The sequence below is a fragment of the Xenopus laevis genome, chromosome 3S, assembly GCF_017654675.1.
Source record: "Xenopus laevis strain J_2021 chromosome 3S, Xenopus_laevis_v10.1, whole genome shotgun sequence".
In the NCBI taxonomy this organism is placed as follows: Eukaryota; Metazoa; Chordata; class Amphibia; order Anura; family Pipidae; genus Xenopus; species Xenopus laevis.
Genome location: NC_054376.1, coordinates 78886748 through 79030926, shown reverse-complemented (window position 1 = coordinate 79030926; position 144179 = coordinate 78886748). Strand labels below are relative to the sequence as shown.

At 36.2% G+C, this 144179-nt stretch overlaps 1 protein-coding gene and 1 pseudogene across 1 annotated transcript; both read left to right on the top strand.

Moving 5' to 3' along the window:
• The first annotated feature begins 36174 nt into the window (after positions 1–36174).
• Positions 36175–103304, top strand: LOC121402039 (annotated as a pseudogene).
• Positions 103305–119499: 16195 nt separating this feature from the next.
• wnt16.S (Wnt family member 16 S homeolog) lies at positions 119500–134376 on the top strand. Its single transcript, XM_018255855.2, has 4 exons — positions 119500–119792; positions 125176–125462; positions 130446–130732; positions 131906–134376. Exons 1-4 carry the CDS (start codon positions 119701–119703, stop codon positions 132368–132370), a joined length of 1131 nt encoding a protein of 376 aa, XP_018111344.1. The 5' UTR covers positions 119500–119700; the 3' UTR covers positions 132371–134376.
• Positions 134377–144179: the final 9803 nt, after the last annotated feature.

Below are 144179 nucleotides of genomic sequence, written 5' to 3'. Positions count from 1 at the left end.
TAATTGACCATGCAAATCAGTCTGTGGGCAGAAAATGAGAACAGCAATAACAGACTTCAGGAAAAAAAACCTCTGGTGATTTCAAGTGAAATGTCAGCTCATTTACACACATTCCTAACATGATGTGTCAGTGAACAAAAGCCACATTTTCAATATGCTGACTGTTAAGAAATGTAACTTCTGTTATGCTTTCTATTTCTGGAGCCTATTTATAATATTTTGATTGAGACCGACTCTGAGAAGCTGTGGGGATCCTCAGAACAGGATATGTTATTCTTCAGTATCAATGAGACAACCTTACTGTTATTACTGTCTTTAACTGTATGCATGTACATATGTTTATTTTTATTTGAATAACGCTCCTTGAGGGCAAAGCACTGTACAGCAGAACAATAAATGGTTGAAGAAACAGGGGGGTCATTGTAATAAGTACAAATTATAAAGTGCAGTTACAATAGAGAGTAAGTCCTTAGTGTCAAGGAGACAAAAGGAAGGAGGTCCCTGCCCTGTAGAGATTACAGTCTAAATGGAAGGGTAACTTACAGACACAAATCCAGGTATATTAAGTGTTGTAGGTTACAGTATAAGTGCCCGTTCCCATTTTTAGTGTTATGCAAGTGCTCCAAGAAGTAGTCTTTGAGTTTAGTTCTGAAGACATTGAGAGAGGATTCTTTCCAGAGAAATTCAGAATGGCATCCCAAATATAAGGAGCAGCAAGACAGAAGGGTTTGATGTTGGAAACAGCATTAGCAGTGGAGGGGGGGGTGCAGGATTGCAGGATTTGGCCAGGTACGTATAGAGATAAGAGTTGAGATGTAGTTAGGTGCTACAGAAGGGCTTTAAACGTTATTAGGAGGAGTTTGTAAGTTATTCTTTGTTTCATGGGAAGCCATGATAAGGACTTCAGTTGGGGTGGGGTCTGAACTCTTGTGGATGAGAGGAGGATAATTCTGGCAGCAGTGTTTAATACAGACTGTAGAGGGGTGAGGTGGGAGTTAGGGAGGTCAGTTGATAGAAGGCTACAGTAATCTAGTCAGGATAGGATGAGAGCATACATGAGCATCTTGGCTGTAGCAGGTGAACGAAAGGGATGGATTTTGGCAATACTGAGTAAGAAAAAGTGACAGGTCTTGACAGCAGTGTTCACATGGTCAGAGAAAAAAGCAAGCCATAGATTACCCCCAGACAGCATGCTGAATTGACAGAGTTAATGAGCATGTCATCAATAGAGATAGTAAGTGGAGGAGTAGGACCAGGCTTAGGTGGAAAGATGGTTAGTTCAGCTTTTGTTAGGTTGAGTTTGAGGTGGTGCTGGTTCATGCAGCTGGAGACTTCTCGGAGGCAGTTAGAGATTTGAGCCTCGGTTTCAGTTGTTAATGAATGGGTGGATGAATATATTTGGGTATCATCAGCATACAGATAATAATTAAAGCCAAATGAGGGGTTGAGAGCTCCCAAAAACAGAATGTTCTAGGAGAACGACAACAGACCTAGTACAGAGCCTTGCGGCACCCCTACATTAAATGGAACAGGGGATGAGGTTTCATTAGCATAAGAGACAATGGGGCAGATTCATTAAAGGGTGAAGTGGCCATCGCTAGTGATAATTCGCCAGAAATCCCATCCACAGGGACATCGCCAATTTACCAACAGGCATAGAGGACAATTCGCTCTGGTGAACGGTAGTTACCCCGCAAATTCACTAAGATATGAATTTTACTCAATGTCACCTCTTTCACCAAAGTTTACTTCGCCACCTCAGAACAGTCGAATGGATAAAACAGTGACATCATATCCTGTATGCCGGAAATGCATTAAAGTTGTAAAAAACGCTGGTGACTTTTCTTTTTTTAAACCAGAATTGCCTTCAAAAATCCAAACTATTAAATATGTATGTGTGAGGAATTTTTTAAAACTAATTTGAGGGGCATGCCACATTTTTTAAGGGTGAGCTTATGTCTAGGGCATTAGAGGATCTCCTCTGTCTTTATTATAGCTGATTGGACGTGTTTGAAAAAGTGGCCACTTCAAGCATTTTCACCAACATTACTATTAAAGATGTCCATTCAACTTTTAGGTACTCGTCCTATTCAAATTAACCTAAACGCAAGAGTGCTAGCAAAGTTTGGCTAGGCAAAAATGAACGCTAGCAAAAATTCGCAATGAAATGCTCACCCAGCCAAAGTAACGCTAGAGAAAATTTGCCAGCGTTTGGTCCTTAGACGCAACTTCACATTTTAGTGAATTAGCTAGTGGTAACGCATTTACACCTGGCGAAGTGGCGCGGAGTGTGGTGAAAAGGTCGCTGGCAAAAATTCGCCCTTTAGTAAATTTGCCCCATTGAATGAAGTGTTAGAGAGGTAAGAAGAAAGTCAAGACGAAGCCTGGTTACGGATACCAAACGAGTAAAGAATTTGCATCAGGAGAATATGGACAATGGTAAAAAAATGCAGATAATAGGTCAAGAAGGATAGAGAATGTGTCCTTCATGCTTCATGCATAAAAGACTGAAATCCTGATTTTGCAAGAATTGTTAAAGGATAGGAAGGGCCTCTCCATACGATGTTTTAAGTCCTCCTAGAACCCCAAGAGTTTGAGAACCACTGACATCATTAAGTTACTGTATGTATGTTTTTTTTGCTTTATATAAGAGTACTTTACCATTGTTTCCTTTTAACTGGCTCTTTTATACCCATGGACCTGTTACGTTGCCAAGGCCCAATATCTTGACCAGCCGTATATAGTCTGTAATGCAATTCATATTGGTTTATTCAAGTGCTAAAGAAAGACATGATAATGTATTACTTTTCCTTTTGCACAGGCTCAGACATTCTGCTGAGTATATATGATTAGCATTATTTTGAAGAAAGACCATTTCTCTTTTGTACTATCCTTTGCTTTGAAGATTTCCCCTAGTTAATGTACTAAAATGATGCTTTTAATGGCATAAAATCAGTTTTTCCAAAATGAAGGGCTTTTTGGATGGCAATGCTGTTTTTCATAAGAGGTTTTAAATGAGACTATTTTGTGAGATGCTTTTTTGCTTAGATATTTACTGGATCATATCAGGTCACCAACAAGCAATCTCTCAGTTTTACAACTTGGTCTAAGTAGTTTTCTATTTAATGTGCAAATAGACTAATTTAGCATTGCACATTAAAATTAGTAATAATTACCCTGAGAAAATTTATTTTGCAACACGGCAGTGCTTTCAGTCTATAATAAAGGAAAACTCTATCCCTGAATTATGAAGGTCTCTATATAAATATATTGCTTACAACAACTCATATGTAAAACCCTGCTTCATGTAAATAAACCATTTTCAGAATAATATACTTTTTTAGTAGTATGTGCCATTGGGTAATCCTAAATCGAAAAATTGCCATTTTAAGAATTATGGGCCACCACTGGGACCCTAAGATTCATGATGCACACAAATAAACCATACAAGCCATACATGTTAAGTTACATGAGCCAATTAACGGACAAAATTCTGTCTTTTGCTTCCACACTTCTTCCTGTCACAGATTGAGCTGCATTATTTCTGGTCAGGTGATCTCTGAGGCACCACAGAGAATATCATAAAATGGGGAAAAGATGTAAAAGGGCAATATTTACTTAAATATATATTTCTTATATATAATAATAATTCTTTAATACATTCTTTTATATATAATATAATTCTTTACTGCAACTATGCCCCATTTGTCTGCAAAATTGTGCAAGCACTGCCAGCACATAAGGATGATGAGTGAACAGCCTCTTTCAAGTTCATTCAAAAGTTTTCCATTGGATTGAAATCTGGACTTTGACTTGGTCATTAATTTAATGGTTTTTAAGAGTACTTGTGGCTTTTTCATTGTCTTGCTGGAAGACTTCATCCACAGGTTTTTATATATTGAATCAGATTTCACAAAAGTGCAGAGGCAATGGCATATGAGTTATTGTGAACAGTGACTGGAGAAGCACCCAGGCAACATTATGCAACGTCTCTTCAATCTCAGCCACTGAGGCTTGTTACTTCTTCAAAGTTTTGGTGAATGGCCTCTTAATGCCTGGATATAATCCATACTCTTTCCATTTCTTAATGATTTTATTATCTGAACTCTAAGGGATACTGTGTGACTTAGAAATGTTCTTCACCTTTTTATAGAGTTTTTTAGCATTCTTTTATTCTTCATGGTGTAGGTCATACCATAATACTAAATCACTAGATGCTGGACCTCACAAATACATACTGTATGTATTTATACTACAATTTCTTGAAACCCCTTTGACTACACACAGGGGATACTGATATAACTAATTATGTGATTTTAGAAATACTGGTTACTGGTTACACCAGTGATGATTTAGGTGTGTTATATTAAACGGGATATATATACCTTACTTTTAGTTATATTGTTTTTCATTGTAATTATTTACACTACTTTCCACAGATCTGATTTTACTTTGTATCAAAGAGACTGTTTTCTGTGTGGTATTTAAGCTGATAAACTCAATTGTGGCCTCATCAGACAATAGACTTTAGAGTCTCCCATGTGCCTTTTGGCAAAGTGCAGAGGCAACGGCAAATGAGTTATTGTGAACAGTGACTGGAGAAGCACCCAGGCAACATTATGCAACGTCTCTTCAATCTCAGCCACTGAGGCTTGTAACTTCTTCAAAGTTTTGGTGAATGGCCTCTTAATGTTATTAAAATTATATCTGGAATGGTCTAAATCCTAAGACGGACGAATGGCTAGTGTCAGAGGGTTGATAGTTGTCACCCCCACCCTCTATGATGCCATAACGCTATAGGGCCCAAGGCAGGATGGACTATAAGGGCTAATGGTCAACTGTGGACAATGGTCACTCATATAACTTATACTAGGCCATACAAATAAATTATCTCCACTCTGTTACTTAGAAGAGTGTCAGCATAGTGTCAGCATGTCTTGTTTGCCCTTTTGCAGAAGTGTTGCTCAATAGCTGTCTGTACCACAATGGCTATGTATGGCCAACAGATGTTTACGAGGCTGTGGACAGTTGGAACCAGAAATCTCTTATGTTGCAAAACTGCACATCTTACAGGAATGTATAAATGTATATGTCAGTAAGTCTCCTCGCCAGACCATGTATGGTATTTCCGTGAACCCCTTGTCACAATTACTGTAAATGCCTTCTGAAAGCTATATAACGCCTGGACCAAGAGGTGGGTCTTTGGTAAGTCCTTGGCTGACATTCTGTGTGTTACTCCAACAGCTTACCCAGACAAAACTGTTATGTGGTATTATGTATGAATAAATTTCCTGACTATTTCTAAAGGTTTTCCTTTACTGAGTTTTGTCTTACACAAGGTCAAAATGGTACTACTAAAAATACCATCATATGGTGACCCTGACGTGATCCAGTTTTTTCCAGTCATTTTTTCAGGCAATGGAGGGCTCCAGGCTGTGCTACTGGAGTGTACCCGAGGATGTTCTTGGATGTCTGTAGTGTCCCCGTGGATATTTCTTTTCCAGGAAGGTTTTCCCGTGGAGCTTTACTCCCCGATGGTTGATTCACGCGCGTAAGTGCCCCTGGGTGGGGTATATATGTTTTTTCTAACTTCTTCTTTTGCCTATTGTTTTGTTAATTGTTGTGTTAATCAGCTGAAATTATCTGCCATTCATGATAGGAATCCGTAGTTTCCTTCCTGTTTTTGTATTTTGTACGTCTCTTATTCCTTATCATGAAGTGTAGTCTAAAACATCTTGAAATAGAAATTACACGTGTACTGTATGTTGTTTGATGAATGCAAAAGGATCCATGAATGTTGAATGTTTGCCTAGCCGAGTGCGTGACTAACTTTAGTGTAACTGTCATGTGTGTGATGGTGTACGAGAGAATGTGTGGCTCTATCTCAGAGTCTGCTTGCTGTTTAGGAGTTTTTCTGCGGTTCCTGTTTATGGGGCGACCTAGCAGGCCAGAAATACGGAAAACTAGGTTTTCTGAAGGAAATTCTTTAGAGTGTGAAGTGTGAATCACTTTCCTGTCCGTTTGAATTGTCAGATGAAAAACGAGAGCCATACAAACATCTAGGTGTTGTCCAACTGCAACTTCAAACTTATTTTCTCCCTTTCCACTCAATTGTAAGCCTGTTCTAAATTACAGAGAAAAGTATAACATAATTTTTTTCCTGCAGGTGACTCCAGTTTATATGTATGTTTGTTTGCCCTGTTTGTTTTATAAACCAATGTTAATAGCTCGCTGCTAAGCTTTTTTGCATCCTACAGGTCTGTTAGAGCATATTTTGAATGTAATACAGTACTTGTGTGTATGTTAGAAAGAAAAGGACTTGACTTGACTTGACGGTTATATGACTTTGATGTGTCTGTAATGAATATGTTTACCTTACTGTTTTCGGTTCTCTTTACTGTTTATATGTTTTCGTAGGTACCTCTTGTAATATAATATTTGTTCTATGTGTCTGTCACTAAAATATTGTCATTTTGTCTTAGACTATCATGTCACTATTCGTATCTTATCCTTACATTGTCTTCTTTGTTATTATTCTCATAGTAACATTAGTTCTCTTGTGTATTTCTGTTTGTGAATGGGTTACTCGTGAATAAGGTTAATTCACTCCACTTGTCTTTCTTGTGTTAACAGAAATATTAGTGTTGTCTCTTTAAATGTTCTCTGTTATAGTTTTTGTCTCAAACTAACCTTACTTCTCTTTTTTATCTTTATGTGTCAGATTGATAACTCTTTTCTAAGTGTATTATGTTTGACTTGTGATCTGAAAAAAAAACATGTTCCATCAGTTTAGAATATCTAACAATCCTCCTAGATATGCTAGTTGAGTGCCCAAAACATTTTAAGTTTCAAAACCTTTGTTAAGTGTCACAGTGGAGGGGACAAGACTGCGTTTTCCTGGCAAGAAGGCGATAGTATTCTTCCCTCACAACTTGAAATTTTACTGTGACAAATAAAGGATACGTGTAAGAGTAAATATTTTAATACAAATTGCATGCTATTAGATCTAGCAGGCTTTTGCCAATCAATAGAAAGTGATATTTCTCACATATACTTCAGCTGAGACATTACACCTATTCTCTGCTTCTTGCTCAGCAAACTTAGATCCAGTCCTTTATATGGATACTGAGGAGCAATTAAATGCCATTTGAATGTGCCTATTGGCAATTTTAGAGTGACAAAGGGTTACACAATCTTAGAACTTTTGGTTCCACAGACGGTGCAGCCCCCAGTAATAAAGATTCTTATTGAGCTAATCGTTCAGAATGTTGTAAGCTTATTAATAGTAGTACTTCCCCTGAATATTCTGAAGACAAACTTGACGACCAAATAAATCACCGTCAGTGAAGTACTTAACGGTGCATTAGACTTACAGCACCCTTTAAGAGGAAATCTAGTTCATAGTCCAATTAATAACAAGAAGGATTCTGTTTGCTGGTACTGTCATAAAAACTACATTTCCCAGAATCCTCCGTTGCACGATATTTCAGATGCTCAACTTCTCTCACTGTTTTGTAACTTCCTCTTTTGTCAGCCCGTTGGCTCAGGAACTTTTAACCACAGCAAATATTTTTAACTTTACCATTTCATACTCATCTGTATTTTTTTCTGTATCTCCTGCATCTGGATCTTTTTCACCAACATGAAGGTAAACTTGATGCAGTTGGATTCTATACCCGATTCACTCATTGGTACAGGTTAAATTATTTTCATTGTTCTCTAGACAGATGTGAATCTATTATTTCATATTATTGTACTGCATTTGCAGTACAACAAGAGGGGAGTATTATATTGTGGGTTCTGTTGTTGTTACTATTTTTTCTAATTAAATAAGTTTCAGTTCATAAAAATGCAGCTTATGTGCTTGTGCCGCTGCTACAGAAAAAATTCTCCCGTAATCATTGCACTTGTGTATCTTGCATCACAAGTCTGCAAGTGTAAGAAAATGCAGAAGTGACTTCGATTTATTGTTGATTTTATCTGATAACCAGTAATTTCACTACCAAATTTGTAGAAATAAATGATGCTACTAAAATGGGTCTATGTCATTCTCATTTAGGCTAAAAATATAAAAATATATATAAAGGTACAAGAGAGAACTTGTTAAATGTTTTTCCTGGTTATGATTAATCAATATTATTTTGTTATAAGAAGGAAACAGTACAGGTTGTATTTGATAGTTTACATAATTAAATTTTCGATTCTGTTACAAATTTGCAAATATCACTGATCTTAAGTGGAGTTGTGTCTTTGTACCATCCCACTTCCAACAACACAATCACTGGCAGCATTTGGTTGGATTTACTCCCAGCTGTCCTGTCAATTCTCTGCAACAATCCTATCAGGTGTTGTGGACTCTCTCCATTTGAATTAACCACAAGAAAACAAACGTCCTTCACTCATATCATAAATGTACAACCACTTCTCATTACTGACAGTTCATACAGTGGTTTCATTAGAGTTCTTTAGCTAGTACATTAGATAAGTCAGTATTACCAGAACACCAGATATTGTCATATTGTCTCTTTGTTTCCAGGTTGGTGATCTGAGCAAAATTCCATCAGTAGCTGTTGAGATTATTCCAATCCATTCCAAATAGAACAACTATCCTTGATCCCACCACTCATTGAAAGAAACTCTGCATGCATACAAAGAGCCATTTCAAAGTTTGCCATTCATATCTGTGATGCCTTTACATTTTTGCCTATCCTAATATCGAAACCATGGACTGATTATGAACTATTAAAAGAACTGTACAGAGACTGCTGCATTGACTGAATACAAGTGACTGTTGAATATTTCTTCATATGTCTATCCACAGCCATGATGTCTCTCTGATTGGACTTCCCCTATAATGAACTGATGGACTGATATTGAAACGGGTTAATTTTAAGGTTTAGATTCATACAGTATTGAATGTGATATAGTTAAATTGTGTGCAATTTATAAGAACAATGGGAATGTGATAATGTAACATTTTCTCTATATGTTTAGTTTTAGATTAGTTATGAAAACAACAAAGGTAAAATTGTATCTGTTTAAACAGTTTTTAGAAGGGAAGTTTCCTGTAATTACTTATTATTGTATTATTGCCCCAGGTCCTCAGCTCTATATGTAGCCGGTTGTGTGTAAACAGCACTGACGTAGAAAAAAGAGAGAAAAAAAAATGATAGACCCCATAATAATAGAACTCTGTCATGTGCTAAAATTAGTATTGAGTAGAGTCTAGATTCCAAGAATAGTCCCGCCCATAATAAACTAAGCTCTATAGTTAGTATAGGTATGGGTATATAGAATTGGTGTGAAAGTAGAGAGGAGTGTATGTATGGGGCTGGGTTTTCATTTGGAGGGGTTGAACTTGATGGACTTTGTCTTTTTCAACCCAATTTAACTATGTACGTAACTATAAACATAGAGGTTGTTCAAATAAATAGAATAGCTGACCAAAATAGTATGATTTTAGATTAGCATCTGTTTTGATAGGAAAAAGAAGGTTGTACTCATATTGTTTCTGAAATGTTTGTTGAATGTCATATAGTCAAAGTTTTAGAGCTGCAACAATAAGTGTAATCTTTTTATAGAACAGTTCAGTTATTCCAAATGATTAGGTAAAATTTTATAGCTGGTTAAACAACTCCATTGAAAGTTTCATTAAGTCTATCCATGTCATCCTAGCATTAATACTTGGTCTATATTTCTCTGTTAGAATTTGTGCTATAAGTACCTCCCCCCAACTTCTGCTCTCATTTGATTTACATCTATAAGATAAAGCTTTTCTCAGCCATATGTGGGGAGGTTTGAAAGAAAGAAAGAATAATTTTTTACTTTTCAATAGTAATGAAATCAGTATTATATTAGTCTCTTATAACATGTTACATATATATTATATATTCTTTGTCATTTTATAGGGTTTTCTGTTCCCAACTGCACTTAACCAAGTTATTTCATGAAACAGGATGTATCTGTAGCTCCTTAGCTTCCTGTTTTTTCTTTTCACTGATTTCAGCTTTCAGCTGCACTTCTGTACTGGTGCTGCCATGACGTTGAACTGTAACTCACAACAGCGTACACCACTGTCCCATTTATAATAGACCTCCCTTGTTCCTGGGGGTCCTCTCAGCACTCTTACTGTGCCTGTAATTACTAATGTGAAACGTCTTACAACGTTTCAAATGAGGAATGTTATTAAAATTATATCTGGAACGGTCTAAATCCTAAGACGGACGAATGGCTAGTGTCAGAGGGTTGATAGTTGTCACCCCCACCCTCTATGACGCCATAACGCTATAGGGCCCAAGGCAGGATGGACTATAAGGGCTAATGGTCAACTGTGGACAATGGTCACTCATATAACTTATACTAGGCCATACAAATAAATTATCTCCACTCTGTTACTTAGAAGAGTGTCAGCATAGTGTCAGCATGTCTTGTTTGCCCTTTTGCAGAAGTGTTGCTCAATAGCTGTCTGTACCACAATGGCTATGTTTAGCCAACAGATGTTTACGAGGCTGTGGACAGTTGGAACCAGAAATCTCTTATGTTGCAAAACTGCACATCTTACAGGAATGTATAAATGTATATGTCAGTAAGTCTCCTCGCCAGACCATGTATGGTATTTCCGTGAACCCCTTGTCACAATTACTGTAAATGCCTTCTGAAAGCTATATAACGCCTGGACCAAGAGGTGGGTCTTTGGTAAGTCCTTGGCTGACATTCTGTGTGTTACTCAAACAGCTTACCCAGACAAAACTGTTATGTGGTATTATGTATGAATAAATTGCCTGACTATTTCTAAAGGTTTTCCTTTACTGAGTTTTGTCTTACACGAGGTCAAAATGGTACTACTAAAAATACCATCATAGCCTGGATATAATCCATACTCTTTCCATTTCTTAATGATTTTCTTAACTGAACTCTAAGGGATACTGTGTGACTTAGAAATGTTCTTTACCTTTTCATAGAGTTTTTTAGCATTCTTTTATTCTTCATGGTGTAGGTCATACCATAATACTAAATCACTAGATGCTGGACCTCACAAATACATACTGTATGTGTTTATACTACAATTTCTTGAAACCCCTTTGACTACACACAGGGGATACTGATGTAACTAATTATGTGATTTTAGAAATACTGGTTACTGGTTATACCAGTGATGATTTAGGTGTGTTATATATACCTTACTTTTAGTTATATTGTTTTTCATTGTAATTAATTTACACTACTTTCCACAGATCTGATTTTACTTTGTATCAAAGAGACTGTTTCTGTTGATCAGTATCAAAAAAATTAAACCCACTGCGATTTAATGTCACTGTATGATGCGTAAAGTCCTGCAGCGAGGTTAAACATTTTTAGTTAGAAACTAGAAAAATAACTACTGTGGTCTGTTTAGCTTGTCAAAAATGTATTAAAAATATTAGCAATAACAAATGATAAAACTGCATTTCATTTCTTGCCTAGTAAAATGCAAAGGACTATAACTTTTTTTTAAACAATTTGAGCTAATCTTTTATACCTTGACTTTACTTAAATAAACATTCAATATTTCTTAAGCACACATACTGATTATTATTTACTTTAAAATTGTGAGGTCAACTGAATTTTTGTCTTTTTTAAGGAACATTCCATATGTGGGTGTCTCTGACTATTGCTCAGTCATCAGTCCATGTATACAGGGAGTATGTTTGTTTTTCCTGACACCAGGGACATAACACCAGCAATATGCAAATACAGCTGCCTCTTGGGGTACAATTAAAGGAACTTAACTGTCATGTTTCCTCACAAAATGCATAAGGTCATGTCTAATGACTAGGCTATAGCAAGCTGTGATGTGAAAGGAAGGACTGGGGGTGGTAGGGACAGTTATAGATTGTAATCTACTAATAATATGATTACTAAAAAACATGTTTGTGCTCCAGTAATTATGAATAATGTAGATTTTGTGGAATGTAGTTTACTGCACAGTTGTCATTGATGCTCTTCCAGCCTATTACAAGTGGCTATTCCTAAAGAATATAATGCATTCCAAGGCCAGAACTAGGGCTGGAACAAGGCAAAAGAGTCACCTGCCTAGGGCACAATGGTGGTGGTGGTGTTGGGGTGTAGGACCCTCAGGCAGGTGCCCCTTCTGCTTCTAAATCCAGCCCGAGCTTTGATCAGGAAGCGGCACCAGAAGAAAACCGTAGACATGCCTGCAAAGCTGCAATTGGGAGAGAGTTATTGTTTAGGGTGGTGAGGATGTAGGGATGGCTGATGCTTCGGCTTTGCCTTGGACGCTTGTGCTCATTGGCCTAGCTCTGTTCTATACGTTTACTATGTATCAAACCATTGTTTATATGTTTTTAAAATGCCAGTCATCATGATAACAACCCTTCCCATAGGGCTACAGAAATGAACACAATCTGAAGCCATCTGCTTTGATGTCATATTAAACTGGGTTTTTGAATTAAGAATTGTCTTTGCTTAAGTAGGTTAAGGAAATGGCTCAAGTATTTAATAGGACTAAACTTCCAAATCCTGAGCACTGGTACCCCAGATTACATATTATAAAATACTATTCATCTGCTTCCAGACATTTAAATGGGATCTGTCACCCAGAAATAAAATGCTGTATAATAAAAGTATTTTAAGAATTAAAAATTAAATCCAAATTCTTTTTTTACTAAAACATAAATTATGGTTATAAACTTTTTCAAAACCCTCAGCTGTCAATCATAGATTGCCTGCGCCTCCCCTTATGCCTTAAGGTGGCCATACACGGGCAGATAATGCTGCCGATATCTGCCGTTTAGACCAATTTGACAGCTAATCTGCCCGTGTATGGAGGCTTCCGACGGGTCTTTCCGATCGATATCTGGACATGATATCGATTGGGAATGTTTGATTTTTCTCCCGGAGCCCATTGCACTTGTCGTAATCCGATCGTTCAGGCCATAGGGCCAAACGTTCAGATTACCCCCCTCCATATAGCGTGGCATATATGGCATATCGGGGACATGCCAAAGGAGCGGATCTTATAGTGTATGGCCACCTTTAGAATCTGCACATCTGTAGGTCCCTTTGCATTTGTCTGTGACAGGCTTACCTTGGAACATGCCCTCAGTACTATCAGAAACAAAACAAGTCACATTTACAGTGCAAACACTTATTTCCCAGCGCACAAGGGAAATTGTTTAGTGAGAGAGAACAGCAACTTTTTTATTTCAGAAAATGATCCCCAGAATGTTGGAAATTAAACATAAGACTGCATTTCTGAAGTGTTTTATATCCAGTGTCAGTGAATGTTGCAATATACTGTATCCTATCTCATAAGGTTAATCGTGTCAATACAATAATTCTACAGTATTATGTAATTTATAAAATGTTATCTATGTTTTAAAAAATAACAACAATTATTATTATAATAGTTAATGTGGAGAATTCAGCTTAGAGTTATTAAAAATTAGTTGGGTTTTGGCTATCACAACATATTTTTATGCAGATAAAAAAGAAAATCAATATTTGGCAATGTGTTCTATAAGGATAATTGTGCTGGCAACAGTGACAGGATACTAACAAGCTTGGTGTTACAGGTCAGAGTTTGTTGTTCAGTTAGATAATTCACTTCAATTTTTTCAACCAAAGGGATGAGGCAAGAAAATAAATTGTCCTTTTTCTTGTTATTACCAAGATTATTGATTATTATCTCCTACAGGGCTAACCAATCTTGCTGTGATCCTTGTAATGTATTTTAAACTGATCGGTCACAGAGGGAGCAGAAAAAATTTAGGAAGCTTCTAAAAGTGTTTGCTAGATTTACAAAAGTTAGAAAGGCTACAAATTACAAATTTATATGATAAGTGATCTAGTCGTGCCCTTTAGTAAAGCAGGGAAACTGTGAGTAGATTATCTGGCAGGCAGCAGGCCCTTATTTGGAATGGCCGCATGACATCATTGTGCTTGGTGCAAAGTTCAAAAATGTAAAGAGCTCCTTGCATAATGTTCATTGCCCAACATAAAGGTTTCTAAAAAGTTCCTGGGTGGGTTTCTATTCTTAGTCTGATTTTCGGTTTTGATCCTTGCCTGTCCCTGACTTTGCTAATCTGCTGCCTGAACTGACCTCTGCATGTGTTCGACTATTCTCTGGATTCTGATTCGGTGCTGCACGTCTGCTCTGTGTATGACCTTGAGAGCTTTTGAGAAAGTGGCTCAGTCCACGAAACGTGTCAAGCGTGCTGTTGGGATATAGGATCTGCTTAACCTTTTAATGAATACTTAATAAAATATGGATTTTAACTACTGCTGGTGCTCCGTGTTCAATATATTCACCTATGTATGACCTTGGCCTGTGAACTCAACCTTGTCTCTGCTCTCTGATTTTGCACCGCTTTGCATGATTGGCTTGACCTGGCCTGTTCTTGACACATTCGGTTCCCATGTAGTGATGGGCGAATTTGTCCCCAAAAAATTTGTGAAAGGCATTGAAGTCAATGGGCGACAAAATTCTTTTGACGCCCACAACAATTTTTATACTTCATATTAGTCCTTTTTTATCATATTGAATACAGGTGTTAAGAAGCTTCAAACAGAGGTATCATCATACAACCCAAATGTCCCATTTTTCGTGGGACAATCTCAATTTTTACAGCTCTAGGTTTCTTTCTGAAATGTCCCGGGTTTCTCTTTGATCTCCTGCACTGAAGCCAGAAAAAGATACAAAGATTCTAAAACTTAATAAAATAAAAGGCTTTTTAGCAAAGAGTCCAGAATACTTAGCACCTACAATTAGATGTAATGGTAACTCTTGGGTGAACTGATAATTGTGTCTCTTGGGTGAACTGAGGCGCAATTCACCTTCATTAGCAAAACTGTAATAACACATAAAAGATGATCCTTAAATCCCAGAAATGTGTTTAGAGTTTCCATAACCTGCCAAAGTTTGCAAAATTGACATGTTATTTAGAGGGTGTGGGTGTGTCCCTCTTATCAATTTTCAAATGATGGGAGGTATGGTTTCATAATATGAATTTGTATTAAACAAAAATCTTTATATTACCTCTATAGTGCAAAAAGGAAAGGTTGTGGGAGCACTCCATGGCTAAATAAAAATTTACTAAAATGCAATAGAAGTGCTACTGATCTGGCCAAATTAACTACAGACATAGAGAAAAAGAAGAGAAATTGATCAATGCACATTCCCTGGTCCCCTGTCATATAAGTAATCTATGCAGATGCATGTATTTACAAAGACAGGGTTTTTTTAGTAACAAAATTATGATCATAACATTGATAAGCCACCATACCACGTCAAGGTAAAACCCATATGGTGGACCTAACTATTTACCTCTGTTCATAATATCAAATGCTAAAGCCTCCTGGCATAATATGACAGGGGACCAGGGAATGTGCATTGATCAATTTCTCTTCTTTTTCTCATTATCTCTATAGTGTATGAAAAAAATACATGGTTGTCTATTTGTACTTTATCTGTTCTGACCATGTAGTACAAAAGCTGGATGCAAGCAGTGGTCTGTTTGAAAGGTAATTGTCAGAATGGCTCTTGCTAAAAAGGAAAATACATGATGAGAGTGTCTATACGCAGTGATCCCCAACCAGTAGCTCGTGAGCAACATGTTGGTCTCCAACCCCTTGGATGTTGCTCCCAGTGGCCTCAAAGCAGGTGATTATTTTTTAAATTCCTGGTTTGAGACAAGTTTTGGTTGTATAAAAACCAGTTGTACTGCCAAACAGAGTCTCCTATAGGCTGTCAGTCCTCATAGGGGCTACCAAATAGCCAATCACAGTCCTTATTTGGCTCCCCATGAACTATTTTCATGCTAGTGTTGCTCCCCACCTCCTTTTACTTCTGAATGTTGCTCACGGGTTCAAAAGGTTGGGGATCCCTGGTCTATAGAGTGTCTATATAGCCATAGTAAATAAGCCAAAGAGTTATGCAATGAACTTGATTTCAGTTATGTCTGTTGGGGTACCCCATATCCTTTCTGATGTATAGTAGCAGGGATGTGTACAGAATGGATGGGGAAAATGGTCTTGGGATCTATCAAGGTAGAGACTCTGGTGGCTAAGGGATCAGTGAGAGTTTCACAATGGAGAATGGGTAGAGATGGAAGTAGAGTAGAAGTAAAGTGAATTTAATTATTTAATTTAATTTGAAAGAGGTTGTTTTGATAATATACACATTTGTATATAATATTAATTTAATAATTTATACATGTTTTTCATTTGAGGGGAAACTGGATATATAAATCGTTGGGATTTATAAAACTGCAATCATAGGGAGCATAGAAGGTTCATAAAATGAGAACTGTTCCAGCAGAGGTCCTTATCATGGCCATGGATATTTCAACATAGAAAACACAGCTGACATGAACAGTATCTCTCAACTATATACAGTATACAATGGTCACAATTCACAAAGGTTAAAACATCAGAATATCACATGTGCAGGCTGTGGTACCAAAAAGTAATTGTTTTTATTGGAAAAGTAAGAACAACCACAAATAACATTGTCCAAACTGTGGAAAAACATTGATGTTTCTTTAATTTAAGAAAGCAAGTCATAAAAATGTATATTTTATTTATTATTTAAAAATAAGAAGTATTTCTGTAACCTTTCCTTTTTATTTACTTTTTTTTATGTATTTTTTTTTCAAGTTTTATTCATTTGTGGATATATATTATAAATGAGCGTAAAAGCCTATAAATACCTTGAATGAAAAAAAAACTGTTACTGATACTGTTTTCTGGTTACTTTATGTGTCAGCTTACATAACATGTTCATTTGTTACAGGTAAATATGTTACTGGAAGTGCAACAGCTATTATGCCACAAAGAGAAAATCTGTGAAATAGCAGGAATATTCACAGGTATTTTAAACGAAAAATAATGTAAGCTCATTTTATAATTGTAATGTATTATTTAACAGGACAGTCAGTATTATAATAGAAAGCAGGATAAATCCAAGGCAGTAGCTATGACTGCAAAGTGCTTTTATTGGGGAAAAATGCTCCACAACATGTTTCGGGCGTTGGCCCTTTATCAAGTGACACTGACTGTATCAATTTGGGTGTGGACACAGGACACCTTACAGGAGAATCCACCTACATATACTAAAGGTGAGCTACAGCCTATTTATAATTTATTTATCAGAACAACTTCAAATATCCTGCAGAATTATGTTTAATACAGGGCGCACTGGCATACATTTATGTGATCTGTCTGTACAGGCAATTAGAGCACCTATTTTATTTGTCCCAGTAGTAGAGATTGCCATTAATAATACTAGTGCTTTCTAAATGACCAAGCCTACAATAATAACATACCACCCCCCCCCCCAGACTGCTGCTAGACCACCCCATTCTGGGTATTTATAATGGCATTACAAAGGGTGGAACACAATGGTGGTTACTGACAGGTAAGGCAGAGGTTTTGGCTAGTGTACCAATAAGGCAGTGACAATAATTTACTTGCAGAAGTTTTGAGAAATAAAAAAAGACAAATAAATAAATAAACACCTATAATATATTTATGGAAAAAGTAAAGGTATAGTGGTCTTTTAAAGAATACAGTTAGTCTCCCAGCCCTACATTTAGCAAACAACTACTGTCATAATCAATACACATTCATCAAAAAAAAATGTTAACACCCATAGTCTTCAATGCATTTTGTCAAATTTTCGCCATTTCGAGAATTTTCAGCGAAGCGAAATGGGTGAGATTCGCTCATCACTATTATCACCATTTAATTAATATGAATTTAAAGTACATTACATAGTATTTTGGTGGCACTGTGCAGCTGTTAATTCATCAGTGCATACACTAGTGTTCTTTAAACACTAGGGACAAAGAATATTTAGGTTCGCAAGCCTGAAATAGTTTTTCACATTACTTTGCTATTTCCTTCTGACAGCATTTTGTCTAATGCCCAATCATTGTCATTTCAGTGGCATTGCCCTATTATTGTTAGAAGATGAAGACTTGGCAGAGTGGTTATATAATGAGGCTATTTTAGAACATCTGACTGCCCTGGATAGTTAATGATGCTTTGCACTTAGCTGTCATTCTAGCAATTCAGTTTTCTAATTATTACTAATCTTTGCCTCTGTAAAACCTGCTGAGTGTATTATTGAATAATTTCATTAAAGCTTGCTGGTTTAAATACTGATTTTGCACTGCTGAAAGCAGCATTTTCCATAATTGCCATTTACAAAAGTTCAATTCCTTTAAAACTGGCAATTTCGGTACACTGCTTTGTGATGTATTTTGAAGTGTTGCGCAATCAAATTTAATATTTTTTCTAAAATGTTATAGGTTTTATTATTTAGATGCAGTATTTATTGCAAGTCCTTTTATAAAGCGTCAGCACTGTGCAGTGCATTGATATGGTAAAAGTAATAAAAGCCAATCTATATGAAATTTTGTAGAAGTTTCCTCAAAGCTGACTAGCAGAATAGGAAACTAGTTATAGGATTGAGTGCTGTATATGGGCAAATCCTTAGACTCTGATCTATATAAAATGATTATGAACACTGACCTAAAAACTTTTTTATGCCTATGTGCCTGCCCCGCCCAGCCCTCATGAAGACATCACTGCAAAACACCAGCAACTCCTACTTGGAGCGAGCTACACTGCTAGCATTGAAGGCAGGGTGCAAAGTGCAAAAGAATGTGTATTGTGTACAGTTTTTGCACTTTGCACTGACTTCCACTTTATGAATACTTTTTCAATTCCTTATAAGGGCATGAGAATTCTTATCCCACAACATAACCAGTGGCAGAACTACAGGGGTACAAAGGGTGCAACTACATCAAGGCTTCTGGTGGTTCACACGTGAGCGAATCCACTGCAAAAATCGCTTTTGGAGGGGAATGGGGGGGCCTGGCTGCAGGACCTGCACCCGGGCCCCCAGAGGGTAGTTACATTACTGAACTTAACAGTAGATACATGTTTTTGGCAGGAAGAAAGTGAATTATATTGTATGTACATACTGGTATGGGATCCCATATCTGAGAAAGCTGATTTCCAAAAAGCTAAGAATTATGGGAATGCCATGTCCAATAGAGTAAATTTCAAGCAATTTGAATTGTTTTATTGATTTCCCTATTTGAGTTTATTTCATGTTTAAATATTTTTTAGCAGACTTAAGATATGGTGATCCAAAGTACAGAAAAATCCAGATTCCAAGCGTTCCAGACAATAGATCCCATACCTTTATGGTTCTAGAAGGTGGAGGATCAAACACTTAGGTTAGAATTACAGCAAGGCCATGTCCCAAAAGTCCATAAAGAATCCATAAGCAAATAATTCTAATTTTTAAAAATAATTTCCTTTTCCGCTGTAATAATAAGATAGCTGTAATATTTGTGTGTAGGCAGCCATCCTTGCTCATGTGCTTTCAGAAAGAGCCAGCACTTCACAATGAAACTGTTTTCAGAGAGGATATTGTTTCTCCTACTGAATGTAACTGAATTGTTCTGCTGAAGTACTGCTGGGGTAAAAGGGAGGAAGGTGATATCTCTCCAACATGCAGTGCAGCAGTAAAGAGTGACTGAAATTAATTGGAGCACAAGTCACAGGGTTGGGCAGGCCTGGATTTGTGGCGAGGCCACAAAGGCTCGGCCCTAGGACGCAACACTTTAGGGTGCAGCATGCCGCCCATCCGCCTGCATGTGGGTTGCATGTGACGTGTGTGGGTGCTAGTACCCGGTGGTGCGCCATTGGCGGGTTCCAGGACCCTGCGGCGCAAAGCGGCCTCTGGGCAGCGAAGGCAGAAATCCAGCCCTGTGGTTGGGAGCACCTGGGAAACTAATAACATGTCTAGCCCCATTTCAGATTTAAAAATTAAATTTAAAAAAATCTGTAAAACAGATGACAATGCAGGATTATGGTCGAGGAGTGCCATTAACTGATGCATTTTGTAAAAAAACAAATGACAGAATCCCTTTAAGTTATGGAGATATAAATTATAGGACAATCTCTTATCCACAAACCCCCCAGTCCAGAGCATTCTGGATAACAGGTCCCACACCTGTATAAGGGGCATGGCTTAGGTTAACAGTCTCTTTGGCTTCTGTACCACTCAATAATGTCTTCCACAGGGTTTGCTAGTGACAGCAAGAAATAGTTTTCACTTTGAGATTTACAGTTAGTCAGGATAGTTAGTTGGTAGCCTAGAACCCAAGAGAAAATAAGTGTGGATAGTGACCCAGTGGTGACGCAACTGTTCCATCCAGCAGGAAAAATTTACTGCAAGCATTTAGTGTGTAAGCAAATTTTCGTTGGTTGCTATGTGTTACTGTACCTGGACAAATAATAATAAATAAATAAGCCCCTTAGAGCTGAATTGTCAGATATAGAGGTAGAAACAATAGAAATCTACCTGTGCCTGACGATTCAGCAGTAAACCCTGTTGATGTTCGGGCACTGTTAATGGTGCCTGATCAAAATTTTCTGACCTGCCCAATTGATGAGCCGACCGATCTCCAAGTCTTTAAGCGATATTGGTTGACTTTTCTCCTACTATTCAAGTTTTGTACTTTAATATCTGTGCATCTATGGCCACCTTTAGTGAGGGCAACAAAATGTTTGAAAATACCTTTGTTTTAAAGTCAACCTGTATCTTCAAATCTGCCTTTTTAGAACACTTTGGTCCGATAACACAATTCTAATTGTTGGTGGAGATTCAGACTGACTTCAAAGCAAAGACATTTTATTGCCCTTGCATGAGGCAATTTAGTGCAGGCAAAATAACATTCTGAGTGCCATCACCCTAAAGGCCTGAAGCCCTGAAACAACATGGGTAATGCTCCTCGTTGTTTCATTTAGATACAACTGTAGCATTAAATTGCATGAAACTTGGCATTTATCTGACAGTGGTCCTATTAATGTTCCATCTTTTCCTCCGAATTTCTAATTGAAAAGAGAAGCAGAAGTACGAAATGGTTAATGAACCCCATATACCTCAAAGTGCACTCTGCATAGAAAGGAAATATTGCCACTTTTGTTTGGATATTTTATTTCAGTAGAAATCTAGTACTGCCATTATCATCCCATGCTATGCTTATTTAACTAAAATTAATTGTGATTCTGTAACAGTCATATGGGATGGAGCAATACTAGGGCTCTTTTCATACATCACTTATACGAATTACAAACAAAACTATTTAACTCTGAACGTCATTTACAAGCTCTTTGCTGCCCTCTGCTGTATATTTATAAAACAGGTTAAAAAACATAAAGCATTTGCTTTGAAGAACATTAGGATGGAAACAGGATCCCATGCTACATTGTTCAGTCTGTTTGCCTCATGGACTGCTTCAGGCACAATATGTTTCCCACATCAAAAAGAACAGTATTGAGTAGAAATAGTTTGTTTCAACATGTTAAGAATCTCTGTTTAAAAGGCATGTGGAAATAGGATTTGCATATTGTTCTATGATGAGAATGAGGGCATTACAAAATGCAAGCTCATGGGACAGTAACAGTATGATATATATCAAAATCAAGGGGTCAAATTCACTAAAGGACAAATTTTTTCCAGTGAACGACCAGCCACACTTCGCGCCAGTTTGTCAGACGCATTTTCATTACAATAATTCACAAAAATGCTAAGTTGCATCTCAGCAGCTGAACACTTGCAAAGTTTTGCTAGCATTAATTTGTCAGTGCAAGCATTTTCTAGGGAAAATTCCTAGCCACATTTTAATGTTTACATGACTTTCTAGTAGACTTAAAAAAAGATCCAACCTGCAGAAACATCTATTATCCAAAAAACTCCAGGTCCCAAGCATTCTGCATAACAGGTCCCATATCAGTAATAATTAAAATACTGAAAATTTAAATAGAAACATTTAGTGGCAGGGACTACTTTTTCTGTTTAGGAAATTTTTTTATATACTGTTTACTATAGAAGAGGTCCTCAATCTGTCAATGCCCCACCTGACACAACATTATGACATACTGTAAATACTGTACTTGTAGTATTTTTGCTGAAAGAACTGACTTAATGACACTTATGTTTTAATGTATTGTATCTTTGTATAGTGCCAAGATATAGGAAATGTATTTGTATCTAAATATACATGTATATACAGCATGTAGAAGTCTCTGCTGATGGAAATCTCAATAGACAGAAAGTTCCCTGGACAAAAATTATATATAATTATTATAATTATAATTATATATATATATATATATATATATATATATATATATATATATATATATATATATAGATATATATATATAGATATATATATATATATAGATATATATATATATATATATATATATATATAGATATATATAGATATATATAGATATATATAGATAAACAGAAGCTTCACCGGCACTCACCCTCAGTCAATCGATTCCCGGGTGCTCCTCAAAGGAGAATTAAATAGATGCAAATAGGAGCACTCACGGTTGTGTTGAAAAAAGAATGTCTTTTATTGGAGTGTTACAAACTACCCCACATCAACGCGTTTCGGTTCTCTCCGAACCGTCGTCAGGATACACCCAGTGGTCATCACATGATGTATAAATACAAAACTCCACCAATCAGTATAGAGTGTCAATTAGATATTCATATCAGTGAACAAGCTCATCATTTAAGTGTTTAGCGACAATTACAATACTCAATAGTAGCATATAAATATGTGGTAAAATCGCGTGTAACAAAGTGTAAAAAAGTGTAAAAATGTTAACCACATTCTTAAAAGTGAAATGTATAATAATAGACCATCAAGGCATTATCCGCATACAAGTGTTTGTACAAAAGGCTCTTTGCATAAAAAGAAGTTTTTAATAAGCTGGGTTGTCGTGGATGCCATTAAGGTATAGCCCCAAACTGGAATAAAAATTTATCCAGAACATTAAAACTTAAAGAAACCCAAACATCAATGAGGTTTCTATTGCAACCAGTACTGTATATAAAACACTGCCAGACTGCTAGTGTCAATTTACCTTTTAAAATATGGGTCTATCACCGTGCGCGTAGGTGTCAGGCTGTAATTCCACTGTACCAAGTATCAGAGGTCTGGGATAATCACATCCCTCAATTGTGTACAACTGTCACAGGATCTCAGTCAAAATATTTCACATACCTATCAATACTACCTACAAAATGCCGGGGATCAATGTTCACCGAGGACCATATAAGTCCATGTTTAAGGTAGTTATTTATAATGATGATTTTAACTCATTGGCTTGAATAGGGCAATTCCCGAGGTCATCCCAGAAACCCAGTTTATAGTTAAACATTTCAAGTGTGGTCAACATGTGTATTAAAACAATTTTCAGATATTGTGACACTGTGTCACCATTACCATTACACCCGAATCTTGTAAAACCATCTACTATCCCTGATCCCTGCAGGGTCAGAGTAGGAATAAAAAAAGGAAAAAAGAACCAAAATGAAAACATTAGAAAAATTGAAAAAATTAAAGAGATTGAAAAAATTGAAAAAAGTTGTGCTGACAATCCTCAAAAGGATGTACAGCATTGGTAGGATCTGTATAAAAGGATGGACAAACATATCATCTAGATGAAGCAAGCCAAGGAATACATCTCATTGAGGCCCCTAGGGGCTACTGTATCTAGAGTCCGGATCCACTTAGCCTCTTTTTGCAGTAGTACTCTCCCCCTGTCACCACCACATTTAAGTGGAGGAACATGGTCTATTAATACACATTTAATGGAGGGAAGTGAGTGTCCAAAACTTAAACAGTGTCTGGCAAGTGGAGTATCGGCTCTCCCAGATGTCAGGGCAGTACGTATAGTGGATCTATGATTGTTCATGCGAATCCGAAACTCTGTGGTGCATTTCCCAACATAATGTAAGCCACACGGGCAAATAATGCAATACACCACAAATTCTGACAAACAGTTTAGCCTGTGCCTGATTTCATATCTCCTGCCACTGTGTGGATGGGAAAAATGAGAACCCGTTAACAAAAACCCGCATGTAATACATCCACTACACCTAAAACAGCCCAACTTATTGAATTTCAGCCAAGACTGTGATGGAATGGTATTTCGATCATTCTGTAAGTCTGTGACCATCAATATGTCACGTAGGGCCCGACCTTTGCGGTAAGCGCACCGCGGTGGTTTCACCTTAGTGAATGGTAAATTGTTATCCATTTGTAATATGGGCCAATTCTTTCTAATGACGGTACCTACATCTTTACTCATAGGCGAAAAGTTGGACACAAAAGTTAAGATCTCATCTTTATCCAACACTCCAGAGGTCTGTTTCAATGTACCTCTGTTGTCTGTTTCGAACGCCTTCTTCAATTCACCGTCAAGAAATTATCTTTGATATCCGTGCTGCAGAAATCTTTCACGCATCTCTTCAGCCTGTCGCTTTGCCAACCCGCTATCAGAATTGTTCCGAAAAACTCTTAAGAACTGTGTATATGGTATTGATCTCAAAATAGAGGGCGGATGAAAACTATGCGCATGCAACACCGTGTTCCTATCAGTGTCCTTACGATATAATGTGGTGCCCACCCCATTAGGTGTACGAAAAATTCGTATATCCAAAAAATCTACAGTATCACGGTCAAAAGTTAAAGTGAACTTGACCGGAGTAGTTAGGGCATTCAACTCGGCAACAAATGTTTGGAGTCCAACTTGGCTCCCCCGCCAGATCAGAAGTACATCATCGATATACCTCTTATATAGAAACAATTGATTTGCATACCTAGACAGGATATGCTCCTTTTCAAAACAATCCATGAATAGATTGGCGTAGGAAGGGGCCACGTTGGACCCCATTGCTGTGCCCGTCAGCTGTAAATAAAACTTGTTCTCAAAACGAAAATAATTCCGGGTGAGTACCAATTCCAACATGGAACACAAAAATTCAACCGGTGGAGCACCATTGTGTCCATTTATCAAGGCCGCCCTACATGCTGACACCCCCTGTTCAAGTGGTATGATGGTATAAAGACTGGACACGTCCAGTGTGGCAAAAAAGGTGTCCTCAGGGAGTGGACCCAGTGTGTTGAGAATTTGAAGAATAGCCGGGGTGTCAGCTATGTAAGAGGGCATCTCTAAACAGAGTGGCTGTAGAAAAGTGTCAAGATAGCGTGCAATGTTAGATAATAGGGACCCCCGTGCAGAAATAATCGGTCGGCCTGGAGGTGAGGTAACAGACTTGTGAATTTTCGGTAACGTGTATATAGTTGGACATCTGGGATGTAGATATATAGATATATAGATATATATAGATATATATATATATATATATATATATAAACTAGTACCATTCTGTATTTTTTTAATCAGTTAAACCACCTGTATGCAAACTGGATTGTATTAAAGTGCAGCAGTTTTAGTTGTGGATTATGTAACAAGTGACAGTTATGTATTGAGTGATATGTTATAAGTAGTCTGTTAGCTCAATGACTAATAAAATTAGCCTACTCATATACGGTACATGTTTTATCAGTGATTTATGTTGTTTTCAGCTTTTAACTGTGGATGTTAGATACGAGTCTCTGCTCCCTGTTGTGTTTGAGGTAAGTTAAAGCATAAATGTAGCAAATGGAAATAGAAATCAGATTTTAAAAGGCAAAAATAAAGTTATGTTTTAGCACCTTTTCCAACACCATCCACCTCAATGTAGGTGCACTGTGACCATATTCACAAAAGTTTTCTAGCTATGGTGGTTTCACCGTTTTTCTTCTGGTTTATTTCCTGACTGTATTTAGATTATAATTCCTACTAGTATTACACTCATTTAACCACACCCTCAGTTGGCTAGAGGACTGCTCCATATAAATTAACCCACATGGGCATTTAATACAATTAATTACCCCTGTGATAATACAAATATGGCACACCTTAATAGGGATTGTGTGCCCCTTTGTCAACCTGTCTCTCAGGGTACAATATCCCTTGTTAGGAAAAGTAGCAACAGTTCTATTTTCTCCCAATACATTTATATTTCTCTCTTTTCCAGCATATTTTTTTAATTAACTGTCCTATAACCTTACTTCTTTTATAAGAGATTAAAGGGGCAAAATACCATTTCTTATCCTATCCCAATAATAGTTTTTTAAATTCTCCATGAATGATTATCAAATGTTGTAATAAAAGATATCGAATCACCATAATTATTGGAATTGCCATCCCTTCCAATCATTAACTCCTGTGGGGGTAACACTGTTGCCTTTAACAATTCTTCCCTCTTATAACCCCTCTCAGAAAAAAATTCCAGCATTATATCTGCTTCCTGCTATTACTCTTTCACTCTAGTCAACTGGCTTTTACTGCAGAACAGGTACAGGGCCTCAATGTGGTGTGCACCTACTCCCAAACTTGGGCATATGAATGAATGATGAGTGGGTAAGAGTTACCCCATGAGTCTCCCCCACCCCTCATGAATATAGTGCTCACCATGTGTTGCAAAGCTGTATTAATAAGTTGGCCACAGGTCTTTGAACTCCAAAACTGAGTACAGGGACTTGTGGCAGGGTGCACTCAGTGGCGTAACTATAGAGAAAGCAGTCCTAAAGCTTTAAAGAAATCCTCACTCGGGAGGGGAAGACGGGAAGGCAGGATGGGCAGGCAAGAGGGAGGGAGGATGGGTGGGCAGCCTAGAGGGAGGAAGGGAGCGTGGGCGGACAGCCAAGAGGGAGAGAGGATGGACGGGGGACCATGAGGAAGTGAAGATGGGCAGGTGAGAGGGCAGCCCAGAGGGAGAAAGAGAGAGAGAGGGAGGGAGCATGGGGGGACAGCCAAGTTGGAGAGAGGATGAGTTGGTGACCAAGAGGAAGGGAAGATGCGCAGTTGAGAGGGCAGCCCAGAGGGAGAAAGAGAGAGAGAGGGAGGATGGGCGGGCTGGCAGGTAGGAGGCCAAGTTGTGGTCATAAGGTTAAAGTCGGGCCCCTCTGAAGTTCTTTTGCTGGGGGCTGGCACAGTGCAGATAGGCAGCTGGGTGCAATGTGCAAAAAATGACAGTTTACAAATGTTTTTTGCACTTTGTACTGTGCTTTCCACTTCAGAAATGACACCTCTTACCTGGTTTTGATTATTTCTGCATTTTTATTTTAATTGCGTTTTTATATCTCAAATTAACAAAACATATTTTGGAGCTTTAGTTTAGGCAAAAACGATACCACAGTTTAAAATAAAACTACAAAGAACGTTATCTGAATTGATGATACCTCAAAATATGTATTTTCCTTTAAACAGATCATAACTCTGAGACAGTTGACTGGTCATTATTTCCATGTGGGAAAAGCTTGTGTTAGAAATGGTAACAGATGTCTGTCTATAGTGCATCAGAAAGATATGCCATGGGTCAATTTGCTATCTAAAGCTATAAAAACATCATTTACACCAGCCACAGAACAATGTATCTTAAGCAATGGTAGTACAATGCTTTATCTAATGATCAACAAGGTTTATGAATAAAATATACCATTTTAAAATATCATCCATATGTTATTATATTATTATTATACCCTTTTCAAAATAATGATAATCTAATGTTTAAGGTTCATATTCCTACACATGTCTGCTGACCTGTTTAATATTCAATATTTACAATGAAATGTGGTAATAATGAAATACAAGATATATCTTCAATATGAAATTAACTCACATAGGGTAATATGCAATGAACCGCTATAAGCTTGATTTATATCCCCACATGTAAAACTGCTTAGTTCTTGAGAATAACATTTGATTTACCACATAAATACTTTTCCAGTTAACTGCAGCATGCTATGTTATCACCACTAGGGGTCATCTTGAAATCCACAAATAAGCTAAGTGGGAACTGCTTTTTATGAGAAATTTGTTTGTTTTTAATTTTCACGTTTTCTGTTTTAAATATATATAATATTTATATAATAAATATAAATATTTGCATTTATTATATACTATTTACATAATAAATATAAATATTTGCATTTATTGATTCCAAGGTTAAAGATCATTTCCAGTTTGAAGGACTTTGTGCAGAAGACGTGAAAGTGAGGGATGCATTTACATTTATTTTGCAAAGTACATCAAACAGCATTCCAGAGGCACTATACATTTTGCTGGAACTTTTTTCTGTATAGGTAGGGTTTATTTATAATGTAATCCAAATATTTGTTTACAATTGCTTGTAATATGTAAAAGTGGTTTGGTATATATAAAATCTATTCATGTTGCGTAAGAACTGTTTATATTATAAAAAGAATAACTAAATCATAGTTGTTTTTTTATTTTGCCACTATTGTTTATATATTTAATTTTTATATATATAATTTTTTTTTTTTTTCCCTCAACCAAACATTTTTCTAGCTGCGAACAACACTCCTGCTGTGAGTCGCTGGCAGTTTTCACTTGATCTGCCTGGCTGATTCATGAGTATGAGTCTGTAATTTACAATACTGACAAGTTGGGTTGTTTGCAACAGGAAAATCTTGAGGAGGCACATTAATAGACCATTTATGCCTCAAAAACTAAAATAAAGTTAAAAACATTTACTAAAGAATTACTAAGCATCTATTACAGTTACACTGCAAGCATGATTCTTGTATTGTTTTGACATTATATATCTTGAAATCAGCACACAGTCCTGTTAAGTCTACTCCACTCTCTTACTTCCCCATGCCTTACACTCCAGCTACATATGGGATGACTATGTTTCGTCTACTATTTGTCTCTGGGTGGTTATTTCCTGTTGGGCTTGGTTGCTGCTGTTTTGACAAAGGCCCATTCTGGGTAGCGACACGCTTTAATAGCTCCTCTGAGATGTTTATGCTCCTTGTCCTTGGATTCTGTTTCAGTTGCCACATTCCGCCCTGTGGTGCAGAGTTCTAATGACACCCAGTTTGTATTCCAGCTGAGTGGGAATTGAACAACAGATATTGATCCATATGAGTGGGTTTCCTGTATACTTCCATTTTCAAGTTACCCCCTTCTTAGATGCATATCAAACAGTCCAAAAAGGCAAGTTTGTTCCCGTGGGCATCTTCCCTTGTGAACGTGATGCTATTGTCTACTGAGTTAATGTGTTCTATAAAGGCCGCCACTTCATTGGATCTGATTTTAACCCAAGTGGCATCCACATATCTGAACCAGTGACTCTGTGTAGTTCCTTGGAATGTAAGTAAGGCCCTCCTTTCCACTTCCTCCATGTACAAGTTAACTACAATGGGAGAGACTGGAGAACCCATTACACAGCCATGTTTCTGTCTATAAAAAAGGTCCATGTACTTGAAGTATGTGGTGTTGGAGAACAAATCTAGCTCATCTGAGCAGCTTCTTCAATTCAAATGACTGGTGTGGGAAATCCTCAGCCACCTGTCTGCAACATACAACACTGTTCTCACATCTGTACCCTGGCAGTTTCAGAACACTTCACACATCCATTTGAGAGTTTTGAGGAGGAGGAATACTGATACTGTAATAATACTTGATACTGATACATATTTGGTTGCTCTTTCAGAAATATATGTTAGACTAGTCCTATTCTGAAAGATTGAGGTGGGAGAAAATGTCTATGCTCCTCAGTTCTACACAACAACATACACATATGGAAGCATTTGAGATGGTAAGGTTCCTACTTTGATGAAAATATTTGAAAATATTTGAGCTTAACAGGAACATGTAAAGATTAGCAAATGGCCAGGACTGGATGGTATTCATCCAAGGGTACTAAACACATTAATTCTGTGATTAGCAAACCTCTTCACCAATCTTTTCAGGATACATTGAGGTCTGGCAATGCTACTTCACTTCGTTTAATAATATTATCGGGGAATGTAATAAAAGTCGCAAAGACAAAATAATTTGCACAAATTAGAATAAAAATCCACATCTCACAATGTATATTGTTCCTTAAACTGTTATTACATTGCAAACTTTAATTTCGCATTGTGAATTTTAATTGCACACTCTTAAGAAGTGCTTGAAGGTGTTGTGATCCTTTGGAGCAAACAAAATGACTTTTTCAGTAAGAAGTTTTATTACATTGAGTGCACATTGGCGCAAACTATAAAATATGAAAAAGGAATTCCACTATTGGAAGTGGTCGCGAAACAGTTTCCGTGTTTGCAAGAGCTATATTAAAGTATAGCAAAATTTGTTTGCAAAGAAGAATCTAGGGGTTTTTATATATAATAATTTAATAAGTTAATAATTCCAGGCAGTGCCATTCTATGGCTACGAAAGCAAATAAAGTTCTGTCTTGCATAAAAAAGAGCATTAACTCAAGGGATGAAAACATAATTTTGCCTCTGTATAGGTCCCTGGTAAGGCCTCACCTAGAGTATGGAGTGCAGTTTTGGGCTACAGTCTTTAAAAGGGAGAGAGCTGAAGAGAGTACAGAGACATGCAACTAAACTGGTTAGAGGGATGGAAGCCTTAAATTATGAGGGTAGACTGTCAAGGTTGGGGTTGTTTTCTCTGGAGAATAGATGCTTGCAAGTGGACATGATTACACTAGAGGACATTATAGACAAATAGCAGGGGACTTTTTTCCCATAAAGATGATCACTGCACTAGAGGCCACCCCTTTTAGACTTGAGGAAATGAGCTATCATTTAAGGCAGCATAGTTGGTTCTTCACAGTAAGGACAGTGAGTTTATGGAATGCACTGCCGGATGATGTTGTGATGGCTGATTCTGTTAATGTTAATTGGATGATTTCTTGGATAGACATAATATCAAAGGCTACTGTGATACTAAAGTCTACAATTAATATAGATATTGGTATGTGCAGTTTATGTGAGAGCACAGAGGGTCAGTGTGAGTGTGTGTGTATGTATGGGTGCTGGGTTTCATTTGGAGGGGTTGAACTTGATGGACTTTGGGCTTTATTTCAAGCTAACTTAAATATGTAATTTTGTAACTATGAATGAGGGGAAGCAGAAATGGCAATTACATTATTTCTGAAAAGGTTGAGATTGAGATGACAGCATGCACATGGCAGTCCTTGGAGATTAGCAAACTGGAAGAAGTTAATAATTTTACATAGCTCTATCTTAGCTGAAATATATATATCTCATGGATAAGAAATAGCCTTTCTAGTGGCCCATATACTAGGTGGGTGCCATTTTGGAATACTAACTGCACAGTGCTCTTGATATGATAACCTATATAATTTACAATTCCTAAGAGTATGATAAGACAAGAGTTGCTATCCACTACCTACCAACACCTCAGGCTCTTAGCAGATCCAATAAAGCGATTAAAGAAGCGGTTGTGGCGGAGCTCACCTCGGCGTTCAGCGCTCCCTTCCTGGTCGCAGCTATCGCGAGACTTCGGGTATTCGCCCCAGATACTCCAGTCTTCACACTATAGATTCCTCGCTAGCAGCGCTGGCCATTCAACGGAAGGAATACCACTGTTTAATATCATTCGGCTTTATTAGTACACACAGTGCGGAGTTACAATTTCAGTGGGTGTGCTGTGCAAACCTACGCGTTTCGTGTCTAGGTAAACAACACTTCCTCAGGGTTACAATTACATCACGTGTCACAGTGTTTAAATGGGGTCAAATAAGGTCAAAGTGCATATCATTTCAAGACTGAAAGTGCAATAGTGCAATTAATTAATAATAATGTGTATATTCATAAAAATACATCAAGATGCATAAAATCTATTGTTAAAGTGCAAGTGCTTATATTATATATAGTAAATAAAATGATTTGATTTGTATTCACAATTTATGAATTATATAAAAAAGTTAAAAAAATTTTTGGGTAGTTTTACGTGAATTCCCATATAATTATTCATAATCAAAATTATATATACATCCAGTGAATTTAATATCAATAAACATATCTATCTGTCTTGTCTATTTAATTTGTTTAAATTATTATTTTTCCGCATCTTAAAGATAATCAATTTGTTAAAATAAAGATGTTGAAATGAAAACACCCATCATGCAGTTTTTGTGTTGTTATTTCTTAACACGTTCAAGTAGTAATGTTGTAAAATAAATATAATTTATATAATATAATATCAATGGATAAGGTTCTATATTAATTCATAACTTATTTTGTGAATAATATATTTCGTGAATAATATATTCAGAGGACATTTATTATATTAATTAATATTCAAATTCTAGTATTTTTTATTATTTCCTCTTTACCTAACGCTATTACGGAAATTATTTTATTGGACTGTAGAAAAATTCGGACTGTAGTTGTATTGAATGTGGTTTACTTCCCTTAATCAATGAAAAACCTAATCTCACAGTCTTTGTTCAAACCATATGGTACTACAGTCTCCAATAATGACATCCACTTGATTTCTCTCTTAGATAACAATTTGTCTATGTCTCCTTTCCTTTTTCCCAGTCTTACAGTTTCTATAACCTGAAAAGAGATAAAATTCTCATTAGCACTATGTTCATTGATTATATGTGCTGCTATAGCTGAGGAAATGTCAGATCTATTTATGCAGGCTATATGTTCTAATATTCTATCTTTAGCTTTCCTAGATGTTTTTCCTACATATTGTTTTCTACATCTGCATGTAGCAAGGTATATTACATTTGTAGTACGACAATTCGCATATGTCTTATTTTGGTATGTTTGTCCTGTCACTGTACTCTGTATTTTTTTGGAAACATTCATAAATCTGCAACATTTACAAATGTTGGCCCCACACTTATAGGTCCCTATTGTCTGTAACCAATTATTTCTGTCAATTTTTTCGGGTAACATACTTGGTGATATTCTATCCCTGAGGTTATACCCACGTCTATAGACAAATTGTGGATCCTGTAACTCGAGTCTAGATAAAATCGGGTCTGACTTCAATACCTTCCAATGTCTTAGAATGATGCGTCGTATCTCCTCAGCTTCTAAGTTATGTGCAGTAATAAATCTCATTCTCCCTGTTCCTTGTGTTGAATGTTTTTCTTTTTTACTTCTATAGGTTGAGAGTAATTTTTCTCTGTTAGTTGATACTGCCTTTTCATATGCTCTTTTTATATTATCTGTTTTATATCCTCTGATTAGAAGTCTGTCCCATAGTTCCATAGATCTCTGCTGGAAAGCATCCCAAGTGGAACAATTCCGTCTCAAACGTATGAATTGTCCAGTCGGTATGCTCTCCAGCAAAGATCTCGGATGGCTACTTTGTCTTTGTAGGAGAGAGTTTCTACTTATGGCTTTTCTATAGACATCTGTGTGTACTACACCATCCTGTGAAATAAACTGTATATCTAAAAACTCAATGGTGGTAGGGTCACATTTGTATGTAAATGCAATGTTCTTTCCGTTATTGTTACAGTAATTCACATATTCTTGTAATTGCAATTCATTCCCACCCCACACCAATATCAAATCATCGATATAGCGATAATATTTTAAAATTTTTGAAAATTGTGGGGCATGTTCATTAAGAATATGATGTTTTTCTAACCAACCCATAAATATATTCGCGTATGAGGGCGCAAAGCGTGCCCCCATCGCGGTACCACACTTTTGTAGGTAATATACCCCGTTAAACATGAAATAATTATGGGTCAGAAGATATTCCACAGCTTGCATAATAAATTGATTCTGTTCTTGTGTGTATAAGTCAGTTTCTCTTAACCAGTAATATAGTGCATGCAATCCCTCTTCATGTCTTATGGACGAATATAGTGCTGTTACATCCATTGTTACCCAGAGAAAATTTTGTTTCCATTCCATATCAGATATTTTATTTATAGCGTCTCCACTATCTCTCAAATAAGATGGTAACTGGGTAGCAAGTGGCTGTATCAGTTTATCTATGTATTCACTCAGACCTTCATTTAGGGAACCTATGCCCGCTATTATAGGTCTTCCTTTTGGATGTGTAGGGTTCTTATGTACCTTGGGAAAGGTATGAAATATTGGGATTTTAGGATGTTCCACCCAGATATACTCTCTTTCATTCTCATTAAGAATCCCCATTTCTTTCCCGTATTGTACTATTTTATATAATTTATCCCGAAAACACAAAGTTGGGTCTCTATCTAGTCTTTGGTAGTTTTCTTGATTATCTAATTGATTTTTGATATCCAATTCATAATAATCTCTGTTAAGTATGACTATAGAGCCCCCCTTGTCAGAGTTTCTCACCACTATATTCTGATTTTCAGTGATAGATTTCATTGCTTGGTATTCTAATTTAGTAAGATTATGTTTCTTTTGTTTGCATCTTTTATTACTTATTTGTTGATTACCACTATTCTTAGTTAACATTTTTAAGTCATTGACCACCAGGTCATAGAATCTTTCAACAAATGGGCCTCTCTGTTCTATAGGATTAAAATGTGATTTTACTCTCAAGTCTGTGTGTATTATTTTCTTCTCCATACTAGATTCTTCACAAAGTGTCATAGTTAGTTGTTCATTATTCATATTTGTATCTTCATTAATTTGATCTATGGCCTCTAATACATCTTGTGTGAGGAAATTAGTTGTATCATATTGTTGTAATACCTCATTCTGAATTGTATCCTTGGGACAAAAGAAGCGCTTTAAGGCCAATATTCTAGTGAATTTGTTGAGATCAATTATTGTATCTATATACGAAAAGTGTGAAGAAGGGCAAAAAGTCAAACCCCTATTGAGTAACAGTTTTTCACTTTCAGTCAATGTATAATTAGATAAATTGATTACCAAGTCCTCATTAACTTTATCCTCAGAGTCTACTTGTTCTTCCCCAACTTCTTTGTTCTGACTCCTTTTGGTCTGATATCTCTTTTTTCTTCTTTTGTTGGTTCCTCCCCTGGTTCCTCTTTTTCGACTCTTCTTTTCTTTTTCCTCTTCATCTTGTTGTACTCCGGATCTTGTTCTTCTCCTGGGCTCACCTCCAGGTCGCTGTTCGATGTCACTAAAAAAGACACACTGGGAGAGGTACTATCAGAATCTGCATAAGATATATTGTGACTCCTCGTCGTTGGTTTATTTCTTCTATCTGCCTTCAGTGTTGGTTTCATACGTTCCCATCTACCTCGCTGTGTATTCAGTTTCATTCCCCATGAGAATACTCTTTGTTGATCATAATCAGCTTTATCTCTCAAAAATTTCCTTTGGAACCTGAAGTTGTAGACATATCAGATAATCCTCCCTCTGTTACAGACAATGATGATACGACTACCAATATGGTTGCATTATTTAAGACATTACAAAAAATATCTATTAAAGAGCAGAAACTCTGGTGGGAAATAACGACATTACAAAATTACATCAAAGTAAAACGTGTACCTAGAGGGTTAAGGCTTAAAAAATTTCCAGCCTTTGAAATCCAGGATAAAGATCTAATGGATCAATGGTATGATACCCTCACAGAGTGCTCATTGAAACTGATGCAGACTTTGGTAACAAAGTATCAATCTGAACAGGGACGTTTGGAGGATGAAATTAACCAATTGGAGACTGAATTGAGTATCTATAAAGAATCAAGTGATTTTGAGAGATTAAATACAAGATTAGCGAAGGAATTGGATACTATGGAAAGCAAGATTACAGATATCAAACAAAGGAAATTTTTGAGAGATAAAGCTGATTATGATCAACAAAGAGTATTCTCATGGGGAATGAAACTGAATACACAGCGAGGTAGATGGGAACGTATGAAACCAACACTGAAGGCAGATAGAAGAAATAAACCAACGACGAGGAGTCACAATATATCTTATGCAGATTCTGATAGTACCTCTCCCAGTGTGTCTTTTTTAGTGACATCGAACAGCGACCTGGAGGTGAGCCCAGGAGAAGAACAAGATCCGGAGTACAACAAGATGAAGAGGAAAAAGAAAAGAAGAGTCGAAAAAGAGGAACCAGGGGAGGAACCAACAAAAGAAGAAAAAAGAGATATCAGACCAAAAGGAGTCAGAACAAAGAAGTTGGGGAAGAACAAGTAGACTCTGAGGATAAAGTTAATGAGGACTTGGTAATCAATTTATCTAATTATACATTGACTGAAAGTGAAAAACTGTTACTCAATAGGGGTTTGACTTTTTGCCCTTCTTCACACTTTTCGTATATAGATACAATAATTGATCTCAACAAATTCACTAGAATATTGGCCTTAAAGCGCTTCTTTTGTCCCAAGGATACAATTCAGAATGAGGTATTACAACAATATGATACAACTAATTTCCTCACACAAGATGTATTAGAGGCCATAGATCAAATTAATGAAGATACAAATATGAATAATGAACAACTAACTATGACACTTTGTGAAGAATCTAGTATGGAGAAGAAAATAATACACACAGACTTGAGAGTAAAATCACATTTTAATCCTATAGAACAGAGAGGCCCATTTGTTGAAAGATTCTATGACCTGGTGGTCAATGACTTAAAAATGTTAACTAAGAATAGTGGTAATCAACAAATAAGTAATAAAAGATGCAAACAAAAGAAACATAATCTTACTAAATTAGAATACCAAGCAATGAAATCTATCACTGAAAATCAGAATATAGTGGTGAGAAACTCTGACAAGGGGGGCTCTATAGTCATACTTAACAGAGATTATTATGAATTGGATATCAAAAATCAATTAGATAATCAAGAAAACTACCAAAGACTAGATAGAGACCCAACTTTGTGTTTTCGGGATAAATTATATAAAATAGTACAATACGGGAAAGAAATGGGGATTCTTAATGAGAATGAAAGAGAGTATATCTGGGTGGAACATCCTAAAATCCCAATATTTCATACCTTTCCCAAGGTACATAAGAACCCTACACATCCAAAAGGAAGACCTATAATAGCGGGCATAGGTTCCCTAAATGAAGGTCTGAGTGAATACATAGATAAACTGATACAGCCACTTGCTACCCAGTTACCATCTTATTTGAGAGATAGTGGAGACGCTATAAATAAAATATCTGATATGGAATGGAAACAAAATTTTCTCTGGGTAACAATGGATGTAACAGCACTATATTCGTCCATAAGACATGAAGAGGGATTGCATGCACTATATTACTGGTTAAGAGAAACTGACTTATACACACAAGAACAGAATCAATTTATTATGCAAGCTGTGGAATATCTTCTGACCCATAATTATTTCATGTTTAACGGGGTATATTACCTACAAAAGTGTGGTACCGCGATGGGGGCACGCTTTGCGCCCTCATACGCGAATATATTTATGGGTTGGTTAGAAAAACATCATATTCTTAATGAACATGCCCCACAATTTTCAAAAATTTTAAAATATTATCGCTATATCGATGATTTGATATTGGTGTGGGGTGGGAATGAATTGCAATTACAAGAATATGTGAATTACTGTAACAATAACGGAAAGAACATTGCATTTACATACAAATGTGACCCTACCACCATTGAGTTTTAGATATACAGTTTATTTCACAGGATGGTGTAGTACACACAGATGTCTATAGAAAAGCCATAAGTAGAAACTCTCTCCTACAAAGACAAAGTAGCCATCCGAGATCTTTGCTGGAGAGCATACCGACTGGACAATTCATACGTTTGAGACGGAATTGTTCCACTTGGGATGCTTTCCAGCAGAGATCTATGGAACTATGGGACAGACTTCTAATCAGAGGATATAAAACAGATAATATAAAAAGAGCATATGAAAAGGCAGTATCAACTAACAGAGAAAAATTACTCTCAACCTATAGAAGTAAAAAAGAAAAACATTCAACACAAGGAACAGGGAGAATGAGATTTATTACTGCACATAACTTAGAAGCTGAGGAGATACGACGCATCATTCTAAGACATTGGAAGGTATTGAAGTCAGACCCGATTTTATCTAGACTCGAGTTACAGGATCCACAATTAGACGTGGGTATAACCTCAGGGATAGAATATCACCAAGTATGTTACCCGAAAAAATTGACAGAAATAATTGGTTACAGACAATAGGGACCTATAAGTGTGGGGCCAACATTTGTAAATGTTGCAGATTTATGAATGTTTCTAAAAAAATACAGAGTACAGTGACAGGACAAACATACCAAAATAAGACATATGCGAATTGTCGTACTACAAATGTAATATACCTTGCTACATGCAGATGTAGAAAACAATATGTAGGAAAAACATCTAGGAAAGCTAAAGATAGAATATTAGAACATATAGCCTGCATAAATAGATCTGACATTTCCTCAGCTATAGCAGCACATATAATCAATGAACATAGTGCTAATGAGAATTTTATCTCTTTTCAGGTTATAGAAACTGTAAGACTGGGAAAAAGGAAAGGAGACATAGACAAATTGTTATCTAAGAGAGAAATCAAGTGGATGTCATTATTGGAGACTGTAGTACCATATGGTTTGAACAAAGACTGTGAGATTAGGTTTTTCATTGATTAAGGGAAGTAAACCACATTCAATACAACTACAGTCCGAATTTTTCTACAGTCCAATAAAATAATTTCCGTAATAGCGTTAGGTAAAGAGGAAATAATAAAAAATACTAGAATTTGAATATTAATTAATATAATAAATGTCCTCTGAATATATTATTCACGAAATATATTATTCACAAAATAAGTTATGAATTAATATAGAACCTTATCCATTGATATTATATTATATAAATTATATTTATTTTACAACATTACTACTTGAACGTGTTAAGAAATAACAACACAAAAACTGCATGATGGGTGTTTTCATTTCAACATCTTTATTTTAACAAATTGATTATCTTTAAGATGCGGAAAAATAATAATTTAAACAAATTAAATAGACAAGACAGATAGATATGTTTATTGATATTAAATTCACTGGATGTATATATAATTTTGATTATGAATAATTATATGGGAATTCACGTAAAACTACCCAAAAATTTTTTTAACTTTTTTATATAATTCATAAATTGTGAATACAAATCAAATCATTTTATTTACTATATATAATATAAGCACTTGCACTTTAACAATAGATTTTATGCATCTTGATGTATTTTTATGAATATACACATTATTATTAATTAATTGCACTATTGCACTTTCAGTCTTGAAATGATATGCACTTTGACCTTATTTGACCCCATTTAAACACTGTGACACGTGATGTAATTGTAACCCTGAGGAAGTGTCGTTTACCTAGACACGAAACGCGTAGGTTTGCACAGCACACCCACTGAAATTGTAACTCCGCACTGTGTGTACTAATAAAGCCGAATGATATTAAACAGTGGTATTCCTTCCGTTGAATGGCCAGCGCTGCTAGCGAGGAATCTATAGTGTCTTAGCAGATCCACCTCATGTTAGGATAGAGTCCAGGAAGAGAGAAATAACCAGGTACTCCATCCCATTATATATCCATTATATAGATTAAGGAAACAGGCACTAGATCGCTGTACCAGTTGGGAAACCTTCCTCCCTCAGGGCAGGGAGTAACTGACACTTCCTGAGCCAATAGGGAAAATTGACCCTGTGGGTCCCCTATACAAGTATACAAACAGTGGTGTCTAGCTCATGTTTCAGTGTTTCAGTGTATCATTTCCAATGTATAAATGGATTACAATGTTAGATTTGCAACTTCAGTTCCTTTTTCTGTTATGTAGTCCATGATCCCGTAGATAATATAGAATGATATGCCAGTGCAAATAATCTGTTTCACAAATAAAATAAATACAATAATCTGTTTGTAAACCAATATCTCCAAGACAATTTTCATTTGTGGTCTGCAAGAACCAAATTTTATTTTTTACTGCCCATATCTGGTCTGACAGTAGCCTGAATGTCCACCCACAACTCTTTTACATAGGCTGGATATGTTTAGTTGTACTACACCAATGAATAGTTTTACAGGATTAAGGAGTAGAGCAAGTTTGGAAATACTACAGTTTCAATAGATAAAGAATATATAATAAAGAGAATAAGTTGCACTGGCATTTTATGAAAGTTCACTTTTGACCACAGATTGTCTAAATAGGTTGCAACGCTCAAATCTTTCTATCTACACATGTTCCCACTTATAGACTAAATGAAAACGTTGCAGAATTCCTATTATTTTTGTGTAAGTTCAAGATGGGGAAGATTCATATCAACATCCATGTGGGTTTGATTAATAGTTCGTAAAATGAAAGTGATTTAGATTGAAAATTGTTCTGCACATGGCATTCTGGTTTACAAATAAGTCTTTCATAATACCATGAAATGTGAAGTTTAACTTACTTGAGCCAATTCCTGTTGTTTCATGTTACAAGCTACTCAAATATATTTTTTTTGCATTTTCACTTGTATTATATAATTCAATAAATAGTAATGATAAAACATTTAAAAACTTTTTTTGCATGTTAATGACGCTGGCCTAAGCAAGTGTTGGGTAATTTATATTGCACATACAGTATACTGCATGGGAATGATATAAACAAGCACTATGGTACCCCCCCCAAGTCTGCTAATAACAACTCTTACCCTTCATCAGCATTGTGAGTGTTCAAGTCTTAATGGCTGCCATATCTGCTTAGTAAAGCCATAATTCTACAGACACAAGTAGAGAAATATTCATAATATACTTGCATGTCAGAGCAGCTGCTGTTCTTGCTACAAAAGAGTAATGATTTATTTAGACTTCTAGCATAAACTGTTTTTCCCTTTTTCCTATTAAAATCAATGTTAGCGAGACATATGTTAAGAAATTGTGGGGGCTTCATCTTTATCTGATGGCTTCAATCTCCTCTTTGACGCAAACACTGTGATAACAGTGTGATTGTTATTTACCATATATGTGACATTAGTCAAAGGGTACTATGAAACTTATTGGGGCATCTAGTTCATTTAATGGTGTTTGGAGGCCCTTTAATGAAAAACGCAAGTATAGTTCTTAAGAACTATGACATCACCATGGTAAACAAAGCACAAATAAGTTGAATGAAAAATGTAAATGTGTTGAAATTATACATATTAATGTGCCGTATGGACAATATCAAGAAAGGCTGCAGTTGTTATTTATTCTTGTTGGTCAGAAGTATATATATTTTTTTCTATTTTGACCCAACATAAAATTCAGAGAAATTCAGTTGACTGCACTTTTGGGATAAACATATTTTGGGACAACCCAGCTTGTGGGTCTTGTGGTGTACTCCTCCTCTCATTTGTATATATTAAGAACTGTTCCTTGGTGATACCTTGTTTATACTTAAAGGGAATGTAAAGGCAAAAAATTAAAATCTAATTTTTACTTTATTAATGAAAAAGAAACCTCCAATATACTTCAATTAACAAATGTGTACCATTTGTATAAGAAACCTGACTGTATGCAGTGAAATCCCCCCTTTGTTTTACTTGCTCTGACTGCTGCAGATAGGAATAGGTCTCTAACTGCTGTGCAGGGAACAATAATAAGGCCCCCCACCCTACTTCCCAGAACTGAAGCAGCTTTGTTTGTTTCCCTGTAGAGCAGCCAGCGACCATATAGAGATTTGTGTCTGCAGACCCAGTAAAGTCTGCATATTCTGATTATTAATCAGTACTGCTGTATCTGCTTCTATGGCAGATATTATTTGACTTGTACTGTTTTGATAATTTATGACGATCCCTAAACTTAACCCCCCAACAGAAGCCCAGACCACACTGAGCATGTGCATGGTCTTGGTCTTGCAAAGATGTTTAACATTGTTACAAGATGATGACCCCCTGCGGCCAACTTTGAAAGCATAAATCATTTTTTTATTAGGCTTCTGGTGCAGTAAGTTCATGTTTATGCTTAGTATACAAAATACAGCATTTCTAGCATTTTTCTATTTTAGACTTTAGTTCCCCTTTAAGCATCAGTTTTTACTGATTCACTTTTCTTACCCAGGCAAGGCAAGAAGAGGCTGGGTGAATAACATGCTTTCTTTATTTCTTTTTTTTAAGGCAAAATATGACCCCCCTCCATCTTGTATTTTGCTAAAATATATACAACATATGGCTGCATTATGTTTATCTGAGAATGGAAAGAAGGAAATATGTTTTCATTTAATTAAAAAAATAGGTTCACTGAAAATGTGCCAATGCCTTTTTATTGTTTAGTGAAAAGGCAGTTAAATAAGCTTGATTTTTAAAACTGTTTTAAATAATTCTTTAAGGGTAATATTACACAGACAACAATATTGTCCCAAATGTTGCCAATTAACCCCTGCTGCTCTTTTACAAATATCCATTAAATCAGAATACTACAATAAGTTGTAGTGGATGGATATATCTTTTTCACAAATAGTTTTATTTTATTTTTTTACAATTGATAATGCATATATGAGGGAATGTAATATGTTTCATTATCGCAAAAAACTTTTGCAAACACCTTTGCGAATGTTAGCGACCATGTTTGTGCCATTTTTGACTAAAGACCTAAAAGACTTCCTTGCCAAGTTTGCAACCAAAATGCTTTTGCGAATGTTTGCAGTGTATGTAATAAAATTTGCAATTGCAAACCATTTTGTGCGACAAAATATTAAACGAAACTCAAAAGCAGGTGTTAAAGGTTTGTAATGCACAATTAAGATTGGCAATGCAATAAAAGCCTAACTGAAAATATCATATTGCAACAGGCAAACTGTAGCTCTTTTGCGAATTTTATTACGTTTCCCCCTTTAATAATTTATTGGTGAGTTGATCAAAGCTTTCCAGCTATGACCAACGCATTGACAGATTTCATCTGCTGTAATTGGCTTTAGCAGTATGGTGGCTCAGAGCGTAGACTTCTCCTTTGCATTGCTAGTGAACTGGGTTTGAATCCAGCCTGAGCACTTTCTGAAAGGAGTGGGTTTCCTCCGTGTATTCTGGTTTCCTCAAAGAGCATTCTGGCAGGTGAATTGGCTGTGGATGGTGAGTGTGATAAGTACCTTAGACACTAATCTTCAGCAGGACTGGGACTGATGTAATTGATGTATAATCTCTTTCAACAATTTGCAATGCTTTGCTAACACACATCATGGTTGTGCTGATTACTCTAAGAAAAAATATTAGGTTGAGCACTATTAAATGACTGCTATGTCAAAAACTAGAAGAAATAGTAAAAACTACGGTATATTCAAAAACAAATTCTGCTACAGCTCAGTGTATTTTTTAAGAGCGTCAGTTCCTCTTTAACATATTGCTGACTTTATCACGCAGTGTCAAAGTGATGTTATGATTGTGCTACATGATGCAACACAACGGCTGGGAACAGAGACTTGGACTATAGAACAAATATTTTGTGTCATATGTATTCAAAGACGAAAAAACTTATGCTTTTCATTTATATATATATATATATATATATATATATATATATATATATATATATATATATATATATATATATATATATAAATTACACAAAGTTTGACCCCAGCACTCCAATATAGAACCCCGAGAGAAACCTATTTTTGCACAGCTGAACTGAAGTTACAGTTCAGCTGTGCAAAAATAGGTTTCTCTTGGGGTTCTATATTGGAGTGCTGGGGTCAAACTTTGTGTAATTTGTTTATCAAGCCTCACCCACGTGCACCCAATAAAAAGGGATGAGCTGCAGTTTATTGTGTTTTATTTTATAGTATGGGGAGGTGGCTCTCTCCTTAATGCTTGCTCTCCCAACCCCCATTCAATGGTGTTTTTGGAAGAGATCATGCTAAATAAAGAGAAAAGCAGGTATGGTCTTTCTCCCCCCAAAAATAACACTTTTTTCACTTAGGTAGGACTGACGCATGGACACTGCCTTGACGGGGTGCATCAGCTTATGCATATTTTGTACAAACTTTGTAACTAAAAGTGTCTTTTTTACTAGTTACAGTTCAGCTGTGCAAAAATAGGTTTCTCTTGGGGTTCTATATTGGAGTGCTGGGGTCAAACTTTGTGTAATTTTTTTTTCAAGCCTCACCCACGTGCACCCAATAAAAAGGGATGAGCTGCAGTTTATTGTGTTTTATATATATATATATATATATATATATATATATATATATATATATATATATATATATATATATATATATATATATATATATATATGTTTATCATAGCTGCTGTAGTTTCAAAAAAAAAATAATTCTTGATGTTAGAAAATGACAAAGGTAAGGTGAACATTCATACTTCAAATTATTTTGTGCCAAAAGGGTGGCTTTTGGACAGTATGTAGAAGCAAAGCGGGAATAAATTGGTGTAAATGGGAACAACTAGAGAGCAGAGCTGGATAAAGTGAGTATGAGGTTGTTAGCAGAAACAAAAAGTAATACAAACCATGTGCCAAATGGGACAGTTAAAAAACTTGTATAATTTTTTATATATATACTGTTTAAGCAATAATGTGCTTCTGCTAATCAAATGCTGGCATCTGTATTTGTGTTTATTATGTTATGCTGATTTCCATTCTATTAAAATTTTAAACCCAACCCAAATCAGACCTTTAATTTTAACCAGTTGTATCTAGAATGTAATCTTTATTTGGAATAATCAGTCTGTTTTTTGCTGATGCAGTACAGAGCATCATATATTCAAGATCAAGATATATATTTTATTTCTTGCATATGTGTTTCATCATGCAGAAGTACAAATCTAGTTATATTAATTGTTACCCTAGTTTTGCAGTACTTGAATTGATACAGTCAAATATTGGCTGCCTGTAACACATACCAATTAGTCTGTCTGCTCTAAGAATAACAAATGTATAATCTATTTCACAAGCACATATAATGCATTCCAGGGCATGATGTATATTCTGCTATTAGATATTAGAAGAAAACCAGAACAATTCTTTTTATTGTGTAAAATTAGTTTTGTTTGTTACACTGCTGCGTGAAGATTTCTAATTTCCTTTCAGTAAGATTCATATATATATTGGCACCCCATTAAACTACAAAATCATTCAATTTATAATAATGATTCAAATGTATATGAATGGACACTATACAATCACTTGTTTTTAAAGGAACTTTATTAAGTTATAGTCCTGACACCCATACAATACAGGTCACACTGACAGACTTTTTCATACAGTTTGACATTTTATTTCCAGTTGAGCTATACGATCATCTGTACATGTAGATCCTTAAAAATAATTAACTAGATAATCAAACCCTAGTGGAAGTGAACTAAAGTTGATGTGTCAAAATACAAATAGAGCTGACTGATGACCTTGCTTTGTGCATTAAATTATATACCAACTTTGTGCTATAAATCACAAGACCACACTCTTTTCAGATATTTGAATAATTGACAAGATTGCTTTGTTAAAAAAAAGACCTGCAAACTGTTACCCTTGGCTGCTGGCTCCCTATCCATCTCATCACTCATCGTTTTTTAGCAAAAAAGTTCTAGAAAATTAAAGTTTTATTCATTGAAATCATCCATCAAAGCAGTAGACATATTTTTGGAGTACAAACTCCAGGAGAAGCACAAATATATATCAAAACATCTGCTGGGCCAAGTCCATTAAGAGACACTTGATTGCAGCACTACAAACAGGACTTTTCATTGTTAGATTTAGGAAGTGATCTGCTCCAATGTCCCAACATTTTGATTACCTTTACTTTTTCATTGTTACTTTACATCTCCTATTGTTTCAATGCTTTTATATCTTATCAGTAAACAGCAACTGCCTTGTAGTGTATTCCAAGTTGAAGTGGGGTTACACCTACCACACCCTTATATAACTATTTCCAGAAATGATTAAGAAATAATATGGGACATTCAAAATTCAGTTGGGTATTTAGGAGAGACCTGCTAACGATTAGGCCTGTTCATTCGATGGAAACTAAAAGTGATGACACAACAGTGTTGTCAGTTGAATCATCTGCCCAGAAAAATCTGGAAACATTTGTCTAATTGAAAACCACTTTCCAGGGGGAAATCCAAATAAATACAGCCTGATAATCAATTAGTCTAATTAGTTAGAAAAGTAGGTTGAATGACTAATGATGAAGCAGAGTAAGCTCCTTTCCACAAGAGTTTTGTCAGTAGCAGAAAGCCTTGTGTTTCTGTAAAAATAAATTTTGCCATTATATACTCCAGTATGATACTTATTTGTTAGCGGTTTTAATCAAGTTGTTTGTATTTTGCCCCTAAGGAAAGTGCAACCATTTGTTCAACATGAACTAAAAATTTTAATTGCAATTTTATTTTGATTTCTAGAAACTCCTACCAGACAGCATTTCAATACAAGCAATCTGATTTTTCTGGAAGTATTCATGGCATAAACGGTTGGTTAAAATCAAATGTTTTTGCACATCATATGGAAATGTTTATCTTTTTTTTTCTTTTAAATATTGGCATGCATTTACTTAACCCTAACCAGAAATGCACTGTAATATTTGGAAACAAATTCATACAATATATGTTTACATGCAAAAACATATAACCCTGCTCAACAAGTAATCTGTGTTGTTTAATTTAAAAATAGCCACAGCCACTGTTTTGTTGTTAGTTTAAATAAGGGTAAATTAAGTCTACTCCTAACTGACCCTTTCATAAGAGCTTCATTAAAGAGACAAATGTGAGCTATGCAAGAACCAGTTCTCTTTAGAGTAGAACAGAAAAAGTAATTGTAGAGTCCCAAGTGTTTTTCTGACCATCACATAACATATTTTAAAAAAAAATTCCAATGTGGAAGTACAGATGAGCTTGAGTGCATCATTCTGGAGGCCATAAACACTAATGTAGGGGACAAGAGGAATTCTTCCCCTGTTCTTCTGCCTGTGACATCATCCAGCCCAGTTACAGGCTGGAGAGCGATCCGATTGGCTGGGCACCCCAGTGTATCCTTGGGAGAGAGGGTGTGCCTGACTTTGGAGCCAATTGTAGGGGGTCTCCCAGAGAGCTGAACAGTGCCAGCACGAGTAGCTGTAATACTGTCAAGTACAGAGAAGCTGTTAAATCTGTGGAATCTGTGGAGGTACAGATTGAGCCCAGCCGGTTCCCTGCCAAGCTGCTAGAGACTCAGAAGGAGAAAGAAAAACCTTTGTTCTTGCTCACATAAACTTGGCATCTTTTAGTCTAGAAGCTAATAATCCAGCAGCCTAAACAGACTAAAATATTGTAAATTTTGTTATTTTGTGGCAGGTATTATAAAGAAGAATTGTAGTTATGGTAAGTTTCTTTCTTTAATTACTTTAAGGGGCAGATTTATCAAGGGTCGAATTTTGAAGTAATGGAAGTTTTTGTGAACTCCCCTAACTTCAAATAAAAAAGACCAATCAAAATTTATTTAAAAAATCAAATTTTTTAACTTCGGGTGAATAGGCTGTATTCGGATCGTTCGAATCAAAGTTTTAGCGCATATGATCGAATTTGAATCAAAAGATTTGCCCCAAAAACTTAGATTTTTCAAAATCCACAAAATTACTCCAAATAGGTTCTAGGAGGTCCCCCATAGGCTTAAACAGCAATTCGGCAGGTTTTAAATGGCGAATGGTCAACGTTTTAAAGAGACAGTACATGATAAATTTCGATATTCGAATAGTCAATTTTTTTTCAAATTCAAATCGAATTTTGGCCTATTCGAAGTACAGTCGAAGTACACAAAAATAGTTTGAAATTAGAATTTTTTTACTTTGAATTTTCACTACAAACCGTGATAAATCTGTCCCAGTTTGAGTCCAGGGGTGAGTGTACTATTTGTCTTACACTTGTGAATCAGCTAAAGAAAATACACAGTTTTCATATATGGTATGATTAAAAAGTAGGGACCATTAAAATATACACAGAAAATAAATGTAATGCGTAACAGTGTATCTCTTCCTCTAACTTCCTGGATTTTTTTTCTATGGCGATACATTAGGGGGCTGATTCACTAAGGGTCGAATATCGAGGGTTAATTAACCCTCGATATTCGACTGGGAATTGAAATCCTTCGACTTCAAATATCGAAGTCGAAGGATTTAGTGCAGATAGTACGATCGTACGATCGAAGGATTTAAATCCAACGATCGAAGGAATATCCTTCAATCAAAAAAAGTTAGGCAAGCCTATGGGGACCTTCCCCATAGGCTAACATTGACTTCGGTAGCTTTTAGATGCCGAACTAGGGGGTCAAAGTTTTTTTTAAAGAGACAGTACTTCGACTATCGAATAGTCGAATAGTTGAACGATTTTTACTACGAATCCTTCAATTCGAAGTCGTAGTCGAGGGTCGAAGTAGCCCAAAAAAACCTTCGAAAGTCGAAGTTTTTTTACTTCGAATCCTTCACTCGAAGTTAGTGAATCGGCCCCTAGGTCTTCAGAACCTGTACGCTCCACAAGTTGCAGGGCACTGGGCATAACATTTATTGAGGTAGTTCTTAAATACATCACCAGTGTTCTTAGTATGTCCTGAGCCCATCTATTTAAACACCTATATCAGTTAAAACTCAAAAAAATTTGATAGTTGTGTGTGACCCTTGTATGTTTTGAAACATAGTAACCTTTTTAACCATGCACTGAAGAAACAGTTAAACATTTTGGAAGATATAACTGTATGAACAAATTATGGATCCCAAATAGATAGTTGGAGGATGATCCATAATATTTAAATTGTTTTCAGCTTACCTACAAGATGATTTGATGATATTCTTAGAAACATACTTGCTAAGACTTAGCTGTAACCCAAATTTTGAGATTCATTAGTCTACTGTAGGGGTGCAATCATATATTGCTCTGTATTTGATAATAGCCAAGTGACATCACAAACATTTTACAATATTCAACACAGTTTGTAGGAATGGACCGGGATCAGTTAAAAAGTAAAATAAGTCATAGTCACTACTTATCTCAAACATTTTATATTTTAAACCCTTAATCACTGCTTATTCCGTAACTTTTGCAGCTAAAGATTGTAAAGGCAAAGAGTAGAATTGAGAAAGCATTTAATTGACCTAATACTGTGCAAAACTAAATCAGTAGAAATTATACTTTATATAATAATATTCAAATAAAAAATGCTACTGAACTTGGTCCAACATATATTCAATAAATATCATCATTAAAACATTTTATTTATGTCGTAAGAAGACTTAGGGTGATCCAAATAAACTGGCCCCAATGGAAGTAATTATTTAAACTGACAAATGCACTGTGTTTTAGAAGAAACATACTATAGGTTTCTTATCAACACAATAAAATCATAGACGATTTAAGGAAAATTAATAAATACCCTTTCACCCCTTTCAGCACTACAGATTCAGCAGTTCTTGCCTAAGGCAAAAAATGTTGATTGTCTGGTATAGCTAAAAAAGTAATATATATATATGGTGTATATGTGAACATTTATATTATCAGTTTTCATAGTAATGGTTCATCAATAGTGATTAGCGAATCTGTCCCCTTCAATAGGCATCAACATTTTTTTATGTGCATTAAAGTCTATGGGCGTTTTTCATATGAAAACTTTTTTAGTCTCTGCAACTGGGTGATATTTTTATCTCAGCAACTTTTTTGTCCGAATGCATTAAAGTCACTGGTCGTTTTTTCTTATGGCGACTTTTTTTGTCTCAGCGACAATTTTGTCTTGGCATCTTATTTGTTGTAGTGGATTTATGCAGCAGTTTTATGCTATTCATTGATGTAATGGACACAACAACGATGACAATGATCTACCTGACATCAAGTATATCTTCAGCAATCCCCACCTGGTGCTCTTTCCTGAAGTTAACCCCAGAGTCAAAGACTACTACGTGGAGGTACCATTTGATTTGTTAATTGTGGAAATGGGAGCACAGGCTGCTCACTGTGACAGTAAAGTGCAGGAAGGAAGCGAAGCGAAGGAAGGACAAAGGTATACTATGATTATGAGTTATCTGATAACATGAAATTTATAGATATAGATTTGGTGTAAGTGGAATTAAAATACTCTGAACCATAACCTTAGCTTCTTACTTAAAGGGATTTTGTCATGATTTTTTTAAAATGTTTATTTTTTTATTATTTATTTTTAAACCAACAAGTGTATTTTTATAGCTTTACTATTTGTGTAGGCAGCCATCTCAGTGCATTGTGCCTGATCTTGTGGCTTCAGAAAGAGCCAGCACTTCACAAATGAACTGCCTTAAGATAAGCTATTGTTTTATCTACTCAATGTAAATGGAGGAGTCACGGTGGGATTTGGATTTTCACTATTAGGGCAGAGACACACGCTGCTATTTAGGGAAATTAGTCGCCCAGCAACAAATTGCTTCTTCTTCGGGCGACTAATCTCATTGAACTGCCTTCCCTCACAAGGAAACTTCGGGCGGCTTCAGAAGTTTTTATGGTTGGAGTATGCAGTCAAAAGATGCCTAGATGCTGTGTTTGTAGACAGCTAGGCTTCTGGCTATGCTTGTATCTCTGTTTGCCTTATCAAAATACACAGATAATGTCTCTTAGTTGCATTTGTAATTCTTATTTAAAATCAGATATATTTCTTGTCAATTGTGTTCATTGGGCAAAGCATTAAAACATGCTGAAAAGTTTAGCTGCTGGCAGCAAAATAAGAACCTGGAATCTGGAGAGTGGTTATTTAGTCAACAATTAGTGGAGGCTAATTTTTATTCACTGAGATCTCAGCATGGGAAACCATCCCAGTTTTCACTAGATGAATATGGCACACACACTGCACAGACTGTGCACATCCAAAAATAATAAGGCACAAGTGTGTGTATATGTGAATGCCTCTCTGAAGCTGCTACAGAAGAAAAAGCTATAAAAATGACATGCCCAGTCAAGAACACATTTCATTTTATGGAAACCTACAACTCTAGCTAGAGATGCAAACAAAGCACTGGCACCCAAATACATATTTTGAAATAACCATGTCATATACCCTCTAACCATTATATGACAAATTTGACTGATAAAACAACTGGATGACTTTTAAGTGAAACATTTGTCACATACTAATAATAATAATAATAATAATAATAATAAATCCTCATATTTGTTAATCCAAGAAATTAACCAATTACAATTTTTAGGGCGGGATGTATTTTTTATCCCAAGATCTAAAACTGGCAGCTGTCTTGCATGGGGTTTCTCTTCTTCCCCAAGATCAACAAGGACATGGTTTAGCAGAGGTTGAACTTGGCTTAGGACTGTTTCAAGCTCACTATGTCACTGTGGCAGCTCATAATTTAATATATGTTTATTTCATTCTGTAACCAACTTTAGTAAGCTATATTTCAGCATTGTTTAATTTAGCAGTTCCAAACATTTCGAAAACAGTATCTGAAATGTTTTTGTTTTCCAACCAACTATCAGTAAAATAAGCATTGTACCTTTAAAACAGCTCTCACTCTGCATTGCCTCCAGCTTAAGACATGGATAATTCATTGGATTTATTTTATGATTCATGCCTCCCTGAAGTATTTTTAAATGGTGCAATTATCCCAGGACAATAATGTAGGGCATAGGCTGAAAAGTCACTTACTATGCTTGATTCTGGGTGGTCTGAGCTCTTGGAATTTAAAGAGAAGAAAATAAAGTATCATTTCTAATTATGTTTGCAAGTTACATGATATATCTTTCTGACATTGAAGAGATGGGATTTTTTAATCAAATAATTTATGATATCCATTAAACATTTATATTTGACAGTTTATTCACATTTTTCTGCTAGCAACAGTAGGGTAGTTTAAAGCAGATTAACTAGTATGTCAATCTATATGTAATGCACATTGAAACCAGTGACAGTGAGTTCTTAAAGCTCACAGTTTTTAATGGCAACACAAAGTTAAACCTGCAGTTCATGCTAATACCAAGTACTTTAGGGGTCATTTACGCCTGCAAATTTCCCCACAGTCAATTTCATAAATTACGGAAATCAGAAGGTTTTTATCACAATCAGTTCTGATTTGCATCAAAGTGTGAGCACAATTTTGCTTAATGCATTGGACACAACTGTTCCTGGGGACTGCACCAATGCTGGAAAATGCTGCTTTATGGGATAAAAAGCATGACTTTGCTTACTGCACCCGTGGTATGGCTTCCTTTCAACATTACAAAAAGAATGAACTTGTAATTGATTATTACAATGAATTACAATTAAATACAAAAGGCAGCTTATATTAAAAAGTTGGCATTGCATGTTGCCAGTGACAACATGGTGCCTGGACACGCATTCATCCAGCTACTTTGTTATAGTGTATAAACTCTACAAAAACCAACACCATGACAGATGTTTTCTATGTGTAATAATAGTACAGCCCACAGTATATGTTTTCATGTGACTGGAAAAAATAGTTGTCAATGTAAGGCAATGCTTTTTATTTTACAGAACTGTGGCTTTTCCTCTGGGCTTTTCCTCTGGGCTTGGGCATAAATCAGATAACTATGATAAATCTGAACCAAACCCAATAGTATTAAGAAGCTATCATATAACTGTACACCAAGAAGAGCGTCCGAGTTTGTCGTTGTTTGACCATTACATCATGTATGGCTTTGTACAGGTAAAGTAATACTAGAGGTTGTATTAGAGCCATGTGTTGTATTACATGTTTAAATGATGCTTTAACTTTCACTTAGCTGAAAACAGAGGCCAAAACAGCTGCAATAACAACAGAATGCTTGCTATTTGTTTAATTTGTCTGAATGCTATTTTACTCAGTTTATTTTTCTAAGACTATGCTAGTCTAGCCAATGCTTGTTTTGGACAACGCCGCTTCTTATCTAAACAACACCAACACCATGCCTTTGATTCCCCTGTTGTATTGCCACTGAGCAAGGGGGTCATCAACAAAAATTTAAACTGAACGCCCATTAATCCAAGCCAACTTCAAAATAAAGTTGAAAAACATCTTTAAGATATTGCTTCCCAACACACCAAGCCTGGACCTGACCAGATAAGAGACCATGCAGCAAACCACATGGGGAGCATGGAGGATCTTAATATTTGATTGTTGTTATAAAAATCCATTCACATATAGAAGGGGATCTAAACCCAAAAATACAATGTTGCTTAATAAAATAAAAAACAGTATGCTGTATATACATTAAAATGTTCACTTGTCACAAGTTCTTTTTAAGTGCACCTTCCTTTAAAAACAGTAACTGCCTGTCCCTTCTGTTCTCTGAACTGGTGGTTGTGACTTTTGAAACAAACTAGTAGAAGCCAGATGATGAACACACCTTTAATGCAGCAACCAAGGAATTGTGGGCATTGGAGTCTAGTTGAAGGTAAAATACTCAATCTGTAGCTTATCTGAGTAAATTTACTGAATAACCATAGGAAGTGAAAAACTTCGAAATTCGACCATTGAATAGAATCCTCCAACATTCGAAGTCGGAGGATTTTATACATCGTGCGATCATATTCTGATCCTACTTGGATCGAACGATTCGAACGATTTTATCGTGCGATTTTCCCAAAAAAATCCTTTGACTTAGCAACTTAGCAAAACACACAGGAGGTCCCCCATTGGCTAAACAGCAATTCTGCAGGTTTAAGGTGCGAAATATTGAAGTCAATGTTTTTTTAAGAGACAGTAATTTGATTATCGAAAGGTCGAATAATCAGACGATTTTTACTTCGAATCAAAGTCAAAGTAAATTCGAATTCGTAGTATCTTATTCGATGGTCGCAGTATCCAAAAAATTACTTTGAATTTCGAATTTTTTTACTTCGAAAATTCCCTCGAATTCACTTCGACCCTTGATAAATCTGCCCCTATTTAATGTTGGTATCCACACATCATAGTACACACAGCTCCAGCAATGCAATCACCCACCCCCAAATCAGTGTGAAAAACGCCACATAACAAAGTAGGTAATACTTGCCTCATCTGGGCCCATAGTCAAATTGTATCATTTGCTCTAGGAGAGTTAATGGGAATTCTGCTGAGTGAATGGTGCAAATACACAACACCACGCACGTTTCGCGCCATTCAATCGCTTCAACCTCGATTTTTTTTTTTGTTGCTGAGTTGAGTATTTCTAAAGGATGATACTAAAGTCATTATTTTAATGTATTTGTCACTTTATTATACAGTCAATCAACTTCAACTAATGTAAATGTGAACTTTAACCAGTGCATTTCTGGGACATGTATTGTTATTCTGTATCATATCTGCAATGGTCCTAATTGTGTTTACAATTCAATATTTAATAAATTCTGTTTTAAAGAGGTAGACTTGGTTTGATAAATGTACTTTATATCTAGTGTATATTGCAGGGTTCTCTAGTAGTCATTCTAAATGGTTTAGATCAGAAGTAGATTAGAGAAATGCTAGCAACTGTGTCATTGGTTTCTAAAATGAATTATTTAACTGAAAGCTAGAACCAGAAATTAGTGCATATTTGATACTGTATATTAGAAAACATTCTACGATAAAATGACATCACAATATATCAGAGACTTCTCTAATTGTGTTCTTTTTTAATCTGACACCTGTTGCCCCACTAAAAGGGTAAAAATAAATGTGAGGGTTCCCTTTTGACACTTAAACAGGCTCAACTGGTATGATACTTATGGAGCAAAAGGTCAGTGACAGCAGTGTGGCCTTTCTCATAGTAGGCTTTAGTTAAATTTCTAATCCAAAGATTTTTTCAAACTTTCTTTTATGTTTAATCCCATTAGGATATTCAAGTTTCACTGCAAGCTGATACTGTGTTGAAGGTTACAACAGAAAGACAGATCTAGGGATGTTGATTTCAACCGTCTAACAATTCTCATGCATTTGAGTAATCCTGGATTAAGTTCAAGGCTATTCATATAAGAAATGTGTGGCTCCTAGTAATGCCGGCATGCAGGATTGATTGCTCTCGCTAATTTTACAAAATCAAACACATTTGCCAAACAACTAACATCATCCCTATCAGATATGGGAAGTACATTGTTTTATTAGCATTTATAGTGACGTTTAAGAAAGTCATGCCAAATGACGTCCTTTATGAGGCAGCTCATTTGAAGGATAAAAAGGTTATAGAAGAAAAGTATTAGGAGGTTGAATAATAATTCATTCTTCATTCATTCTTGCTTTGTGTGTTCACCAGTGTCGGACTGAGGGGCCCGGGGCCCACAGGGGCTTCTCTCTCTGGGCCCCCCCTGCGGACTCTGAGGGCTGCAGCCTCAGGGCCTCCCGTCCGCTAACCCTCCTCTCTCCCCATCCTCTCTGTGTGCACATGCGCGTCAGCGCACACTCTGTTTGGTTGCGGCAAAAAACTACATGCGCTAATGCACATGGGCGCACTGACGCGCACTTGCGCACATGAGCGATGACAATTTTATTGGAAGGGAGGTCCTGAGGCAGTAGCCCTCAGGGTCCGGAGGTGGGGCCCTGAGACAGAAGAAATCCAGGTTGCGGATCTGGGCTTGTGGGGCCCACTAGAGCCAGGGGCCCACCGGGTTTTTCCCCGGTGTCCCGCCAGCCCAGTCTGACCCTGGTGTTCACAGTACAACAATTTCAGCAATAGTTATCTGATATCTATACATGCATGAAATTTTTGCCACATTTCATTCTTACTGCAGGACAAAGGTAATACATAATTTAAGTTGAATGCTTAACAAATACCTGCATTTAGATACTAGGGATGCACTGAATCCACTATTTTGCATTTGGATGAACCCCCAAATCCTTCACAAAAGATTCAGACGAATACCGAACCAAATCCGAATTTGCATATGCTAATTAGGGGTGGGAAGGGGAAAACATGTTTTAATTCCTTACAAAAAGTCACGCAATTTTCCTCCCCACCCCAGAAGGATTCGACTGAATCCCTATTAGAAACATAACAGTCTGCATTAGGACTTGAAGAAAAGTTTATCATGTATGACAGATTTCTAAAATGCTTATGTTAATTAAACTGTTCCTGTCTGTGTCTGTATAAGGGTGATTCACCTTTCTGTCATTTGTCTGTCTTGGTGTTGAAAGCAGAGACTGGTTAAGGACTCATCTATGTACAGCACATCAGACTGGCTATACAGTTTCCTCATTCCATTTAAATATGCCAATGCCCTGTCTTCCAAATCTTAACTTTTTTCAAGATCCTGCTGCAATCGTTACAGAATTATCTATTGTTTATTCTTCCTTTCAAGTTTAGTTTTCTAGCTCAGTGCAATAAACTCATATGACTGCAGAAAAAAAGATGGTGACTTTTGGTACTGAAGTGAAGAAATCTCTCTCTCTTGTTGTCCTTTCACACATATTTGCTTAATTTGGCTCCTGTAATGCTACTCATTTGCAACTCCGAACTTGACATATGTTAATGTCAAAAGGTTGAATACTGTATAAAACCATTTCTATTTCTTTATTTTAAATTATTTAAAGGTCACTAGCTGCTCTCTGCCCCATAAATTAGCGTTCTCATGAACTCATTTATCCATATTTTTTTTCATTGTCTGCATTTTTAGGCCCGTTGCACTGGGCATTTTAAGGCAATCACATATGCAATATCTTATTTTGTTCAGTAAATCTTGCCTACAATGTCAGTACCTTCAGGTCAAAGTAGGTCAGTGTCAAACCAAAATAAATTTATATGTAAAATGCAGAAAAACACAAGCATTGTTCCATACCAATGCAAGAGCCTATAAATAATACAGCAACTCAGTAATGCATATGTTCTTTGTTATAAATAAGGTACACATATATATAAAATGCGCAGACAAAATCTTGATATGATGAATACCCACTTTTGTGAAGCAACATTTATTATAATACAATTCACATAATGATAGCTGAAAACTCTGGGAATGTTTATAATGTAGATCCATCAACCCTACACTATTGGATGTTGTAGGTAATGGCTTGCATTACGAGTCTGCCTTGTAACATCAATCCCTGAAGCTTTACCTTAAAGTTGCTTAAAAATAATGTGCAGTGGTTTTATCTGATAACTAATACAGAAGCAGATTTTAGTTTTGCCTGTTACTTAACCTGGTGCAAAATAACACTAACCATTATAGCTTATAAGATTAACCATTAAACAGCTTATAAAGTGCAGTTGAATTAATATGAGAAACATGTTATGCACCAGAACATCCATATAATGAATTCAGTTTAGTAAGCTTGTCAAAACATTATTGCACCTTGGTACCTAACTGTATCAGAGTGAAGTCATATAGACCTAATCAATAGCCCTTAAAACCCTGGACTCTGAGAGAGACAGAGATAGGGAGGCAGATTTACTAAGCATCAAATTTTGCCAGGGTCCATTTCACACCCATTGCAACACTTCGCCAGGTGCAAATGCGCTCAGACTAAGTCAATTCACTAATATGCAGAGTTATGTCCTGGGCTCCAAACGTTGGTGACTTTTCGCGAGCGGTACTTAGGCAGTGCGACCATTTCATAGCTAAGATGCACTAGCGTTCATTTGTGCCTAGTGAAAATTCACTAGTGATCTTGCGCTTAGGTCAATTTGCATACGCCAGGAAATTTAAAGCTGTATGGACGTCTGTATGTTAAATGTTGGTGCAAATACTTGCAAATTCCACTTTTAAAAACACAAATAGGCAAGAGCGAAAAGTCAACTGGTGATAGACTGCAAATGACCGCTAGTGAAGGTCTCTTTCACTTGAGAACTGGCTCCTGCGCCTGTTAGTAAATTGGCGATGTTCCTGCAGGTGGCAAGACTAGCAATTGTCACTAGTGTTAGCCACTTCACACCTGCCCCAGAGAGTGAGGTTCTAGGACTTAACACATAGAAGTCAATGTGCCTGTACATATTGCTGCCTGATAACAAGACTGTAAACCCACAGTATTTTGTTTGATTTTTTTGCTGCTGAAAACTATTTTTGTGTTTTTGAACTGTTAATGAAAAAAAAAACTGCTGTTTTTCACCTGCTGGCTGAAATAAAAGCCATTTCCTTAAGAGACAGATGTCCTAACAATTACTCTGTGTGAACCTGCTACATTGTTTGTTTGGAGCCATAAATTGAGGACACACTGAAGAAATATCTAAATACATTTATATATAATGCATTCATAAAACATGTTACTATGATATGATAATGTTTATTTCACCTAATATCATCCCTATTACCGTATTTTTGTTTCCATTTTGAAAGTGTCTGTTTAAAATGTCATTGTTTTGAAACACATAACAGATTCCATAACTTGCACAGAGGAAACATATGCTTGGGGCATATAAAGGATGGTATTTATAAAGCCATCAACATTGTCTGTATATTGTTCTGTTTCACAGTAAAACCATATTACTTTGTCTTCACATAGCATATTGCTGTCTCGGTTCTAGAAAATAGAAACTTTAAATTACTTTTATAGATTATGATGGATCATAGGAGATACTACACTTTCGAACTGACTGTTTCATTTAGTCTTACAACAAAAAATACATACTTTGCAGATGTTAGAGTATTCTCAAAATAAATAGCTAAGTAAATATTCATTTTTTTGTGGCTTGCCGTTTCCCTCAAATCATTTGTATAGTACCCACAAAATTGAAGTTTCATCACTGTTTTATTGTCATGGTTTTGCAATTGGTAGTATAAATAGAAAACAACAATACGGTTTTAGAACATTGCAAACTCTGCTGATACCTTTACACTCACATATCAGCAGCAATAAATATGGGAACTTGATGGGTTTCTAAACTTGCAAAACCAGTGGCGTAACTACAGTACAGAAGATCTCCTCCCTTCCCCAGTCCATTTCTTACCTTAAACTTTGCCACGTTTGGGCAGGTGCGAATGGGCTGTGGAGATTGGGGAAACGATATAATATATTTTTGTATACAATTCATAGCATAGTTTACACTGTGAGGAAAGGATTTGTGTGCCTTATAATTGTTTTGTGATTCCAAGCAATTTAGGAAATCATTGTTGCTATCTAGCTACTGCAAAAATTATTTTATACTGCAAAAAAGTTTATATTAGTTGTTTTTTATTGACTGTGTCCCAGTTAGTCCACTTTTGGAGGGTTATTTATTAAATTCCAATTTTTACTGGTCAGACTATTAAAAGGGAAAAACACATTTTTCTTGTAGAATAGAAACTCACATTTTTCAAGTTTTAGTGAACCCCGGGGCTGCTAAAAGTCAGAATAAAAAAATACTCCAGCTCAAACCTGCCGAGGTGATGTAGAAGTAAATGGCAGATATCCTGTTTACAATTGTAATATATGATGATCTGCGCTGGGTTGAATGCGATAATCGGAAGAATTTGTGGTTTTCAGGTGATGATGCAAAAAAGTTTTCGGGCATCAAATCCAAAAAAAACATATGATTTGTGTTTTTACGATTTTATCAAGTCTTTTCCCACACCAGATTTCTTTGTGAAAATGTGTTGATAAATACGGTGAAAAAAATAAGCCGGAACATGGTTGAAGTGGTTTTAAGAAAATACTGAGAAATGTTCAAATAACCCCCTAGTGTTCATGTTGAAGTTAAGAAAGTAACCAATCTGCATTCAAATAGAAGGTATATACTTTGTTGAGTTTTGCCTCTGACTTGGGGATTTCTCATGCCATGTGACAAAGAGTACAGCAGCTGCTTCTGCAAGTCACAGGATGGGGCTCAACACAAAATACAAAGAAGACTAAACTTTTGTTCCTTTTCAATCAAAGCTAGAATGTGTGTTTTGAAAAATTAGTATTCATATTGTAGCTGTCTGACCATCACGTTCAAAAGTATAATCTAGATGATTACCTATATTCTTACTAAAGCTTGTGATTTATAGCAGTACATTGATGTCTGCTTGATTAAATTGGCTAATAAGAGTGATGGAGGGATTAACTTGGAGGTCATGAAATTAGAAGGAATTAAAAAGGACTGGAGAAATTGCAAAATGTTTCTTATGATTTTCTTCATAGCATCTGTAGATTATTTAAAAAGTAACAATTTGGAATGAACAGTAACCTCAGGAATGCCCTCTAGGATGACTGTGTGTACATATATTACACACTTTGTTGGCTGAGTAACAACATATTAGCATTTCAAGTGTATCAGTCTGGGACTCTTAGTCTAGAATCTCTCGAGGTTTTTTTTTTATTATGTAGTGCCTGAACAAAACTGCAGAACCAATAAAGTAAAGCTTTCACAATAGAAAACATCAGGATATTATACAGTGATTTTTTTAATCTCTTTGCATGTTAGTCATGATCATACACAGTACTGGCTTAATAGTGAGAGAAAGCTGCGTCATGACAAGATTTAATACCAATTTGCATTTAACATCCCAGGCCTTAGCTAAATCTTACAAATGTAGGACAGGCATTTTTCTGTGCAATATAATGATCTTTGATACTGTAGGATAGAAAAATGACCCACATATTGAATTCTAAAAACAAATTAAATACTTGCATGTATTTAGCACTTTGGCTTTATTAAAGGGGACCCGTCACCCAAAAAAATTATTCAAAATCCTATTTTATCACATTAGTCAAGCAAAATGAACTTTAATTATACTGTATAAATTATTTGAATCCTTCAGTCTGGGAATTCAAAATGATAGCAAGCAGGCAGCAGCCATTTTGTGGACACTGTTATAAAGACAAGCCTTGCATCATCTCAAAATCTTGTTTGTGCACCAGAATTTCCATAGCCATTTCCATGCACTGGTTACACAATTATATGTTAAAGAGAACAGGGGAATGTGGGGAGAGCAGTGACATATAGGAAGTGCTGAATGGAAAGTGAAAGTAATTGCCTGCCCCGCCTCTATGCCCAGGGCATGGCATGGTGAAGCCCACGGATAAAAACAACCTTATTACTGCATTCTTCATTTCATCCAGCCCATGTAAAAAGGTCGGTACCAAAATCTCAGTTTGCACGTGTCAAACGGATAGTATCCGAAGAAAATATTTTGGAGAATAGGCTGGATGAAATGAAGGATAAACTAAGTGCTAGGGGTTACCCTAAGAAGGCCTTAGAGAAATATAAAGGTGAAATAATGTCTCAGACTGGAAAGAAAATACCGAAACAAAGAGATAGATTGGCTTTTGTAAGTTGCTATAATGTTCTGTCAAAGGAAGTGGGAAAAATAATCAATAGACATTGGGATATTTTGAAAGTAGCCTGTCAAGGGATCCCTGTTTTCCAAAATCCACCAATATTGTCATTCAAGAGGGCACAATCCCTTAGGGACAAACTAGTGCGAGCAGATGTTGGAGCAGGAAGGACGTTGAGACAGGGTACATTCTGTGTTACAAAGAATGGCACCTACCCATGCCTCTCATGTAAACATTGTAACAGTTGCATCAAAGGGGATAGCATATACCACCCACATAAGGGCACTATATTTAAAATCAAAGGATATTATACATGTTTGTCGACTTTTGTAGTCTATGCAATAAAGTGTCCATGTGGCTTAATGTATATCGGACAAACCACCAGACAGGCTAAAGAAAGGATAGGTGAACATAAATCTGATATTAAGAGAAAGATATTACAAAATCCTGTAGCTGGTCATTTTATAGAAGCAGGACATTTTGTTTCCCAATTGCGTTTTCAAATTTTGCAGCAGATTCCCAGACCCAGGAGAGGAGGCGATAGGGTTAAACAACTATTAAAATGTGAGGCAAATTGGATCAGGAAGCTTGGCACCCTAATGCCTGGTGGTTTGAATAAGGAATATGAACTGTATCCTCTGTTATAATTATGGCATTCTGATTTTCAAATCGATTTTAAATTGATTTTAATGACACATTTGCTTTGCTTCTCTTTTAGTGACTTCTAGATACTATTGAAGCAACAAAAAGCTAAGTTAGCCCTTATGTAACAAATAAGTGAACTTTAACATTGTATTTAAAAAGTGTACTGGTAATTGTAATTGGTTACAGATGGTTACTGCTAAGCTTAAAATACATTTGGTGGATAAGTACAAACCACTAGAGGGCATCGCTAATGTGGGTATTTAAGGAAGTTACATTCTGCAGTTTTATACTTTGTCAGCTTGAAAAAGGACCAAGAGGTCCGAAACGTTGCTGTGCCAGATGTAATTCTGAAATAAAGGCGGTTTTATTATATGATGGGAGTGCTGCTACCTCTTTTCCATGTCGTTTGAAAGAATGTGAAGGTGAACACATTAATTGGCGTGCACCACTTGAAGTAAGCCTGTTTAAATCTAATGCTGGATGTCTATCTACATGCGTTAGATTCAGGCATCAGAGACTCGTGTTCCTACTTTTTGCTGGTTGGCCTCCTTTTCACCGCCGCTTCCCCCACTCCATGACTGATTGGTTCAGGAGGCTGGTGGGTTGTCACCCGTGGTGGATTTGGTAAGGGAGGGTCAAGGATGGGTGGGCCAAGAAGCAACACCAGGCAAATAGGGGTGGGGTGCAGTAGGTGACTATGAACCATAAACAGTGCCCTGGTTAGAAAGATATACTTTCATTTTGATCCATAGGGAAATGGTTTAGCTGTGTTCTTGTATGTTTCTGTGTGTGTTTATCTACATATACTGTATATATGTGTGTATGGCCATTGTATATATCTATATCTGTGTGAATATATATGTGTGTGTGTGTATATCGAAGCCATAGTCTCTATATAGTCTGCCGGGTTAAAAAAAAATGTGCTTCCAGCAATGCAGAGACTTTAAATGAGATCATCATCTTTGTGGTTTCTGGGAAACTTTTCATAGTCTGCAAAAGATATTGTTGCAGCTCCTTATCCTAAGAAAGAAAACCACTAAAGAAAAGCAATATCTATATAAAGAATGAATGTAAAAAAAAATATAAACTTTAAAACATATGTATCTAAGCCCTTTAGGAGCTGTATATTTTACATATTATCATGACTTTGAATGCAGAGCAACGAATTGCCTCTGCAAAACTCCCAGGAGACAGCTCTTGCTGTAATGAGACTGCGTGAAGTCTTAGCTACACAGTTACAACAAACTGGACAATATATGCAGATGCTTGTGCTTCTTAAAACAATTGCTTTTGACACTGTAGGACTGATGCTTCTTATACAAGGACCCATCAACAATGAGCAAGATCTATCTAAGCCCAGTGGTCAAAATAAAGTGTCTGACTGACTGATCAATTATGAATTCCACTGTTTCTAATTCTCCCTCTTAAGCTCTGTCAAGACCATGTCAAGGAAAGAATAACCATGTCCAAGATGACGCTCCAGACGCTTAGACTGATAATGTAATATTTATCGATAAGTCATATGCATAAAATACTTTCAATTGTACAAAGCACAATAGAATGAATTTACATTCTATATGCCCATTATATTTACAGGTATATATGCCTGGTTTTGGCACATTGGCATATTTTTAATGTTTGCAAATAGGTTATACATTAGGAAATGTTGGCTCTATTAAGCAGAGAAGCTTGGAATTCATGACTGCATATGTAAGCATCGGTGGGGGTAAGGTCAGTTATTTATTCAACAGATCACTTGGCCTTCAAAGCCGTTTTCATAAAGCTGCATAATAAAAGATACAGCATTATGGAAAGTACCATTTATGACCACATTAATCTGAAATGCATAAATGTTAGATGATTCTTCATTGCTTAAAGGGAAACGACACACAACTTTTTTTTGCACAATGAAAGAAAATGTAATTCTAAGCAATTTTTAAATATACATTATACATGAATTTAACAATTTCAATGGTTTTACATTTCTTTGTAAACGTAATTGCTACTAAAGACAGCAACTCTGTCTATTTACAGTCTCTGCACTAGTGGTACTGACTCTTGGCCCTAAATGGGAAAATGAAAATTGTTTTGCTTTTTTTTTTTTTTTTTTTTTTTAAAGTCTCTAAATTAAGCTTACCTGTGTTTATGTTTTTTCTTTGCCTCAGTTAAAAATGCTTATCACTTCTATTATTATACATACATAATGTACAGACTTTTCTAGGCAGCAGAATAGTTCATTTCAAACTGTGTTCCCCTGCTGTGGATTTTTCTGTGTTTCACCACTGGGGAACACAGGAAGAAATGCAGCCCATTGTTTTAGATTTCTCTGTACTCATACAGACCCATGCACAGAGCAGAGCATTCCTCCATCATTCAGCACTTGCAAGGATGCCGCATCCTGGTTGGAATTAATTTGGCTCAATAGTTTTCTGTCATCTGCAAACACTGATGTGTTACTTAAAATACCCTCCCTTAAGTCATTCATGAACAGGTTAAATAAAAGTGGACCAGAACAGACCCCGCGGCACCCCACTAAGAACCTTACTCTAAATAGAAAATTTTCCATTTTTCTGCAGGCCAAGTGCTTTTATTCAGGTCACGCAACACATAACTGATGACATCACCTTAGCACCATTTATAAGGCATAAATTAATTCTCATTAATAAAATGTAAAAATATTCAATTGCAGCAAGTAGGATAGGTGGGTATTGCCATAAATTGGAGATGATGTAGTTGTGGAAATAACAAAGTAAAAAAATACATAAACAGTATTAAAATTGAGCAAAATTGATCAGTGGAACAAAAGCCAGACAGTAAATTGTAACTGCCTAGGAAGCAATCATGTAATCCTCCATAAAACCTGGATAACAGCCTTGTCCTCATGTGACCGTGCAAGACGGGACAGTTGTTTTCAGTTGTTGTTTGCTATTCCTTATATCTTTTGCAAGACTGCAGCTCAGTTCAAAATTTAAATAAATGAATCCATGGTGCACTTAAGTCCGTCACGTCGCCATGCGATGACACGCATGCGACGTGTCGGATGTGCAATAGAGAATGGAACTTAATGTGAAATTGCGGGTACAAACTACATCTATCCAACTGTCAGATGAAAATGCTGCATGCTCTGTTTTCAACCAACAGTCTGATAGATGTAGTTTGGACTTGCGATTTCACATAAAGTTCCATTCTCTTATGCACATCCGACATGTCGCATGCGTGTCATTGGATGGTGATGTGTCGTATGAAAGTGCGCAGTGGAGTTCAGCCCTAAAACATAGCATTTAGATTTTTGAATCTGACAAGTGTAGAAGAAAAAATAAATGTGACGCATGATGTAAACCATACACAATTTTGTCCAAACCCAAACTAAGGGCCAAAAAAATATAAATAACTTGACTTCAAAGGACAAGCAAACCGTAATACAGTGGAGCTGCCAATATCTTAGGCAGCCCCAGTGTATTTCCCAAGGCTCCTTTGTAGCTTTCTAGGCTTGCACATGTACAGTATTGTAGCACTGGAAAATATTTATGTTGTGCACATATGCAAGTCTGGAAGTCCCAAAAGAGAGAGATAATTGTGCTGCAGTGCATTTTTTTCCAAACGGGCTACCAATCCGCAGAAAAATAGAGAGAGGCATAGCTATAAATTTAGTCAGATGCAAGAAAAACAACTGTATGCATGAACAACACAATTTTCCTAGTGCCTGTATGCAGTAAATATGTCCTGTATGTATATACACATGTTTATATATGTTGATATATATGTGAAGCTGTATAGTAGAACAGAAATATTTTATACATCTTTTCATTGTTTTGGCAAAACGACAATTTAAAAAACAATTACAGAAATAATAAGATAAGAGGAAATATTTTCAGGTGCTTTGCTAAAAAGTTAATATTCATATTAAAATGCCAGACATTTTAGAATGACATAGATGTATTTTTAAATAACTTGCTGTTTGGAAGGGATTAAAAGGTCTTTTAAATTTCTTAGACTTCAAAGTATCATATTTTTAACCGCTGCAGCATTAACAAGGATATACCATGAATAATGTCCACAGAAGAATGTAGCACATGTGTTGCATGATGTACATCCTGGCAGAACATAACTGGCAAACTTTAAAGGCAGTTGAGTGATATGACCATTAAATCTTTGATGTGCTGTTTCTGCCCTAGAGACGGAGAAGAGTAATTACGAAACATTGCAAACAATGCAGGGATTGGTTTTATTGTTATTATTTATATCACATAAAACACCCATCTGAATGTTTGCAAAAAGTTTGAAGAAAAAAATCTTCTAATGTAGTACAGGTATGGGACCTGTTATGCAGAATGCTTGGGTCTTGGGGTTTACTGGATAAAGGATCTTTCCATAATTTGAATCTTCATACCTTAAGTCTACCAGAAAATCCTGTAAACATTAAATAAAGCCAATAGGCTGGTTCTGCTTCCAATAAGGATTAATTATATCTTAGTTGGAATCAAGTAGAATGAACTGTTTTATTATTACAGAGAAAAAGGAAATTGTTTCTAAAAATTTGGATTATTTGATTAAAATGGAGTCTATGGGAGACAGCCTATCCATCATTCTGAGCTTTCTGGATAACGGGGTTCCGGATAACGTATCTAATACCTGTACTTGCACATACCTACCTGTATAGAATGTATGTTTATGAACATATAAGGGAAAATTGTTCATGATTAGGGAGGAGCAAAAATGTTTGCTGAGCTAAAATGTGATTTTGCCTGCCCATTGGCTCCAATGTATTTGGTAAAAATTTAGTGATATTCTGCACAATTGTTTTATTAGTTTTGTGAATTTTTCTGTGATACAAAATGTGTTTTTCAGTGATTTGAAAAAATTAATTGAATTCCAGTTGGTTCAGAATTAATTATCCATAATCTAATTTTGATCAGTCAGCTAGGAACAGTGATGAGCAAAAAGTTTACAAAATTCTGATTTTTAGGGGCCTATTTATTAAGCCTCAAAATTTTCTGCTCGATTTTTTAAAGGAAAAATCCACATTTTTAGAGGGGAAAAAAACTTGAATTTTTCAAGATTAATTGTACTCCAAAGCTGCTAAAAATCAGAATCTGAAAATACTTCAGCTAAAACCTGTAAGTTAATGGCAGATGTCCCATTTACAACACGAAGATGTTTTTCGCCTTCATGATTTTCAGTGGTTTTAGGCTGATTGATGCTGGCTTTCATTTGAAAATCTGAAAAAATTTGTGGTTATCGGGCAACAATTCGAAAAAGTTGCATGATTCGATTTGTCACACAAGTCTGTCATGACTTTTCCTGCATGTACAGTTTTTCCATTTGTACTTTTTATATTTTCAGATATTTTAATAACTTTCATGGCATTTGTGGTTTAAGAGAAAGAGGGTGTTATGTAATAAAAGGCACTAAGTTTGCCTAAGAGCAGTAACCCATAGCAACCAATCAGCAAGTAGAATTTACTGGTCACCTGTTTAAAAGCAAGCATCTTATTGGTTGCTATATGGGGATAGAGTTCAATCGTCACTTTGAAAACCTCTAACACCACTAAAATTCAGCCTTAAATAAACAGGCCTTTCTGTTTTCAGTGTGTCGATACCAATAACATTTGCTTAGGATTAGAATGAAAAATACTTTGAATTTCGAAGTATATTTTTGGCTACTTCGACCATCGAATACGACTTCGAATCGAACGATTCGAACTAAAAATCATTCGGCTATTCGACCATTCGATAGTTGAAGTACTGTCTCTTTAAAAAAAACTTTGAGCACCTACTTCGCCACCTAAAACCTACCGAGCACCAATGTTAGCCTATGGGGAAGGTCCCCATAGGCTTTCCTAGCAATTTCTGATCGAAGGAAAATCGTTCGATCGATGGATTAAAATCCTTCGAATCGTTCCATTCGAAGGATTTAATCGTTCAATCAAACGATTTTTCCTTCGATCGTTCGAATTGCGGTAAATCCTTCGACTTCGATATTCGAAGTCGAAGGATTTAACTTCGATGGTCGAATATTGAGGGTTAATTAATCCTCGATATTCGACCCATAGTAAATGTGCCCCGAAATGTATCTAAAAAGAGACTTAGTTACTGTTTTAAGATAATAAATATATATGTATAGTACAGTATATATATTATTTGTACTAAATAGTGTTGCAGACTTCACATGTGTTGCTTGGCTAGGCTGGTCCCTATATTAACATTTTTGTTGGTTATATGGGTAAACCAAGAGTGCATTTTGCATCCCGCCCTGCACATAATAAGAGTACTTAGGGTTAATGTGTCATAATATAATGGGGGTCACTTTCCTATTTTGTATTGTGGTATGCTGCAAATCTTGGAGGCCAATTTATCAACATTCTCATTTTAGTGGTTTTAGAGCTTTTTGAACCCACAACTAAACTCACTTTCTCTAAATCCATGAATATCAAGGAATGTATTAAATACCAATTTAAAAAGCATGGATAAAATTGATTGAAAACAGTACAATAGGGTTGCTGAGTCACAGTATTGTTCTATGCTGGGGGAGTCACATTATAATGTGTATGCTTGGATCAAAATTCTGTTCTGTGCAAGAGTAAACAGTTTAATTTTGTGCTTGGGTCTATGAGTTAGTTTTGTCTTACACTGGTGTATTTTTGGTGTAACAGTGCCATATTAGGAGCCACACCGCTGTTAAATCCGTAAATTCATACTGGTACTTAAAAATGTATTTTCAAAATATTAATCTACATTAAACGTTACCTATAGGTCATATTCATTGTTTTTTTGTTGATAGTTCTGCTTTTGTAAGTAGTTGTTACTTGAAGTTCCTAAACCTGATTTTGCCAACCAGACTGTCCCTTCTCAGCCTGTCAGTTAGAGTTTCTAATGCTAACGAACTCCTGCTGCACAAATATGGCAGCCCCCTCATAGAGTAACATGGGGGTAAGAAAGGTAATGTAAAAACTTCAGGGAAATACTTTTATGGCAAAATTATAAATAGCATTCAAAGATAATGTTATGATAGATATAAAAAAGATTATTTTCTGGTGACAGTATCTCTTTAAGAAAAGTCTCTGCTAACTTTGCACACCACAATAAGGTTTAGAATGGGGACACTTAAACCATTCTTTTGAAGTCTGGTATGGTGTTCGTGGGACTTATAGGAGAACTAAACCCTTAGAATTAATATGGCTAAAAATGCCACATTTTATTTACTGAACTTATTGCACCAGTTCAAAGTTTCATCTTCTCTATAGCAGCAATGTTCCAGGACTTTAAACTTGTCACAGGGGGTCACCATCTTGGAAAGTGTCTGTGACATGATCAGTGGGCTCTGAGCAGCTGTTGAGAAGCTAAACTTAGGGGTTGTCACAAATTATCAAGCAGAAATGTAGCTGATGCTACAAGGCTGATCATTAAATTCTCATGCTAAATGTACTGGTTTCTGTGCTGCCATGTATTAATTATCTGTATTAATTACTACCGTATATACTCGCGTATAAGCCGAGTTTTTCAGCACCCAAAATGTGCTGAAAAACTCTACCTCGGCTTATACGCGGGTCAGACACCTAAACCTATTCATCCTGACAGACAGGCACGCTAATGGGCTGCTATTGGGGGTCCTTTTTCAGTGCTGAAACTACAGTGGTATATATATAAAGTTGCCGGGAGCGGGAATCAGTTCAGCGCCGCCCCCTGCTCATAAACGAGATCTCCTGTACCTCTGAGCCTGCTCTCCGATTCCAGGGCATCCATTCTGAGCTACCAGTAGTGCCTGTGTCCCGGCCGAACAGGCAGTGAAGACGGAAGCGCTAAGCGAAAATGAGTCACGCGTTCAGGAAATAGTTTGTGAAGTGAGTCATTGCGACTATTTCAATGTTGCGCATTTCTTCCATTGCCGTAAGTGTTCGATACTTCCCATCCTCTGCGCCATTAAAAGCCGAAGTCTTCGGCTATTTCCGGCTGCTTTCCCTTGTTAGATGAGATAGTGATGCTCCGACACCTTTGCAGAGTGCCCACGGCTCTCTCGGAAAATCTGCTGTTGCAGGGGTGATTTGAATGCAGGTTTGTGGTGATTAATAGACCAAAGTGGTGCATCACTTGCAACTGTACATGACGCATTGTGCTTTGGGTAGACCGCCTGTGAGCTCTATGTATAGGGCTGCTAGCAGAGAGTAGGGCCACATATAAGTACCGTAATAATGGTAATATCTGTTCAGGGCTGCTGGGGTAGTGCTGTGTGAACCCAACAGGGCAAAGCAGGTGTCTGTAGGAGGCGGCAATGGAAGCCGCATGGTGATCCATGCTTCTGGGAAAGTGCATTGTCAACAAGCAACAGGTGTCTGCTATTGGAAGGCAATAGCATGTAAACTCAAGTGGGGTACAGCTGAGATTCTAGCTATTTGTATAACAGAGCATTCTGTCCCAGTGGCTGCACAGGTCCTATCTGATCCCCATTGTAAGCAGCAGTCCTGTCCTGCTTTATGGCAGCTGAGATTCTAGCTATCTGTTATTTAGAGAAATTTTGGGAAACTTACCAGTAGCTGCTGCATTTCTCACCCTAGGCTTATACGCGAGTCAATAAGTTTTCCCAGTTTTTGTAGGTAAAATTAGGTACCTCGGCTTATACTCGGGTCGGCTTATACTCGAGTATATACGGTAATCAGCATTATATTATGACATTTATATCCTATGTGTACTGTATATTGTGAGTGGGTCCCTAAGCTCAGTAAGTGACAGCAGCACAGAGCATGTGCAGTGAATCAGCAGAAAAGAAGATGGGGAGCTACTGGGGCTAAAAGGCTGTGGTTGCTTTGGGCTGGTACAGAAGCCCAAAACATAATGTACAACATTTCTAACCTACTTCCTTAGTTAACTTTAAGGTTCGAATGGTAAATTTGAATTCAAATTTTGGTTAAAATTCACAATTTCAAATTTAAAACCACCAACTCAAATTTTAACTCATTTGTGAGATTTATCACAGTTCAACCCTGGAAACAGTTCTAATTCACTACTTCGCCACTTAAAATCAAAATGCGACCTTTGATAAATACTGTAACTTCCTTAATATAGAGAAAATAGGAAGGAGAACTCACCAAATTTGTGAAATAACTGATAGCCTTTTATCAACAGCCGTGGATGTTACAAGCTATGAACACATATTGTCCTATTTGATATGGAAAATTGCATTTCATGTAATCACCATACTGTATCCACATACTTTTTACTTGATTTTACTTGATTCACAATCAGCATAGCTGGTGTCAAAAGAAAAAAAGAGCATAACATCTGCATTTAACAAACAAGCCTATCTATGTTTAAAAGAGCAAATTTTCCTCTTGTCTTCAGCTGTGGCCCATGTGTTTTTTTTAGATTTTTTAGTGTCTCATAAATACCCAGTATTAAGTGAACATAAACAAAATGTGTAAAAATGTCTGCTTTCGAAAATGAAATGCTGAAAAAACTTTTGTAAATATCAATAAAAGTTTATTGCCTGCCAAACTAAATTTGCTGCTCATTTGGCTTGAAATGTAATGAGACAGAAACCCTCTGAAAACAATTGGAATGAAAGAAATTGCTACTGGACCTTTTGCTCGCTGCAGCTGCAGTAAAACTAAGGTAAACAGGGTTCAGTTGGTTCAAAAAGCTACAGCAGACATTTGTAAATGTGCAATAAAATATCCATTCCAATGCAGTGTCGGACTGGGACCCCAGGGGCTTACCCAAAAACCTTAGACTAGGGGCCCACCAAAAAAATGTTTTGATTCGAATTGTTCAAATCAAAGTCGAATGGTCAAATATAGCCTATTTGATGGTCGAAGTACCCAAAAATTTACCTTGAAATTTGAACTTTTTGACATTCGAACCATCCACTCGAGCTTAGTTAATCTGCCCCTTAGTTGTGCATTTGAAATTTTAAAATATATTTACTATATACATCAGGCTACCACCAGGGGGTACTGAGACGGAAAGGTATAATTTGGAGATTACAAAAGGGACATCTGTCAGATGGGAATGTTGTATGCCGAGTCTGCATCTGATATGATAAAATCTCATTTTTCTTCTCATTGAAGTACATTTAGGGGGGTTTTTACCAAAACTCGACTCTCTATAAAAAATATATAGATGTATATTCCTGACTCCCAAACCCGAATGCCCTTAATTTACCTATCCGAAAAAAACAGCAATTGTGCAACTTTTTTATTTTTTTACTTTTTTCATATTATCGAATGGAAACTAGCTTGAAACTCTCGAAGATCATGAAGGCAAGAATCATCTTCAAATAGTTAAAGAGACATTGGCCATTTAATTCTACATGATTTTGACAGGTTTTAGTTGGAGTATCTTCGGATTCAGATTTTTAGCAGCTTTAGATCATAATTAATCTTGAAAAATTTACTTAGCTCGAGTGAAGGAATAGAATAAAAATTCTTCGAATTTCGAAGTATTTTTTTGGCTACTTTGACTTCGAATTGAACGATTCAAACTAAAAATCATTCGACTATTCGACCATTCGATAGTCGAAGTACTGTCTCTTTAAAGATTTTTATCAGCTTTGGAGCATAATTAATCTTGAAAAAATTTTAGGTTTTTTCCTCTAAAAATCCAAGTTTTCCCCCCAAAAAACTCGACCAGAAAAAAATCGAAACTTCATAAATAGGTTCGAATGATTCGAACTAAAAAACGTTCGACTATTCGATAGTCGAAGTACTGTCTCTTTAAAGATTTTTATCAGCTTTGCAGCATAATTAATCTTGAAAAAATTGAGTTTTTTTCCTCTAAAAATCCAAGTTTTCCCCCCAAAAAATTTGTCCAGAAAAAAATCGAAACATCATAAATAGGTTCAAACGATTCGAACTAAAAAACATTCGACTATATGACCATTCGATAGTCGAAGTACTGTCTCTTTAAAAAAAAACTTCGACCACCTACTTCACCAACTAAAACCCAGTTCCCATAGGCTTTCCTAGGTTTTTTTGATCGAAGAAAAATCGTTCGATCAATGGATTAAAATCCTTCCAATTGTTCGATTCGTAGGATTTAATTGTTTTTCCTTCGATTGTACGAATGAAGGAAAAGCGGTAAATACTTCAACTTCGATATTCAAAGTATTTTGAAATGTGCCCCCTAATGTCGGACGCAGGTCTGATCCAATTTACATTACAGCAGGGGATCACGTTTTGTAGAATCCCACAAAATATTGATAAAGTCTGACCCACAAAATGCCCCTTGTAGTTTAGTCTTAGTAACATGCATGAAAGGGCAATATAAGGTTTAGATCATACTATGAGATTTATCCACTTTGTATTATTGTTCACCTTATGATATTTTAAGGTGCCACTGCTAGACTTGTGTGTCCCAAACTTAATTAACCTACAACAGAAAGTAATCTAGAAAAAAAATGTTGCATCCTCTTTTCTGTAGCAGCAACATAAAAATGTTGGGTTTTGTTCAATAATCCGAAGATTTTGTGGTTTCAGGCGTCAAATCCGAAAAAATTCACAGTTTTCGGCGGCAAATGCGAAAAATCTTATGATTCCGATTTCTTCCACGAGTCTTTCCACACACATGGAATTTTGGGAAAACTTGATAAATAGGAGAGAAAAGTCAGTGCAGATTTGGTTGGAGTGGATTTCAGAATATAGTGAGAACATTTCCCCCTACAACTGTGAATAATACTGTGCATGATAAACATTTAATCTGAAAGGTTCAGCAACGTTCTGACATTTTGAAATCACAATCACTGGCCATTTCTGCAATTTTCAGTCATGATCACAGTTATAGAAAGCAGCTTTTTTTAACACTGAGTTTTTGTTCTGACAAAGATATTCTTCAGCTTTTCATTTCAGACGAGACACTGCTGTTAAAAAAATGAGGCTCCAGGGTTCTAGAAACAGACACTGAGAAGAAATTTCTAATCGTTTATGCTACTTTATGTCCTTCTCATCCTTGAAGTGAATGACAGTTTGTAAACAAGCTTAAAGTCAGCCTGCCTTTCATCTTCAGGAGAAGTTACAGAGATGTTCATGCCATTACTGCACCTTTCTGGTGACTTCACACACACATAACAGGTTAACTATATGATTACTGGAGACTTAAATTGCTGAAGATGCAGGGACGTTTGTTTTAATGTAGCAATTACTGGTTCAAATGTTATGGAGGCCTTTGTATTAAGAATATGTGGTCATTATTTTGCCACTTTGCCCTGATACCACTGAAATACCTCCCCCTCTACTAAAATAATATGAATGATGTTGGAAAGTATACTTATTTTATATCATAATGGGGTTATGATAAAAGGAACAACATTTGCTATAGGTCTAACCACCTTTTGGTTGTTATGGGTTACTGCACTTGGCAAACTTAGAGCTGTGCATCTTTGCAAGTCAGCAAGGCACAGCTGTATTCCATATCAACTCGACTGTTTTATGTTAGTGCAGGTACCACTCCTCTTTAGAGATTTCCTAGTCATCTTCCTTAATTACATTTTCATCTGGTTAGTCTCATTTGGCCATTCATACTACACTGACCTTTACCTCTTTGTTTCTTGTGTAATTCTGTATTTTTATTTATTACTGATTTATACTTGTTCACTTACTGTGTCCATTTAGGTTCTAAAATCAACCCTGTTCCATGCTTCCATATTTTGGCTATAGTTGGTATCCCTCTAAACCTTATTATATGAATGGGAACTGGGTGTATTCCAAGAAATCTATAGCCATGCCAACTTTTTACTTTTTGCTTCAAGCTGCTTGAGTACCAACACCCCAGTCCTTTCCTTACTATCTGCTCCAGTGATGATCTTACTCAAGTGCTTACTTAAATACTGTCTCTCTTCCAGCTGTCTACTACAGAACTGGATCCCTCCCAAATGTCCCACTTTAGTGCCATCACGTTTGATATGTCTGTTCCAATGTCTATTCTCTTCAGTGTTAGTTATCACGCAGTTCACAAATCACTACCAACTCTCTCTTAGGTATCTGCTCTGATGTTCTCCTAGCTATCTGTTCCACTGGAGAACCTCCCATGTGCCTGCTCCAGGGTCAGCAATATATTAGATGTCTGTTGCCTGCTCACTCATTGTCCATTGTCTAGTTGTGTAATACTTTAGGCTTTCAGAAAGCAGATTGGATAGTATTTGCTGAATAACATACAAGATATAAAGTCGTGTGATGTGTAGGTGCAGTTATAAGATTATAAATTAACCAAATCCTGAGCCAGTGGCCTTGATATTATGTAGAACAGTTGTAGTGTTGATTAATAATATCATGTGGTCAGGATAAATATAAAAAAAAAAGCAAAGTCAAATAACATATCATAATTCAGGACAGGTACAGACAATAGGCAGATTGGCCAAGAGACCAGTGCTCAGTGCAGGCTTCAGACAAAAGGCATAGTCCAGTGGACAGGACAGATGCCAAACAATAGGCAGAGCTCAGTAAACAGGAAAGTGGTTAGTCCAGAAGTAGACAATTGGCAGCCAACCCAAAAAAATATTCCATACCCTATTTTATCATATTAGTTAAGCAAAATAAATTGAATTACACTATCTAAATTATTTGAACCTTGTTTGAACCTTGGTCTGGGAATTCATAATTATAGCAAGCAGACAGGAGCCATTTTGTGGACACTGTTATTAAGGCCTTGCATCATCTCAATATCTTGTTTGTGCACCAGAATGGGTGCTGAATGGAAAGTACTGTAAAAGTAACTGCCTGCCCCGCGTCTATGCCTAAGACATAGAGGAGGAGCTAACAATGTTTGATTGACAGGTGACATTTTTAAATAAGTTTACAGCAGCTATGAATGCTTTAATAAAAAAAAAAGAATTTGGATTTCATGTTTAATTTGAAAAGGCCTTTTTATTTTACATCTTTTTATGTCTGGGTGACAGGTCCCCTTCAAGGAAGGGACTTGGGAACTCAAGGCAAATTCACAGTCAGAGAGCTAAATGACCAAGCCCAGAGAACAGGAACAAGGATTCTTATAAAGTCCTTTGAGAAAAAGACTGGCTGCAACTAGACTAATCCTATCTTAATGCATTTCTAGCTCCAGTTATGAATTGCTACTCTCTGTGTGCTCTAGAGCTGTTTTTTTACACCTACTTGCCACACTACTCACATAATTAGAAATTCTGTTTTATTGTATTACCTGGTTTTGAGCTTTTTCTTGTTAATGTGCCTGTCTCTGCAGAAAGAGAGAGAGACTTGCCTGTTTTTGAAGATGGAGATGCACATTTGCCTGTTTAATTGACTATTGATGTGTCTGTAAGAGACAATTCTTGCCGGTCTCTAAAACATGGGGCTTTTCTGCAATCATCAGCTAAAAGGTTTTTGTGCTCACCCCACCAAAAATAACCTTAATAATGGGAAATGTATAAAGCAAATCAAGAGCCAAGGAAAAAAAACGATATCCCTCACCCGCCAATAGATTTCTGTAAAAGAAGTGTTCTGTTTTGTCATATACTACTGCAATAATATAGCTTTACTTATATAAAGTAAGAACACATAAATGGCCATGGCCAATTCATTGGGCCACAGCCACCTAATACTTTCTAATCTACAATAACACAAACAGAACACAAGAGAGGAACATTTTATAACAGTGTTCCCCAACCAGTGGCTCTCGAGCAAAATGTTCACCAACCCCTTGGATGTTGCTCCCAATGGCACCAAAGCAGGTACACGTTTTGGTGGCAGACTGCCTGTCCACATAGGGGCTACCAAATAGCCAATCACAGCACTTATTTGGTGCCACCCAGAAACATTTTTCATGCTTGTGTTGCTCCCCAACTCTTTTTAGATTTGAATACGGCTCATGGGTAAACATGTTGGGAAACCTGTTTTATAAAGTCAACCTGGGAATTTAGCCTGAGAGACATAATAGCTAATGCATAAACAAACTTTAACTTTATGTTGTTTAATACTATTAACAGAAGCAAGTACATCTCACATCTTCATAAACTATTTAAAATCATTCTTGTCAGGTTTGTATATTATTTTTGTCTGTGATAACTAAAATGTCCATAATTGTTTACAATATATACTACAATAGGTTACAAAATGAGCAAGAACCCAGTTGAAAAAAAAAACCTGAGTGATTTCAATTGGAAACTACAAGCTACAAAATGAAAGCATGAAACCAAGTTGAAAAAAAGCTGATTGGTTTGTGTTGGAAACTGGTTATAGTGGATAATAACAGCCGCCTTTCACTTCAGGAGGAGCCCTCCGCTAGTCGGATGGTGGCAGGTCTTGATACAAGAGAACCAGGAGGAGTAAGCAAGGGGATTGAATCTAGTACCGGAGCAAAGAACAAAAAGTGTGATCAGGAACAGGCCGGGTCAAACCAATCTTGGGAGGCAGTACAGATTCAGAAGACAAGAGAATAGTCAAGGTCACAGGCCAGGTCAAACACACCAGTATCGCTGTACAAAGCAGGGATCCAAGGAATAGTCAGTAAACAGGCGATAGTCAAGACAGGCAGCGGACAAGACAAAGTCAGGGACAGGCAGGGTCAGGAACAGATCAAGAACACTCAGAATAGCACCCAGGAACTAATGAATAGACCTTTACGTTGGGCAATGAGAATTGGCCCAAGGCCCCTTTAAATATTTAAACTTTGCGCCATCATGATGCATGGCGCATAAACCTGGAAGCGAACGTGTGCATGTGCATAGTAGAAGTGAGCATTGGAGCACGAAGATCAGTTCTGCGGGCGTCCACGCTGGCCTCTTGAAGCCATTAGACCACCAAGTAACGTCACATCAGTTATTTCAGCATAATCTGGGTTAACTTCTGCCTAAAAACAAGGGCCTACATTGGGCCTACACAACATGTCCTTTGGCTGCTTGGGAGTCAACAGTATATAGGTCTCATATTGTCTTCCCCAAGTTATGGGGTATGGGTGCCCTATAAATATTCTGCTATATATACCAATTAATTATAGTAATATTACTATGTAAAGTCCTTATGTTTCTGTGTGACTTCCTCTTTACTTAGGTGCACTGTATGCTCTGGTTGGCCTGGGGCAACTGCTTTTGTATTTATTAGTAACAGCCTTCCTGGTAAGCAAATTATGAACCCTATAGGAACAGTCCAGTGTAATAAAAATGAGTAAATAGGTAGACTATGCAAAATAAAAAATGTTTCTAATATAGTTAATTATCCAAAAAAAAGTCATCTATAAAGACTGGAGTGACCCAAGTCACTGATTGGTTACTGCCTGGTAACTAGTGGAAACCAAGAGAGCTGCAAAACAGGAAGTAGTGTTCTGTGCTGTTAAGTTATCAACTCACTCCAACCTTAGATTACATTTCTGCTTGCATTTCTGGCTAACTAACTACTGTATATTGAAAACATGTTTTATTTTGCACAGCCTATCTATTTGCACAGTTTTTATGTTTACTCTAAACAACTCCTTTAAAAAGAAAACCACACCATAGCTTTCAAGTTAATATTTATTGGTCTAATGTGGTCTCCAATGAAACATCAGACATTTACTACTGCAAGTTATTGGATTGGCACCAACTTTGCCTATTGCCCACACTGTACCCCTGAGATTTAGTAACTACATACTGTTTACCAGTTGTGGAAATGGTGCTCTAACTATTGCAATAAGTGTTACAGTCCATAGCTAAAATATTGTGTCTAGACATTGTCTCATTTGCATGGTGATGTAAAACAGTCCAATAAATAGGGTTCTTATAGAGGTAATAATAAAATAAGGCAGGCAGTGCTTTTAATCAACATCTAATATTACAGATAAACCATAACAGGTGTGTGAATACAGAGTCAGGGATTTTTCTGTATATACTGCCAGCTTGTTTACAGTATAACAACTGATGCTGCTTTAGTTTTAACTGATTACAGTTTCATTAAAGTAAAGCAGTACATTTCCACGGAATCTCTCCTGAAAGAAAATATATTTCGTTTTAATGGAGAAAAATGTACATACGGTTTCCAACTGTTCCAGATCTAAATAAGGTTCCATTAATCAGTCACAGTCCCTCTGCTGAAAGCGTTAACCCCATCCCAGTGCACAAGTATGAACAAGAAAATCCCTGTTAAGTTGTCCTGTAACACTTTGTTGAGAGCAATCACAAGCCATTCAGGAATTTAAGGCTGTTGTGTGAAGCCCTGTGCAAATTGTTTCCCTGCAAAGGCGAAACTGTCTGATGTTAATGTTAGCTGGAGTAATACTGCTAAATATCTACACAGCGTGCCCAGACCTTGTGGCTCCAGGAGAACATAGCAGTTGGATATTTACACGCTCTCCCTGCTATTCATTTCACTTCAGAAGTAGCAGTTGGCGACCTAATTCAAGTGAACAATGGAATACGCAGGCACAGGTTTACTCCTGCCACCTGTAATAAACCATGTATTAGATGATGCATACTACAGAAAGAAAGGCCACAGCATACATTCAAATTCATTTGCATCAATAGGAAAAAGTTCATATGCTTTTAGTTTAGTTTCTCATTAATAAGAAGGCAAGCTTACAAATCTACACCATATTTTGGCCAAAAACAACACCAGCTTTCATTCATGTTATAAATGGTTTTGAAGGTATTGTTACCAGTGATATATTAATCCAATTTAAGAGGAGTCTTCCAAGAATTGATTTTTAGCTGTGATCTCTATAAACACTGATCCCTTAACAACAGCTTCCCCTCATATTATCTTTTTTTTTTTATACAACATTTTTAAGGTCTGAATCTTATGCCTTTGAATTAATCATTTTATACATCATTTCAGCTAGTAGTAGGCTTGCCAGAATTACTGTGAAAATAAGATTCAGCAGCAAGATTTAAGAATAACATTAAGCAGCAAGATTTAAGAATATTTTCAGAGAATACAAATTATAATATAGAATCTCATAACCTGTATCCTTATTCAAACAAAGGGCTTACACGCATTGCATTTTTTCTAGGTTTTTTTTATGCATTTAACGTGTGTTTAAATGCAGGTTTAAGCGCAAATGAACACATTCACTAATTGATTCAATTATATTCTGCCTGGTTGTACTCATGACTGTTCTGAGTTGCATTTTACTCCATTTGCTTTCCAGTGCATTAGTTGAGACATAGCATGCTGCATTTTCTTGCGCTTGACGCAAGTTCGGCTATCAATAGAATAGAGGGTTCTTTGGAATTGAAAAAACACACTTAGCTGTGTCAAAAAAAAAATGTTTAAATGTAATATATTCATTTTTACACGTTCAGCGTTAATTTAAAAATTGCAGAAAAAACGCCCGTGTGTAAGAGCCCTAAAACATTAAGGGGCTGATTTATCAAGGGTCGAATTTTGAGGGTTAATAAACCCTTGAATTCGACCCTCGAAGTTAAATCTTCCAAATTCGAATAGCGAATTCGAAGGATTTAGCGCAAATCCTTCGATCGATCGATTGAAGTATGATAAAATCCTTCAAATCGAAAGATTCAAACGATTTTAAGTGATCGATCAAACGATTTTTCTTCGATCAAAAAAATGTAAGAAAAGTGGTGGGGAAGGTCTACATACAAAATATTTATATCAAAAGGTATATTTCCCAAGGCTTGAATCCAGTAAAAACAAATTGTTTATTAATATTCACATGTTAAAACATAGATACATACTGACCCCACATGGTCCACCTTACGTGTTTCGTACCCTCCGGCACTTAGTCCTAGGTGTCTCATAGGTCCCCATAGGCTAACATTGAACCTCGGTAGGTTAAAACTGGCGAAGTATGTAGTCGAAGTATTTTTTAAAGAGGCAGTACTTCGATTATCGAATGGTCGAACAGTCGAATGATTTTTAGTTCAAATAGTTCGAATCGAAGTCGAAGGTCGTAGTAGCCTATTTGATGGTCGAAGTACCCAACAAAATACTTCGAAATTCAAATCTTTCACTCAAGCTTATTAAATGTGCCCCTAAGGGTTATTTATCAAAATTCAAATATTTCTGATTTTTTAAATAAAAAAAGTCTGACCAAATCCACGATTTGCCCTTATTTATCAATAAAAAAACGCGAAAAATCAGACTGGGAAAAACTACAACTTTTTTGGATTGTTGCATGAAAAACCTACTTTTTTCGAGTTTGATGCCTGAAAATTACGAAAATTAGAAGAAGTATTCAAGTTTGTTTTACAATAAAAAAACTAATTTGTAGTGGAAAAACACCAAATCCGAAAAATCCAACATCTCAGAAATACTGAGGTTCTATATAAGTCAATGGGAGATATCCCTATCCTATTTGGAAGTTTCTGTGGTCTATGCTGGAATTTGACTGAACATCAATCTATTTTGGACTTTTCAGGCAAAAATTCTGAAAATACGGGCTTTTCTGGAAAAAGCCTGAAAACTAGAACAATTTTGGGGAAAAAACTCTAGAAAAACCGTATGATTTGGATATTTGATTTTTTTCATGTTTGACCCCCCATCCAATTAAATAATGCTTTTTTTAAAATAATAAATAAGGTGCAATCATGGATTCTATGTTGGTCTGACTTTTTTTTTTTTAATTTGGATTTTGATAAATATGCCCCTGAGCATTAAGGGGCACATTTACTATTGGTCTAATATCAAGGGTTAATTAACCCTTGATATTCGAACCTCAAAAGAAAATCCTCGACTTCGAATGTCGAAGGATTTACTGCATTTCGAACGATTTGAAGGACTTTAATCCATCAATCAAACGATTTTCCTTTGATCAAAAAAATCAAGGAAAGCTTATGGGGACCTTCTCCATAGGCTAACATTGGTGCTTGGTAGGTTTTAGGTGGCGAAGTAGGTAGTCAAAGTTTTTTTTAAAGAGACAGTACTTCGACCTTCGAATGGTCAAATAGTCGAACGATTTTTAGTTTGAATCGTTCCATTCGAAGTTGAAGTCGTAGTCGAAGTAGCCAATTTGATGGTCGAAGTAGCCAAAAAAAACTTCGAAATTCAAAGTATTTTTTATTCTAATCCTTCACTCGAGCTAAGTAAATGTGCCCCTTATTGTAACAAAGGAGCAATTTGAAGCAAATGTTATTGCTATCGACAATCGACAGAAGGTTAAAACATATTCGAAAGCTTAAGGGGACATCTGCCACTGACTTTTACATGAATTTGGCAAGTTTTCATATTTTCGGATTCAGACATGGAACAGCTTTGGGACAAAATTAATAGGGAAAAAAAAAAATCTTTTTACCACAACTTTTTGGGGTAAAAAAGGATGCCATGTTTTTCCAAAATTCAAGTTTAATGTTTCATTTTCCTGTCTGGTGTTTCAGTCTGGAAGGTCAGTAATCTAGGTGTAGATTCTGAACTGTTACAATTTGGTTCATGAAAACATTCCTCTGCAACATCTGTGGAATATTAGCAACTATTGTATCAATTGTAACAACTGCCTCAGGTGGTGCTACTCCAATTTCCCTATAATATGCCTGGAACAATAGTGCCATATGTAATAGTACGGGTATGGAACCTGTTATCCAAAATACTCGGGACCTGGGCCTTTCCGGATACCAGATCTTCCTGGAGACACACGCACTCCTCGCGATAGATCTAGTGGGAGCGTGGGAGCGCGCGCGATCACAGGGTAAGATCTCGCGAGAACTCAGTAACGTGACGTAGGACGCGGAAGTAATTTAAACCACGCGTCCTAGGGAACATTTTCATTACGCCTTGACAAAGCTAACATAGCGAAACGCGCGTCGGCGTTAAAATTCCTGATCTTGGTTATCCTTTTAAACTATTTAAAAAACTTGGGGTTAAACCATTTTCGTGGAGGGTGGTGGAAATAATCTTTGCTCGGTTCAACTCTTTCTCTTTCTCTGCAAACTAAACTCCCAGGAAACCGTGGAATTGTGGTTTTATAGGATATTTTAGCCTCTCAAATCAGCTTAGGGCTCAGTTAACTACGAGACCACAGTCCCGGTTACTCTGCCTTCTCCATCTTTGTGGTGTCCCAGGGATAGAACAAACAAGGTAGCAGTTTTGGGACAACTCCACCTCCTTTTATTTCCTTTTCCTCCTTTCTTCATGAATTTGAGCATTGATTTTAGTTTTTATCCTATTTAATGGCAGTCTAGTTAATTTATTAAATTGAACCTTATTAATTAGGAAGGATTATTAACTCATACAGCACTGCAGCACTTTATATTTAATGAATTTAATATTCTCATCTTAGTAAATTACTTATTCAAATCAATTATATTTTTCTTTAGCATTACAATTAATTTAGAAATCAGTGATCTATTCAGGTATCACTCTATTAATTGGCTCAATATTACTGTGGTATTATAGATTTTTTGGCTTTTTGAGCTCCTCATAAATAACTCATTGCACTGCACTTTATAATTTATTGCACAGCACTTTATAAATTTTCAACAAGTGTTACATTCAACCTTATGCACTGATTAGTGGTGTTTATTTAAGTGCTTACTATTTAACCGATTTTTAATAAGTGTGTCAAAAATACTTTGTGACTGCCCTAGTTTAGATTGTTCAAGTGGGGGTTCTTTTCTATTCCTTGGATATTGTGAAATTTTTGAATACTGACTGCAGTCAGACCTCTACTTGAATTAGAAGGATAAAAACCAAGGGATAGTGGGGTGATTCGTGTTGTATTATATAAACCCAATAAGCTGGTTCTGCTTCCAATAAGGATCAATCATATCTTATTTGGGATCATGTTGTTTTCTCTGGAAAAAAAAGGCGCTTGCGAGGGGACATGATTACACTTTACAATTAGAGGACATTATAAACAAATAGCAGGGGACCTTTTTACCCATAAAGTGGATCACCGTACCAGAGGCCACCCCTTTAGACTAGAAGAAAAGAACATTTATTTGAAGCAACGTAGGGGGTTCTTCACAGTCAGGACAGTGAGGTTGTCTAATGCACTGCCTGGTAATGTTGTGATGGCTGATTCAGTTAATGCCTTTAAGAATGGCTTGGATGATTTCTTGGACAGACATAATATCAAAGGCTATTGTGATACTAAATTCTATAGTTAGTATAGATATGGGAATATATAATTTATGTGAAATTAGGGAGGGGTGTGTGTATGGATGCTGGGTTTTCATTTGGAGGGGTTGAACTTGATGGACTTTGTCTTTTTTCAACCCGATTTAACTATGTAACTATGTAACTGGTTCTGTTTTATTATTACAGAGAAAAAGGAAATCATTTTTAAAAATTTTTAATATTTGTATATAATGGAGTTTATAGAAGATGGCCTTTCAGTAAATCAATACTTTCCAGATAATGGTTTCCAGATAATGGATCCCTGTATATTTCATATTTAATAGTGTCTTGTAAGTGCTCACAGTGCTTAGGGAGGTCATTGTTTTGGTTATAAAGATGTATCTTTTAACATATCAAGCTTAAAATTATGCTTCCTATCAGTACACATTGGTGCTGTATTAGCAGTGTGGAATACAGTAGTGATGGAATTGCATGCTTTAGAGGAATATATATATATATATATATATATATATATATATATATATATATATATATATATATATATATATATATACTGTATATACATAGAGAGAGAGCAGACCAATTCAGTTGTATTAACATTATATCGCCACAGTGAGATTAATATCCCAAGACATCAACATTCTAATGTTGATACAGGTTTGATCATGTTACTTTGTATTAGAATGTCAAGCAATATTTCTTCCTGTAGATCCTATGGGTCCGTATTATCTGATTTGTGTTTTAGAAAAGAAAGCCATTTAGCCATCAGTTCCACTATCTCCTGTTCCATACAAAGGATGAGTGCAGTGCTGCTTGCATGACTCACTAATACATTCAGTGCTGGAGGTCCTGAGAATTTATCTAGCTGGAAGTTATTCAAAACACTTGAGGGATTATGTTAAGGTTTTACTTCATACTGTTCTGCTTGTTGCTGGTTTTTCTTATCTTATTGCTTTATTCTTTTTTTCAGTGTGGTTCTTAATGCTCAACATATTGTCATTATAAGCATGCTTTTTCGATCTTAGAGAAGAAATAATCTCACAGCATAACTCTTCCACTGACTGCATTTGTTTTGCTTTATCCCTTGTGATTCTTCCTTGGATGTTATTTCCAAAAGCAAATGGGATTTTCTTATGCATAGATTATTTCCTAACAGTGAGCAAGTGTGCCATATGCAGTAACCCATAACAGCCAATCAGATATTTGCAATATTCACTCGTCCTAATATTAGATTTAACTTACAATTTACAAGGGAGTCATGCTGCTGTGCTCTTGGGAAACCTATAAGAACATTATAGTACTAATTGTATTTATATTATACAACAACCAGCAACAGAGTGAATTTTCATCTCAATGTTTATCTTTATCGCTTTAGATTTTCCATAGTTACATTTTTTATTTTATATCTCACCATCCCGCTTCCCCTCTATATTATTTTTATGCTTATACATACATTGAAAATGAAAATGGTTTCATAATTTTTGATGGAGTGCACTTGCGATGATAGAAACTACAAATACAATGGAAATAAAATTAGGAGATGTACAGAGAAAAAAGCTATAACAGTACTTGAAATTCACCATGTATTTCCAAATAGTGATAGGGGATTGAAACCTCAATGGGGCAGAGTTACTAAAGGGCGAATTGTCGACCAGTGACCGATTCGCACACTTCGCCAGGTGAAAATTTGTTACCACTACCCTAGTTAACTAAAATGCAAAGTTGCATCCTGGGTGCCGAATACTGGTGACTTTTCGCTTCTGCTCTAGCGAAACTTAGTCTTCTTACGCTTTGGTCAATTTGAATAGGGTGGTTACACCATATGGACGTCTTTATCAAAGATGTTGGTGCAAATGCTTGAAGTGGCCACTTTTTATTACAAATGTCTAAGGAACATGAATGATGACAAAAGAGATCCTACAATGCCCTACACATGAGCCCACCCTAAAATAAATATTCCATGTCTGGGGAAAAATGTTAACCCAAAACATTTTTTAATAGTTAGAACTTTTGCAGGCAATGCCACCTAAAAAAAGGAAGCCAGCGTTTTTATACAACTTTAATGCATTTCTGGCAGACAGGATATGATGTAAGTGACATAAGATTGAGAAGATCTTCATGTAGCTTCATTTTAGCAGTTCGTGTGGTCTGAGGTGACTCTGGCGAAAAAGGTAACGTTCAGTAAAATTTGCACTTTACTGGATACTGAATTTGCGGAGTAACGACTGTTCGCAAGAGTGAATGAACAATATTGACGGTCCCGTTCACTAGTGAATTGTCACCTGTAAATTGGCAATGTCCCTGCGGATGGTATTTCTGATGAAATGACTGCTGTGTGTTTTAGTGTTACCAACTAAGAGAAACCACTTTTTTTCTCAGTGTGTAGGGTAAACTGTTGGTACACTTAGGGGCAATTTATCAAAGGTCGAATTTTGAATTTAAAAAACTTCGAAATTCAAATTAAAAAAGACCAACTGAAGTTTTTTTTACGGGTGAATAGTCCGTATTCAAATTCGTCCTAATTTAAATTGTACAAAGTAATAGCACATTCGAATCAAATTTGAATCAAAGTTTTTCCCAAAAAAAAAACAATTGACTCCAAATAGGTTCTAGGAGGTCCCCCACAGCAATTCGGCATGTTTTAGATGGTGAATGGTCAAAGTCAAAGTTTTAAAGAGAGTGTACATGGTAAATTTCAATATTCAAATTTTCTAATTTTTTTCAAATTCAAATCAAATTTGGATTAATCCCTAGTAGAAGTACAGAAAAATGATCTTGTAATTCAAATTCAAAATTAGAATTTTCACTTCAACCTTTGATAAATCTGCCCCTTAGTGCATTTATTTTTGTCTATTTTATCTGGGATTTAGTTTTTTAGGGGCACATTTTTATATTTTTATTTACTGCAATGATTGGAATTTAAAATTATATTAAATCATTAATGCTCTCAATTTATTCCCTTAAGAAGTAAATGTAGAAGCACCAAGAAACACGCAATGTTGCTTAATGTAGAGTTAAAGAAGTTAATTGGAATAAAGAGAAAGGCATTTAAAAACTACAAGGCTGTGTGGGCAGGAGCTGCATTTAATGAATATAAACACTATAATAAATGTTGTAAAACAACAATCCATAAAACAAAGATAGGAAATGTGTAGCACATTGCGACAGAGGCTAAGACTAACCCCAAAAGGTTTCTTCAGCATATTAATAGTAATGCTTTATTAGAAAAGAGAAAGGTCAGTCCTGGTTTCTGAAGATAAACAAGAATACAGTTGTGCTTCAACAACTTTCATTGCTAATTGCATGTTTAGGGTTACAGAGATTACTTATACAAAATACCATAAACCCCATTCCTATTGTGTAAAGTCTACTAGTTCCATTGTAAAAATCACACATGTATATACACATATATATAATATATGTATATCAAGTATGGAATTCTTCTGGATATGAACTGAAGACATCATTTCTGCATAACAAAAAAAGATGTACTGTAGTCAAGTATGAAAGCACACCGCTCAGATTTATTTCCAAGGGATTTTATAGCTTTAATTGTGAGTCAAATATATTAGAAGAAATCCAACTACTGTTAGTGGATGTACAAAGATAAAATATCCGTGCTTCTCAGTTGTTACTTGTAAACAATGTAAAACTTAATGCAAATCTGGGTCAAATTTTGCTAAAAAAAACCATAATAGCCACAGAAGGATCTCTGGATTAACAAATATCCGAGGATATGGCACAAGATGAAATCAATAGACCACATATGTCTTTTTCTGTCTCAAAATCATTTAATCATTCAGTTGTTCACAAGAATCGTTCCTTGAAGTTAACCCTCAAATGCCAATTGTAATATTAATTTTGCTTCCAAAGAATATACCCGGACAATGTTGTACTCGGAATGAATGCTATAATTAATCAATATAAGAACACCACAAGACTAGGGGCATTTAACCACGAAAGGAAAAATTTGGCCTGGAACTGGCCTGGTTGTAGGTTGCATCTGTATGAGCTACTGACTTGATCCACGTAAACTGCACAAATGCTGCTATTAATGCAACACTCTAGAAGTGACACCATTGAAACAGGCAAGTTAATTAGCAATTAGTTTGCTACATTGTGCACTATTGCACTAGGCATAACTTGCAGCTGTGACACTTGGATTCTGGGAAAAAACACTGCATTGTGGTATAAGATGTTGATTTGCATCAGCAAAGTGTGCTGTGTGCTGCACCTCGTGCTGGATTTCAAATTCAGTGTGGTGCAGAGCAGAAAACTGCCTCAGCCACAAGTCAAGCATGAAAAGGAACTAAGGGGTGCACTTTGCTCCCTTAAGTGCTCTTGGATTTGCTGCAAGGACAGTCTATATTTTTGTTATGGGTTACTGCTCCTAAGCAAACTTGGTGCCTTTTATTACATATGGGGGGGGCTACTGCATTAAAGATTAAGCAGGGACTCGGTAGACCCAATAGTACTCTAGATATTTCCCTTTATATATTGTGATACATTTGTGAACAATTAGAAAACAATGAAATGTATACCTTTCCTGAGCTTATAGACATGGCATGTGGCCGCTATAAATTCATTAGTATAAAGCAACTTTTTAAGGCAGGTGTTTATTTAAGAACATGTCTTCAAAATGATTCCTATAGAAATGTTTGTTTTGTTGGCCTATTTAAAGGAATTGTAATGTATAAAGGCTAGAGTGACTTGATGTCTAACATAATAGCCAGAACACTCTCTTGCTTTCCACTGATTGGTTACCTGGTAGTAGCCAATCTGTGACTTGATGGGGTGGAAACATGGGTCATAACTGTTTAATTTTGAATCTGAGCTGCATGCTAAGGATCAATTGCAAACTCCTGAACAGCTATGTCCCACGTCAATGACTAACTCAGAGTTAGAGAGCTGAAAAGCAGAAAATAGTGTTCTGGCTATTATATTAGACATTCAGTCACCAGCCTTATAGATGATATTTTTGGCTAACTAACTATATTAGAAACATTTTATTATTTTGCCCCAGTTTTATGGTTAGACTGAACTTTTCATTTAAAGTCAGAGTTAAGGGAAGCACTATTTGTAATCAATCCATTATGCAGTTGCAATAAGTGGATGCTTTACCATGGTTTTTTTTTTATAGACAATACATCAAGTCATAACTGATATTTTTATATATATATATATATATATATATATATATATATATATATATATATATATATATATATATATATATATATATATATATATATATATATATATATAAGTCCAAAGGTTTACACGCACACCGATGTTGATATAAATGTTACTTTATTAGGAAGTCATTAATTTATTGCATCAACGTTTCGGTTCGGAATCTAGAACCTTTCTCAAGATGCTTTTCCCTCTCTATATATATATATATAGGACTGTGGATTGATCATTCCCCCTGGCAAGCTTTGTGGAGTGTACACACTCTCCTATTTTGTAAAAGCTCCTCAAAAGAAATATGAGAGTGCAGATGCCATGGGTAAGTGTTTACTTACTTTACTTTACTAGTTTTTGAATATTCTAATAATGTTTTATAATCTACCTCTTAGATGAATACTGCAGCTTACAAAGGCTTTATGTAATACAGTTAACAAGCTGCAAGGAAACTTTAATACCAACTGTAATATTTAGGAAGGAGTACATTTCTTATTCTATATACAGTACAAGGTAGACTAAATATATTTATTAACTGGTATAACTGTATGTTAAAAATGTGTAACCTAAAGTCTGTGACCTAGTGCTTTAAAAAGAGTTCTTGAGTGTAGGCCTCTGATGTGAATGGGGCATAGCTCAAACTAACAGGGTATACAATTGTACATTAGAAATACTGGAAACAATATGAATGAATGTGTTGTTCTTTCTTCTAAGTCAAAATATTGTCTATGGAAGTGTAATAAATCAGTCAAGCTGGTGGTAACTCCATAGGTTGTGTATCTCCAACAGACCACCATGAGTAAACTTGTCAGCTGCTTTTGAAACTAATCATATAACACAGATTGTTCTTGCTTGATGCTTCCCGGTTATTAAAAGAATGTCCGATTGCCCCTAACTATGCCTAAATCAACTACCACAAAATTGACTGGTTGGCTGCCAAGCCCCTTGCTTTTCCTTAATCCAGCTGCTGTATTTTGATTGGCCTAATGGAACATCAAATATGGCCATTTAATTTACCCCTAGTCTTTACACTTTCTCAACATTGTGATTAAGATGTCTAATAATTTATGCCGGCAGACAACCTAACCATAGAGTTTCGCATATGACAGAGGCAAGTAGCCCAAATATAAGACCATATATTTTATTCCATAGTTCAAAGCTATCGTTCGGATTTTCTTTTAACAATTAATGAAATGTTTTCTATGCTATGTTTTCTTTATTTATATAATGTTCATATCAGTAGATAGTTTCTGTAAAGCTTTCTGTGCAAATCTTACTTAGCATTCATATCACCCCCCCCCGCCAATATGTCTTTTCAAAGGGAAGATTAAGCATTTTCAGCAGCTGCTCATGGAGATTTCCCAGAATTGTTCCACACAGGCTCCTGCTATTGAGTTTTCTTCTTGGCAGTCTTGCTGAATTGTAATATAAAAGCAAAAACGATTGCTGGCATTTCAGGAACTTTATCCCAGTATTTTGCTTATGTTTGTAGTAAGTGGCATGTCATGCCTTGCTCTGGGATATTAAACTGAACACTTTCTGCATAGCCTATATTTGTGTAATACATTGAATCAAATGTTTCAGATGTTATCTGCATCTCTTTGCCAAGGACAAAAAGGTCCATTTATGAGAACTGCCATGCAAAAGCTGGTATAGCCAAGTACTTGTGGCAGATTCACAAATATTTCAGTTCTTTCCAGCATCATTTGAATTTTTTCTACAATTTTCTACAAGGTTGATGCATTTAAAACATAGTTCACTTTAGCTTAAATAAAGACATACATGTCCAGGCCCTCATTTATATTCATAATTTGCAAATATTTCATAAATATATGATGGTGTTTGTTAAATTTAGCACAATATGGGTTACTGTTTGAATTCTGAAAATATGTTTTCTTGCATCGGACAGACTGAAGAATATCATAATTCTGTTTGTATAAAGTTGTGTACCGGTAAGAGATATGCGGCGATATCTTGGTACCCTAATACATGCCAGCATCCAATTCTGATAAAAACTGAACTGCAGGAATGTAGTAATATTTATGTACATTGTCATGAGCTTGTGTCAGTCTGTTGCAAGAGTTTTAACTGTAACAATTATATACAAGGGTCATCCACCTGTGTATGTTATGGAGATATTACTGATTTGAAATATAACATAATTATATTATTTTCACTATAATTCCTGGTATTGTATTCAGCAAATAACAACTTTATTTTTTAATGTAATAACATAGGAAGGGAGTATAATGTGAGCATATTTATATTTTAAATAAACCCTGCTTTCAGAATGCATAGCAAGCACAGTATTGAAGCTGACATTGTACCTTGTCTTGTGATATATCTTTTATACCAAATAATGCTTAATAAACTATGAAATTGTTTTTCTCTCCCCACAATAAGATTCTGTTTATTGGCGACTCAACTAACAGGGGCATGATGTATTATCTGTTAGAGCGAGTAAATGAAACACTGCAAGAATGGCAGAAGTCTCATGCCATGAAATTCTACAATATAAATAAAGGCAGAACAGCTATTAGTTACTCTCACTACCCACAGTTCTGGATAGAGGCCACAAAAAGGCCAACATTTGAAAACACATTGGAACAATTCATTTTTGAAAGGTATTCATCAAATATAGTCTTACAGTGTAATAGCTATAAAGATATACTTGTTCAATTTTCTGGTGAGAAGATTTAGAGTTTGAATATAAAGAGGAAACTGAAAATGAAAAAGGACAGTGTCTTATACATGTAGTAGGGCTTAAATACAGGATTGTATTGCAATAAAAGCCATACATTTAAAGCAAATTGACACAATTATGCAGTGTGTTTACGACTGATGACAGAGGAATTAACTCTGTCATCAGTCGTTAACCCTCGATATTCGACCGTCAAAGTAAAATCCTTCAACTTCGAATATCGAATGGTCGAATAGTCGAACGATTTTTAGTTCGAAACGTTCGATTCAAAGTTGAAGGTCGTAGTCGAAGGTCGAAGTAGCCCATTCGATGGTCGAAGTCCATATTCGACCATTCGAAATTCGAACTATTTTTCCTCTATTCCTTCACTCGAACTAAGTAAATGGGCCCCTAAAAGTTACCCATATGTCATGTTGATCGTTTTTTGCTGATAGTTCTGCTTTTGTAAGTAATTGTCACTTGAAGTTACTAAACCTGACTGTTTTGCCAACCTGACTGTCCCTTCTTAACCTGTCAGTTAGAGTTTCTAATGCTAACAGACTCCTGCCTCACAAATATGGCAGCCCCCTCATACAGGAACAGAGTAGTAAGAAAGGTAATGTAAAAGCATCAGGCAAATACTTTTATAGAAAAATTATAAATAGCATTCAAAGACAATGTTATGATAAAAAAAAAAAAAAAGGTTATTTTCTGATGTCAGTGTCTCTTTAATGTGTTCAAAGAGAAGGTCGTCCCATTCTTGGTGATCCTTTGTTCCCTCCAGGTTTATTTTCCAAACCTTTTCAAAGATGGACATCTAATGGCTTCAGACATACATATAATTTTTATTCTATATCAGGCACTGAAAGCTGGTCTATTATATCTCCGTCTGAGATATTTCAATTCCAACAAATAAGCCACTACATTTAATAAAGACAAAACACCTTTAAATCCCACCTATTTCGAAAATGTTTGCATTAAATACCCATACTCAAGAGGTTTAATTTCATACCTATATCGTTTACTTCTTGACATACATTCCCAAACTCCCTTATCTTATGTTATGGCATTGGATAAAGACCTCAACACTACCATAGATAAAGAAACCTGGGATACGATTTGGGAAACTACAGCCCACTGTTCCAGGAATATATTTCATTGCTGGAAACCGCATATAAAGTTCTCACACTCCGGTATATGGTCCCTTCCTGTCTACATAGAATAAACCCCCAACTTAGCCAAGAATGCTTTAGAGGCTGTGGTCTAACAGGTACGGTGATGGATATCTGGTGGAACTGTCCAAATATTCAAAGATCCTGGACTCGGGTATATACTATCAAATATTCAGTAACACAGGTCAAACTTAGGAAAGATCCTTTAAACGCTGTCTTAAATAAAAAGATATCCAACACCGATACCAATAAAAAGTCTTTGATAACTTTTATGTTTTTGGCTGCAAAAATTACAATAGCTAAACATTGGAAATCTCCTTGGGTTCTGTTTCACACTTTAAAGACAAGCTGAACTGGATAATGGTTAATGAAAGACTAACCAGTATACTCATTGACAAATATGAGAAATTCAAGATTCAACATTTGGGAACCATGGTATAGATATTCTTTCCCAACTACAGGAACACCTTCGATCCCCTGGTGATTACTATCTGTTAACAATATATACTGATGTTTGTTTGGTCATATTTTCTATTGTTTTCGATCAAGACTACTATTACTCTATAATTATATTTCACGTATTTTCCTCAAATGTGAGCCCATAAATTCATTATATATCGATAGTTAATGATACTCTGGCGACCTCACAGAAACCACCTTAGAACATGTATTGCATAATACTCATTTTTATTAAACATTACATGCCATCAAAAGTTACTTTTAATTTAATTTATTTATTTTAATTCATTCAGCCATTTTGCTAGACCAAGATAGGACCGAATCTATCTTTGTTCTTTCTCTTTCTTTACCTTTCCTTTATATGCAAATATTTGATGATGTTACATAAATGTAAAACTACTTTTTCACTCTAAAAATGTTAAAACTCAAATAAAAACTATTGAAAAAAAAGAGAAGGTCGCAAAATGTGTTTATTAGGCTTTTCATAATGTGGATTATATGGTGGAACAAAAACAGCTAACATTTTTCTGTATTATATAAAGAACGAGTTATGTTAATAGACTTGTCCATTAAAGGAAAACCATAACCCCAAACAATGTAGGTCTCTATAAAAAACAAATAGCATAAAACAGCTCATATGTAAAACATAGCTTCATGTAAATAAACATTTCATAATAAACATTTCTGTTAGTATTTGCCATTGGGTAGTCCTAAAAAAAATTGCCCTTTTAAGAAATAAGAGTCGCCCACTGGGATCCAATGAGTCCCAGTGCACACAAACAAACCAAAAAGAACCCATATATTTTGGGTCTCATGAGCCAATTAACTGACAAAATTCTGTCTTTTGCTCCCACTCTTCTTCCTGTTATAGTTACAGCTGCATTATTTCTGGTCAGGAGATCTCTGAAGGAGCACAGAGAATATCATAAAATAGGGGCTCATGAGGAAAGATGTAAAAGGGCAATATTTACTTAAATATATATTCCAGCTTATTATTTGGTATGTCACTAATAAGATTCTTTGCAACTTAATATGATGTAAACTATCTGATGTTTAAGTATTCATTTTGGCGGAATAGTTTTCCTTTAAGATGGCTCTGTGTTTTTGTATTAATTACTATTTGACATTCATAGTAGTAGCACTAAGGCAATTTGTAACTTTTATCTACCACAGTGTTTTTCCATATTGGTCTACCAATATAAAAATAGAGACATTTCAATTATGTTTGTTATCTACATGGAGCCATTTATCAGAGAGCAGACTAAATTAGCTAGAAGGGGACATATTTTATACTCAAATCAGATTACCAAAGCACATGCTCAACATTACAAGTTTTGCTGCTATTATTACAAATGAAAGCAAATCAAAGTTCAAAAACGTCGCTAATTACATTGCCTTAAATCAGCACTCACTGGATAAGGATATCCAAATAATCTAATAAAAACAGATGAACATGAACTAGTAGTTAATACAGTCAGTTTAAAATTTTTAACATTCATTCCAGGTTATTATTTATTCATCTATGCCTTAACCTATAATAAAGGTGTGCAAATACTGTTTCTTTTCAGTTATTACCACTTTACATTTATTTTTGCATTTTTGGGTTTCAGATCACAACCCCTCAATAATTCTCATATGACTGTGCTGGTTGTAGGTGGAGTCCAGTGGCTAAACTCAGACCACATGCAGATCATTCACAAAGTCCTGGATAGGTAAAGTCCAAGAGTAATGGTGTCAAGTAGCTTATATACAGCATAAGAATTTTGATCAGAACTATTGTGGGCATTAAGCTTGGGGCTGGCTGACCCTACTTTTATTTAAATTATGCTCACATAATATAAACTTTAGTAATGTCCAACTGAAGACAGATCAGTGCTGGATATAGAGCTTTGCAAGCTGACCATTATTATGCATTAGATAGTATGAGTCATAGCAAGGAAAGAATACAGCTGGAACTGCCTAAAGTGGGGCAACCCCCCACCAATACTGGTCTCCACTTAATTTTTTTTCAGTGAAAGTAACTGGAAACCTACTTATGTCAGAGAACAGACCAGCCAATTGAAGTACAGACACAGGTTAGACAAGCAAAGTCAAAGACAGACCAAAAGGCTTAGGACAAGGGGCATGAATCATGGTCAAAATTGGGATAATGCTTGAAAACAGGCACAACAAGGGCCAATGTGCCAAGAAATAGCAGCGAGGCAAGATTGGGCTAAACTCCCTTAGATAATCAGCTAGTCCCAAACAATCTGAACTGCACAATCTGACAGATTTGTCACACTTTATAGACAGTAACTATCACCTTCCCTAATTATCTGTTTTCTCTTTGAGATAATTATGCTATTAAAATAACTAATCAAGCATTTCACTCCAATGTATTCAATTCTAGCTCTAGGTACTTTCAACATCTTGTTTGCAGTCATTAGTCCCAAAAGGGCATATCAATTAGCACTATACAAATGAATGAAAAATCTGTGAATACCCAGAAATAGGTGATAATGAATAATATAAAACATATAAAATATATTACTGTACATAGACATGACAAATTCAACTACTGTAATGCTTATTCGCTCCAACAAATAACTTTCTCCATATAATGCATTGAGTGCTTCCAACCAAGCACAAATATATACAAGTATATAAACTCTCCTAGTGCCGACTTGCACATACATAAAACATAGCCAAATTCACATAAATAACGACATGATGGTATTTTGGTATTTTTGTTATTTAAGATTGCAAGGAGCTCTTGTCATACCCTCCCAATTTCAATTTTTACACTAGAGGGTAGATTTACTAAGGGTCGAAGTGAATTTTCGAAGTTTCAAACTATTTTGTGGGTACTTCGACCATCGAATAGGCCTAAATTCGGCTCAAACTGAAAATACTTTGACTATTCGACCATTCGAAAATCAAAGTACTGTTTCTTTAAAAAACTTCAACTTCGACACTTCGCCACTTTAAACCTGCCGAATTGCTATGTTAGCCTATGGGGACCTCCTAGAACATTTAGGCAACATTTGGCTAAGTTTTTAGAAGTCGAAGTGAAATCGTACGATCGTACAATTAAATCGTTCGAATCGTTTGATTCGAAGTACAATCAGAGTACGATCGGAGTACGATCTTTTGATGTTGAAAATACTTCGAATGTCGAAGTAATCTATTCGATGGTCGAATTTCGAAGATTTTTGCACTTCGAAATTCGACCATTGATAAATCTGCCCCTAGATGTTGGATTCTATACTGGGAAAGGTAAATTACTTTGGAATCTGTCACATTGTGGGAACCTGTAGCAAAGAAGAAGGCACAATCAGGAAAAGAGAGGGTATTGTTACACATTCAGGAAATGCAATCAGCAAATAACACTCAGGAAACGTACAAGCTGCCAATCAAGGTTGGTTTCAATAAGACTTAATACTGGAAATATTTTGGTACAGAGTGGTGTTCAGATTTATATTTAGAGCGGTCCTTTTATATGGTAAATGTTTCCTTTAATATGCTAATACATAAACATAATGCTGCTAATGTATTCCTTAGTCATTTTCTTAAAGCAAGTAATCAGGACTAATCCATGTGCTATGCTTTTGTTATTTAGTCACACAGGGAAAAGGCTGCATATGGGAATACTAAAGGAAAATCAATGCTTTTGAATAAAAATGTCCCCTTCCATACTTTATTCATTTTTTAAAATTCACTGTTATTACTCTAAATGCAAAAGTGCATTAAAAGTGGTATTTTGGTGTTAAGTGCACTAACATCTTATACCTTCTCAACTCTTACAAGAAGAACATAATTCAGACAAATTTTAGTGATTCTTCAGTATGATTAGAGGAGCTGTATGTCTTTTCCTCACTGTGTATTGTGCTCCAATATTACTTGTAAGCCCTTTCAATAGATGGATATTTTTACTAGGCAACTCTATAAACAGTCTGCTGGCCCCTACAATTTTTTAGTATGAAATTATACCAACATGATTTGGTATTTGCACCCATTTTCTCTTCCTTCAGTGTACACCCATGCATAAGGATGAGCAACTCAGTTCCATCTCCCCAAGACTGCATTTTTGGTCTTTTGTTTAAAAATGTATTGTTGATGGGCATTTTAGCTGCTGTAGATCCATTGGTGCATAAACATGTGATTTTTTTTATAATGCAAAAAAAGTACCATGGAAATCCAATATATCTACTTGATAGTACTAGGGCTCCATTTTATATCTGACCCTGTTCACATAATAATTAGTTAATGAAGCCTTTTGTAGGGAACCTTACACAACTGGCTGTCCTTAGGGACAGTGTTCCATCTACTCAAACCAGATTAAATTACAGTAAAACCACATATGGACTGTGGTTAAAACTGGCACGCTCTAATCTTGATTATACAATTCAAAGACATCTAAGGATAATCACATTTTAAAAATGATGATACACGTGGCCAAATGTAGTCATCCTGAATTCAAAGCAATTTGTTTTAGCATTCCATCTGAAGCATAAATTAGATGTCTAATATTAAACACTGTTTCTTTCCACATGGAAAACATATTGCATATCTTGATAATTGTAAAATCAATAGGGATGTGATTTCACCTACCAGTTCAGGGTATTCATTCATTATCAGCGGTATGTATGCTAGAAATTCGATTTTTACAGTTATTTGTGCATTTTCTATATTAAACTGCTTTTTATTTTACTTAACTGAACCATAAATGAAATGTTTCTATTGTATCAAATCCCTCCCAACATTTGTAGCTATGATGGTCTTAAAACTTTTCACAGTATTTTTCAGTTCCTCAGTAATTAAATTATGAATCAATTTTAATTGATCTCCTCTAATAATCTGTAAACTGGCAGTATAAACTCCATCTTTCTACTACTAATGCCACTTCTGATTGCCTTCCTCATGGCTTTCCTACATCTATTGTCTACTTGTAAATCATTGAGCATACAATTCCTAAAAAGGGATGAATCAAATCCAAGGCTTGGGGATTTGGATAAATCACAACTGACAATCTGCAAAATTCAGATTAAAATGTTTAGGGTCTGATTTATTATGCTGTGAGGTTTGGGTGAAATGATGTAAAACAGAAAAGTGAGTTTTCTCTAGTTGTTTTTTTTCTAAAGCAGAATTTTATCCCACAATTACTTTTCCCCCTCAAATTAGCTTTTTTACACTTGAGTTGGAAAATATCAACTGTTGAGAATTTTTTTGATGAGAAAATAAATTAAATTTCTTGGATTTTGATAAATCTATTCCTGACTGACTCTTTTTTTGTTGTTGTTATATGTCCTAATCGTTTTCCCTAACATTGATGTGTGAATTACAGATATAATTGCTATGACTTCCTGCTCCCCTTCTTGAAATAAATGACATTCACATTATTTTTCTTGACAACTAAGCTTGTACAACATATGTAAACTATGCAAATTCTGCAAAACTTTTTTAACTGAAGAAGTTTATAGTTGCATTCAAACTGCAGAGGCAATACAGAACAACAATAAGAGTCTTCTTTCATTTTGGATGTTACCAGAATGGAATATGAAATAATAAATGATCTATTATGGTTATGAAATATTTGTTTGAACAGCCAATATGTTGCTTTTCATTACAGGGTTAAAGTTTCCACAGGGTTAAACTCAGAAGGAAACGGAATGTCTTTGAAATCCTGCTTAAGAAAAATACCTGTCAGTATATTCCCCTTGCAGAAAATATGTAGCAAAACAAAACCATTATGGTTAAGCAGTGAGGTTTGTAAGAAAAAAATCTGCATTTAAGGCAATCAAGTTAGCTGGCACAGTGAAACTTTTATTGGGTACAAAGAAGTCAATAAAGCATGCAAAAATGCAATAAGACAAGCCAAAATAGAGAATTAAAAGGGCTTTGAAGTGTGGAGTAGAAAAAAATCCAAAATTCTTTTTTTAATATGTAAAAATTACAAGAATGACTCAAGAGAAGGTAGGACTATTAGCATCAAAGGGAGGTAAATTGGTTGATGAAATCAGGGAGAAAGCTGAGATTTTGAACTATTTTTAGTCTGTTTTACACAAATGAGTTTCAACTAATGAATGATTCATTTTCAATCGACCTAGGTAATTGTAAAAGTGGAATTATAGTTGTAGGTGTGATCTTTTGCTAAAGCATTTTATATATTACCACAAAGAAGGTTAGTGATTTACTTGGATGGAGAACTGACTGAAGGATAGATTACAAAGAACGAGCTTGGTATTATATAGCTTGGTATTATATTCTCTATTATAGCTGGTGATAGCAGAGAATTGGGCAGCAACTGACAAATTAAGTTTCATGTTGATAAGTGCAAGGTTATGCCCTTGGTTAAAATAAACTTTATTTATAAAATAAATGGTAGTGTGTTGGGGGGCCTCCTTATTTGAAAAAAAAAAAAGGATTGGATTTTGCGGAAAACAGACCATAAAACTATATGCAGTGCCAGTCAGTGGCAACTAAATGCAATAAAATACTCTCTTGAATAAAAAGGTCTTTAAAGGGCATTATAGGCAGATTGCTGAACGTTTTTATTCACATCAAAAAATTAAAAAAAAACCAAAAGGCCGCTCATTTAGACTTGAGAAAGTGAACTTAAATTTGAAGTAGTGCAAATGGATCTTCACAGTGAGGGTGGTGAAGTTGTGGAATCATGTGCTGGGTTATGTTGTGATGGCACATTCTATTAATGACAGTATATTAGTGACTTGGATAATTTCTTGGAAAAACATAATATCTGAAGTTACAGGGATCTCAATTAGTTAAGTACAATATACGTGAATGTAACAATAGATCTGTACAGTATGTTGGGTGGAACTTCAAGGACTATAGTCTCAATTTAAAATAAAAAATTTTTTAAGAAAATTGAATTAAATGTAAAATGCTTATATATTTAACTCTGCACACATCAGCATTAGTTAATTGTTAAAGCCCATGTTAATTAGGTTTCCAACAACTCAAAGGCAAAGGTATTATTGCCATTATAGACAAGTACAAATGTCAAACATTGGCTCACTTGGTGGTGGTTCTGGTGAGGAGTAATACTGTACAGCAATACTTCAGAGTTCCCTTGGACTATATATCTGAACCAGTGACTGCAGAATACAGGGCTGTGAAAATTGTTGCTGATGTAGTTCTAAGTAGGAATTTGGACAATGGTTATTAAAGGGATTATGTCATGATTTTTCGTTTTTATTTCTAAATTACACTGTTTACACAAATAATTCATTCTACTGTGTAAAATGTAAGTCTTAACTCAACAAGTGTATTACTTTGGTTGTAATATTGGTGTGTGGGCAGCCATCTAAAGTCATTTTCCCTGGCCATGTGCTTTCTGAAAGAGCCAGTGATGCACTACAGAACTGCTTTCTGACAGGCTATTGTTTCTCTTATTCAATTTAACTGAAGGAGTTGCAGTGGGACATGAATTTCTACTTTTGAATACTGTTCTTATATCTTATCTTATATATATTTTACTTGCCACTTAATGTTCAAGGTTGTCGACATTTTGTTGGTTTAAACTCATATTGTATTGGTCCAAACTGGTCTCAGCCTTTAGGGGCTTTTATGGACTCAATGATTTTCCTTACACCAATGGACCCAAGTTTTACCACTGCCATGATTAGCCCCATCAGGCAAAGAATGCAGTTATAATGTACGCTCAACATGCAGGTGCACTAATACAACAGAGGGGCACAATAAACATATTGTGAATGGTATGTCAATGCAATGCAAAAATCCTAAAAACATATTGCATGCTCATTAATGCACCTCCGTACTCTTCCAAAGGTCAAATTAATCACCTGAAATTACTTTTGTTTGCAGATAGGATTTTGTAATATTATAGTGTAATTTTTTCCATATGTGTTTTGTTGGCTCTGCTCTTTGTTGACACTAAAATGTCCATGTAACGTATCCAAGGTGACAAGCAAACACATTCCTGGCAATGCCTACTAAATATGAAGAAACATGCTGTGTATACACAGAACACGTCTTAAGCCAAATGAAATATCGTTCTTTATACACAAAATGCTGTTCTGCTCAAAGCTATATGTGGCACACAACTGCAGAACATTCTAATACATGTTTTTCTACCCAAGCATGTATTTAAAGGGATAGATACCTCTAAGCTCTTTTGGGCAGGGACCTCTTTCCTACTGTGGCTCTTACCACAGGGTACTTATTTTATATTTTATGTTGCCTTGTTCAATAAAGGTTGTGGCACACGCTGCTATTTGGGGAGATTAGTCTACCTGCAACAAATTGGCTCTTCTTCGGGCGACTAATCTGCCTGTAATACCTTTTTGCCTATTTGCCAGCGGGATGGCACTTAAATCACTTAAACTTTTCGAAGTCGCCCGAAATTTCCTTGTGAAGCAACTTCAGGCGATTTTGGAAAAACAAAGTGATCTGAGTGCCATCCCGTTGGCGATTTACATTCTAGCCGGCGGGAAGGTATTGCGAAAAATTAGCCGCCCGAAGAAGTGCTGGTGCTTGAATTTAATAACTAAAGTGCAGTACAAGAATGTCAATAAATTAAATTGATAAATAATTCTAGTTAATAACCAATAATCATGGGATTCGATTAGAGCACCAATTCATTTAAGAATTCTTATTAGGCTATTAGTACCAAAATTCTAAAATTCTAAAGTGCTCTGCAATACTTAAATCCACTTAGAGCGACCAATTCATTTAAAGTTAAATAAATAATTTATATCACAGATCTTAAGTGCTGTGCAATGTTTAATAAATTACACCCCAGCACCAATTCATAGAGAATTCATCCATAGTCTAATTAATTAATACCAAAGAATCTACAGTGCTCTGCAATGCTTAATAAATAGATTTGATTCCAAATGAAAGTGATATATAGATAGAAAAGGAGTCAATCGTTTATGATTAATGGAAAAAATTATGGCCACTTGCTCAAGTTCAAGAAAACAGTTAGAGAAGATGATATAAAAAATGCTGGAGCTGCCCCAAAAGCTGCTGCCTAGTAGTTTCTATCCCTGGTACACCACAAAGCTGGAGAAGGCAGAGTAACCGTGACCGTGGTCTCATAATTTACGCTTGCCCTAAGCTGTGAAGAGCTAAATTAGCCTGAAAAACCACAAATCATCGGCCCCTTGGAGTAGTAGATAAAGAGAGAATAGGAGAAGGTTGAACTGGTAATCCACCAATATAAAACATTGATATAGTCAATGCTAAAAATAAAATATAAATCCACCTATCATTGCTGTTATTTATGATATGTCATTTAAATGCAATGTATCATGTGAGTGCATATTAAACTTTTCAAATGCTCTTTGCTTTTATTTTATACTTGTTGTGCAGATTTTATGCATTGATATATTTCTCATCTAAATGTAAACTGGCAGACTGTGTATAGTGTATCTCTCTGTAAGCTCAGCCTCCCTAGTGAATAAGAAAGAAAGAAAGATGGTGAGCACCAGTAGTGCAGATTAGTTTTAATTTGCTTTAAAATATACTCATAAAGGTAGCCTTATTATATGCGTATCACAAACAGGCACATTTAATGAATCCTGGATTTGGTGCATCCGTGAATTATAGTATTAGTAAAGTGGCCCTTAACCTCTTGTTTTTGAGTAAATAAAATATGTTCACTTATTCACCAGACCGCTTTCTGTATCTAAATATCAATAAAAGTTTTTTTTTTCCACCAGAGTTAACCAACCTAGAGTAAATTACACTTTGCTTAAATACATTACAGGACCTCATTTATAACAAGAGAATTGGAAAATCTATCATATTTATTTCTAACTTGTGCATTTTACAGGTATGGCATCTTATATCCAGAAACCTGTTATCTAGAAAGCTACACATAACAAGAAGACCATTTTCCATAGAGTCCATTTTTCCGTAGAGTCAATTTTAAGCAAATAATTCTTGTTTTTAAAAATATCCTTTTTCTGGATAATGGGTGTCTGGATAAGGGTTTGCATACCTTGAACTTGATGGTAACTAAATTGCATGAATTCATATTGGTGGCAAACCAATCCTATTTGGGCTTATTTAATGTTTAAATTATTTTAGCAAATTTAAGGTATGGAGATCCAAATCATGGAAACGTACTATATTCCAGGTAATTGGTGCATTTTGACCTTAACTATTCCTTTTGCTGGTTTCTTTTTCTTTTCTTTTTTTAAACAAAAACATACTTTTCAGCAATTATTTTTATGAATTTTGTAAGTGGGAAACATTCCTACAAGCAATTATGGGTTAGCCTAATTATTTAGAATAAAGCCAATCATTTTAAATTAGCCTAATGATGGGCAGTAACTCAATAGACGCAAATAAAACATTTATATTATGACAACCTGCTCATACTAAACTTTGCAAAGCAGTTTGGTTATGAAGTAGTGGACACTCTCAGCATCATAATGGGATGCTACAAGGAATTCATGCAAGGGAAATGCGGGTGCTATTTTCATGAGGTGTTTTAATTACAGGCAAGAGCTATTTTCTTGCTTAAAATGTTATTTTATTTTAATTAATTATCTTTATACTTATTTTTCTCTTATTTTAAAGAAATAATACAATAAATAAATACAATAAATAAACAAGAAATCCATCAATTTTAGAACAAAAATTTTAAACTGTCAAAAATCAATTGCAAAAAACACTTTTCACCTGGAACCATAAGTTACATATCTACTTAGTACAAGATGTTTCCAAAGTCTTTGGTACATGGTAAAGTGGCTTGGCAGGTACAGAGCAATATATTAACTGCAAAATGGATATTAGTTTATATTTTATTCATGTTTAACTCAATGGAAATTTTGAGACAGTGCCAATGAATAAAGTTAGTTTTGTGATGTTAATTCTATATGGAAAGGAAAAGCTTCAGAAAAATCATAGTGTGAATGGAGGGGGTGACATGAAGGGGCAGATTTATCAACAGTTGAATTTCGAGTTCATGGAAGTTTGTAAAAACTCCCATAAATGCCCATAAACTCCCATGAACTCAAAATTTAATTAAACTCTATTCCTCTAAAATTATGAATGCCATGGAATTTATTAAAAGTTTTGAATATAAAAAGTACGAATGGAAAAGAAATGCTGAACAATGCACTAAAAAAATAAGAATACCTTGAAAACCTCTGAAAATTTTAGTTTTTCAGATAATTATGTCAAAATTGATGGTCCAATAGGAGCAGTGCAGCTCTCATTGACTTGTCTAGGACCTCAACAGTTTTTACTTGGTGTAGTTTTGTATTAGAGTTTTTGTGGTCTTTATACTTAAAAGATTTCGAATTGTTTGAGTTTTAAAGAAATACGAAAAACCCACACATTTTTAGAGATTTGTGGGAAAAAAAGAAATGTGACTGCTAGTAAATAGGCCCTTTAGTGCTTTACACATACTGCTATTATAGTAAATTATATCAGGGATGAACCAAAACAACTATTTTGTGATCCCGAATCCATCATGAAAGATTTGACCAAATCCCAAACTGTATTCGAAAACCCTAATTTGCATATGCATATTGGTGCCAGGAAGGATCAAAGAGAACCCGTGCAGTTTTAAAGTATGTAAACTTCCTGGATTGTGTGAGGAAAAGTCACATGATTTTAAGGATTTGGATTTAGTTCAGCCAGGCACTTGGATTCAGCTAAATCCAGCTAAAAAAGCCTTAATCCTGGTTGAATCCTGAACCGAATCCTGGATTAGGTGCATCCGTGAATTACAGTATAGTAAAGTGGCCCTTAACCTGTGTGGATTCTGTCACTACATCAGGTATATAACAAACAGGTAAAACACTATTGCCAGTTTCTTTATTTATTCATTCATTCATTGGTTTTCCTCAATTAAAGTTTTAAAATTAATTGGAGGATAAATGGTTGCCAGAACTCCCCAGGACTCTTTTTATTGACTATTAGTAACCGGCTACTATGTTTGCATATTTCATGTCATTGACAAAAGAAATCTGCAAATATAACTATCTGTACCAGTATCTTTACATAAAGTCTGCTGCAAATGTTTCAGATACAGAAAAGTGAGGATTTAATGCCCTCATGTGCCAGTTCCCTTTGTAACCATGGACCTAAATTATACTAGTGCTGTTGCCAGTAGCATCCAATCAGAAATTAGCGTTTAACAGTCTACATCAAGTTAGAAAATGAAAGCAAAGATCTTATTGGCTGATGTAAGTGTTTGCACTGACATAGTTTAGCACCTAGTTTATAAATCAGCCCTTATGTTTAATACACATGTAAAGCTTCTTAGATGAGAATAAATTAATCACCACAAAACTCAAGCCAGTGTTATCTAAGACACAGAACATTCACCACACTGAGCCCCTTCAATAAATTATAGATCTGGCAAAATGATCTTACAGTTACCAGATCAGTGATTAAGTTTCTGGACCATAAAAAGGTTTGATATGTTCTAATATGATTTTATTCATCCCTTCTTGGTCTGTTGGGATTTGAAAACCTTTGGGTTAAGTAGAATATTTGGCTGTCCTCTCACCCCCCCCCTGCCACTTGAGAAAATTTCCATTTAATTAGAGTGTAAATGTTATTTATCAAATATTAAAAGATGAATAAGAAGGTAAAAAAACTTACTGAGCAAAATCAGAGAAAAAGAAAAAGAAAAAGTAACCGGTTTTGTTGTGTTTTCTTAATTTGATCTTTCAATAGCTTTAGCTAACTATTTCCACATAAACCATTGTGCATCCAAGTTGTCTGGCTACACAAGGGAAACACATTCCTTTCAAAAGAATTATAAAATAAAACATTTATGTGGCAGGGGAATACATGATGATATATAATCAAAGCCCTTAGCTTTGGAAACTGGAACCTTTGTAGTGAATAGCTACCAGATTTTACTAAGATAGCATGTGCTACACAGGTCCAACCCTATGAGCAATAGTTTGCCTTTGCCTATGGTGAAAGTGAAACCAGTATTATTCACCATTCTTGCAATTCGTGAGGTAGTAGAGCAGGAGAACAAAAATGGCTACACACGTGGTATCGCTGGATGAAATGCTCATAGCACTAACTGTACTAATTGTACAGTCAGTAGTGAAACCAATCCAGTCCTAAGCCATAAAGTAATAGATGGATCCTTTGCACAAAGAAAAGAGAAAAAAACATCGCCAATGATTTGTGTTATTCAACTAAGTATTTTTTCTTTTGCAAAAGATATCTGTATTGCACATTTAGCAAAAAAACAAACTCAAACATACTGTAACATCGACAAAAACTGACATCAACTAAGGCTACTTAGAAATATCTATTAAAAAATTCTGAAAATAGTCAGGTTTTTAAATCAATGTTGATCTCTACTTGGATGTTGATATCCCCCATATCCTTCCTATACTATTCACACCAAGATCCTTTGATGGCTAAAAGTTTTTAAGTCAACTATCCAATGCCTTTGGAATGTATTATCATTCAACGTCTGTCATGCACCTACTTTCATCAACTTCATTTCTCGGCATAGAGCTGATCTAACAGTGATTAGTTTGTTACTTACATACACGTCTCAAAATAAAAAACACACTGTACACTTAATTGCTAATTACTCTCTACTAGTCTCTGCAAGTTTCTCCTACAAGTCTTTGAATTTCATCTTCTCTGTTATTCACACCCTTTAATGTATCTTATTATTGGAAACATTAGCAGTACGTATGTTGTTATAACATCACATAGATGCAGATTTAACTCCAGGTGACAGTGACTGGCTTCATACTTTAGTTAAGACTTGACCTTGAGGTTAAGTGCACTACTTCTGAGTCTGAATCTCACTGTCAGCTCCTTCAACAAGTTACTTTATCTCTTGCTGCTCCAGCATACTTATTGTATTCTAAAGATTGTTCCAAAGCACTTAAGAGTCCCTTAGGAGAAAATACTAAATACCTTTAATCTGATTAATAGACACATTTAAAAATAGACTATTTTTTATACTTTGTATATATTTTCTGCATTTTTGTTTTTATAGCTCATAGCTCTAAAGTTAACTCGTTGTGCTGATTGATCTTTTGAGGAGATTGGGTAAGATAAATATCCACACCAATGCAATGTTGATTTCAATAACTCTAACAAGAACATTTCAACTTTGATGAACATCAATCCCAATTTATCTTTTTATGTAATATACTTTCAACAAATTAAATGAATAATAGATCCATGACCATATAAAAGCAAGAGGCCACCAGCTGAATCCTTTATTCATGTCACAAGACAACATATATACATGTACAGGTAGGGGACCTGTTATCCAGAATGCTCAGGACCTGGGGCTTTCGGGATAATGCATCTTTCCTTTATTTCGATTGTCATAACTTAAGTCTACTAGAAAATCATGTAAACATTGAATAAACCCAATAGGCTGGTTTGCTTCCAATAATGATTAATTAAATCTTAGTTTTGATCATGTACAAGGTACTATTTTTTGATACCGAGTCAAAGTGTGTATGAAAATAACAAGAAAATGGATACAATTTTACAGAAAACATCCATAATTAACAGACTCTTTTCACACCAATAGTTTTCTCTCTGCAAACGTTTTTGTTCAATTTTACTATATTTACCATAACCTGCTGCAATATTAGGTACTGTAATTGGGAAACTGTATTGCTACACTCCTTCTGGTCATGATATGTTATTTTACTGATCCTATGAACTTGTTTATAGTGTATGCATGTCATTTTTGGCTTCATTTCCTCATGATTAGATACATCAGAAATAATGTGTAACCGTGCATGAACTGATTTTTGGGAGCCCAATCAAAGCACATGAAGGATCAAAGCTATCATATTACAACATATTGTTCTTATATATACGTTGTTGGATTGCTTGGTACCCTGCGGAATAACAGACACATCCAAAATTTCATTCCATGTAGGGTCATAGTGTAAAAAAAATTTTATATTATGGTGGACCTTGTACATACATTCCCCTGTAGCAATTTTGTTAAACGTATCTTCAAATCAAAATCTACTATATCAACAAACCAGTTATACTAGAAAATAAACTGAAGGGATCTATCATGATGATTGGGGGAAGAAGTTTAAGAGCATGCCCCTTACTGCTCATTCAGAAAGTATTTTTTCCAATAATCAATGCTTGTCTTCTTTCTGTGACTATTCATATAAAGGGGTATATTTTCCATAATAACCTCCACCAAAGTTCACATCAATATCTATTTTTGTTATGACTTTGCATGTTTGCTTAAACTTACACCACTGCAAGTGTAATGTCCTGAAATGTTGCTGGTATACATTATCTACATAAATTAAGCATTTTAAGGAAACTTTTTCAAGGAAATTTTGCTGGTGAATTAATAACACAAAGATATGACCTATGTGGAAAATTATCATGGAGGACAAGTCTTAGATAATACAATGCAAAAATGACTTCTTTATAAGGGTATGAACCTAGCTAAATTTCTCTGCATTGGCGCTTTCACCTGGTAAAAAGACATGAATGTGTACAAAGATTGTGTTAATTTGCCAAAATATATCATACTTGCGTATTACGAAATTTTTGATGAATTTTCATGAAAATACACCTAATTTTAACTTTTGCCCTTGAGTAAACATGCCCCATTGGAGTGTACTAGAGTTGCCATGGGAGCTGATCTACATACAATTTTCTGCCCATTAGAGTCTTAGATGGAATTCACCCATCTGGCTGGATAAATAGCCAGGCACTGGTCAGCCATAGTGAGTCGTGAGTCTCAGACTCTGCTTTGGTTTTTGAGAATTTTCACAGCATATGTTTGTCGCATATTCATATACTTGTTTTGATTTATCTGATATATGTTTTTATTTATCTGGGCTATAGGCATTCTTTCTTTCTCAAGTTATATAAAAATACAGTGTAAATACATGTTGCAAAACATTTTCAGTCTGAGTACTACTGATAAACTTTGTGGAAAAAAGTAACAGTGGTTTTCTAGCCTTTTTCATTTATATGGTTTACTGTATATGTTAAAATCCCTCATAATTTGTATAATTATTTTGGGCATAAATATAGAGGATGCCAGTTAGATATCCAGTTTGTAAAAGTTTAGCTATGCTACTGTAAAAGATACTTAAACACAAACAAATTCAAGTTTCTGCATATATAAGATATGACTTTAGCTCTTGCTAATACAACAGAAAGGGAGTGACCTGTGTAATCCAAGGCTTGTAGTGCATCTATTTGTGACATGAAAGATATATTTTCTTTCTAACCCTGCTTTTGTGTATTGTACTGCTCATGATCAAAATGCATGTAACGCCTCTGTGTACTGTACAGCAGCCCTGCATAAAATCTGATTTAATTCTTTATTTCCAATTAAAATAACATAATGACCTGCCATTTGCTTGCTATCCCAGGTTGTTGAATCCAGAAAATGAATCTTCTAAAGAATTACACATTTGGAGGGAAGACCTTTCCTTGGTTCCAACATATTTCAGCAAACATGAAATCGCCATACCACGTACATGGTCCAGTGGTGCAAGTGTATTCTGAAATTCTTTTCAGTAGCTGCAAAAAAATAAATAATACACGTAAAAAATATTTCCCCCATCCCCCAAGAAAGTAAGAAACTCTATAGGCTGGATTTTGTACCAAGATTTCTGATTGGCTACAAGAACTCAACTGAAGACATGTCGCAGATATTTTAAAGCTGTATGAATTCAATACAGTATGTCACTTTGCAGACTGCTATATCAAACTACACATTATGAAGGGTGCTTCAAGTATTGCCAAGCTCTCAGAATACAATTCGTCTACTAAATGGCCAAAGACTTTTAAATTAAGCAGTAAATGTCTAAACATGTATATTATTTATTTTTATTTATTATCTTTAAAGCAGAATTATATAGAAAATGATTTCCTTTTGATTTTTCCATCATTATAATAATTTCCATTTTTATTTGGAGGGAAGTTAAAAAAAACAATCATTGAATCTGTAAATGATAGAAGGATTCTGAGAAGCAAATTTATGAAATTTATCAAATATACGTTTTGTGCACCGCATGAACAACATTATTTTCAACCTTATAGGCTTCTAGTAACGTGATGATGACAGACTTTGCATAATAGTTAAATATAAATATTATATCAACATAAAGAACACAGAACACTCATGGGACTTAATTTATGTGCAAAACTTTAATTCAATGTTTGGTCCTGCACAGAGGACCTCTTTTTTGGTTTTTTTTTTGGTTTTGCTTGGGGAACTGCTTGTGATGTCTTGATAAAGGTCCTCTTTGCAGGACCGAAACATTGACTAAAGTTGTGCACATAAATCAAGTCATGAGTGCTCAGAGTTCTTTATGCTGATATTACTTTTTGTGGCAGTACCTGGGCTTTGTTGCCTTTATCTAGGGGTCCGTGCACTGCTCTTCAGACTCTCCCTCTCTCGATAGATAGATAGATAGATAGATAGATAGATAGATAGATAGATAGATAAAAAACATGTGAATTCATGTTACTCATGGACCCCACCATAAAATGAACTGGAGCAGACCAAAATGTTTAGAAACTAATAACAATGTAAATGAGGTAGTAAGCTTACTTTATATGTAATATAATTCTATGGCATCAAAATAAAGCTTATTTGTATATATAACTGATGAATAAAGTGCTAAGAGACACAAACATACTGCCACATATATACACCCATAAATATAATATACATATATACAATATACACAACATGGTTAAAGTCCCTTGAGATATATATAATTTAAATACGTATCCCATTATCTAGTGAGTTTAAATGGTCACATAACTATTGAGTGCTTATTTATGTGCAAAGTGCTTTTTCTGGGTGAATTCACAAAGCTTCTAATGGAAACAGCCAGAATAAGACAAATGAGTAGCAGGTTCATATAGCAAATACACATAAACTTGGAAAGCAGATAGCCAAAACACTACAATTAAGATCACCAATTGATATACATTGTATTACACTTTGGGGCTTGGCATGCCTATATAATGGGATTTAAAAAGCCATTTGAGCACCAGTGGAATATAATACATAGAGCAGATCCTTGTGAAATATGGCCAGTGAATTATAGTCCTGACAAGGCAAATGAGCAATCTAAGATCAAAAGCACAACATTTTAGCCATTCAGAAAACCAATTGATGGACATAAAGGAAAGGCAACAATCTTCACATATGGTAGTTTGGAAAAGAAATACAGCGAAATGAATTATTTATTTTCAGTGGGAACTATTTCAAGGGTTGCTTTTTTATGGCTAAAAGAAAGAGTGAGACCTAGTAATTAGCGTGTTTGTTTCCTTCCAAATATGCAGTGAATTTTGTTCAGACAGCTAACCACAAATGATTAATAATACATTTGCTGTGACAAAATAGTAAAGATGGTTATGTATTCCAAGTTTATAAACGTAACAGCAACTCTAAGGGGCACATTTACTAAGGGTTTGAATATTGAGGGTTAATAAACCCTCGAATTCGACCCTCGAGGTAAAATCCTACGAATTCGTAGGATGTACCACAAATCCTACGATCGACCGATTCGAAGGATTTTAATCGATAGATCGAACGATTTTCCTTCAATCAAAAAAACCTTAGCAAACTGATGGGGAAGGTCCCTTTAGGCTAACATTGTAGCTCGGTAGGTTTAAAGTGGCGAAATATGTAGTCAAAGGTTTTTTAAAGACACAGTACTTCGACTATCGAATGGTCAAATATTCAAACGATTTTTAGTTGGAATCGATTCGAAGTCGAAGGTCGTAGTAGCCTATTTGATGGTCGAAATACCCAAAAAAAACTTCGAAATTCGAAGTTTTTTTACTTCGAATCCTTCACTCGAACTTAATAAATGTGCCCCCACATGTCTAAATGTTTTGGAAAATAAGCCGTGTCCACGTTGCAAACTCTTATGTCTAGACCTCTTGCGCAGTGTTGCAGTGATCAATTATTTTAAATATAAAAAACTAGTCAAACAATTAAATTTCTTTTTTACCAATTATTTTTTTAATACAGCATATCTGGCAGCTATCTTTATAGTATACAAAATGTTCATTGTTCCTAATTACTGATAACAGTTTTAGCAGAATAAGGGGCAGATTTATCAAAATGTAAGATTAGAGGTTACCAAAGAAAAAATCACCAACTTTCTGTTCATTCCTATGGGATTTTGGCCATTTTAGAAATACAATTGTAAAAATCCTGTAGGAATGAATAGAAGGTTAATGATTTTTCGTGTGAAGTTCTAATCTCATAGTTTGATCAATCTGCCCCTTGGGGGCAGGTTCATCAAAATGTGAGTTCAGATTCTAATTAATAAAAACTCTCATGTTCTATTCATTCATATGGGATTTTTTATTTATCAAATGGTGAGTTCTAATTTTCACCCATTGATAAATATCCTTCTAAAAATTCCATAGGAATGAATAGAACATGGATAAGTTTTTATTTATTAAAATCGGAACTCACATTTTGATTAATCTGCCCTATTAGTGTTAGATTAAAGAGACAACTGTTACACGTTATTGTGACCATCATGGTGAGCACAAGCAAGCCCAGGTCTAGGGACAGTAGTACATGAACATAATGAATAGAGCTCAATTGAACACAAATGGGCAGATTTATCAAAGGTTGAGGTGAATTTTCAAGCTTTTTTTTGTGTACTTCGACTAGGGAATAGTCCAAATTCGATTCGAATTTGCAAAAAACGCACTGTCTCTTTAAAAATTCGACTTCGACCATTCACCATCTAAAACCTGCTGAATTCCTGTTTTAGCCTATGGAGGACCTCCTAGAACCCATTTGGAGTCAATTAGTGGACTTTGAAAAATCTGAGGTTTTTTTGGGGTTTCCGACTTCACATGGATTAAAACTTAAATGCTGATGACACAGTCAGACTCACTTGTCCGGCCCAGGGTAAAGTTACAGTTAGGGGCATATTTATCAAGGGTCGAATTTTTAATTGAAAAACTTCAAAATTCGAATTCAAAAGACCAACTGAAATGAAGTTGAAGGGTTTTTTTTTGGACGAATAGGTCAGTTTTCAATCAAATAGGTCCCTATTCAGCCGAATTCAAATAGTACAAATCAAAGGAATATCGCATTTGATCGACTTCGATTCAAAGGTTTTCGCAAATAAAACTATGATTTCTCAAAGTCCACCAATTGACTCCAAATACTGTAGGAGGTCCCCATAGGCTAAAACAGCAATCTGGCAGGTTTTAGATGGCAAATGGTCAACGTTGAATTTTTAAAGAGACAGTACATGATAAGTTACCATATTCGATTTTTTTTCAAATTTCAATCAAATTTGGACTATTCCCTAGTCGAAGTACACAAAAAATAGCTTGAAATTTGAATTTTTTTTCATTAGAAAATTCACCTTGACCTTTGATAAATCTGCCCCGTAACGTTAACTCCTTTTCTCCTTTCTATAAGGGTAGTAGCCTATGATATATAAGTTTTAACATGATCAATACCCTCTCTCTCTATAACATATATTTTCTCAAGAAAGCCTTACCTTTTATGGCCCTGATCTACTGACCAATAGAATAACTTTACAGATTGTATAATGAAAGACTACACAGATATGTTTTATTTTAACTTTTGTTTTATTTATATTGCAATTCATAAAAACAAAACAAATAAGCATCTCTGCGCTAGTGTACTGGCCCTCTCTGCTGCCCTCGTGGACCCCCCTGGACCGCCTCAGATGCAAAAAGGTAAGAGCACGGGGGAGTGGGGCCAGGATCACCCCTGACAGTACATACTAGTAGGTATGAGTTTGAGAATCCCCCCCCCCCCAATTAAGTAATTGACCTAGGTAAAATACTTGTTGGCAAATAGTAAATAAATGCTGCTGTACTGTGAAAACTTGAGGACTTAGAATTTATTTTTCCCATTCTATTTGTAGCGGAGTCTGTGTACACATGAGCACAGTGTCTAGCTGCTACAGTATTTCTAGAGAACACAGGGGTCATAGCTTCAGCAAGCAGGGCTTCAGGTCATTCTTTAGCACGAATATACTTGAGATTGTTCTTTTTAAATATTTGTGAATTATTAAAGAATAAAAAAGTCGCAAAAATTAGCCAGAAAAAAAACTCTGCACCGGTTCAATAGGAGTCAATGTGAATTGTCTCTAACATCCTTTGAGGAAAAAGTTGCAAGAGTTTTATATTTAGCGCTCACTTTTTTTTTTCTCGACCTTAAAAATTAGCAAATACTGTAGGCCTTTAATTGTACATGGATATTGCCATACAGCAAAATACTGAGAAAAATAGAGAAGTAGAATGTCACAGTTTCTTACTTTTTAGTTTTTATTTGAGAAGCAATAGCTGAAAAAGGTTAGCCGTTATCATTTCAGCATAGCATGTTACTAGCCCTTAGGCAACAGTTCATTTTTTTATATTCTAACTATTTCCAGGGCGTCACTATCTGTGGGCAGCTAGAGCAACTTGCCCCAGGTCCCGTAGCTTGTGCTCTGAATGTGACAAGTTCGACCTTGCAGCTAGAAGCAAGGTTAGACATGCAGATAAGCTATTTCTTTAGTGTTATACAGGGAAAGCAGATGCTTATTAAATGACAAGTCCGTTTGTGTGATGAATCATGAATTGCAGGTCTTGCCCTCTTACTAAGTACTTGGTGGCAAACTTCTTGTCGTGTGCCTGCTGTCATTAAAGTTAATGCCAGACAGGGCTGATTCTCTGCCTGCAAATAAATGCCTAGGATCAGCCCAATAAAGGTTTCAGCCTTTCCCTGTGCCTGGTCCTGGAGCCACAGCTTCACAAGTATGCATTTGGGTGCTGAAATCTGCTCTGTGTGCCTACACCGGACTGATGCAATGCCATCTATCTGGCATTAGCCTTATCGAACAGGGATCAGAAGTGAGAAAAATAAGAAGAAAATTGATAAGTGGGAAAGCAGGGGGTAACTACCAAGGGTGTGATCGCATCCCACGGCAGACACAGCAGCGCAAAGATTACACCACTGTAGGAAAGCGAGAAATAAATAAATTGGATAGTGCTAGACAACTGAACAAGAAAAAGACATAGGGGGTGATGGAGAGCACACAAGAACTTGAAGGAAGATGATATTACAAGAAAAAAAGGGAGTATAAGTAATAAAAATAATAAAAGGAGGAGAATAGGGTATAAAAGTCGAGAAAATTAAGAGAAATGGGAGAATTGTAATAAAGATGATGTATGAGGATTGTTTGAAAATGATGAGAAAATGCAGATAGGGTGAGGAAAGAGTGGAACAAAGTGGAAATATATACATTAAGAATAAAACAGAAGTCAAACAGGAAGAACAACCTGAGATGAGGATAATATTGTAAAGATTGGAATATGTAGGCAAAGGAGAAAAGAGAAAAAAAAATGAGAAAAAGATATGAGCAGAAGAGCATGGGTAAAGGAAATTGATATTTTGGAGAAAAGAGAGCAGAAGAAGGGATCATGTATGGAATGAGAGGAGATGTGACATTTTATGTGTGCCTCAAATATACACATAAAAGCACTGATGATATAGGTTCCATTTAGCACCTGTGTTAATAAATCAGCCCTATGGTGTAGAACTATATATGGTTAAAGTGATGGTTAAAGTGATAACAGCACAACAAAAACATTTTAAAGTGTCAGTATTACATTATAATCCTACCAAGTTTTATCCATTCTTAAATGTAGCCCTTATTCTCTGTGTTGGATTTCAGGATCCCTTATTCTGTTGTGGCTGAAGGTGCAATGTCACCCTTGGGAAAGAGCATGGAATGACATACTGTTACACTGGTGTTGTAGGATGAAGCAGGTATTTGCTGCCCCCACCCCCAGATTTAGCCACCGCTGGAGCATCAGTGGAAGGACATGTCAGAGTCTGACACAAATAAGTGACTCAGAAATTTGAGGGGTTATCAGAACTGAGCAGCAAAGTGTCAGCACTGAATCCCATGAAAAAAAATACAGTGATCAGCTTTTAGGTAAGTGTGAGGCAGCTAGAGACCCGAGCCTTGTGTCTACATGAAAAGGCAGATTAATAAAAAAGAGATATTCTCAAAGAATTATGGGCCATGTTTTGCATGTGAAATAATCTGAGTTGAATTTCTTCTACTGGATGCCTTTACAATCACAGCAGGTGCCTTTCTTGTGCATATTTATAGCACAAGAAATATTTATAACTATTTCATAGTTATGGAAAAAAATGGTATCACTTGTTTTTCAACTTTGTCCATGGGTTTAAATTGGGCTTGTCAACTTTGATCTGGGATTATGGGCAAAGTATATAAATAGCTCTTAAATAGAAGGAAAAAAATCACCAAGTAAGGGAAATTCTTACTGTGGATAAGAAGTTCACAGGACTTCTAGATGTGTGAGGATACTTCAGTCTGCTAGAAAACCTCACATTTTTAGGCTAGGTGGATTAGAAAGAGAAAATGCACCCTTTAGCGAATATGGCCCAAATGTTTTAACATTTAACATTTTAATTATTCATTTTGCTGTTTCCCTAGGTGAAAAGCCAGGCTGGCACATTAAGGGGCAGATTTATCAAAGGTCGAGATGAATTTTCGAATGAAAAAATCCAAATTTCGAATTTATTTGTGTACTTGGACTAGAGAATAGTCCAAATTTGATTTGAATTTGAATATCGAAATGTATCATGTACTGTCTCTTTAAAAATTCCACTTCGACCATTCGCCGTCTAAAACCTGCAGAATTGCTGTTTTAGCCTACGGGGGACCTCCTAAAACCCATTTGGAGCCAATTGGTGGACTCTGAAAAATCGTTTTTTTGGGGAAAAACTTTGAATCAAATTTGATTGAATGCGCTATTCCTTCGATTCAAGTGATTCGAATTCGGCCAAATACTGACCTATTTGATTGAAAACTGACCTATTTGACCAAAAAAACCTTCAATTTAATTACGGTTTGTCTTTTTGAATTCGAATTTCAACGTTTTTTCAATACGAAATTCGATCCTTGATAAATATGCCCCTAAGGGTCAAACACAACCAAACTTCTGACATGTAGTACTTTTTAATCCAAACTGACAGCTAACACCTTGGACCAAGGATTCTGTTTTCTGTGGGGTTGTTGAAAGCAGACAACATGCATCCCACTAGCAAGTATTTAGGTGTGTGAAATACCCACATGAACCATGTAACCATGCCAAGTGCTGAGTAATAGGAAGGTTTTTAGACTACACTGATCCATTACTAATAAAACTATGTACTGCAGGGATGAAGTTGCTTTACCACCCATAGATTAAATAAGAAACTGCACTCCATACTCCAGAAAGAACAGATGCTGCAGTAATAACTGTGCGCAAATAAATCACTAACAAGCACTGCTGTATGTAGGTCATTTTGAGATCAGCGTAGCAGTGTGTGAAATCTCCTGGTTTTGGACAAAACCTTTAACCAAAGTTATAGTCACAAAACATACTCTAGGGGGGTTATTTACTAAACTCCGAATGCAAAAATCACCAAAAACTCGTGATTTTTTTAATATAAAATTGGAGAAAATCACGAATTTTTCAGAATATATTAAACCCCGAGGATGGAAAAGTCAGAATCAGAAAATCCTGCATCTCAGACCTGTCGAGGTTGAATATAAGTCAATGGGGGAAGTCCCAATGATTTTTTGATTTTTGCTGGGTTTTTGGCAATACCTCAAAGTTTTCGGGCAAAGTTCTGAGTTTTCGGGTGAAAAATCCAAAAATTGGATGAAAAATCGTGAAAATCAGACTTTTCATGATTTGTTCTGATTTTTTTCCGCAAATTTTCAGGAAAGTGTGTTAATAAATAAGCCCAAAAAACCCATGTGGATTTGTTTTTTTCAGAAAATATTGAGATAAATTTGGACTTTGATAAACAACCCCCTAGGAACGCAAAACGAAAGGGCTGGGGTGTGAACAGTTTAAATATTAGTTTGTGGAGACATTATAGGTATGGCCTGGAGCTAGGCTTGCCACCTTTTCTGGAAACAGATACTGGCCTTCCTATATTCTTGCCATTTTTTCCTATTAATAACATTGGCATGAAGCCTAATTTTTACTGGCCAGGTCGGTAAAATACCAGCCAGGTGGCAACCCTACCTGGAGCAGAAGTGCTCTTACTTTGTTAATGTGAGGTCTACTTTTAATGATGTTGTCCCATTATGATCTACATCCATAAAAGCATTGTTAGCATTCTGTTCCATGTAAAATATTACTTCAATAATGTTTATTAGAAAATATACATTGTTATAGTTAAACATCTATCTCTTATGTAAGCTTAACGTAATAAATATTAGAATGAGAAGCATGAAACAGGAGGGTGATTTAGACAAGCTGTTTGTTGACAGTGTTTTGAGATCTACTGATCACTGATCGGGGATGAGAAGGAGGAGAGCACTCAAACGCAGATTAACGGCTGGTGATTAATATTTATTCAGACTGATTAAAGACCTTGCCTAGGGTGCCAAAATACCTTGGCCCGGCCCTGTTCTCAAAAGACATCCCGAAACATGTTGTGTCTAACAGTCTCAATAAATATTAATTACAAGCAGTTAATCTGCGTTTGAAAAATTGGCAATTTTGGATGGTGATCTTTGTACGAGGATTGAAGCATACACTTATAAAGTGCTATAGATTCCTTCACTTTCTACAGATTTCTCTATCCTGTTGTACCTTTTGAACACCCCTGGCCTGGAGTTTTTGCTGTGAAGTAAGGTTCATTATAAAGAATTGTCAGCTCTGAACAAGACTGTTTTATGTATAATGGCTATAAAACTAGCCCTCTGTAATATCATTCCAATTTCCCTCTCTATATTTATGGCGCAAAATGTTTTGTTTTGTACATCTTGACACCTGCCCCAAACTCTCCACACAGTTGGGGGAGAGGCAGAATTCCATGATATCGTGGTTTGCAGAACCCCGTTATGTGCCACATATTTCATTTCATCATTCATTTACCCCTCATGTCTCTAATAGTTGGTTGAGAATATTTTCTAGGCAGGATTTGCGACCCAATAGCAGTGCAGACTCTCAGCTGCTAAACGCCGATTCCTCACTTCAAAGGGCGGTATGCTTAGAATGCACTTGGATATGTCAGTGGGCTGATGGGCTTTTAATAAGCATCTGTGTTATATATATATATAAATATAATAAATATCCAAAGGGTCGCACCACATCGTGATCTGCTTCATGGGGTCGGGGGGGGGGCAACGGGTTAACGATTGCGTCAGAATTAGAAATGATTCTATTTTGTACCTGGCAGATGTTTTAATTGAGTTGACCCTGTAATGCACAATCCAGCGATCGCTGATTGGAATCCGTTGCAGCCTTTACAGATCGCACGAAAGCGAGCGACAATGTGTTGCAAGGAATTGCCGGTCCGCTGTAAAGTGCTGAAATACAATAGGTGCAAATCCTAGGAAAATCAGAGCAGTACAGGCTGGATAATAAAACTATACTATAATAGAACTATACTATCTCTAGTTCCCCGCTTGCTCCCTATGCGTGTTTATGTGATATTATTCTTCTAGGTGATATGTGATTGTTTATTTGCGCTTGCAAGTCGCAGGTTGCTTTTGCCTTACAATCCCATTGGCAGAATTAGTCCCCCCTCCCACCCCCCAGTTGGGGTCGCTGGCCAATTGGAGCTGGACTGATGGAGCCATTGTTATTCATTAGTTTTCTGGCCAATCACATCAGGAATGCCATTGTAAAGCAACAGCGTGGAGGAAAGACTTGAAACCAAAAGCAAAGAAGGACCTGTCCTCTTGTAACAGTGTCACAGGCATCAATTGCTGCACCTGGGCGACATCTAGCAGCCTGCACACGTGACTCTTATACGGGATTGATATTCTTTGGGTCTGAAGATCCCCATCCAACTCACTTAGTTCCACAGAGACCGTTGGACTCAATGTACAGGAGATGGAGAAGGAGTCTCCCATTGGACTATCCCATATTTGTGTCCTTTTGACTACACTGATGGCGATTCTCCCTCTGTCCCAGGGAAACTGGATGTAGGTATCCTCCTCATGTTGCTGCTGCTACCGTTGTTGTATTGTCAGCAGCAGGCTGGGTGGGACTCAATTGCAGCAGCAGCAGCAGCAGCAGCATACATTATAATCTAATCTGTGTCCAATCACTGACTGTTTCCTAGAGAGTTTGGGATTGGGATATATCTACTATAGACAGCATGTCATGAGATTAGAAATCCCCTCCCTGTGTGCTTACAGATTCCTCTTATCTCATAGAGAATCTTACATCAGCTCTTTCATTGTTTGTACAACTGTATTAGACACCAGCTTTGCCAGGAATGCAGCTCTCCTTCATGCCACATCTGGGTGATACAAACAAATAATGGCAGCTCCCTGGCAGCCCCAGCAAATTGCACTCTACTTTCTATATCAAAGTCTGATAATTCACTTTGTTTACTGCAGCTCTAGCTTTGGCTTGCTTTTCTTCTGCTGGAATGATCCTTTTCTTTCCCATGCCACTCATTAGAGCCAGGGAATTAAATGTTTCGTCTTTGTATTTGACATAGCTCTTCTGCTCTCCTTTCTCCACTAAAGGAGAGGAAAAAAAGTAAAGGAAAAGAGAAGTTCCTCACTTTAAACGTTGAGTAAATCTTCTTACATATTTTGTATGTCCTTATACTTTATATACATATATACTCTAAATACACATTTTTGTTTCAAATTAGAAAGGCATGAAAGGAAAAAAGTTCACGCAGATATTATAGTCAAGATGTGTGCACTGAGTTCCTTTTGAGGTCTGGGTAGGATGCTGGGAATGGTAGTTTTTTCAGCGGTCTGAGAGCCAAAGTTGAGGAGCCAGATCTCTGACAGTACTGTGCATTGCTATAGACTACACAGCTTTCCTACAAATCAGTAGCCCAGATTCACTAAGCAACAGTGATCAAGGATTTTTTAACACTTAGAATTGTGAGTTAATAGCTTCCAGATATTTGTTGTTATTATCCCATAGGAGGGAAATTACCTCCAAAACTGATATTGGTACTTTGTGAAATAACTTTTATTTAAAGAAGACCAAGCTATCATTGCATACATTTGCGTATATATAAATATATATATATATATCTATATATATATATATATTTTTTTTTAAATATCTGTTTTTTTTTCTGAGTATTAATCCATATTTCCACATTTTTAATAAATACAAACATTCATTGAATCTGGGCCATTCTAACTTATTTTTTTACATCTTGCCCTTTATGCAGTGTCTCTCTGCTGGATGTAAATTATCACTATTATATTATATACTATTATATATCATATAATATAATAGTATATATAATATAATATATATATAGTATATAAAATATATATAGTATATATAATATGCATAGTATATATAATATATATAAACTATATAATATATATATAATAATATATATAATATATACTATTATACACTATTATATATATTACATTATAAGATGTTAACCCTCGATATGTCCCTTTGATGTTGTCTTGGCTTCCCTTATGCAGATTTCAGTTTATATTCAAGTACGTATTGAGTTTTTATCAGTGTTTACTTAGTTTGATTTTGTCTATTCTATAAATGTATAAAAAATGTCCAGCATGCCACCCATTAGCCCCTAGTGAGTGCAGGATTAGCCTCTTCAAGTTAAGGAGGTGTCAGGCAGTTCTGCAGCTTGAATTTCTAGAACCTCCTATTAACTAGAGACATTGGTCCCCTCATTGCTGTTCATTTCCATAGGTTTAATAAACAAGATAGTTGTATAATGTCATTTTGCCAATGGAAAAGTGTGAGGTTTTTGGATACATTTCCGTAGAAAATATATGATACATACAATGTGTGTATGCAAAACTGGTTATGAACCAGAAACCATTTGGAATGAGTGGGATAAGAACTTCTGAGCATTATTTAAAGATTGGTTTTCTATATTGATTAACTAGGAATCACCACAGGTAAAACGTTTAAATTGTGTGAAATTTCCTTCAACTGTATTTTCTCGCTATTATGTAATTCTAATATTTTGCCCACAGTGATTTCAGTTCACTGCCTGGAAATGTTTTTTTGGCAAGCTGGTATAACCCCTGCAAGTTTATTGCATCAGCTTGTATGTTACAAGCATGCATTCTCCCTGCTTGCATTTGCTTTGTTGTGCCAGTAATTGTCACCCTAAGAAATAATTCCAAATCCTCTTTTATGATGTTAGTCAAGCTATTACTCTGTATAAGTTATTTAAATCTCATTTGGAATTCATTACATGAAACAGGCTGTGTTACTAAGGCAAGTTTTGCATCATGCCAAAATCTTATTTATACATCAGAATTGGGCATCTGATGCCCATGACTATGCACGGGCTTCACAATTAGGTTGTGAGGGGGGACGGAATGACTGAGAAATTAGTAGAAGCCAAAGTAAGAGGAATGAAATAATGTTTAATGAACGACAATTAGACAACAGATACAAGTGCAGACTGTGTCCAAATACAGGCCTGTGGTAAATAGTAAACAAATGCAGAATCTGGAATGGGCCGAATGGACAGGGCTGGCGGCAGACAAGGAGCGTCTAGTAAACAGGCCAGGGGCAGGGGTAGGCTGAATGCAGAGAATAGTCTGAAAGACAGGCCGAAGTCAAGACACAAACAGACAAACAAACTGAAGCGGGGACAAGGAAACAGAGCGGAGAACCAGGCAGGACACAGTCAGCAACAGGGAACCAGGCTGGGACTTAGGAAACACAGGCAGGAATCAGGCTGAATGCAGGGAATAGTCCAAGAGACAGGCTGAAGTCAAACACCAGGAGATCCAAAAAGCAAAGGGAACTTGAGCAGGAACAAGGGAACAGAGTGGGGAACCAGGCAGAACATGGTAAGGAACAGGGAACCTGTCTGGAATCAGGCACGGGAATCACAGGAGCAAAGAACCGCAGGAGAGATCTGGCTTGTGAGTTTTGATGATCAAGCAACTGTGTATAGCAAGGGACAGGTTAATATAGGTCCTTAATTGCTTGATCATCGGCACATGTTGTTAACAAGGTAGGCGGGGTAAAGAGAATAACAGGTAGAGACACTGGATGCATCTCATGATTATTAATGAGCTCCAGCTCGAAAAGCCCCCAGTGGCTCACAAGATGACCACAGGAGCCTGCAAACAAACAGTTCAGGGATTCCTGGCAGTTCCTGACATAGAAAGTGTAGCATGGAAAGTATTTGCCCCACCTCTATACCTACGGTGATTTATATATGATTGACAGCTGATAAACAGGCTTATAACAGGTATGGATGTTTAAATAAAAAAAGAATTTGGGTTTCATGTTTAATTTTTAAAGGACTTTTATTATACAGCTTTTTATGTATGTGTGACAGGTCCCCATTAAGTATAGCAGGGTGCCATTCACTTCTATACCAAGCACTGAGCTATTCATTTTAGACTGTTTAAAATGTAATGTATACAGGAAAGTTTCTTAGGATTAAAATGTCATTAATGTCTCATTATTTGGGTGAACATACCCTTTAAAATAAAAAAAATATATAATTATGCTAATCCTTACCATAGCTGAGATTAATTCATCAAAGCAATCATGGTTGCCCTCACTGAAATAAATGAACACAAATATGTAGAGAAATGAGGAACATTGGGTAAAATAACTTATAACAATGTCTGTTACTGTACATTTACAGGAAAAGATATTGAAAGCAGCCTTGCCTCCAAATAAGGCATATTGTAAAATTAAGAATTTTTTTTTTTAGTATTCCCTTTGTGAAAAATTGTTCTCTACGGGCCATTTCATAAGGATCAAATCTTTATTTATCTAATCATTAGATAGTAAATCATATAAAGATCTTTCTGTGCATGCAGGTGCACGTAAGTACTGAAACCACTATAAAAAAGATGTATAGGGCAAAAATCATGGACATATTTGTATACACTTTCAGTTTTATAAAACTGCTTTTTTCAGTTAAAGCCATATTTTAAATAATCACTGAGGTTGTGAGAAATCACACACACAAATAAAAGTACATGAAAATTAGTCATGCAAAAGCGTCTGCCTATCTCCAAGACTTTCTTTATTCTATTCAGCTACAAATTCTCCCATACCAGATTATTTGCTTTCCTAGACAGGGCATGTGCTAAAAAAGTGAAATTCCAAAGCAACATAATTTGCACCACAGCCATTCATTCAGCATTTTAGGGGAGGAGGAAAGTGACACACACGTGCAAAGTAAACAAATAAATACAGTATAATGCAATTCAGCATTTGGTGCTTCACACACATTTCCCAGTAATATACAGATACATATGCTATGGCTTTTAGCTAATAATGTTGATTTCCATATACAGCACAAGACAGATTATTCATACATTTATTGTGTATTATTACTATTATTACTATATATATTATCTTTATACCCCATGATAAGTACTCAGAAACCCTCATCTTGTATGAAAACGAGACAAGTGCTCTTTGTTATTCAGGTTATATAATAGAAATATTAAAAATTCTCACCTAAAGGCTATTTTGCTGTTATCGCAGGCAAACCATACAGAGATTATGTGGCCCATTTACTTGGCTCGAGTGAAGGAATAGAGGAAAAAAACTTCGAATTTCGAATGTTTTTTCTGGCTACTTCGACCATTGAATGGGCTATTTTGACCTTCGACTTCGACCTTCGAATTGAACGATTCGAACTAAAAATCGTTCGACTATTCGACCATTCTATAGTCGAAGTACTGTCTCTTTAAGAAAAAACTTAGACCCCCTAGTTCGCCACCTAAAAACTACCGAAGTCAATGTTAGCCTATGGGGAAGGTAGGCTTTCTAAGTATTTTTAGGTCGAAGAAAAATCGTTCGATCGATGGATTAAAATTAACCCTCGATATTCGACCCAATGTAAATCTGCCCCTATATGTTATTCACATCAGTCCCTGCCCCAGTGGAGCTTACAGTCTAAGGTCCCTATTAAATTCACACACATTACAGTCAGTTTTTATCAGGGATCACCTGCCTGTATGTAGACCATACAGAGTCTTTGCTCTGTACTAAGCCACCATGTTGCTCACTCAAATTCTTATACAAAAAGGAACCTCTTTGAATGGCAATGTAAAAAAGATTTCTACCTGTGTTTAGGCTGTTACACTGTAACTGAGTGCTACAGTGGCAACAGATTTGTGGACAGTAATCAAGTAGGTTTCAGTACACTGCAAAGTATACTGAAAAAATTAAGAAGTATATAGTTTAAATGCATAAGATCTTACATAAGCAAAGGTAAGGAAATAGCACGTGGGAAGTCATTATAGATTTTCTGGTCAACATCTCAGTTTCTGTCTAGTCCAGATCTATTTCCAAACCACTAGGTTATGTGCATATAATCAACTAATTCTGTGATTATGTTTCTGATTACAGGTGGCTAGGTGTTACATCCTTTGGGGTACCAGAGAAACTTGGTTGCTACAACCTTCCCCTCAGCCTTCGTCAAAAGGAAATGTGCAAGAAGAAGCCCTACTTGTTGTCCAGTATAAGAGAGGGAGCCAGACTTGGAATCCAAGAGTGTAGGAACCAGTTCAAGCATGAAAGATGGAACTGCTCAGTTTCACCCACCATTTCCTCTGGCACTTCATCATTTTCCTTATCTTTCATAACTTCGTCATTAGCATCAGCTCATACAATTTTTGGCTATGAGCTAAGCAGCGGTAAGTTACATTACATTACATACTGTTAAAGAAAAACTAAAGCTTAAAGGTGAAACATTGCGAAAATGAAAATTTAATATAAGCTTCGTCATATTGAAATAAGATACTTTCTAAATACTATCAATTAAATATTCTGCATCTTTTTTGAGATAATAAAGTTTATCTTCACTATCACTTCACTATTGGGTGTCAAATAGTCATTGACAGTTAGATCCAATATATCTTATACGGGGGCTTCCTTTTTACTAGCAGATGAATCAGAGCTCATTCAAATAACTGATTCCAGTACAAAAAATCTAACAAAATAACTGCCTTTTGCACAAATCCTACATGTAGAGAGACATGGGGGCAAATCCACTAAACGCCGAAAAATCGTCAGCGACGGCTTCACTCACAGCGCAACACTTCGCCAGGCGTAGATTCATCAGGACAATGCTAATTCACTGAAATCCTAAATTGCGTCCAGGGCACTGAATGCTGGCGAAGTTGCGCTAGCGTTACTGCGCCAAGTGAAGGAAGTTGCACTAGCGTTGCCTAATTTGCATATGGCGGGAAGTTAAAAGTCAATGAATTTATATGTTGCGGCTAATACATTTCACTACACAAGCCCGGAAAACCTAAATAAAATAAAATAAAGTTGTTATATTGCCCTACACATGAGCCCAGTGTATAGTTTATGTGCCATATGTTAGGAAATGTAGGTGGGAAGCCGGTTACCCCAAAAAAAAAATTACGCTATTTTTCAGCCTATCACCCTGAAAAAGGAAAAGACGCTAGCGTTTTTTGGAAGTCCTATCTACTCTATTGCACTTTGCCTGGTCTGAGGTGGCGAAGGCAAGTCTGGCGCAAGAGGTAACGTACAATAAAATCTGAATCTTAGTGAATTTGCGTAGTTACGTTCATTCGCCAGAGCAAAAATTTGCCTGGAATTAGGGAGCGAAGTACCGCTAGACTCTTATCTCCTTCACTAGCGACGTTACACTGGCGACCGTTAGTAAATCGGCAAAGTTCCGAAATTATGTCACGCTGGAGAATTTTTTGCCCCAAGATGTCTGGTGATTTTAATAGAATAATACATCTTCTAGGCAAAAGGAGCCCCCCCTATAAGATATACTGGATTTAACGGTCAATGATTATCTGACACCCAACTTCTGCATGAAGAGAGAATAAAGAGAAACAGATGCTGAGAGAGGGATTGTGAAGATAAACTTGATTATTTCAGAAACAGTACAGAATTTTTAATTGGTTATATTTAGAAAGCTTCTTAATTCAGTATGCTGCAGCTTCTATTAAATTTCTATTTTCTTTATAGTTCCCCTCTAACTAAAGAAGCACAAGTAACATAACAATTTAATAATCAGCCCTGTAGCATCATCTTATAAAACAGGCAAACCTAATTTTCTGCTGGATGATTTGTGACAACCCCTAATTTTAACTTCGCAGCAGCTGCTCCAAGTACACTGAGCATGTGTGTGTCGAAGACAAACACATCCCTTTGCTCAATGAAGGGGATTTTTGTCATGCTTAGTTTATATGGCCTTATTCCTACAGGTTTCGTTTCTGCTGACACATTTAGTAGCTTTTATTTTTTTTTGTTCTGCATTACTGTAGCTATAGTAATGGAACAGCACTTCCTCATTCAGAACATTTAGCATGTTTCCCGAGAACTATTTCTGATTTTTAAATGGAGATGATGGGTGATTCCCACAATTACCTGCAGAGTTATTTAAAAGGTTACAGCAATGCATGTAGTTTCTTTTTCAGTTACGTATATGTATGTACAGTATGTTCAATTGTATTATTCAGCTTTAAGGCTTAATACCAGGGAATGTTTTTTCTCTTGGCTCATATGAGATTTAAGACTTCCAGCTATGCTGAAAATGTATGTAGATGAATTTAAAATGTACTTAAAACTATATTATTCCAATGAAAACACAGCTTAGTTTGTGAAAACCACAGGGTGATCTAATTGCAGAATAAAAAACAAACTCAGTCGGGGGAAATAGAAATCATTTTGTAACCAAACGTTCCAAATGGGCTACCTGCTGTGATGATAAATGTGTATTTTTATTTTGCAACCATCTAGAAGAACATCCACCCTGTTTGATTTGAATTAGGTTTCTCCCAAAGGTTATTTTGTAACTTATATTTTATTTGTTTAAATAAAAACTATGATACCAGAAAGAAATAAAACATACTAAAGAATAACACCATACCAAATACATGCAGGAAAATTAATTTGTGCTTTGGAAAAAACTTATGAGTAGTTCACAGTTGAGCTCCACAAATGACCTTCTGCTTCTGATGTCTCTTCATATTAATGTTTTTTAATAAGATTGAGCTGTAGCTATTTCAACTGTAACTCCCAAGTATGATGTGAAGCCCTGTACATCAGGCTGTTGTATCAGCCGAAACGTCAGCGATTGTCCACAATAAAAATCTTCTTACTATACTTAAGACCTGCGAGTGCGATCTCTACTATTTCCATTGATTTTACCGATCGAGGACTGCACCCAGGCACCAGTGACCACAATATCGCAGTGTCAATGTTGAAACAATGTAAATCCAAATGTTGCGACACGCACTCCGGATATTTTCAATAGGTTTTATTAAATATCATCATAAGAAAGGCATCAACGTTTCGGTCCACGGTCTAGGACCATTGTCAAGATGCATATACTCGTACAACAATCACAAAGCAAATACAACATTTATAAAAGTTTAAAATTCCCGCCCTCATGGTGACATCACACTTCCTGTTAATCATATGTAACCATTTAGATGTATAAGGTAAACAAATAAGGGATAAATGTTTTGGGAAGTATTGAAGCACATTTATTTTTACATAAAAAGCATTATTTTTATCGTTTTGGGAGAAAGCAACTATAAGAGCAATATTCATTGAGACCTTTTGGAGATATTGTGTCCAATGTTTTTATCCAATATGTTTCACGTTGAAGTAACGATAAAAATAATGCTTTTTATGTAAAAATAAATGTGCTTCAATACTTCCCAAAACATTTATCCCTTATTTGTTTACCTTTGTTTGTTTGCTGGTCTGAGGGCTAGTTTGTTTTTTTTTCAAAGCATTTCTTTGTTTTAGGTGAAATTAACTATGTAAAAATGGGCAGAGAACTGTACAATGTATTATTTTTTAAAGTTTCTGTTCCTGTACACAGAACATCTTAACCCACCGTATTTTAGGTAATTTAGCATGTCATAGCATAGTAGAATGTACGGTATCTTCTGTTTAACTTTAGGACCCCAAACAGATCTGTAGTCAGCAGAAACTTCCCCATAATGTTTGAATTAAACCCTGGATCCTCAAATACCCCCAAGATAAAGTTTATGGGATGGAGAAAGAGGGTTCCACAAGACTCACTAACTCAATTCAGCCACCTTCTTCTATGTTTATTTTTTTCCTTGGAGTTCTGTGAGAATCTTCAACTATTATTAATCATGAGACCTAATACTTATCTGATTTTTCAAATAGCAGACATTTGCTTGTTCTACACAATAACTTTCCAACTGAGAACCACTGGCAAGAGGAATATCTTCTTGTAGAGATCCATATACCTTTTTGTAAGGCTAAATTTTAATTATAGAGTTATATTATGTTTTTCAATTCACAGGAAGAAAACATAACATATACAATTGACATCTACCTAGTACCTGTCTGGGGCCACAACTGCAATCTTATTTGCCTTGTGTAATATGGTCCTGCATGCTGAAAAAAGAGCTATATGTTCTGAACAATAACTTAACCTATAGGTAAATGATTCCCTATGAGCTCACCTATCTAAAATATTATCACACTGGTATATACACGTATAGTCTCTTGAACTGAGCCTCCATTTTATGATCTGTGTAATCACATCTTATCACCTGAAAGTAAAACAAGACACAGCTATGTCCATTCATTGGCTACCGTAACCTTGCATGTATGTATGCCCTTAGATTGTATGTGAACACAGAACCTCTTATGAGCCAAGGGGATAGACATTAGTTCTACAATAGCAGTGTTTTAATATGTTATTATCCAGTTGCACATACTGTACCACAGGTACTAGGAAAACATAGTACTTGTGAAAAAGCTCTAATTTTACTAATATGGCTCAGTGTTTTTAATATGGGCTGTTTTATATCTTTTATCTTTATAAAACCATGTAATGTTTAGGGTTATAGCTTACATGGTTTGTGTAGCACTGACTAAAGGTTTGAAATGATAGTCTTTAGAGAGCTTCTTTTGTGTGACCCAAGAGTACTGGCTTCACTGCAAACTTGTCAGGGGTAATGTAGGGGGCACTGTGGAGGTTGGTGAGGAAACGGTGAATCCTTGAGGCAGGAGCTGTATGTGCCTAAGGGGACACGTCAAGGAAGACGCAGGAACAGGGTGCAGAATCCAAACAGGGGACAGGGGCAGACTAGACAGGAACAAGGAAGGTGCGGGCGTAGTTCAGATCAGGAGACAGGAGAAGACTATAAAGGAACAAGGACGGTGCAGGCGTAGATCGGGAGCAGACTGGAAGGACAGGACGGTGTGGTCATAGATCGGCAGCACACTGGACAGCAGGAGTACTGGACAGCAGGACCAGGCTAGGCAGACGGGATTCAGACAGGAGAAGGAAAGATAGGGCAAGGTGCAAGGTAAGGTCAAGGCAAGTTCAGGATTGGAGGGTGGAGCAGAGCAAGATTCAGAATAGCAAGGAAGACAAGGCAGGGCAAGGTCAAGGCAAGATTAAAGCAAGACAAGATAAATGTCAAAGCAGGACTGGAACCGGAGTAGGAACAGGCAATGCAAGGCACGGTAAGGTATAAATGTACACAACTAATTTCTGCATGAAAACACAAAAGTATGCAAGTGATAAACTCATTGATTTGCTAAAATATATTCCGTATGTGTAGTATATCTGGGATAGCAAGCATAGTTGCAAAACAGACTACACAATTAGTGGCCTATAACAATCATTTATTTTATTCAAGGCACCAAAGAAACAGCATTTATAACAGCTGTGACAGCAGCAGGACTTGTGCATTCTGTAACAAGAGCATGCAGTGCTGGAAATATGACCGAATGCTCCTGTGACACCAGCCTGCAGAATGGTGGCTCAGCTAGTGAAGGATGGCACTGGGGGGGCTGCTCTGATGATTTACATTATGGAATGTGGTTCAGCAGAAAATTCCTGGATGCCCCATATAAAAACTCAAGTGGAAGAGACTCTGATGTACTAAACGCAATGCACTTACATAATAATGAGGCTGGCAGAGAGGTAGGTATCACTATTAATGCATTAAATAATAATATTTTATGATACACTCAAAATAAATGTCCACACCAAATAAACAATTAGTTAAAACCATGTCTTATAGTCCCCCATGTCTTATAGTACCACTGCAGTGCAGCAGTATATTTTCATTACTTTAATACACTTTAATTTGGTATTACTGTTCCTTTAAACATTTTATTTATCACTATTGATTATTTAGTTAGTTTACTTTGTTGGAGGATTTATGTATTCATTGATTTCCATTTCATTTAGACACATTTAAGGGTTTGGATTCATTCGTTTATAAGGCATAGATCACTTTTTAGTAAATGTAGTAGAAGACAGGCCATTCCATATATTATCCTATTTAGGGGGTATCAGTTCTCTATAGCCTTCAACACAGGGAGTTAGTTTTTGTTTGTACTATTTTTTTATTTAATTAAACTGAATTTGTTATTAAAGTATAATTTATTATACTGGGGTGATTAGGGCAACATTATGGGGCAGATTTATAAAGGGTCGAAGTGAATTCAAGGGAATTTTCGAAGTAAAAAAATTAGAAATTCTAAGTAATTTTTTTGGATACTTTGACCATCGAATAGGATACTACGACTTCAAATTCGATTCAAAGTAAAATAGTTTGAATATTCGATAATCTAAGTACTGTTTTTAAAAAATCTTCGACTTCTACAGCAAGTTTTTTAAGTCGAAGTAAAATCGTTCGATCGCACTATTTTACTTTGATCGTTCAATGGCCAAATTCAGTGAAAAAAGTTCAAATTCAATATTCAAAGTATTTTAATTCGATGGTCGAATTTCGAAGTATTTTTTACTTCAAAATTTGACCCTTGATAAATCTGCCACTATGTCATCATGAACTGCATATGTAATCCTAAAAAGGAAATGTCAGCTAGTGATGGGCAAATTAATTCACCAGGCAAGAATTCGCTGCGAATTTCTGCGTTTCACCACAGAGAATAAATTCTCAAAACTGGTGAAAATTCGCCAGTAAAAATTTGCCCATGAAAAGTCAGCCGTGACAAAAAAATGGTTGCACATCAGATTGTCACGCATCAAAATTATTCGGACGCCCATTGACTTCAATGCATTTCGCGATTTTTTCACAGTTTCTCAAATTTTTCAATAAGTTTGCAAAATTGTTTTATTTATTTTTAGGCTGTCACTAAACTGATGACTGTGGATTGTCGTTGTCATGGAGTTTCTGGGTCATGTGCTGTGAAAACTTGTTGGAAATCCATGTCTTCTTTTGAAAAGATTGGCAATTATCTAAAGAACAAATATGAAACCAGCATACAGATATCAGACAGACTGAAAAGGAAAGTACGCCGCAAAGAAAAGAATGACCGGAAGATACCCATTTATAAAGGGGATCTTGTTTATACTAATAAGTCCCCAAATTACTGCGTAGAGGACCTGAATCTCGGAATATCTGGAACACACGGTAGAGAATGCAATCGCACCTCTGAAGGATCAGATAGCTGTAATTTGCTCTGCTGTGGCCGTGGGTACAATACACATGTGGTAAGACATGTGGAGAGATGTGAGTGCAAATTCGTGTGGTGCTGCTATGTACGTTGCAGAAGATGCGAGAGCATGACTGATGTCCATACCTGCAAGTAACTTTCTCTACAGACAGAAAAGAGCATGGACAAATTATTTACAAACAGTTTTTCTACAGTTACGAAGATGCAATCATATAACAGTGCTTATAAAACACATATCCTGAAAACAGACCCAAAAAAATAGTTTGTGCATTAAACCATTAATTGTTTGGAGAGCCATCAAGCTAGACTACTTTCATAAGTCTATTTATTTTCTGCCACTTAAAATTACTTAGTTACAGTGACATTATGTCCATCCTATCACAACATGCTTGGATCTTACATAAAATCTGTTAGAGAATACAGGCATTTCTTAAAGGGTGAAGCAGCCTGGTACACTTAGCACTCACTTTTGTAGAGTAGGGCAAAGGATGGTGAGATTCACATAGGGAAAACTACTGCTTACTCTACTATATTCCTTCTGAAAAATATACAGAGAATGCAAAATGGTAGGAGATGAACTAAACTTGGGGTATCTGGGATCAGAGTAGGTGTGTCCTTTATCTGTAGGATTCCATACAACCTTCCTAAAGACAAATAGGGCTAGCTTCAGCATTCCTTTAGAATATAGTAATACTTCAACTTCAATATCAAACTTTGCCTGTCCATGTGTGGGCAATTGATTTCAGAAATTGTAAGTCTGTTCCTGAACTAAATTTTTCTGCAACTGATCGCATTGGTATGCTGCTAATGGTGTTTTTATATTCCACAGGCAGACTTTTTGACAAAAATAAAAATCTAGCCATGTTTTACGTGAGAAATAAACACTTGGCTACAAACCAAAAAAGTTGATTGCTGAAAATACAAGTGCGTACAGGAATTAATTTGCAATGTTTGCATTTGATTGCTTCCCCTTAGTAGGAGATGAAAGTAATACATTTTATATTCTAAAATGTAATTTCTCTTCTGCAAAACATGCCTCATTCACTTCTTTGATATTAAAATGCTGTTATACAGAACTACAGAGCAAAAAAAATCAAGGAGTGCAGAGTTACCAATGCTGTGAATAAGAGTTTTAACATTTGCATTTTACAGTTCTCATGCTCTGCTTATTCCATATTGACAGTGTTTAGTACTTTTTAATGACACTCTCAACAAGGAAGGAGACACTTGGGGGCCTATATATTATGCTATGTAAAAATTAGAGACAAGCATCACCAGTGATGCTGCCCATAGCAACCAATCAGAGCTGCTCTTTTGCTTTCTAACTTGTAAGTGACTGCTGATCTCTAATTGCTGATTGGTTGGTATGGTCAACATCCCCAGTGTGTTTTTCTCCAATGTGTTACATAGCATGATAAATAGGCCACCTAGGTAAACATGAAAGAACGGCACCACTGGTTGAAGGGGTGTTTTTAGGCTAATTAATTAGCGAGCATGGCTCAAACAGGATTGGTTTGCCCCTCTGTGGTTTGGACCCCCCCCCCCGCAAGCCACAACTCCTTTTCTCCATGAATGTATACATCAGGATGAGCAGGCAGGACAGAAAAAGAGCAGCATATATGCAGATCCTTACCAGACACCCCCAGGTTGCCCCAATGGGTCTACTGCTCCCATATTAACTCCACTGTTAGGGATGAGTAGCAAAGAGACATGTAACCCAAAGGGGCAAAGCAGCATAAGGCCAAATGTCAAATTACAAAATCTCACAATGCAAAATGTTTTAATGACTTGCACTCATTAACTCACTTCTCTTTATTAATAAGAGTCAGGGAGAAATAATCCAGCTATCAAGCAGCACCCAATGGCCCAGCTGAACACCACTTAGATATTGTTGCAACATGCCAAAGTGCAGAGCAGATATACAACATGCATTTGTACTATAAATAATGCAGTTTTGCACACAATGTATATTGTCTACTTTTTCTGTCATATGTTATACACTGTATTGTACTCTGTACAGATCAGTTTTCTCATATTGAAAGTTGTTGTGTTTCCAAGGAGTAGGGGCAGTCATTTCTGGCCATACACAGGGGCTCTTTTATCAACACTGGGCAAATTTGCACATGGGCAGTTACCTATAGAAACCAATCAGTGATGAGCTTTTTAAAGCCAGCTGCAAGTAGAACAATGAATGCAGCAATTTGATTGGTTGCCATGGGTTACTGCCCATGGGCAAATTTGCTCAGTGTTGATAAATGACCCCCAGTATAACTGTTGTACTAACCACCCTATACAAGTACATAGATGATCATTTGTTTGAACTGAAAATGAATGACATTTGGGAAATTTGGAATAATCAGTGAGTGTGGACAACCGTACCCAAAAGTAGAATTAAAAGTCTGACCCCTGCTTAAAGGGTATGTTAAGGCAAAAAAATAAAATCCAGTGTTTACTTTCTTTATTGAAAAAGAAATCTATCTCCAATATACTTCAATTAAAAAATGTGTACCGTTTTTATAAGAAACCTGATTGTATGCAGTGAAATTTCCCCTTCGTTTTACTTGCTCTGACTGCTGTGGATATTCGACCTAACTGCTCTGCAAGCAAACTGATCAAACTTCCCAGAACTCCAGCAGCTTTGTTTGTTTCCCTGTAAAGCAGCTGGCGACTGTAGAGATTTGTATCAGCAGACCCAGTGCAGTCTGCATATTCTGATTAATAATCAGTCTTGCTGTATCGGCTTTAGAAACTACTGTACTTGACTTGTTTTAATAATTTATGACGATCCCTAAGCCCAACTAAAGCCCAGACCACAGTGAGCATGTGTGTAGTCTTGGTCTTGCAAAGATGTTTAGCATAGTTACAAGATGACGACCCCCTACAGCCAACTTTGAAAGCAGAAATCATTTGTTTAATTAGGCTTCTGGTGTAGTAAATTCATGTTTATATTTAGTATACAAAATACAACATTTCTAACATTATTCTATTTTAGACTTTAGTTCCCCTTTAACAAAAAGTAAGCATAGAATTTAAAGGTCGGTGACAAAATGCCAGTGATAGTTGATAAATTTATTTCACAAATAGTTTGTATTATATTTTTCTAACAGCTGTGTATATAGTAAAGGGTATCTATGTAGTTCAGCCTTAGTTTTTTTCATAGCTGCAAACAACAAAAAAATATGAGTCACTGACAGATTTTACCTGCGAGTCAGCAATTTGCAATGCACTTCTAAGAAACTGCATGGCTGAGTTTTTTGTAGTAAGAAAAAAAATTTAAGGTTGGCATAGAACACAAATGAATCCAATGTCAAACAATATGGGGGAAAAAAAATAAATCTGCTTGTCAAAAATATATTAAGCATTACTGGACATTACTGGACAGCAAAACTATTCATTGTGGAGTTCCTGCAATACATTTTTCCTTTCCATTAAAACATACCTAGCTAGTATGAACAATACAGAACAAATATACCAGGAATATTTATGCCAAATACACAACGCAAATTGTTTCAGAAGTGCAGCCCAATTTAGTGCAGCTATTTCATGGTACAGTAGATTTAAAAACCATTATTTGAAATTACTAGAGAAGATGAGCTTCTTTTGTGCAAATAGTTGTCATTGCAAATTATAAGAGCTGAACCTTAACACTAATATAATGATAGTTTGATTTGTTCACACATTTTTCAAATGATTTTTAAATGAACCATTTCATTGTTTTATGCTATTACAATATTATTTATTTGCGATGATACCGACCTTTGTGGATGATCCTCTAACTGGATTGTTAAGGACTTTGTGTAAAATAGAGACCTGGCCAACAATAAAATCTGGTTCTCAATGGACTGTAATATTAGTAAAGGTTATTATCACAACAGTATTTTGCAGCATTCGGTGACCAGAAATGCCTCAACGTTATTTACAAAACAAGGTTTTAATATTTATGATTTATGTACCTGTGCAAATATTTTAGCCATTCAATAACATTACTTGAAATGTATATGAATGGAAAAATAATTCTTTGTATATAAAAATATATTTTCATATAACATTCCTCAGTCTGTAAGAACATTTTGAAAATGAAATTGTAAAAAAAAATAATATACATTTTTCTTAATGGTTACGTGTACATTTTGTAAATACTTAAATTATGCACTTATTGCTTACTGGATATCAGTCCAATAGCTTGTATATTACCTACACCAATATTGCTGTTGTTTGTTTCTATTTTTGCATTCAATTATGAAAAATGAAAAAGCCACCTATGCAAATGAGTCTTTGTTAAATGTTGTAAATAGGTATTGACATTTCTGCCATTACTATGTAGAAAATGTTTTTTAGAAGAAATAAAATGTTTGATATTATAATCTGCAACTGATAGTAAATTAGCATAATTATTCTCAGATCTGCTTGTCACCTTAGTTCATACATGAATTTTATGAAGGGAAGAAATATATTTCCTTATATAATTACTGGCCTTGAATATAATTCATCAGACGATTGCCCCAGTCTAATCTTCATAGTCATAGCTGAACCTGAACTTTCATGATCATAGCTAAGGTTTCCAATTCGTCAAGGTTTATGATTTCATTCTGGGAGACTATCAGTCCTTATGATTTCTCCAAATGATTCTGGTATTTGCATTTACAATTGGCAAGTGACACGTATCAGCATATGCAATGTGCTCTCAAGTCACCATGAATGAATAGGGCAATACTTCGTTATCCATATATTTGGCTGATGGTTTTGTATAGCGATAATCAAATAGCCCAAAACCTGTTTATTGTGTTCAGGCAATATTCCAGCTTGCTGTTCATTGTGAGCATCCCATCAAATCTCTCCTACTGTGGGTAAGATGATCAGCAGAACCATCACCAATTAGCAGCATAGCGGATTTTCCTAATGTGACCTATTTTTGCTCTCTTTACATGTACTTTCAAACTGAGGGGCATTTAGTAGTTGTCTATTACCCAGAATACATATACAATTGTGTTCAGAATAATAGCAGGTTGTTTAAAAAAGTGAATAAAGCTCAACATTTCTCTAAAAGCTTTTATTTCCATACACAGAGATGCAATGGGGACACTGCACATTCTATTCCAAATTAAAACATGAAAAACAAAAAAAAATGGATCAAATTTGTGTTATTCCTTCACAGTGAAGAAAAGGGAATATTGGGCTTTTTCAAAAAATATCATTCTTCTTTTCTAACAGAAACATTCACTGTATCAACTGAAAAATGGTTCAAGATTTGCTTTTCTTTGAATCACTGAACTAATATTTAGTTGTATAGCAACTGTTTCTGAGAACTGCTACACATCTGTGTTGCATGAAGTCCACCAACTATTACATTCCACAATTCTTTTGCATTTCTTGGTTTTTCCACAGAAACAGCATTTTTGATGTCACCCCTAAAGATTTCTATTGGATTAAGGTCCGGGGATTGGGCTGGCCACTCCATAACATCAATCTTGTTGGTCTGGAACTAGGATTTGAAGTAGAGAAGGGAGAAACATATTCTGCCTCATGAACCACCATGTCATAAGGTAGCAATGTTCCTATTACTTCATATTTTACTTCAGACTACAAACAATCCTTCTGCTTTAGAAGAGTATTGTCCTATACACATAAGTTATAGGGCAGCGGTTTAAACTCATATTAACTCACTTAATCCTTTTTTTTGTAACTTATATTTTTTATTAGCAAGAAAAAGAGTCATACATAGTCATGAGCCGTACAAAATAACACAAGTCATCACAAACAGTGTTGAACAATTACAGGGTCCATGAGGCTCCTTCAGGAGTAAAGGATAAGCAAAAAAGAGAAGGGGGAGTCAGAGAAGGAAGTGGGGGGGGAAGAGGAAAGGAAAAAAAAGGTAAATGAGAGAGAAATAGAGGTAAAGAGGAAAGAAAATAATAAAAAACCAGAACAGTCAGCCTTGGGTCAACAACACATTTTGAGGTAGCAGCAATGAAGCACGAAAGTAAGACTCAGTGGAAACAGATCCTAAATTAACCTACAGGCACGTGTGTCTCAGTCAGCCAGACCCCCAAGTACCCAAACAGACCAGATCTGCAAGTATTTAGGAGTTGTGTTCTGAAGAAAAGCTATTCGTTCCTCAAAGAAACGATTACTGTTAACCCTAGTTATCACTTCAGTTAAGGTTGGGGGGTCTGTGGATTTCTATTTGGCTGCTATAGCTAATCTTGTAGCTGTTAAAACCTGGTTAACTAAGATCTGGGAGTGTTTGGATAGTCGGGGGAATGGCTTACCCAAAAGGTAAGTTAAAGGATCTCTGGGCAAATTACAGGTGGTTAATCTGGTTAGTAAGTTCTCAATATCACCCCACAATGCTTGTAGTTTGGGGCAGGACCAAAAAGTATGTAGCAATGAACCAACATCACCACATTGCCTCCAGCAGGTGTTTGGGTGGTCCGGAAACAAAGCGTGTAGTTTATCTGGGGTATGATACCATCTCATAAGTACCTTGTATACACTCTCCTTTTGTCTGGTGCAAGTGACCATTTTCTGTGCGTTAGTCCAGATTGTGATCCAATCTTCTGCACTCAATTGTTGCGCTAAGGACTCTTCCCATTTGATCATATATGGGTGGTTGGGACGGTTGTTCAGTGGCGTGTCCAGCAAGATTTTGTAAATCCTGGAAATTAAGCCTTTCTGTGGCAAGCCCGATCTGGCCAAAAGTTCAAATGGTGGAGGAGTCGCAGTTTTAGCCTGCTGTATGTATGGTTGCAAGAAATGTCGTAGTTGGAAATACTCAAAGAGTCGAAGATGAGCTAGCGGGGCTTTTTGGCAAAGTTCTCCATACGTCAGGAGTGCGTTAGTGGGAGTCAGCAAGTCCTTGATCCTGCACAGATTTGTTGTTTGCCACCTGGAATAAAATCCCTGTAATGTACCTGGATAAAAGTCCGGGTTTTTCAAGAAGAGAGTATTCAAGGAGTAAGCCGACTTTAAATTGAATTTCGTGTTAAGGGCAGACCAGATTCGCAGAGTGTGTTGCGTTGAACGTAGAAGACCAGATAACGAATGCGGTTTGTTATTGGAGGACCATATGCGGTAGTTAAGATGGTTTCCTAAGGACTGTACGTTTTCAATATGGCCCCAGATGGTGTTAGAGTCCCAATGAGACCAGGCCAGTATCTGTCTGAGGTGTGACGCCTCATAATACCGCTGAAGGAAGGGAACGCCAAGACCTCCGTTTCTTAATGGAGCGGTTAAAGTTGCTTTTGATATCCTATGGCGTTTATTTCCCCAAATGAAGTTATGGAATGAGGCCTGGATATCCTGAAAAGTTTTGCGGGGAAATGGGATAGGCAGCGTCTCAAATAAATACAAAAATTTGGGGAGAATGTTCATTTTCAATGCAGCAATCCTCCCAAACCAGGAAAGAGAATGCGTACTCCACTGTTGCAAGGTGGTCTTCGTTTGGTTGATAAGAAGTGTGAAATTGCAGCCAAACAGCTGGTTATATGAAGGGGTGATTTTCGTGCCCAGATAGGTAATGAAATTAGATTTCCAGTTATATTTAAATTTAGATTGTAAAATTTCTAAGGTCATTTGGGGTAATTGCACTGGCAGGGCTTCCGTTTTGGTCAAGTTGATTTTATGTCCCGATAAACTGCCATATACCTCCAGTATTCTATGCAAGGACGGCAAGGTTAATAGAGGGTTAGTAATAGTTAATAGTACATCATCAGCAAATAGTGACAACTTAAATTGCTCATTATTAACCTGTACCCCAGTGACGTCTTTATTGTTCCTGATTACAGCTGCTAGAGGCTCAATACTAAGGGCGTACAGCAGAGGCGAGAGAGGGCAACCCTGCCTTGTGCCGTTTGAAATAGGACTGTGGGCCTGACCTGGGAGCTTGAGATATGTTGTAAGGGTGCTATATAAGCTTTCTAGCGCAGTTAAATAGGGACCTGCAAGGTTCAGATGGCGGAGAAGGGCAAATAGAAAAGGCCAACTTAAGTGATCAAAAGCCTTTTCGGCATCTAGGCTAAGTAGGAGCATTGGTTGTTTCCACTTATGGGCAATTTCCAGAAGGTCAATGGTCCTTCTCGTGTTATCTCCCGCCTGTCGTCCTTGTATAAAACCCACCTGATCCCGGTGTATGAGACGGGGCAAAATGGGGGCAAGACGGTTAGTAAGGATCTTGGAAAATAATTTTAAATCAGAGTTTAGTAAAGCTATTGGCCTATAGTTAGTACAAAGTGTTGCATCCTTACCTTCCTTGGGAATTAAAGCTAGGTATGAAGTAAGATCCGTATGTGGAATAGGGGTACCTTGAAGGTATTCATTAAAAAGTTTTGTGAGAAGTGGAGAGAAGATATGTAGGAAAGTCTTATAATATTTGTATGTAAACCCGTCAGGTCCTGGAGTTTTAGCATTAGGCATTGACTTAAGCGTTGCTGCTATTTCCTCCGGAGTGATGGGTTGGTTAAGTGTTTGTAAATCTGATTCCATGAATTTTGGCAAGTTTGCTTCCATGAGAAAGTTAGTAAGAGGGTTTAGGTCTGAATCAGTACCAGCAGGCAATCGCAGGTCCAAATTATATAATTTATGGTAAAAATCATGAAAGATCTGCCCGATTTGATCAGGATTATATGTTAATTGGCCTGACTGGGTTTTGATGGCAGCTATCCTAGTCGAAGCTTTTTGGTCCCTTAGTTTTTTCGCTAAAAGTGTATGTTGCTTGTCGCCTTTTTCATAATATTTTAATTTGGTCCAGACCATAGCTTTCTCAATCTCTTTATATCTAGCTGCTTTCAGTTCACCCCGTATTTGTAGAATTTGCGTCAGCAAAGTGGGTGAGTTGTGGGTGTTGTATGAGCTCTCAAGCACAAGTAGTCGGGTCTGTAGATTTTTGTAGGAGCTAAGATATAGCTGTTTTTTTGTGCTGCAAGGGCAATGAATCTGCCTCTAATTGTAGCCTTGTGCGCTTCCCATAGGATTGGCAGGGACTGTACCGAATTTGTATTAAATTGAAAATATTCCTGTAGTGCAGACTCAATTTGTTGAACCGTGTCAGTATCATGAAGGATAGTCTCATTCAATCGCCAATGTGGTTCTCTGCCTGGGAGTATAGCAAGGTGCAATTGCAGGACTATGGGGGAATGATCGGACCATGTAATGGGAAGTTTGTCAGTGGAGTAACGAAGTTTCAAGCAGGGATGTGAAATTAGGAAATAATCAATACGTGAATGGAGTTTGTGGGGGTTGGAGTAGAATGTATACTCTTTTTCAGTTGGATGGTTGATTCGCCAGGCATCGAATAAAGAGAACTGTCGTGTTAGCTGCCTAAATTTTCTGGACATATTGTGGGTCGCCTGATTCAGGGCCTGTTGGGAACGATCCATTGTCTGCGAAAAAGTCATATTAAAATCACCACCAATCACTAAGTAGGGGTGGAGAGTATCTAGGTGTTTCTGTAGGATCTTCAGTAGGAAAGCGTATTGCCCTTTGTTGGGGGAGTATATATTAAGCAAGCTAATTGGAATCCCTGTATAGGTAGCTGATAGTAGTAAATAGTGTCCTTCAGGATCATGAATGACCCGATTTACAAGAAGGGGGCAGTCCTTATGGATTAGTATGGCCACACCAGCTTTCTTATGTTTGCCGGAAGCATAGTAACCAATTGGAAAATATTTAGAGCTCAGTTTATGGGGGCTAGATGCATCAAAATGAGTCTCTTGTATGAAAGCAATGTCAGCCCTCGAAAGCCTCAATTCCTTAAGAGTCAGGTATCTTTTGGTTATACTGTTTAGTCCCTTGACATTTAATTATATCAACTTAACCATAATTGATCCGAAAATGTCTGGACGCTATACTAATACAGGAAGGTGATTCACGTGGGGGGAGTTCCCTATATCTCAAAAGCAACTCGACGACAATTAACAGCTCATGGCTGGTATCGGATTGCAAACCCACATAATATTTACCCAACAGAGCATTGACTGTAAGTTCAGATACATTGCATGCATTTTTAACCCAATGGAATTCGAATGTAGATAAACAAAAGAAAACAATTACCAAGGCTGAAAATAATAAAAACAAAAACAAGGTTAACTGTGTGGAACATCCGGCAGCAAAAGAGGTAGATGATCCGCCTATTTGGCATTGCAAAAGTCCGGAAAGTAAATTTCGTGGCTCAGGCAATACAGTCATTCATGAGCCAAAAAGAGCCCTCGGCTCAATGTGAGGGGGGTAGGAAACAGATGAAGTAACACAGGCCTAGTCAGCATCCTGCCAAATGACCTTTGGTAACTTATTAAACAGAGGTGGAGCGATCCATTAGACAAACTTATCCTTCTTCTCCTGGAGGAGAGGGACTTAGCGCAAGTCTGGGTTCTAGTGAGGAAGTAGGAACCCTGTTCCATTGAGGAGTGAGTGCTGGTTTGACAGGAGATTGTCGTGGTGAAGCAGTGGGGCTTTTGGATTGAAGCCCCAATGCTGCCAGCAATTTACCTCCCTTTGCCGGGTTCAGAAGTGTGTGTGTCGTGCCCCGATGATTGACAACCAGTTTAAAGGGGAAACCCCACCGGTAAGGAATTTTGTTTTCCCTCAGCTTCTGTGTAATTGGCTTGAGCTCCCTCCTTTTGGCCAAAGTGACTGGTGATAGGTCTGCAAATATCTGCAGTTTACAGTTATGAAAGTCCACAGATTGCATAGAACGGGTCGCAGAGGCTATCATTTCTTTGCCTTCGTAGTAGTGAAACCTCGCTATTATGTCACGAGGTGGTTTGTGGTCTGAAGGTTTTGAAGCCAATGAGCGGTGGGCTCTGTCCAGCAGCCACAATTTTGAAGACGCTTGGGGGCAAAGAACACAGAATAAGTCTTGCAAGTACTGCACAATTTCAGGGCCCCCCACTGTCTCAGGGATTCCTCTAAATCTCAAATTTTTCCTGCGAGACCTGTTTTCCAGGTCCTCACAGGTGTCCTTAAGGAATGTTAATTCCTCTCGCAGCGAATAATTTTCGTCTTCTAAAAGCCACAGCCTTTGAGCTACATCATCGGTATACGTCTCCAATTTGTCCGTGCGTTCACCCAGGTCAGTTAAGTCTCTCTGAACCTCCCTGATTGCTGCGGTGACTGCCCGGGAGACCGTATGTGTGATAGTGTCCTGTAAGGCCTCCTTAAGCTGCGCCAGATGTTGCGCTAATACTGGGGCAGTAACCGGTTGCAAATGGCACAGGGGTGTAGCTATATCATGGGACTGACCTGTAAGGTGAAGCTGCGGGCTCTCGGGATCCGGCGGCAATGAGGAAGGAGATGCGCTCGGCGAGTCACTCTCGTGGTGCGCCATAGGTCTTTCGGCGCCATCTTGCCGCACGGCCTTCGTTTTCTGCGACTGTGATCGCTGAAGGTATGGAGACATGGTAGCGGCTTGGTCTTTAAGCTTTTTCTTGTCCATGTTGTATAGCGGGTCACCTCCGATAACACCTGACCCGATTTCGTCTAGCTGGCTAAGCTGGTTGCTGATTTTCAGGCTTAAAAGATCCGTTAAGGCGAGGAGCTCCTAGTCAACGCTTGCTTCCTCCATCAAGGTTGGCCACGCCCTCACTTATTTCTAAGTGATGAGGTGAGTAAACATGTTTATTAGCACGTGTACAAACAATGGTGTTTCTCTAAAGTAAATAGAGGATAAGTGTAAACATTTATCAGGGGGGGGGGGACTCCAGCCCAGGCTTGCCTAGTATAAAGAAGGCCCAGCAATGCTGGATAAACTGAGATAGGGCAAAGAAGGAAAGAGACAGCAATAATAAAATAGCATAGAAAACAGAAAATATATTTTTTTTCTTGATGCGGTCTCATATCAGTCATATTTTAGTTTGAATATATGTAAGGCATACCTTACTATTGTATATTGTGCCAGGAAAGTGCTTAGTCTCTTTTACTGATTTAAATCCAAACTAATGGATATAGAAATA

What these genes read in the sequence shown, in the direction of transcription:
- wnt16.S (XM_018255855.2), top strand. Translation starts at nt 119,701, where the DNA reads ATGGAGAAGGAGTCTCCCATTGGACTATCCCATATTTGTGTCCTTTTG. An exon ending in CTGTCCCAGGGAAACTGGAT is followed by an intron (nt 119,793 to 125,175) that starts GTAGGTATCCTC and finishes TTCTGATTACAG; the next exon opens with GTGGCTAGGTGTTACATCCT. An exon ending in ATAATGAGGCTGGCAGAGAG is followed by an intron (nt 130,733 to 131,905) that starts GTAGGTATCACT and finishes ATTTATTTTTAG; the next exon opens with GCTGTCACTAAACTGATGAC.